General features: G+C 41.1%; 1 protein-coding gene across 2 annotated transcripts; it reads right to left on the reverse strand.

The window, feature by feature from the left end:
• Window positions 1-55240: 55240 nt before the first annotated feature.
• Window positions 55241-121370, reverse strand: PPP1R14C (protein phosphatase 1 regulatory inhibitor subunit 14C). 2 transcript variants are annotated; one of them, XM_089528446.1, is made up of 4 exons: window positions 121049-121370; window positions 63135-63218; window positions 62385-62417; window positions 55241-57118 (listed from the first exon to the last, which is right to left on the reverse strand). In XM_089528446.1, the coding sequence occupies exons 1-4, from the start codon at window positions 121349-121351 to the stop codon at window positions 57044-57046; spliced, it is 495 nt and encodes a 164-aa protein (XP_089384572.1). In that variant the 5' UTR covers window positions 121352-121370; the 3' UTR covers window positions 55241-57043. The 2 variants fall into 2 exon arrangements, with proteins under 2 accessions (XP_089384572.1, XP_089384573.1); XM_089528447.1 differs by lacking the exons at window positions 55241-57118; window positions 62385-62417 and adding an exon at window positions 120034-120124 and having other exon boundaries at window positions 63136-63218.
• Between the last annotated feature and the right edge of the window lie 3237 nt (window positions 121371-124607).

Consider the following 124607-nt stretch of genomic DNA (forward strand, 5'->3'; position numbering starts at 1 on the left):
CTAATACCCCAGAGGACAGGATCAAGATCCAAAATGACCTGAATAGACTAGAAAGCTGGTCCAAAGCTAACAAAATGAAATTCAACACGGAGAAATGTAAGGTATTGCACTTAGGGCGGAAAAATAAAATGCACAGATATAGGATGGGTGACAACTGGCTGAATGAAACTTCATGTGAAAGGGATCTAGGAGTCCAAGTAGACCACAAGTTGAACATGAGTGAACAGTGTGATGCGGAAGCTAAAAAGGCCAATGCAATTTTAGGCTGCATCAATAAAAGTATAGTGTCTAGATCAAGAGAAGTAATAGTGCCACTGTATTCTGCTTTGGTCAGGCCCCACCTAGAATATTGTGTCCAGTTCTGGACGCCACAATTCAGAAAGGACATTGAGAAACTGGAGCTTGTCCAGAGGAGGGTGACAAAAATGGTGAAGGGTCTGGAAACCATGCCCTACGAGGAACGACTTAGGGAGCTGGGGATGTTTAGCCTGGAGAAAAGAAGGTTAAGAGGTGATATGATAGCCCTGTTTAAATATTTGAAACGATGTCATGTTGAAGAGGGAGCAAGCTTGTTTTCTGCTGCTCCAGAGAACAGGACCCGGAACAATGGATGCAAGCTCCAGGAAAAGAGATTCCACCTCAACATTAGGAGGAACTTCCTGACAGTAAGGGCTGTTCAACAGTGGAATGCACTCCCTCGGAGTGTAGTGGAGTCTCCTTCCTTGGAGGTCTTTAAACAGAGGCTGGATGGCCATCTGTCAGGGATGCTTTGAATTGGATTTCCGGCATGGCAGGGGGTTGGACTGGATGGCCCTAGTGGTCTCTTCCAACTCTACGATTCTATGATTCTATGATTCTATGAAATATTAATCAAAAATTCATGTTAATGGGAAAATGCCAGCTTAAAGGTATTGCAGTAATGTTTTGCATTAAAAGGCGAGTAGACACCATATGGAATTTGACAAAGGCACTGAGTTGATTTGCCCCAGAGGGAGCATTTGGGTTAATTAAACAAATTCAAAAGCCTACAGCCAGGAGACCCAGAAATTTTGCTTTCCAGATGCTTCCTCTCTGCTGTTGTGCCTTTTAAAAGGGTGGAAAGAAAGAGAAGAGCAGTTTTGCCTCTTCTGCAGAACTTGGACAATTGCTTTGAAGTAGAAGCATATAATAACATGCTGAAATCATCCAAAACTGAGTGTTCAGAGAGTCACTCTACCACTACTCAGTTATGGATGGTTTCATCATGTTATTGTATCCATTCTTCCTCAAAGTAACTTTCCAAGAGCTGCTCATTTATTGTTCAGGCTTCTGGCTTCCTTGAATCACAGTTATTGCAATCAACTGGGCTGGTGCCATCATTAGGCCAACTAGGGCACAGACCTCAGAAGAGAACAGAACAGACCTTTGGGGGGGCACAGTTTCATACAGATTTGTGTGTGGGGGGGGTTAACCCTTGTAAAAATGCAACTGATAATTTATTTTTTAAAAATTATTAAGATAAATACCACAAAAGCACTATGGAATATAATTCATTATAGCTTTATAATAAAATTCTATATTGTGTCTTTTTATTTATCTTTTTATATGTATTTTTATCTTTACTTCTGAAATTTGGTGATATTTTTTACTAAGAAAATTCCTAGTTGTGGCAACATGCATTGTTTAGGGCAGTGGTCCTCAGACTTTTTCAGGTGGCCACCCCCTTTCCTCTTGGGCAACAACCCTAAAGCCCTCCCCCCCCCCCCCATGCCAATTGGTAGATATAAGGGCGATTATCACATGGAGCCTTACCATCCCTGAAACGTGGCTAAATTATCCATAAAGTGCATGGGTGTGATAGCCAACTGTGCTTGCCTCCTGTGATTTAATCATCATTGAGGCATCCAGCATCCTCTCCCATCATCAAAGTGTTCGCAGAGCAGCCATTTCTCCAATAATGGAAGTTCCTATTGTTGAAAAATGGCTGGTCTATGAACGCTTTGATGATGGGAGAGGAGCGGGATGCCTCAACGATGAGGTAAGTGCTGCTATTACATCTGTGCACTTTATGGATGATTTAGGGGCGTTTCAGGGACGGTAAGGCTCCATGTGATAATCGCCTAGATCTACTGTTCTACAGCAAATTTAAAACAACCTATCATGATTGCTACTCCCTTTTGCCTGGTCACCTTGAGAGCAGCTGTGCAGTGACCCAGAAGATTCTCAGTTGTGCCAATTGTGCGGTACAGGCTGTTGCAAGCAAGAGGCTTCTCAGTTGCTGTTCAACTTGCTGTTTGGTCATTGCTCCCTTTCCACCCAGTCATCCTCAGAGCAGCAACTGAGCAGCTGGCTGAGCAGTGACAGAGAAACAACTTCTTATCCATTCTGGCCTTGTAGCAAAGGACAGACGTTTCTTGACCACTGCTCAGCAAGCTACTTGGTTGCTGCTCCCAAGGTGTCCAGGTGCAAAGGGAGATGCTTGTCCCTGGTGAGGAGGGACTCTCAATTCTTCTTCGGCAGGGTGGAGAGGGGCACAGCAGGTGTGTGCATAGTCGGTTTACAGAGACCACATGCTCTGGACTGGAGACTGGTGTGGGCAGGGAAAGGGAGATATTTTAACTACAGGAGCTGCTCCAAGGCAAAGAACTCTTTTCAAGAATTGACCCCAGGTACTCCTCCTTCTCCTTCACCAGAGACATGTCTTCCCCACACATAAACATTGCTTTTTTTCCCCTTCTCTTCTCTCAGCCTGTCTGATGAAAGAAAGCAGGAACAAATCCCAACAAAGGTGGGATAGTTTAAGCAGGGTTTCAAATCTGAAAGGTCCTTTTTGCTGCCACTTCTCCCCTACTGCCACCTCCTCTAATTCCTTGCTCCAGTAAGTTAGTCTGTCCTAAAATGGTGCCATTCCAAGCTACAAAATTATGCCCTGTGTCCAAGCCTCATGAGAGTTTCCCAACTGCTAGTGCCATCACTAGTGAAAGATGTGGCTAACAGAGTGATTCGCATAGACCAGTGAAGAACAGGTCACCACAATATAAAGTGAGGCTTTGTGGTAGTTTTAAGGGATTCTGAAAGGAGATTTCATGTAACCTCATGCTTACCATGGTCCTAAAGGCTGTTGGTCCCACTTGTCTTTCTTGTGCACCAATACTTTAACTGCAGGCCCTGTGCTTCACCCCTTCCCCCCATTTTTCCACTGCCCCCTGGATTGTTCCACCACCCACGGGGGGGGGGCATACTGCCCACTTTGGGAATCACTGGTTTAGGGTATGATACTGTAATAGAGATCTTTCATGTTATTGTTGCTGTTGTGTCCCAGAAAGTAATTTCTGACTTATGTGACCCTATCATTTGATTTTCTGAAGCTGAGAGTGTGTGACTTGCTCAAGGTCACCCGGTGGGTTTCCATGGCCAAGCAGGAACATTAACCCTGGTCTCTAGAGTCTTAGCCCAGTGCTCAAACTACTATACCACACTGGCATGACACAAGCCTAAAAGATTTATCTGGAAATACATCTGAATTAAATCTGGAATTTTTCAAAATGATTGTATGCTAAAACATTTTATTTTATATCTAAGTAAGATAATGAATGATTATTATATTACTTATTCTTGCCATTTAGAGTAGATTTAGCAGTTTCATGTTTTGTGACTTTTCCCACTACAAGGCAAAACTCTCTCTCTCTCTCTCTCTCTCTGTGTGTGTGTGTGTGTGTGTGTGTGTGTATGAAAAATTAACAGTTGTTAAGGGGGATGACAAATAGTTTTTCCCAGGGTCAGGGACGTAGCCGGGGGGGTTCTTGGGGTCCACCCCCCCTTCCATTAGAAAAATGAATGGTGTGTGCTGCTGCACCACCACAACCAAGCCCCATTATAATGGTGGCACTTAGTCTGGACCCCCCTACTTCCTAAAATCCTAGCTACGTCCCTGCCAGGGTGCAAAATAATTTGGTACTGGCACATGTAACTAATTAAAGTATTTCACCTTTCTGATAGACAATAATAGGTTACTCAGGTGCTCTGAAAGCTAAGCTAGATCACATACACAATAATTGTGGTTCCAGTTTAAATCTGATTCTCTTGTTTAGTAGCAGTTCTGCTTTGTCAAGCCAGCATAATTCAGATATTAAATTGTATGTCTATATCAGCTGGTGTGAAAACTGAGAATTTCATGATTACTTTAGTACAACAGGCAAAAAGAGGGAAATAATTATTATTTTTAAAATTCTGTAATGTATTCCAGAAACTGCTCCAGAAGTTCCAGATTATGGATTTGATAGTTTATTGCATGATATTTCCTTATAAAGGAATCACAAAGCAGTAATAAGTGTGAGGAAACCGTGGAATCTGAGCACTTTAATTTTTCCTCAGTAGTAGGCAGTCTGCTTTTCTAAATGGCAATGAAACAGCACCTTTCATGTAGCCAGTGGATTTCCTCAATGTTTCTCTATCTTTGTTGCTGTTGTTAAGTAATTTTAAGTAGTTACTTAAAAAGTAGTTACTTTAAGTAACTTACGGTAACCTGAAAGCAAATCTTTCATAGGGTTTGCTTGGCAAGAACAGTATAAAAGAGGATTTGCTGGTGCCTTCCTGAGCGAGTGTGACTTGCCCAAAGTCTCCCAGTGGATTTCCATGGCTGAGCAGGAATTTGAACCCCGGTCTAAAGAGACTTAATCCAACACTCATCACTGGATCCTTTCCCTCGCTTACTTTCCTTTTTATATTTGCAGTCTCTTTCACAATTCCTAAACAGCAACCAACTTGTAGTTTCATGCAAAGCCATTAGAGGGTGTGGAAAGCATGGTAACAAAGTGCATTTTTAGCTCTGCATGTTTAAAACGTATGCACACTTTCATGCATACCGTCAGCCTCACAAGTGTGCTAATTTCTGAGGCAATAAATGCTTTGTCTCACTATAAGACTTGAGGAGATGGAGAATAGTTACTCTCAAAACCACCAAAATTATTTTCCATCCATGGGCGGGATACAGACGGGCAAAAAGGGGTGTATTCATGACGTCGTGAAGGTAGAGCCTTCAGACGGGCCTTACCTGAATGCCACCATGAACACGCCCCCCGCACGCCCCAAGCGGGAAGAAGCGGCATTAAAAAGGTGCTGCTTTTCTCCGCTTCTTTTCCGTTTGATGCGCAGCTGCGCAGCTCCGTCTGTAAGCTGCTGCACCAGTACGCCAGAATTGCTACGCCGCTAATTTAAGTTGCCCATTTAAAAGCTCCGTGTCTGCTGCGTCGCATAATGAGTCGGGGTCCTGGAACATGCGCAGTTTGCAGTCAGGCTTTAATTGCAGCATCAGCTGCCATGCAGGTGTGGAAGCTGCAGCACAGCTGCAGTGCATTTTAAGACTCGTAACCCTAACCCTAACCCTAACCCTAGAGCAACATGTACGCATGCGCTGCTTGGAAAGTTTGGACTTTAAAGTGAACCCCTACACACATTCCTGTGCCATTTTCACCTAACAATAAAAACCACTAAAACTGTAAATATTTACATATATACAAGGGAGGTGATGGGGGATGGCAGGGTGTAAGGATATCTGCTCAAATTTTGGGGAATATTAATTAGCTCAACACACCAATATGGGGCTCCTTACAAGTACCCCTCTCGGATCGAATCCCAGCCTGTTTACGAAGAGACCAGAACTTCCAGGAACTGAGGCAAAGGCAAAGTCTTTGAATTTTAATCTAGTTTATTGATGCACAGGGGGACACACTCACACACATACATTCACTCATGCAATCACTCAAGGCTAATAGAAGAAAGGGAGGAAAAATGGAAAGAGAACACAAGGCCTGCTAATGGAAATACTTGCCTGCAATGGTTTCCCTCGGAATCAAGGTAGCTGCAGCAACACTGAAGGAAAATGGGGAAAGGGGTGTGTGGAACCAGGAGAAGCAGACTGACAGAGTGCCTGCCTGCCACCAACATGGAACTTCGAACAAAGGAAAAACTGGACTTTAAATAGGTTCCTAGTCACGTAGTCAGTGGAGGCTTTTGTCCTACCTCAAAAGGGAAACCAAATTTACACATCACTTGATCCATAGGCATCCTTTGTCATGGGAAAACGATTGCTACCGGAATGGCTTGTCTCTGTAAATCTGTCTCCTAGGTGTGAAGGAAATCTTCCTATTTGCAACTCCTAACTGAGGCTGGTGCCTACGTGGTCTCTCCGCTTTTAGGTCATGGCAGCCAAGGGACAGCTCCCATAATGCCTTTCCATTAGGGTCATCAGGAGACATACTTCACCCTATAGATGCAGAACTTGCTTGGAGGCCTCTATGATCAAGTGATGCCAGGGGAAAGGGGCCACCTGATTACCTCCACAGATGCATTTTGGGATAGGGATTTTGGGGGTATTTTTATAAAATTCCAGACTTGATAACAGGGGGACAGCGGTGGCAGCGGAGACAGCTGTAGCTGTGCATTGCAGATTCAGCAGGAGCGCGGGGACCAAAGGAGAGGAGGCATCTATGATGCTGGTGACACTGGCAAAGTGCAAGCGGACAAGGATGCCAACACCAGCTGATCACCAGCTGGCAGGAGACCACCATTGTTCTTGGGCAGAGTGGGGGGAAAAGTTTTAAAGGGGCTTGGGCACTTTAAATGTGCCCATAGGCTTTCTGCCGCCGCTGCTTAGCGCTGCAGCTGCGCAGCTGCGCATCCGCCAGCCGGCAAAGGAAAAAAAAAAGCCCCGTTTTTGGCCGCCCGTGAGGAAGCTGCCTCTCTCTTTGCAGCGTCCTCCGAGGCGGCGGTTTGGAAACTCCGGGTCTGAAACGGCCCCAGGTGAGGCGTCTTCACTGCCCCCCATGTGGAAGCCCCATCTCCTGAGCCACGCCCCCGGGGCGGGCGGTCTGGAGGCTCCGTATTCAGCAGAATACACCTCCAAGACGTCTTCCCCTGCCCGTCTGTATCCCGTCTTAGTAACTCCAGATGGGTATTTTTTCCTGACTTGGTAGCATAAGCCAAAATAAAATCACACCAGCCCTATAGCCCAGAGATGTCTAGAACCCTTTTGTGTAAGAATGAAAACCACTTCTAAGAGCCCAGTTATTCAAAAAATCTCTACTTCCTGTTACAGGTTATCAACATAAATGAGCACGATGTTTTGATAATACTAGACTAAATGTCAGTAGTTGCTCTCATATCAGTAAGGATCTCATAGGGGAGAAAGGCATGATATAAATCAAATAAATAAATACAATAAATGATCTTGGGGTCTTCTGATCATTACATATTTTAAATATTTTATTATCTATTTATTTCATGTATATCCCATCTTTTCCCCAGTACCGGTGGCTTACATAACATTAACACCAATAAACCTAAAAACATATCCAAACATCAAAAAATATGTTACTATTATTTTTTTGGAAAAAAATAAACTTTACAATTAAAACATTTTTTGAAATTAATTATAACATGGCATATAAAAATCAACAAAACAGCACGTCACTATAAGCCCACTGGAGTCAATTGCTAAAAGGCTGCTGGAACAGTTAAGTTTTCACTTGCTGACAGAAATAGAGCAAGGAGAAAACCTTCCTAGCCCCTCCAGGGAAGAAGTTCCAAGACTTGGGAGCAGCCATCAAGAAGGCCCTCTCCCTTGTTCCCATCACACATGCCTGGGAACGTGGTGGGACTGAGAGTGAAGCCTCTCTTGAAGATCCTAGAGCCTGAGCAAGCTCATACAGGAAGATCGGTTCCCTGAAACAGCCTGGACCTGACCTGTATTGGTCTTTGCAGGTCATTTACAGCATTTTGAATTGTACTCAGAAATGGACTGGCAACCAGTGTAGCTATGGTCTCCCAAAATCTACTCCAGAGGTTTGTTGAAACCTCTGAAATACTGGTCTTCAGAGGGAGTGGAAATCAGCAAAATTCCTATGGGAGTGTTCTGAGTGTCATATTCAGGAAATACTCCAGTGTGTAGGAAATAAGATGGATGCAATAGTTTTATCTTAATACAAGAGGAAATCTGTGAATTTGTTTTGTTTTGTTCCATATGCCCACACTGACTGCTTTACACATTGCAGTTTTCTTTCATAAGAATAATATCTATGAATACTAGATATTGTGGCCTATATTCAGAGGAAGGCAATGGCAAGCGTCCCTATATAAATCTTGCCAAGAAAACCCCATGGTAATGTTGTCTTAAGTCAGAGATTATGTGAAGGCACATAATAATAACAACAAGGAAAATAATAGGTATATAGGATATAGGAGTTTATCACATGGGGAAAATTTTAAAGATTCAGAACCTGCAGTTATCCAGCATATTAGCCACAATTGCACAAATGGTTTTCACACAATGTTGTGCACAAACCGCTTATAATCCAACAAGAAAGTGACATGAACCAGGAAATAAGGATTTTCAGGAAATTCACTTCCATTTCATTCACAAATTGGCTTTTTTGCACAATTGCTGTAGTGTGAAAGCTACTTGCGGTTTATTCATGGGATTCTTCCTGTTTTTGTGTTTGTTACCAGATTTCCCATGGTTCTTTTGGGGTGAGTTTACTTCCAGTGTCTTGGAAAAAGGAAAATAATGCTTGTCTGAGTCTTGGCACATTCGTGTGTGCGTGTGTATGTGTGTGTGTGTCCTTCCAAAAGGAATTTGGACCTGGCTAAGCACTGTGCCCCTAGAACCTCTCACCTCCTGGGGAAAAATGGAGTGAAGGTAAAGCTGTTTTGCCATTTTGTGCTGTAATCTGTGGGAAACAGTTAAGGAAATGCTGCTCTACATGCACCAGTGAACAATAAAGCAATGCAATCTGCTATGAAGTCAAAATACACAGAGACTTCTTGCGCTACCATTGCTTTGGCATCTGCCTTTTTCTGTTCATAGCTGTCATGAGTAATTAGTGCAGCACTGTCTAAATGAATATGAATATGAAATGAAGATACTATGCTTACAAATCATGGGATTAATCCTCCTCTCACACAGCTAAACCACCAAAAATCCATAGAGAGGATAGAAGAAGACAATTAGATGCAGAAGTTCCTTTAAAACCAGAAGACACTGCTGGTGCCCATGGCAGTGGGATAGTGAATGTGCTACAAGTTTTTGTTTCCTTCAGAGGAGCTAGCCAAGGTGCTGATCCAATCCTCAAAATAAGCCGAGCAGCTCATTTGAACTTCTGAACCTGCAAAGGGAACTAAACCCTGCAGTGGATGCACTGTTTCACTGATATTATTATTTTATCATTTATTTATTTATTTATAGCCCACCTTTCTCACAATATAAGGACTCAGGCCGGCTAACAACAAATTTAAAACAATGCAAAAGTTTTTTAAAAGTATAAATATAAAGTTAAAAACAATTAAACAGTTTATAAAGTTTAAAAAATTAGACATAATTTATTACAAACTATAATATCTAAATTCCATGCACTGAAAAGCCCAACCCTCAGTCTGAAAAAGTCTGATGGCACACAAATGTTTCTTCCTACATCTTCTGGCCCAATTCCCACCTCAAGCCCATCTTAACAGCCAGTAGCTATTCAGTCAATCAAAGCACAAGGAAGATGATATTCCCAGTCCCCTCCTGCCAGTGAGTGAGGCCACAATAAGGAATTGTAACTTTGATGCTGCTTCTGATTGTCACAGCTTCCCTAGCTGGTGGCCAGAGGCTTGAAAAATCCTCATCCTTATGCAGATGAACCCTTTTGCTCAATGCAGCTGCTGGCTGTTAAGGTGGGTTACAAATGTGGCAATAGTGCTATGATCATGACTACACAGTCTTACTGACTAAGGAGTAGCATGTATCCATACATCTAAGGTAGCAAATCCATAATTACAATACAGAATGCCAGCCACCGCCAGGAATCCTGTTGGTTAGTTCCAATTAGATTAGTCCCATTCTATCATGGAATGGGGAGTCAACACATAGATCATTCCAATTGATTCAGTGGCTCTGTTTTACTTGGGACTAATAATAGGATTCAGTTCATCATCTCAGATGTAGAAAAGCTCTGAAACAACTCCCAAGGGACCCCTTTCAGACTGCAGCAATCCACTCCCCATTTTGTTTCCCATACCTAGCACCTGGCTGGTTTTTTAAAAAAGGCTTCTAATGATGCCAATGGAAGCTTTTCAAAAGCCTAACTACTACATGGGGAGAGGGGGTAGTGGTATCACAGCAGGGAGAAGAAGATTACACTTATTTAAAAAAGGTTCTGTTGCTACCAATGAAATTGCTAAAAAAGCCAAATGCTGGGGAATGGGCCCCCCTTTCCTGGAGCCTGTACACATTTAAGTTTCATGTATTAGTGATTCTTCCCCCCCCCCCCCCCCGCTGCCTTCCGGGGGGCATTGGAAAGCTTTGGCAGGGCAGTGAGGGAAAAAGGGGCAGCACGGGGATGTTGATGTAAAAGGGGGTGGCAGGGAATCCCATTGTTACTCATTCTTTGTTCATCAGCCATGACAAACTCTCCTTTGGCTAACACTTCTCTGCTAGAAGTCCCATATACCTCAAATGACTTCATGCTTTAGATATTTTGCATAGTAAATGAAATATAATTCTGTCATGCCTACTATTGCTCAAATAATTCAGAATAAATTATCCACTTTCACCAAGAATGAACGGCCCTGTAAGTATAAGGGCATCCCTTGCTTCTATTGTACTCCAGGGTCAGTATGTAACTCACAATGCCCCTAATTATAGGTTATTATGCAGATATAACTTGGGCCTGCACACTCTGGGCTGATGTTTTACAGGTAATCCCAAGCTCTGAATCCCATTTGTGTGTGTGTGTCAGTGATTTATCCAAACTTGCCTGACAACTGGAATACTGCCATCAGCAAGAGCTAATCAATGCAATATTATCTTCTTTGTCTGGAAAGATAAGCTAACTCATCTTCCTCCCATTGATAATTTGGGTTTGCTTATCACTGCATTTCAGAATCAATTTGTTTAGGTAATTAATAGATAAGAGAAATTTTCTTGCTAACAATTCAAATTTATTTTGGACCCCTAAACTGAATGTTGGATAATAGCAGGGGTAGGCAACCTTTTTGAGCCGGGGGCCAGGTTGCTGTCCCTCAGACAACTGGGGGGCCGAAGCCAAAAAAATTTAATTAAATAATTTTTTAAAAATTTAAATAAATAAATAAACCGGGACAAATGTAGGACAAAATTTTCAAATGGTGGACACTTTTTTTAAAAAAGTGAAGGACACGCAAAAAAATTTGCTGATTTTTTAAAAAATGTTAACATAAATGCATGTTTCTGAGGCTTCTATAGACAATTGCCCCTGCGCGTGAGAGGCCAAAGGCCCCGGCAGCAATCGGTGGCAGGACCGGGCTGGGGCCAGTCCCAAGGCCTCGCCGGGCCGCATCTGGCCCGCGGGCCGCAGGTTGCCTACCCCTGGATAATAGCATCAAACTTGTCAAGCATATGGCTAAAACTTTGTTCTGTGATAAGCCAGGAGAGCAGATGAAAATACTGCAATCCTATGCACAATTACATGAGAGTAAGCACTACTCTGGTGTTACCCAATGTGGTGGGCCACAGACAAGCCTCATTCTGGGAGCTATCAGCTGCTGCTCTAGCATAACTTTTCATGAAACTGTTTTGAGGGCCTAGTGTAACCCCCAGAGGATGAATGGGATAACAATATGGCCCCAGCATGTTACTGGTTCATGGTAAAGTTGGAAAATGAATTGACAGACCACCACATCAGATTGCCTATGAAGCACTGACCTGTTTCACACAGATTTCTGTGTAAACATACATATGATTGTGCTACAACTAAAGTGAAGGGTCTGACTCTGGATACCATAAGACTTGAAAACTGTAGGTGAGTCACTCACTCAGCACTTGGGGAAAAGTACAGGATGCACACAAATAAATAGCTATCAGACATATCCAGTCAGACTAATTACAATTTGTAGGTAAATATCCTTGTGTCTCATCAGGTGTTTGCCACTTTGGTCTTCCACTCAAACATGACCTCTTCCAGAATCTTATGAGCCAGATGACATGCCCTTATTCAGGATCCTAAGGGTACTGCAGCTTCTTCTACAAACTGTAAGGATTCCATAAGCCTGATGGCTGAATCCAGCCATTCTGGAGCACAAATCTGCACCTCTGGGATTCCTCAGATGGCAACACCTTCATCCCTATGATACCACTGTTTAATGGTTTTCTAATTTTTATATGCCCCATCTCCCATTCAAAATGCTTCTCCCAAGTCTTAGGCACTTTCCAGACCACCCAAAAGGGTGGTTTGCCAGCGCCCTCATTTGCTGCACAGAGCAGCCTCAGCAGCCAAACCACACGGCTGCTCCGAGCAGCAAAAAAAGCCGCAAAAAGTGGCTTCTTTTTGCGGCACCATTATGACGCCGCAAAGCACCAATGGCACACTTGTGGTGTCATAAGGGCGCTGAGACGTGCGGACACTAAGTGTCCACTACGTCAAGATGGCAGCGCCCATGTAGAATGGGCGCCGCCATTTTGTAGGTACTCAGTGCGTACTAGGGTTAGGGGCATCCTGAAAGGACGCCCCTTTCAAACCCTAGTACGTGCCGAGCACGTACTTTTTGCCCGTGCAGAACGGGCCATCGTTACCAGCAGTTAAGAGCTTTCAGCTAAAACAGTATGTTACCTCTGAAGTGGTATGAGGGTTCTTTGTTTGTGTTTGTTCTCTCAAGAGCTGCAGCCAACCCCTTGCTTTCTATTTATTAGCATTTCTTTCTCTTACACTTATTGTAGGGTTCAGGACTTACATTGCTATTTCAAACACTAATGTAATCTAAAGTAATTACATTTGGAGAAAATTATACTTCCATATTTATCTTTAGATAACTGATCAGGATTGCAAACATATAGTGCCACTTGCACTTGTTATTAACTTATTGATTTCTAGAAGAAAAGCTAATGAAATTATGAAATTTGCCAGGCTGAATATATGGAAAATCAGTTATTTAATATACAAAGAAATTGGATCAAGTCCATCTTAAAGTTTCTTGGGTGGTTATAGTGGTTGTTTCAATGATTAAAAAGAGCAGAAAGCCCAGATTTTGTTCCTTTTCTTTCCAAAAAAAAATTTTTTTTAAGTCTTACAATAGTACCTTCTGATAATTGTCTGGCTTAGCTAGTATTAATAGGTGTGGTTCTTTGTTCTACATAATCTGTTTTTCTACCACAAACTTAGCTATCCATATGTTGTTTTAGAAAAGGAATCTATCTTCCTTCCTAAAACACTGTATATACATATGTATAAGTCCAGAAATTTTAGTCAAAAAACTCACCCCAAAACTCTGGGTCAGCCTATCCATGGGTCAATGTAAGTACTGTACCTTAACTCTTATGAAAAAAAAAGGAAATATCCCATTCTTTTTGGATAATAGGTAGAGTGGAGTGGAGTAAGGCGAAAGCTTAGTCAATATTCGGAGCACCTAAAAAGAGCACTGATCCTGCTCTACTCTCTCCACCATGGTGCCATTTCTGACCTTTTTGAATGACTGAGTAGGAAAATAGCAGCAATGATGGTTTTGTGTCACTTTCTCCCAAAGAGGCATTGAGAAAGAAGAGAAGGTTGGTGCTTCTTTTAGTTTCTCCCAGGATGGACTAAGCTCTCACCTTTAGCCATTCTATTCAGAGAAGAGGAATCCAGTGATATTTCAGAGGTGAGGAATTAGATTTTGAAGGAGTTGAGTGAAACATTTGTGTATGTTTGTCAGCTTTTCTGGGTTAAATTTAGGCAAATTTATGACATTAAAGTTAAAGGCTGTAATAATGGCTAATGTAATTGTAATTTTCTTTGCTTTGCCTTTTCATTCTTTTTGACATATGTGCATTTTCTTCTCCCCACCCATGCATGGTTGCCCCACACACACACACACACATCACACAGTCATCATTTACTGTAGTTCCCTCCTCATCCATCCAGCCTTCAGGGTGAGCACAAACAGTTATGCCTACCAGAATTGTGTATGTAATTTGCCATTGTTTTCCTTTACTTTGTCCTCTACAATCCTTGTTACATGCCCCTCAGTTTTACCCTTTACTTATCCACAGGTTTTATCAAAATCTATAATTTTGGCCCCAAAACATGACCTCAGTGTATACATGAGTGTATACGATAGTGTGAAAATCCACTTTCCTACCACTTTGCCAGAGTCCAGAGTAGTTAAAATGTGTTAGTAGGTCAATAAACTTCATTCAGTGTTTGGAACATGTGTTCACCAAGACTTTTACCACTGTTCTGTTTTCTGCATTCATTATGACAGATTCCAGGATGTGGTGGCTTAGTAGTTAAGACACCAATTGTGACGATTGGAAGATTGGAAGGTCAGCGGTTCAAGGCCTGAGTACTACATGATATTGGGTACTCCTGTCACAAGCACCAGCTTCTGCCAACCTAGCAGTCCGAAAGCATGCAAATGCAAGTAGATAAATAGATACCACTTTGGTGGGAAGGTAACAGCGTTTGGTGCAGTCATGCTGGTCACATGACCACCACAGCAGTCTTCGGACAACACTGGCTCTTTGGCTTAGAAATGGAGATGAGCATCACCCCCTACAGTTGATTAGAGTCATATCATGGGACTACCTTTACCTTTTATGACAGATTCACTTATGGGCCTCCTTTGGGAGAAAGGTGAAATATAAACTAAATGAATAAATTGATTCACATATTTAACTATATTAATTTTAATTTTGATGGGGAATCTATGGCAGGGACCACACTACTAAAATTACAGCAGACTGCATTCAGTGCACACACAAATATATACGCACACCCCTGTTCAATTTCTCTTGCAATCTTATTTCCCCCCCCTAATCAAAGGTTAAAAAGTCAAGAACTTGGGTGGGCACAGTAATTTTCTCCACTCAAATGAAAAGCCATTTTTCAAAAACTATTTTAAGGCTTGGAAGGAGAGGGATAAGTCCAACCTGAAATAGTGCTTAGCTAGGACTACTTGCACTTAATCTTAATAATTTTTCATGGAACTGCCTGTCTGGGTGTTCTGGCCAATGTGCACGCTAGTCACAAAATAAATTATGGTGCAGGGTAAGAAAAGGAGAGCAAAAGGGTTTCTTTATCTGTAAAGGGAAATACAGTGATATTTGCAAAGAGAAACCACATAAAATTCCAGCTCATTTCCCCCCATAACCTTCTTTTAAAATGGTGAGTCCAGTGCCTGTAACTTGTGGCTTGGTCAGGTCACCTTCATTGTGCTGAGTGCAGCCTCTCTCTATCTCCTTTTCTTCAAAGATGCTGAGGCAAAGGTTTAAGATATGAACATCAAAGCTAGCCGTCCCTCCTGTAATCAGATCAAGATTCTGTCTGCAGCCATTACCTAGGAAGAGATATCACTGCCTGCACTGGAACATAACTGGAGTCGCTCAACAGACCCTAAATCAATGCTAGCCAAGGTGGGCTACCCAAGGGACTTGGTGATCTGCCCTTCAAAATGCCTCTCACAGTGTAATCAATCTCTGTTGTTCCTTCTTGACACAGCTTCTTTTGTTGTCCATTTCACACTTCCTTTCATAAGGTAATGCAGCACCCCTTGGGAAAAATGTAGCTTTCAGGTCATTTTAAAAGTAAAAGGACTTGAATTAACATGCACATGGTTCTAGGACAGGCCAGCATCATTTGTTACAAACAAACCCCTCAACAGTAACAAATTGCTTTTCGGACTACACCATCCAGAAACCCCTCAGATAGCAGGGCCACCAGGGCTAAAGATTGGCTTGTTCTACTTGGATCATTGCCTTTTCATATGAACATAAGGAAGGATGAGCGAGCTTAATTCTATTCCCATTCAACTTTCTCAAAAGCTGCTTTGAGTTAGTTTTTTGTGGGTTTTTTGGGCTGTGGCCATGTTCTAGAAGAGTTTATTCATGACATTTTGCCAGCATCTCTGGCTGGCATCTTCAGAGAACTCTCTAGCATCTCTGCCAAAATGTCAGGAATAAACTCTTCTAGAACATGGCCACAGAGCTCAAAAAACCCACAGAAAACTATGGATGATGGCCATGAAAGCCTTCAAATCAAATCAAATATGTTTACTGAATAGCCCGAGGGCCATTTCAAAATATTCAAAACATAGTAATACAAGCAATGACACACACCTATATATAAAATGTTAATATAGTGCACTAAGTACAATATACCACAATACAATATAGATACGTATGAATAGCCTAAACATGGACAGCTTATATACAGACTATACAAATCTAAACAAAAATGTGTACTGAAAGATATACAAATCAACAGGTAAGAATAAAAATGTTAACACTATCGAACAGTAATGTGTAAGGCAGGCCCGATTTAGACGGGTCTTTGCGGCGTCCGTATTGGCCTCACCCCTAGCACATGATGGGGGCGTCAAAATGGCGGTGCCTATTACACACGGGCAGCGCCATTTTGACATGACGGACGCCTAGCGTCCGCACATCCCAGTGCCTCTGTGATGCCGCAAGTGTGCCGTTGGCGCGTTGTGGTGTCACAAAGGCATCGTAAGAAGAACCCGCTTTTTGCAGGTTCTTTTTGTTCCACGACGGAGCCGCGCGGTTTGTCCACTGCAGCTCCCTCAAAGAGCAAACCAGGGTGGCAGGAGACCGCCCTTTTTGGGTGGTCTGTATCCCACTATAGTTACCATGGGAAGTAAAACAGAATTAAAATGGATCGTGGAGATAACATTAAACCTCTGTCAAATCTCTTCATCACCCTTACAGTTAACACCAATCATCCCCACATATCCAGATCTCGACAGTGATGCTTTATGAAGGAACCGAGCTGTGGCAATAGATATTTTTGAATCTTGTCCACTCCGAAAGTATGATATTCTGATGCGGGTATCCCAGAATATTGTTTGTTTAATATAGGGATCAAGGTATTGGTCCCTTTCCTGTTGGTACAGATTACATCTAAACAAGAGCCTCAATTTGGTGGTCACCACAAATACAAGTTTGTTCATTATAAGGGATACCCTGGAATCTCCCATGTCTTACCATGGTGTCAAGTTGGTCAAACCTAGCTCGGGTGAATGCCTCTCTGAGATGTTTTGGGATCTGTATTTTTAGATAAGTTGACATTTGAAAGGACAGTTTGTATCAGCTCAACCATTTTAAATTGCCTACCCTGCTGAGGGTGGCTATATCTCCTTGGACCGCAATGTCCAAGATTCTCTGTCTTGCACCCTTTCTTGCTTGATCTTTCGTGGTGCAGGCTACGGGGAGACCACAGCTCTTTATAAAGTTTAACAGTTGCATAGACCATGAAGACTGCAGTTGAGAGTGCAACTGTTCTAATAAGCATAATCTAGGGAGTCTGTGTGGCTCCATTTCATTAATTTTGCACCAATAATTAAACACTCTGATTTTAGCTTGCAAGTGGAAAGAGTAAATTTCTAATTTGGCTCTAACAGCAGCTGCTGAGGTCCTTTTATCTACTCCCAGAATACTTCTCAAATGTTGAGACTGGGCTAGTTCTACTACTGCAGTAGAGTTCGGACCCCATATTTGCGCTGCATATAAAAGCATAGGTATAACCTTAGCTTTGTATACATTAATTATTGGGGCTAAGGAGCCTGGGTACTTGTTGACTTTTAGTTTAAGAATGAGATTCATATGAGCCTTTGCTCTAAGTGAGCTTCTGTGGTGATGGCATGACCAGGATCCATTCTCATTGAATGTTACACCGAGGTAAGACAAGGACTTTACTTGTTCTATTAGCTCACCCTCTAGTTGCGATCTGTGTCTCTGCTGTCTTTTACCAAATACCATTATGTTTGACTTAGATTTATTAATGGTTAGAGAGTTATTCTGGCAATAACAGCTAAGGCGGGTTACAGACCGCCCATTTGGGGCGGGCTGTACCCGCCCCTTTTCCTGGTGTATCGGGGCCTCAGCTGCTAGAATGGCAGCCGCTGAGGGCCCAATCCGCTGCTTTTCAGGCTGCGGGGAAGCAGCAAAAGGCCCCTCCCCTGCAGCCTGGAAAGGGGTGTCCTTGGGGCTTCAAGCCCCAAGGACACCCCGCGGTGGCGGGAGGAGGAGAAAGGGGCCGCTTGGCCCCTTTCTCCCTTGCTTCACTGGGTGTAGCCGTCTGAAGGCTGCGCCCAGCGACGCAAAGTGGCGCCGCAAACCAGGAAGGAGCTCCGAAACGGAGCTCCTTCCTGGTCCGCGCAAAAGGCGCACTAAGCACCCTGGCGCGGACCGACAATGTCACGTCTGTGCCGCCCTGTATAGAGGCGGTGCGGTCGTGACGTCATCATGGCAGCCCCCATGTGGAAGGGGAGCCGCCATTTTGTACGGACTCAGTCCATACTAGGGTTAGGGGGGTGCGGAAGCACCGCACCTTCCTAACCCTAGTACGGACTGACTCCGTACTTTCATGGCGGTTTATAACCTGCCTCAGTCTTCTTAACAGTCTTCATATACCAACTTGCGAATATGATAACACTATCATATCATTGGCATAGAGCAAGATGTTACAGGAAGTATGTAGAACACGGGGCATATGGAGTGCTGAGTCCTTCAATTGTCCTGGTAGGTCATTCATATACAAATTAAGTAACAAGGGGACTAGTAAACACCCTTGTCTTACCCCTCTATGTGTGTCAATTTTATTTGACAAGGCTCCATTTAACCCAAATCTCACTCTCAGACAAGTACCAGTATACAGGGCTTTAATTAGTAACAGCAGTCTCAGTTCTATTTTAAGGTCAATCAGTTTCCCCAAAGAATTTCTCTATTCACTGTGTCAAAGGCTGCAGACAGATCGATAAAAACAGCATACAGATGTTTTCCTTTGCTGGTATATTTGGCAATCATGGGGTTTAATATAAAACAATTATCTATAGTAGATCGGTTTTGTCTAAAGCCTGCTTGTTCTTCGGTTAGAATACCCTTTTCATTAACCCAACTTTTGAGTTTATTCAAAAGGAGCCTAGAATAGATTTTGGCTATGATGTCTATTAGGCTGATAGGCCTATCATTACTGGGTGAAAGCCTTCAACTTCACATTGCTTTTGGGTTGCTTAGAATGCAACAGAACCACTCTTCTCAAAAGCTGGATCATATTCACATAAAGCCCTATAAATTATAATAAAATCACAGAATCATAAAGTGGCAAGGGAACATAAGGGTCATGCAGTCCAACCCCTGCCTTCCAGGAGTCCACAACTCAAGAACTCCTGAAAAATGCCCATAATAGGAAAAACAACCACATTCCAAGGAAATCTTTCTATTGTTGAACAGTTCTTTCAGTAAAGAAGTTCTTCCTAATGTTAAGGGGAAATCTCTATCCTTGTAAGCTGAACTACACCATACTTGTTTTACATTTACACCATCCTTAAGCTGAATATGAAAATAGTGGAGATGTGGGATGGACTAGCTTGGCAAGTGAAAGTGTTCCTCAAAATTTGGCCCTGAAATCCCAGGGCATGGGATAGTCTCCACCTGGCAACCCTAGACAGCAATAGCACCTAATAGTATTGCAGTTGGTATTAGAGGTGAAACTCTGGCCTGTTACAGACAGCCAAAATAAAGCTGCTTCGAGTCACAGTGGAGGTATGGTGTTTCAATGATGCATGCGTCCTAAGAGTCCAGAAGTCGCACCAAAGCCACGCTCCAGCTGTAAGGACTGGAGTGCAGCTTTGGTGTGGCTTCTGGACTCTTAGGACGCATGCATCATTCAAACACCATTCCTCCACTGTGACTCGAAGCAGCTTTATTTTGGCTGTCTGTAACAGGCCACAGTTTCTCATGGTTTAAACCACCATAGCTGCTTACTTATGAAGCCAAATGAGAGGAATGTCCAAATCCTTGTCAGCTGAAAAGGGCCATGAAAATGATTGCTTCCTATCTGTTTTAGAGCTGCTAAATATTGGCTTTGATTTATGCTTGCGTGCAAAGACCAAAGATGACATTTATATTTATATAATGGCTAGTTACAATAAAATTATGACTGACTGATTGACTATTTCAGTTAACAACCTAATTGCTGTATTTTGAATCAAGGGAGGTTTCTAGAAATATTTCCCTATCTCATGTATATCTCCACTTTCCACTGCAATATAGCATTTATAGCAGTTTATAAGCATTATTAGAACAGAATAAAAACAAAATGAACAGAAAAACAATTAAAATGACAACAGGCATAGCATTTAAAATCACCACAATAATCAGTGAAGCACTTTGAAAGGTCAACAAAGAAATATTCTCATGTTTTTCCCCAAAGCAACAAGAGTGAGAATTCACTGCAGCTGCAGGGAGCGCAATCCACAGCCGTTGAACAACACAAAAGTTTGAGTAATACTATGTTTCATGCTTGTCAAACAGATCTCTTCAGGATATTGTACCTTCAAGAGGACCTTTCCTGAAGATCCTAATGTCTGCATGGGTTCACAGAAGAAAGACAGACCCACCTAGAGAGTTTGAACATAATCCAAACTTAATGAAATTAACATATATGGTTTTACATCGCATCTGCAGTGTCTAGTGTTAGTCAAACAGCATTTTTCTGAATATTGGTGTGTGTGTGATATTCCACATGACCCGAGATGGACCCTGCCATGCAATCCACTATAATCTCCAAAGCGATGGAATATGTACACACTACACCTAGGTGAGGTCAGCCTAATGGGATCTTTTGGGAACAATACCGCTAGGACTAGCCCCGCAGGTAGTTTGGGTATTGCAAATGGGATCATCATCACCTCCATAATCAGAAGACTAGGCGATGATTGCCCAGACCTGATGAGCCAGCTAACACCTTCATTCCCTTCCCATTTACCTTCAATATTGCCAGGCCAGATTCCTTCACCCCATACAATCTAACACGTTTGCCCTGTGGCTAGTTTAAGCCCTTAAAAACCCCTGGAAATCTCCCCTCAGTGTGCTAGTTTGGAGTTCATGGGGACACTACATCACTGTGATCTCTAGTCTAGCTCCAGCACTTACGTACAACCAACGCTCTTGGAACGGCTGTGTCTCACCCTACTTCATCCAACTGGAAGCAAGCCCCATCTATAATAAGTATCGCCCATAGTTCTGCCTCAAACCTTTTCCAAGCTAACCCTTGATTTCCTGAGCCTTGAATGAAGGAGTGTGTGATAGTGAATTGCTGGGTCATTTCCCCATTTAAATAAAAATATACTGTAATTGGAGACTTCTGCCTTTGCATCATTTCTTGGATCCACCGGCCCCTCAGTATACAGGTGGGAAATGGTTTTGTAGGGTCCTTGTAGCCGACTCCCTCAGTTTGAGCTAAGTAAAATTCCCCTACATAGATTTTGTCTACACCAGCTTTGGTCTGGGATACCTGGATTGACAATCTTGGCTGGGCAAAAATCACACCTGATTCTCTTGGTTAGAAATTAAAGTTGGGTTATTCAACTTCAAGACCTGAGCTACTTGACCCCTGCCTATCCCCAACCCATATTAGATCTTGGGAAGTTATTGTTTAAAGAAGAATGAATATAATGACACCTTGAACCAATCCACTAGATCCAGTGTATTATGATTTTAAAATACCCCCCCCCTTTTTTTTTTAAAAGAACCCTAAATAGTACCACTGTCAACCTCAGGATAAAGCAGAATTTAATGTTTATTGCTTTACCTTTCTTTTTGCTACTATATTTTTCTTCTGTATTTTTCTTCTGTTGATACAAAGGCAAACTAAAATGTTTTGTAAGAGAGCAGAACGTGACGGATCTATCCTTTAAACTACAACTCACAGAGTCTCTAAAACCAGGAGATTTGTAGTTCAAAAACTAACGTTACTTGTGCTGAGTGGGGGATTCTGGGAGTTGTAATCCTTCCCCCCCCCCCCCCCAAAGCAATGTTCTCAAGCTCTACAAATAGGAAAGTAGGTCTTCAAGCTCTAGTGCAGGGGTGAGCAAAGTCTGGCCTCCAGATACCATTGGACTGAATCTCCCAGCACACATTATTATAGGCTATGCTTCCTAGGGCTGATAGATATTGCAGTTCAATGACTTCTCAAGGTCTGTACCTTGGCCACCTTTGATTGCAAAGACCATCATGTCAGACTCAGTTGCAGACGAAAAAATCCCTCCAGCTATATATGAGGCAAACTAGGACACCCCATCACAACTTTTTTTTGACAGGTGCTTTGTAATGCCATGTGAAATCTTTTTTAAAAGAATAGCATGAGCTAACAGCATTACAAAACCCATTAACAAGAGAGCAAATATCCAGGGATGCAGAGGTTTAGCACATACTGTACAAGCTGTTCCTTTGCTATAACTCCTCATTTGCTATAACTCCTCATTTATCATCTGAAGGAGGGGGGAAATTCAATTGGAATTGTTTTTTTGTATGCCTTCACAAATACCAGCAATGAACCTTTGAGGGAAGAACTGCCTTCTCTCAATGTTTCCCTCCTGTAACTCATTGAGGGAGATTTCATCAGGGCCCACTTTGAAAGCCAAACAGACAAACAACTACTTTTCTACAGCAAGCTAAGAGACAGTATAGTAGAGTGGCCAGAGGAATGGGCTGGATCCTAGAATGAACTGTAATTCAGTTAAGCACCAAAGTATTTTATAAGCAGTAATCAGATTAGTCAGAACTCTCATGAACAGATGCTAGCTTGTTAATAATGTCAGAGGATCCTTTAAATCACTGATGCAGGAGTGATTCAGTTTCTTTCCTCCCTCCCCTTCAAATTAGGGCAGTTTGGCTTAAGATGCCAAAAAGAAGCTCACCAAGAGGGTTCTTGAGTCAATTTAAATTGTATTAAATAATGGATGCTGGAAGGGAAATTTCTGGACTTCTGTCTCATGCAGTGCATTTAGAGTGCCATTAATAAGTAATGGCTGGATTCATTGAGAAATGGATCTAACAGAAAGGGATAATGCATTATGTTTGGATAATACTATTAGAGGGCAATTTTCATCATTAGGGAAATATGTTTCCACGCAAACCATTAAGCATTTGACCAGTGACCAAGATGCATTTGTCATGCCTCCAAAGACTTCTTTTTTAAAAAAATGGTGACTTGGGTTCTCAAAATGTGGAGGACCTTTGAAAGTACTTGCCCTCAATCTCCAAGCAGCAAAAGATAGCAAGGGCTACAATGGCAAACCTATGAACAAATCGTGCCAAGAAAACTACATGCTAGGTTCTCCTTGGGGGTCACCATTAGTTGGAAACAACTTGAAGGCCCACAACAACAACAAAGTAGTATTACCCTTGAGCTCATGCCAGGTGTATCATTTAATTTTCCCCACTTCCTGAAACCATGAGAATTCTCAAGCTTCCCTTGGAAGAAATAGCACTAGAAACTTAGGATCCTTTGTACTTGATTTATTTACAATAATAAGCAAGAAATCTTAATTTGTAACAAGTAGCAGACATGCTTCTATTGCTAGTTCACTACCTCCAACCAGATCTCTAAAGAGAAGGACTCTGCAACCCAAGGTGCTTTCAGCCTTCCGCTCACTGTACATGTGTTCTTACTCTCTCTTTCCCTTCCCTCCAGGTTTCTCTCCCTCCTTGTATTCTAAGAAGTCTTTTTATGTGACCAGACCATCAATTGAAACAATATGTTTCCTCTTCTGATTTTTAATACAATAACTAGAAGATCAAAACATAAAGCTAAGTTGGAAAATGTTCATGCAAAGATCTTAGCTATGGTCTGACTACTGCACTTCCATTTCAGTTCATTCATGTTAAGGGATTTTACATTCTCTAAATCTGATATAACTGTTAGTTATATCATTCTGTTAATTATGTTCTAGGTTCTTCTTCTCTTAGAATGGAATTGTTGTTCTGTGAAGACCTCAGGATCCATTCCTAACTCTGTAAATAGACTACCAGGAACCTAGGGCTGCATCTTCACTTCAGAATTAATGCAGTTTGACATTGTTTGAACTGCCATGGCTCAATGCTATGGGATCCTGGGGTTTGTAATTTTGTGAGAGATCTGACTTCTCTATCAGAGAGCTCTGGTGCCACAATAAACTACCAATCCCAAGATTCCATAGGGTAGAGCCATGTCAGTTATATTAATGCAAACTGCATTAATTCTGCAGTGTGGCAGCAGCCTGAGATACACAGGTATGTATGCCCTCTGTACCAGCTTAGCCTTATTAAAATGTCTGATAGATGAACCACAAAGTACTTCTGCATTATAAATAATACCTCTTGAGTACATATGACTAAGGGCTGCATGACTTCAGGAAGACACTGCCAGTGTTCTGGATTACAAACAAGTAAATATAGCATTGCTATTTCAATCATGCTTGACATTTGGAAGTAATTCATAATAAATAACTAGTTACTTGCACTTCATTTATTTTTAATAACTAAGGCAGAGCTAAGTTATGTTGGAATTTTAATATAATGTCCTGAATCCTAGTGATATTCCCAATTTGAATAGGCCTGTTGAACTAATGGGCTTTTCTATCTACATATTGATTCAGCTCTATTGACTCTAGTGTTGTTGAAATTAACCAATAATATTTAGGACAATGATCGAAACTTACTCCTTTTATGGTATAAGTGTAATTGATTTAGTCACATTAAGAGTTACAATATGTGGGTGGCCCCACTAAGTAGCTTTGTTTTATACTACAGGTCAGTAGTTTGTAGCTTAATATTTGTTAAGTAACTTTAAAAGAACTGTTTTAGTTAATTTTTAATAACAAAAATATGTTATTGTTCAAAAACGGCAATTATATAACAAACCTCTCTGGGGTCTTGGAACTATAAATATTTTTTGACTAATAAGATTTTACCCTTTTGTTTTTCTTTCTTTTATGTTTCTGCTCTTATCTATCTTCCAGGAAGTTTAAACTTGTGAGCTTGTCCCATTGTGGCTTTGGGGCTCTACAGATCGGCACTTTGTACTGACCTATAGGCGAGGTGAGGGCTGAGTGTCTGAACACTCTTGAGTCTTCACAGTGTGATCCAGGTGCCATCTTGACGTGTGCCTGGCTACATAGCTTGTGTCATGATGATGCACGTCATTCACAAAGCCTAAATGGTGCTGCATGGAAGGGGTGACATCATGGCATGTCAGCGCACCTATGGTGCCCCTTCCAAGAAGCTGCCTAGAGCAGCTTCTTTTTGCTCCCTACAGTGAGTGGATCGGTGCTGCTGCGTGCAGCTGCTGTGGCACTGGTCCAGGGCTAAAAGGGGCAGCTACATGTCATTGTTTTGCTGAATGCAAAACAATATTGTAGTAGTTTTGAGATTAACTGCAAGGTGTTTGTAGCATAAGCTTTCAAAGACCGAGTCTACTCGAAGTAGATTTCAGTCTGTGAAAACTTATGCTGCAAACATCTTTCAAGTAGACTACAAGGGCTTCATTAGTGTCTTCTACTCACGTGTCTTTTATCCCTTCACATTTTATATAGCTCTTCAGTTTATTGTTTTCATTATTTTTTAAAAAATTCTGATCAGGGAGCATCCCAGGCCATCTTTGAATTCCTAGATCTTGTGAATGAGAAACAAATGAAGACATTCTATCTGTGAGCTCATCCTTGTTTCTTCTCCTCTTGGAGCCCAGATCAGCTGCTTCCTCCTTGTTTGAATTGCCTCCTCCCTGCCATCCCTACTGGTAAGCAGCAGCCCTCCCCTCAAAGACCCTGTTAGGTGTCAGGGCAAGGAAAAATACAGAACTACACAGTTGATGCTCTTTATGCTCCACCTAATGTGCATCCCACCCAGAGGTATGTACCACCACAAGAGATTCCCACTTGCAAAACCCAAGCTGACTTCTATATGGGGTATTTGACATTGAAATTCCTCCCTGCATATTGTAGATAACAGCAGAAGACAGTTCCAGGTAGTTGCATCCAGCCTGTGGCAGCCTGTGGATAGAGATTCCCTAACTCTATATTGTAACCCTTGGAGGGAAAATTCTATAGATACCCTCAGCTGGTGCCCACATCATGCTAATAGCAGCATGGAGTCAGGATAACAACATGGAAAGAAGTATAACATTGTGTACTACGGTCCCTAACGTCAACTGGTGTGTGCACATAACCATAGTTTAAATAACTAATATTAGGCACAGTAAATGTTTACACATATTTCACTTTACTTCTGGTTTGACTTAGAAGACTGGAGAGGGGAACATAATTGGACTAAAATAAATCAGGGACAGTCAAGAAATACAGCCTCTGCATGTCATTAACCTCACACAAACCACCTCTCCCCTCCACCAGGACACACACATAATTCAGGCAGTGGCCCTACACTGTTCATGAGTGAGAGCAGAGTATTCTGCATTAGTTTTCACTTTTCAGTAGCAACAGCATTTTTCTAGTATTCAGTCCGTCTGCTGCCTTTGAAACTTCCATTTCACACTTGACTAGAGCTAAATAGCCCAAGTTATTGGCAGTATTAGCCTGACCTCTCTGTTCTTGCTTCTGTTCCTCCTAAATGCTTCTTAACTCTCTCCCAAAGGCAATCTGGTCACTGACAGCATCTCTAAATCCTAACACGCTGGGTTTCACTTGGTGAAATTAGTTACAGGAAACAAAAATGCTCCATTTCAGTTTCTTCAGACTTTACTCATTTGTTCTCTGGAGCTTTGAAGTTTGGGGCATTTCTGTGAATGCATTCAGTGGGAACTGTTCAATTGACACAATTTTGACACTATGGCCACAATCTTGCCTCCCCGCAACCTACTTTATGGGGCATCAGCTGCATGGGAAGAAGGAGGGCCATTCTGCCGATGATCAGAACATGGTTGCATGATGTTTCTGTCAGGCAGGGAGAGAGGTAAGTCCAGGAGAAGCTACTTAATTAAGAACTTAGTTAAATACAAGCTAATACAAAATTCTGGCCAAAGTCTGAAATGTCTGCTTTGTGGAGTACAACACCAAGGATCCCACTCTTTAGTCCAAATCAATCTCCCCAGCTGAAGCTGAAGGATCAGTTTGTCTAATAAATGTATGCTGAGGTTGTCTTAGCAGACTCCCTCTGTTTCCCATCTGAACTGAGGCAGTAGTGAGAGGGTGAAGGGCCTTCTTGTTGGTGGCATTCTACATTTGGAATTCTGTTCCTAGAGAGGCTCACCATGGCTAGTCTGAAATAAATCAACAGTAGAACATGAACTTTACATTTCCTCACACCTTTACATTTCTTCAAGCCTTTAAACTGTCAATTTTTTCTGTAATGTTTTCTGGTGATTTTAGTCAGCCATCTATATTTTTTAAATAAAAAACCTCTTCCTGAACTATTTGTATTGATGGGCAATACATGAGCCCATACATGGAACGATAAAATAGAGCTTAACACGGGACAGATTCATTTTATATATAGCATGTTCTTTTCTCCGTATTCTTTACATTTATCTCTTGAAAGTCATTTTAATTCTGGAACCACCTTAGCACCAACAGCAATACTTTTTCAGCCTCCTCACAAATTAAAGATGAGAGCAGCAATGAAAAAGGCTTTGTTGGGAAGAACCTCCTCCAATTCCTCCTCCGCCTCCTCTTCTTGTGCCATTTCCAACCTCAGCTAAGCAGAACAGAGGTTGGAGACTGAAAACAGCATGAAGAATGAAAGGAGGCAGCAGTGACAACAGCTGCTCACAACGTCTGTATCAGACCCCTCTTCTCAGTGAGAAATGAAACCCTCTGTGCTGTCTTTTGTTCTCAGTGCTGCATTGTGGCACAGTCAAGTGACCAAAGGCAGAGTCAAGCACTTATCTAGCATTCCTGAACTGAAAGAAACAGCATTATTAAGTAAAGGAGAATGTAGGAAAAGTCACAGACTCTATCCAAGTTTGGTGTACAGTACCAGGATTTTTATTTTTATTTTATTTGTATTTCAGGGTGATGCCTGTTTGAGGGGGGAAATGATAGGATCAAATCCAATCAAGATTGATCAGTCTTTTGTGAAATAAGTATTATCCATCCATGGCTTGCCAGTGACCCCCCCCCCCCAAAAGTGGAAAAGAGATGGTAAGTAAGTGTGTGTGTGTGTGTGTGTGTGTGTGTAAGCATTGACCTGAATAACAACTGGCACCATCTGTAGCAAGAACAATTCCAGCTGTCAACAATTCCAACATACAACTACAAATAGCCTCTTATTTTTAAATGTCTAAGGGCCATTCCAACTACACAACTGTAGCTCTATGATTCCAGTTTAACTGACATGGCTGCAACCTGTGAAATGCTGGGGTTTGTAATTTGGGGAAGTGCTAGAGCTCTCTGGCTGAACACGTTAAATATCCCTTCCCGAACTCCAGATCACAGAATTCCATAGGACCCAACCATGGCAGTTAAAGTGGAATCATAGTGCTATAACTGTGTAATAAGGGTGTACTCGGAGTCTGGTTTCTTCCACTGCTGCTAAAGGAGATGTGATCCCTGTTGTGATACTAAAATGCTAAATGATATGTTTCCTGGTAACATCTTAATATTTATACTTTCTCTTCCCATTCCGTTTTGGCTCAGAGGTGCAAGTATCCCAATTCACTGCCTGGCATATAATGAACCTGTAGTTCCCAAGCCCATCAGGCAGCAGCAGACACAAAACCCTGGTGGAATTTTGTATATAAGAATATCAGAATTTCCTTTAGACCAGGTAAGAATATTTCTCCACCAGCCCAGTATTGTCTCCTCTAATTTGTAGCAGCTCTTCATAACCTAGATTAGCAGCATCCAGTTACAAATCACCAGTTGATTGTAACTCATGGGTTGGAATCATGAAATCTTCCAGAGACTATTTGACTATAACTCCCAGCATTCCCCACCACTGGCCATGCCTGATTAGACCTAGCGAGACCTGCACTCAAAATCTGGAAGGAAACAGGATTGCAAATTATATACATGATTTCTTTCCTTAATGACAAGAATTGTAATTGCATTACAACTGTACCTTAACAAAGAACAAAATCCTGTAACTATGTAGTGAATTCTACAGCTACAGGGTGTGACTTCACTAAAAGGAGGAACAGCACATTGTTCAGCAGCTCTGGACCCCTCTAGGTGTGGAAGAGGTGGTGGCCACCACGGTGAGTACCATAACCAATTTGCTCCACCTGAGACAACAAAATGCCTACATAATAGTATTAACAATCAAGTTTTGCCACACTAATATTTAAAAGAAAACTCTGGGGCTTAAGCATCACAATTAAAAAAGAAGAAGAAACCAGACAGTTCATCCTCAACTATGTATTACTGGGGATTTACTAGTTACAGATTGTATGTCCTTAGAGAAATTTAGCTTACATTGAACAGCTTCAAACTGATTCAAAAGTAAATGTTATTTTAGAATATTTAGCTTAATCCTCTGTGCTTTTTCCTGTGTGCCTCTCCCCTGCAATTAAAAGATAACATACTGTGCTTTCCCCACATAAAAGTACCTTAAAGACTTTGCATATTATCAATAAGCATTTCTATGATCATTTATGGTACAATATAAACTGGCTTTCTATATAGTTCTTGAGCTTAATTTATTTTCTGAGTAGAGGCTGACCAGGACAGCAAAAAGCTTTTAGGGGAGATGCACAGGTTATCACAAGATTATCTGCAGAAGCTCAGAAGAGGACTGGAACCTCCAGTCCCTGAAACAAGATAAATCATAGGCATAGGTGTATGCTCATCACTTAGATTACCTAACCCTTGATAATTGACACTCTCTTTCAGGCCAAAGGATTGTGTCTTGTCAGAAACTCTGCTCCTCTGACAGCAAACGTAGCTTGCATGGAATTGCATGGTGTCTGGCAGCTATCTCTTTCATCAGATGAAACTGTTGACTCAGAGCTCTCTTAGATACAGCCATACTGAATGTTTCACTGGACCTTGTGGGCTTCTTTTCAAGGTGAAAACACAAAACCTAGGCTTCTACTGTCCTGGAACTGATTTCCAACAGATACCAACAGTCAGGTTGACATCCCTCCTTCCTGGACCTGAAGAGAAGTCTGCAGTGGAAGATATATGCTGGAGGATGCCCCCTGCTCCAGCCCCTTCTTTATCTGACTTTGGCCGCCGCCACCTTCATGCAGGAAGGAGAAGAAGAAAGGAGACAATGCCATGCTGGCCCCAAAGGCCTCCTCCAGTAAAGAAGGTGGCAGTGGCAGCATTGAGGCCAGAGGAAGGCCTTGGCCCGTTCCGCACGGGCATAAAGTACGCGCTCCATGCATACTAGGGTTAGAAAGGGGCGTCACTTCCTGACGCCCCTAACCCTAATATGGACCAAGTCCATACTAAATGGCGGCGCCCGTTCCACACGGGCACCGCCATCTTGACATAGCGAACGTGTTGCGTCCGCATGTTGCGCAGCACATATGACGCCGTGAGTGCACCATTGGCGCCTCGCGACATCATAAGCATGCTGCAAAGAGAAGCACCATTTTGGTGCTTCTTATTTGCAGCATGGAGGACCCGCGCGGTTTGGATGCTGGGGCTCCTCTGCGCTGCAAATGGCGGCGGCGGCAGGCCGCCCGTTTTGGGCGGTCTGTAACGCGCCCTTGTCGCCCTGGACCTGCTTGCCTCACAGCTCAGCCAGTTGGTGGAGGCTCCGCACAGCCGTGTCAGGGAGGCCTTGGCCCTGGAGCTGGCTGCAGGCCCTGAGCGCAGCAGCGCCAGGGAGACCTCGCCCCTTGGATGTGCTTGGGGTTTGGCCAGCTGGCCAGCCAAGACCCCACGCAGCTGCGCCAGGGTCAGGGAGGCCTTGCCTTTGCTGGGACATGATCCCAAAACTGAGTAGGACATCCCAAAAACCCTTAAAAACTGGGAATGTCCCGGAAAAAATTGGGATATGGTGATCCTACCAAGGGCCCACTGTATATGTGTTATAACTGTCAGGACTATCAGTATTACAGTGTTCTTTCACTGAATTTTTCAACACTGTTGCTACCTGTCTGAACCTTCTAAGAAAGTTTAACATTAAACAAATAGAATTAAACAAATAAACAAACCTATTTTCGGTGAAAGCCTTCTGCTATTTATAACATTCAGTTCCGCTCTTAGAATTGGGCAGGAAAGTATCAGAGATTAAACAATTCAAAAACTAGATGGCTAGACATTCTGGAATAAAAGAGATTCCCCTGTCAGAGGCTGTGTGTTCTCAATTATGTTTATAATCAGCAATGCTGAATCTCTTTGCCCCTCATTTTCCATGTACATAAAATGCTGTGTAGTTACTGCTGACTTACTCCTACATGAACAAAACAACAAACAAACAGCTGGGCCTTTGCATGTAATGAATGAATAAGAAACAAGACTCTGTTGAAGAGAGTCAAACAAGAGAAGTATTGTCTTGATTGGGAAATGTAATGTTCCTTAGTCAACAAGTGAGTCAATTAAATTACACATTGGCTGAAGGACCATTACAATGACAGCAGTGCTTGAAAAATCAAAACAAGGGATTGTTCATAGGATCTATACACTTTGTCCGCTCCAAAACCTCCAGATCTGAATGGAAGAGTTTCCTCATGAAGGTTTCATCCTCATTTTTGAAGGACATGTGCACAACAACAAAAGGCCCACTTGCTTAAAATACTTGTGTTATATATTCTACTCTTGTTTTTGTGGAAGAAACTATTGTGAGTGTTGTGTGCCTTCAAGTCATTTCTGAGTTGTGACAACCCTAAAGTGAACCTATCACGGGGTTTTCTTGGCAGAATATGTTCAGAGGAGGTTTGCCACTGCCTTCCCCTGAGATTGAGAGCATGTGACTTGTCCAAGGTCGCCCATTGGGTTTCATGGCCAAGTGGGAATCGAACTCTAGTTTCCAGAGTTGTAGTTCAGCACTCAAACCACTATGCCATGCTGGCTCCCAAGAGACTATTATCTCCATTCCTATCAAATGTAGGAGCAGCTTTGTTGATTAGAGTTTAAATTTTAAAAAACATATTACTACCATTATCAGGCTAGATTAATTTTGCTGTTGCTATTTCAAGATAATTCATTGTTGTTCCTTTTTTGGTTAGCCTATTAAAGTGATTGCCACAATATGGGTTTGGGAAATAACTCTTCCCCAGAGAATCAACAGACAATACTGTTTTCCACATGGGTTTCCTTTGTTCTTGTCTTAACAAACTCAGCAGAGATGATTGGTGACCCCCGTGTCAATGGAGTGGTGAATCTGCTCTGGGATATTGTCCAAAATTTAAAAGGACCTATCCAAGATGCAGAACTATTTGGGGGACAAGAGTCAGCACCTTGGACTGTTCTTATTGTAAACCTTCAAGTCATTTCCAACTCATGGTGACTTTAAGGTGAACCTATCATGGGACTTCTGGGGCTGAAAGTGTGTGACTCACCAAGGTCACCCAGTGGGTTTCCATGGCTAAGCAGGGAATAAAACTCTGGCCTCCAGAGTCATGGTCCAACATTTAAGACACTACACTCCTCCTAGTTCTCTACCTTGGATACCTTGGAGTATCCTACCTTGGATACCTCCCTTAATGTTTACTGATAGGGACGTCATCAGCCCCCACTGATACTCACCAGAAGCCAAATGAATATTCACTATCAATAGGGGAATGCAGAATTGTGGACCCCAATACAAACAAATCACACTCAACTGGAGGATAGGATCCTTTCACATTATAGAATTATAGCCTTATGATTCTATTTTAATTCCATCCTATGGAATCCAGGGATTTGCAATTTGGTGAAGTATTTAGAATTCTTTGCAACAGACCTCTAGTGACTTTGACCAAACTGCCACAGCAGTTCATGATGAATCAGGCTGGTATAACTGTGTAATGAAAGAGTCTTTACAGGGTTTTCAATGTGTCTGGATTATCAGGACAAGGAAAGTCAAATTATATTCAGTCAGGCACCTCAAAAGTATAGCAATATTTTGTTTATTAGGGCTTTCAGTGAGGACTTTTCAACACCGTCCTGTCCCTCCCCCTGTCAGAAACTATCTCTCTATCTAAGGAAGGAGGTATTGTTCCTTAGTTGAACTGTGGGGCAAGATGTACCTGATGGAAAGAAGTTATACCTCTGTGGGAAAGCATCAACAAAAACCAAACAGATAGAACATGAACCAAATAGAAGGGGAGAGATTCCACCTAAGCATTAGGAAAAAACCTTGAAATAAACTGTCTCAGAAGGTAGTGGACTCTCCTTCACTGGAGATCTTTAAACAGTGGTTGGATGGCTGTTTTTCAGGAGTGCTTTAGTTGTGTATTTCTGCATGGCAGAGGAGTTGGACCAGATGACCCTTGTGGTCCCTTTGAACTCTGGGGCTCTTTATGTTATTCTAAGAATTCTATTCTTTAAAATAATGAGGAGCTGAGCAAGCAGAAAAGGTGGACATTTAAAAATTGACGGCAGAGAATGTTTTCAACAAAGGAAAAGACAATTCAGTTATGAAAGTCATTGCCTCAGGCTGCAGAGAGGCAAGCAACTTGTCATTACACAAAGGGAAACAGGCAATTAATATGCTGAAGAATAGCTACATCTAATAATTAACTCTAATAAAGATTCACAAACAACACAAAGCATTATGCTTCAGTGCTTTTTCAAGCTGTTGAAGAAAGAATTCCAAGAGACAGTTAATGAGTGGCAGATGATAACAGGGTGGTTATTGCTCATTCCACTGCTACACCAGAAATTGCCTCGACTAGAATATTTAAGACTAACATGGCTCTGAAATCCTTAGCACTGAAGAAGAGCATCCTCTGCCCAATAAATCTTTACTAGACAATGAAAAAAATAATTCTGGCCCTGCCTTTGCCACGCTAATTGCAGAGCCTTATATCCAGACACTTCAGGGAGTATGAATTATGTCCTTAACAGATGGAAGACATAGTGATTATTTAATAGTGAAATGAAATGTATGTATATATGAGAGGCTTCAAAGATTAATGCAAAATAAAACCATCGTGCCACAGTAAAATTGAGCCCATATAAACATTTAACACAAAGTGTGAAAGACTGTCAGTCATCCCAGCATCTTTGTTAGCCACGGAAGGTGGAAACATCTGCTTCTTAAGAAATACTGGACTAAATTCAACTTTATTTCTACACAGAGTAGGCCTTTTGAAATCAATGAGACTTCGGGAAAGGCTCTTATTTATTTCTATTTGTATCTAGGTAAGACTAGTATTGTATTTAGCTCATTGCAGGCACTTTCTGTATGTGCAAATTCTATATGTGTAGAACAAGAATCCTACATCTATTTACTAAGAAGAGAGTTCAGAAAGGTACATTAAAAATAATTCATTAGATATCTTTCCACAAAATAAGATGAAAAGAGAATGGCATAATATTGATAAAATCTGCTCTAAATGACTCTAAAAATGCCCTTGAAAATAGGTCCAAGGAGGTAATATGGAAATGTTAGTTCATTTGACATACACACACCATAACATTTCAACATTTTCCCAGCAGATAATGGACCACTAATTAAGCAGACACAAATCCTCCTTGCATATCCTCCTACTCTGAGGCCTTGCCATTCAAAAACAGAACAGTACACAGATTAACATGTAAACCACTCCTCCCAACCTAGAGTCACACAGTATATATATATACCCCACTCACTTCCATGCCAGAATTCTCTGAAGATGCCAGGCACAAATGCCGGTGAAACGTCAGGAATAAACTCTTCTAGAACATGGCCACACAGCCCGAAAAACCAACAAAAAATTATACACTATACATTGTTAAACCAGCCAGAAAAAATTCTTGTTCATCACATTACTTTTGAAATGTAGCATCATTTTATAAAAATAAATAACATGTAAAGCTACAACATCACAGCACGACTCAAATAGTGTTTTCAGGAGGATTTTATGGGTGATAACAGCAGAAAATGCTAAGTTCTTTTTTTTAAAAAAAAATCAGCATGGCCATACTTCTCTCAGCCCTCTGACCCCACAGGGCTAGCAAGGCCATTTCTATTCCATTCTAATACCAGGTGTGAAATTCAGCTGAAATGGATGTAAAAAACTGGTGCCAATAGGTGACCCCCCCCCTTCCCCAAAATAGAAGGTTTAAGGACTAAAATCCCCATAAGTACCTGCTGCTGACCCAGTAATTATGAGATACATTCCCTTCCTCTCCTGATGTTATCTGCATGGGTTTTTGTTTTTTTAAAAAAAACTACCCTTCAAAAGCAAAGTTCTCTTTCTTGAGTCTTTGGATCAACTGTATTAAAATGTCAAGAAAGGAAAGGAAAGAAATGCCTCACTTTGTTTTAAAACATTCTGGATGGAATCCATTATTAAAATTTGGAAAATGCAAATACAGTGCAAGTTTAGAATGGAACTCAACTCAGGTTCAGAACGGAAAATTACTATCTAGAGAAAACTACTTTGAGATTTTATAATGATCTTGCTATAGAAATAGCTGTCATGTTACCAGAAAGATTATGGCTGGGTGGGTAGAATAAGACAAGCCGATGATGTATAGGGAGGAAGTCTTTTCAGAATTAGAAATCCATGACAAGAGCGAGGGAAATCATAAAAGGTGTATTTGGAATTCATGCAGTCACTTGGGGAAAGGGTATTAAGAAATCCTTTAAAGGGTTTCTTATCAACATTTTCTTCAGAAATTACAGTGCAGTATAATTTAGCTAGCTTTCATTTCCCAGTGTGGTATCTTATGGCAAAAATGAATGTTCTCTACCAAGCCACATAAAAAAATTGAAGGGAGGTGAAAATATGAAGTAGTGGCATGCTTCTTAGGACTCACACCACCACAGGTGGGATCACCTGCATAGCTGTATAAATTCAAATGACTTGCCTAACTGAGGCCTGCGATGCCAGATATGCCAAGATAGTTAACAACAACTCATAGGACACTGAAAGTAAACCTAGGACTGTGGAGGAATTATGAAGTATAACATTGTTGTTATGAGATGGGAACCAGAAAATTGGGTCTTACTAGGCAGGATGGACAGACTGAGGTTTGTGCTGACATCAGGTAGTAAGTGTAAGCCCAAAAGCTATGAATCCTAAAATATCACCTGAGCTTCTGCTTCAGCTTATCATAAATGCCATAGAGTCTCCTCTGTAACTCTTAATGACACAGACATAGTAAACTATTGTATTGGAAGGCTGCTACTGAGCATTATCCTTTGTCTTGATCTGCTGTGGCCTAGTGCTCCTCTTGGATACAGCATAAGTAAACCTACCTAGAGATCTAGGGAGGATAAAATGATTCTTGGATAATGCTAGAAGCAGCCTTAGTAAAAAGACTCCTGGTTGTCCATAATTAACCACTAGGGGGCACAGTAAGACATTCACTTTACTGGTCATCTAAACAAGAATTATTTGATTAGTGCAACAAAGGCTGTCTAGCAAAGGTATTTTCCTTAAAACTGTTGTCACAAAGAAACATAATGATGAACTTCTGCATTATTTGACACCACTCTTCAACTGCGAGATGACAGCATGGGGGTTAGTTTGTCTTTGAGAGAGAGCTTGCAATGACCCACCACCTGGCCAACCCACATGTTAATTTGGATTACTGCAGTGCAAGTAAATGAAACTACTGACATAACCTCTGCTTTAAGAAGGCAGCCATTAATGTTCTTCAGCTCAGAAGAGATATCATTTCAAATTGAGGTCACAGTAAACTAAAATTATTTGGAGTTGCTTATGTGGGAAAGCCAGTGTGGTGTAATGGTTTGAGCCTCGGAGATCAGGTTTCAATTCCCTGCTTAACCATGGAAACCTACTAGGTGAGCTTGGGCAAGTCACATACTCTCAGCTGCAGAAACACTATGATAGGTTCACTTTGATGTTGCCATAAATTGGAAACCACAAAGGCGCACAACAACAAAAGGCAATAAGACAAAGCATGGCCAGCAGGTGTGCATTTTTATTTATTATTTTTTGGCATCAGTATTTCTTCAGAGCAGCAGAGAGTCTGTTTCCTCAAATTAAAAGATAATGACGAAGTTCATACAGCTGTATTTTTGTTTAGCTAAAACCTTATCTCTTAGAATGGGTAATTTGGGGACAATGTGGGTAGAAGCATTCATAAACAGTTCTCTATGAGAAAGTGTAATTAAGTACTTCTCCAGAAAAGATGCAAGACACCAGTTCTCTTTGCTTATCTAAATAAAAGCTTAGTTTTAAGAGTTAGAAAAGAATCTTCATCTTCTATAATTTTAAATTTATACATGGAAGTGATATTACAAAGTATGACCTACGGCAGTGGTTCTCAAATGGTGGGGTAAGAGCCCTGGGGTAGTGCAAGAATTGTTGAAGGGGGCCATGAGACTTGGAGACCCTCATCCCTCCTTTTCCTCATCCTTGTCCTCTTTCTCCTTCCAAATCTTTTAATGTATAAAATTTACACATGCACTGAATTAAATACAGTATTGAATTTCCTTTAATAAAACTGTTCTGATTTGAATGATGTTATTTACTTATAAAATGTAAAAATAGGACTATATGTGCAAATAATAATACGCACATTAAATAGACAAAATACGTTTATTCATATATTACATTGAAGGTGGACACAACATCCATATGTAGATGTAAAGCAGGGTAGGGGTGGGGTCCCAAGGGTAAAAAGCTTGAGTATCACTGACTTAAGGCTATTTTTTTAAACCTGATTCCAGAAACCACTACATTTTTATCACCAGTACCTGTATAAATGCCTTTAGCAAAGATAAAGCCAGAAAAAGAAACAGATTACTAGAAGTTTTTTCTATGTTCTTTAAGTAGCTCTTCATATTCTTTTTATGAGTCACATTTTATTAGTATTAATAGATTTTCTCTAAAAGCACATTAAAAACATTGTTATATGAATAAATGACTAGTTAGTGGTACAGACAGAGACATCTGTAACAATAAAAATGTTGGTAGTCATTTATCATAACTACCTGTCCACTGCTAAAGTATTTGTGCCTCCCATAAACATGTGCCACTAATTTCTGTAATAACCAAAGGAGTCACTTGTAGCCCATTAAAATGCTACCAACATTAAAATGCAAAATGTGGCCGATTATATAGAACATTTATTTCTAGGACTTCCCTATTAAGACAGACTTTAATTATACCACATATTGTGGTTAACTTAGAGCTGACTAGAAATTAAGAAGACACATACCATTACATAGCCTTATTTTCAGTAATACAAGTGTATTACCATAAGCCATTAAAACAGATTTATTTAGACCAGAGATACAGAAAAGTCCCCAAGCTATATCATACATTCAAGACACATATCATACATGTCAGTGATTTTGCATATATTTCTGAACATTTTGCAGCAGCAATATTTTCTGACCATTGTTCTACAAGGCTGGTTTGGTCAACTTGTTTTCTGCTGCTCCAGAGACTAAGATACTCAGCTATGGATTGAAACTACAGGAAATGAGATCCCACCTAAATATTAGGAAGAATTTCCTGGCCATAAGAGCTATTTGACAGCAGCACACACTCCCTCAGAGTGTGGTGGAGTCTCCTCCTTTGGAGATTTTTAAACAGATGCTGGATGACCATCTGTGAGGAATACTGTGTATTCTGGTATGGCAGGTTGGACTGGATGGCCCTTGTGAGCTCTTCCAACTCCATGATTCTACGAACTTCTTCCTTGCAGATGTTCATCCACTGCAACATCCATACACTCTAATTAGCATAGCTAATGGCAAGAGATAATGGCAGTTGCAGTTCAACAACTTTTGGAAGCTCATACCCAACATTCTACCTCAACATTAGTTAGCTAGAATGAGAACTACAATCAGACCTCCACATTCATCATTCCCCTCTGCCCCTTTCCTGGTGGGGTAGCTGCTTTTGGAAGGCAGCTATCCCAACTGGGAGTGAGGAGGATCAATCCCTCTGCCCCTTTTCCAGTGGGGTAGCTGCCTAACCCCAGGCAGCTATCCCAATGGGAAAAGTAGAAGACAGCTATCCCACCAGGAAAGGGGTGGGGAACCAGTTAAAGGGCCAAGAGAGCAGGGAAAGGAGAGGAGTGTGTACACCTCCCTCTCTTCCCCCGCCCACCCGTCCCTTTAACCGGATTCCTCGTAGGGGAGATTATTCACGATTTTCCCACATTCGCGGGGGTCTTGCACCCCTACCTCCAGCGAATGTGGAGGGCCAACTGTACTTCACTATATATGCATTCTTAATTATATTTTCTCCTGCAATAAATTAAATGCCTCAAATGAGACATCTGATGTGTGACCTTGAACAAATGTAAAAAGGCCACCGTAAGCTCTCCCCAAGACCTTCTCTATTTATGAGCAACACATTAAATTTTCAAGAATCTTGTCCTGCAAAGAGGTTTGCCAGTGGACCATCTGTGTTATGCTAACAAGGCAATTTTACCCTGCTATACATAGGGTTCAGCTCAGAAACCAAAAAATGAATGGAACCTTCCCATTGTCTGGGCCAAGGAAACTGACAGCATTCTCATGGCTGAGTAATGAGGCAATCATGAGGTATTAGCACCCATTAACAAACTGCATTTAGATTGGCATAGGAGTTGAGAGAAAAGCTGCCCTTGCTTTTCCAGCTAGTATCTCTTTAGCCAAAATATGAGCCAGTGTGGTGTACTTATGGTGTAATGAGGATGGGTCTGTAAATTTGATTTTAAAAATAAGCTTTTGGAAGTCCTTCAAAGTGGCTGAATGGTTGATGGTCATCTTACAAAGGAACAGGATTCTTAGAGATGTAGCTGCTATTTTAATAGATTAGAAGATTAAAAGATATGTTGAAGTGCAAGGTTTCTGCTTCTGTCTTGAGACATCACATAAACTGCTCAACTAAACAATGAGATGGGGCTTGTTCTATGTACACAAACCAAACAAAAGAAACCATTTGCTCAAAATTTGATATTAATTGTTGTCAAACTGGCTTTCACCTATGGCAATGAGAAACTTCCAAGATCCCTGTTATTAATGCCCCTGTTAAAATCTTGCAACACAAGGCCACCGTTTCCATAATCTACCTGTCTTCCTTTTTTCCTACTGCCTTCTACTTTGTTGAGCATTATTATCTTTTGTAATGAGTTATCTCATGATAAGACATCTCATTTTCAAAGGATGCTAGCCTAATTTTAATCATTTGACTTCTAGGAAATGTGCAGGCTTTATATTGGTCATTTTGGCCATCCATGATACCTGTAGAACTTTTCTCCCCAGCATCACATTTCAACTGATCTGATTTTCTTCCTTTCAGCTTTCTTCACTGTCCAACTTTCATAATCATATACAGAACTCAGAAATACTATTGCCTGTATGATCCTGACTCCATTATTCAGCAATATATCACTTAACAAGAGGACATATGAAGTTGCAAATATCCAGAAAAGGGTTTGAATAGAATCTGGTGCTGAGTGATGTTTTTCTTTATCCTATAAGTAATGTGATTTGGTTTAAACTGCAGTAGACTCAACATATAGTTTGTGAGGGCTTTGCTAGCTGCCTTGCTAGTAAAATAATACAGCTCAGCTTGACCTCATGCTGGTTCCTTCCCAAAGCCTGTCTGATGCTTTTGACTCCAAAAAAATCAGCAAATGCCCCTATTTCCATTCTGATAACTTAAGCCTCCCTTTATGTATGTGATATTTTTAACTGATGGTAAGTGTTGCTATATATGCTTTGTACTTTGTTTTCTCTTTAACAGAACAAGGATCTGTTTACTCCATTTTAATTTCCTGTTCTGAATTTGCATGTCATGATAAGCAGGTTTTTGTAAATCTATGTGCTGAATGGGTAAAATACAAGTATCTCCCATTTGGGGAGAAAGGCAGGCTAGAAATCCAATAAACAAAGTGTAAACGATTTTCACCAGACAAACACTGATAGTGCATACATGTACCATTTTTCAAATGGAGTTTAATGACACTGTGTAATCTTTCTGAGGCTTTAGTCTGGAGTTACATTATGAGTCTCTCAGATTTCCTTTGAAACCAAAGGGATATAGATGTCTGAGAGAATTAGAGCCTCAAAATTATAAGGGAATGTACATCCAGCCTGAGAACTACTTACAGTAGGCTTTACTGAATTGATTCCTAGCATGCCCAAGATGTTTTTTTGTTCCTATTACCCATTTCTGTTTTTATTACCCCTTACTGAAACATAGCACATTGGACCAACGCTAGTCCTACTTAGATAGGGCACTTGTGAGTTACAGCTAAAGTAAACCCCATGGATTTCAACAGGGCTTGCTCTAGATAGGACTGAGGATGGATTTGGCCTAGAATTAAGTCCAGTCGTTTCTTGCTGTGCAGGTATCCCGTTTGATTCAAGCTCTGTGGCCTGACTTGCCTGAAAGTTATTTCTCCAGTGGGGTTTTAAATGTAAAGCAAAACCCAAAAAATCTATCAACCATAACATAATGGTCTGGGTTATTTTTAACTCTTGGAAGAGTGCTGCACATATAAGGCTAATGCTAAGGGCAAGAGATGCTTTACATTTCATCCACCAGCAAGAGTGCTCAGGTTACTGAGTTAAACCGGAATAACAAGCTACTGTGCTAATCCTGCTGTTGCTATTTTAAGATGCTAAATGAATCTGATGGATGTCTGTTATCCTGATCCTGCCTTACTGCCACCTACACTCAGCAGCCAACATTGGGCCCACTCAAAAGGACTTTTCCACCTTCCAATAAATTACAAGGTGGTGGCTCAACACCCACGCCTTCCCACATTCTTTACTCCTTAACTTCAGGGGCCAGCGTGGGTTGCCTTGATAAATGAACTTATTCTTTCCCCTGATCTTTTATAACTCTGAGCCTGTTCTGTCTTACATATATGTGTATGTGCCATCATTTCACTGGTCAACTTATGGTGACCCCATGAATTCCATAGGTTTTATTTAGGCAGAGGTGTTCTTACCAGTTCCTGCCTCTGAAATATAGTGCACAGCACCTAGTATTTGTTGGTGGTCTCCCATTCAAGTACTAACCACAGCTTATCCTGTCTAACTTCCATGATTAGACAGTATCTGATGCCTTTCGTGTATTTAGGTTAGTTTACATATAGCATAGCTATATGTGAATACTTGAAATAACATTTTCCAAGAGGTGTGGAATATATAACAAATACAGTATGCAGTAGTATTTCAGTTGCAGTTCCCATCAGCCTGAGTTACAGCATTCCTGGATAATTGAGGATTTAAAACCACGGTCTTAGCCCAGCACTATAGTCAACTGTCTAGCTATTCCAGCATAGCATGGTTCTTAAAAATACCACCATTGTGTAACAGTCCAGATGATGCCTACAAAATTATAATACTGTGATTTCTTTTTAATTGACAATCACAACCACATCCTATGGAATCCTTTGGTGAGGAACCAGAGAGACTCTTTTGCCAGGAATACTAAATGCCCTTCCCTGAATTGCAGATTCCAGGATTCCATAGGATGGAACCATGGAACTGAAAGTGAGATCTTAGCACTAGTATTGTGTAATTTGAAAGGGCCCAGGTATAATAATGTTCCCTGTTTGCTTCTGTATTGCTCAGCAGTTTTCCCCCAGACATATCTGCAGCTCTCCATTGATATGTGGAATCTGGAGTGCAGTTAGCACCTGACCTGCAGAGTGTCCAGCAATGACTGAAAACTGGCTGATGTTTGCAAAATAAATAATTTAAAAATGAGTTGGACATGATTATTTATATATGCTTAGTCTGATTCTGCAATGCTTGCTGTACTGTCCACATTGAGGGGAGATATTGTCCTGCTCAGTCATGACTGAACAAGATTAGAATCTCCTGTTCTACTCTGAACTTGGGACAGTTACGTTTTAGTTACCTGAAAAGTACCTTCAGTGAAGGAGCTCTGGATTGATGAGTGTTGATCCTGTGGTAGCAGTCAGTGTTTTAGGTGATGGGTGGATGCAGCAAAATGAGGGCATGGCCTTCTAAATATGAATTCTGCCCACCCTAATGAAAATGTCTTTCACATCCCAAATGTGAGATATTGAGGAATTTTTTGCACTTAGAACTTTTACATTTGTTGAGTTCAAATTCCTTTGGTAACATTGTATGTCCCCTTTCTTTGGATGCCTAAACTGCATTTCTAAATGCTCAACTGAAATTTCAACATACTGCGGTGCTAGAAACTGAAGGAAGATTTCATTGGGGTGAAGGCAGAATTTTTATTTGGTGGAGCAATGCTCTCATTTCACACACCCTCATACTGTAACTACACCCTTGGCAGCAGCCTTCACCTAGGTTCAGTCATTCGGTGAATGCATATAGATCAAGACATAGTCAGCTGCCACAATGTTTCCTTCAAACACATTTACTTAATAAATTTGAGATGGTTGAAGAAGATTAGTATCTCCTGTCCTACTCTGAGCTTGGGACAGTTACTTTTAAGTTACTGGATAAAAGGTCAAACTAGCTCAGGGAATCTGGGAATGATAGGCCACAAACAAAGAAACAATCTCTTTTCTAAATTCTGCTCTTGATATGAAATAACATTCCTCTCTTTATATGGAGAACATTTCTTGAAAAGCAGAAGCAGACTCAGAGGGAGGAGAGTTGAAAACTGGAGGAGGGAACATAAACAGTTAAGGTTATAGACAGTATATGAAATCATATTACAGTACTTGCAGAAAACAACAAACTCATGGACCAACAAGAACTCATAGTGATGAAAGTTAAGGAAGCAAGTACAAAAGCAGAGTTACAGCTGAATGTTAAGAAGACAAAAATAATAAACACAGATGATTTACATAACTTTAAAGTGGATGATAAAGACATCAAAGTAAATATTTTTTATATATTTTGTCTGAATCAAAATGGAGAGTGTAGTCAAGAAATCAGAAAAAGACTATGGTCCAAACACACTGCAGAAATAATTCAGTTTGAGACTGCTTTAACTGCCTTGTCTCAGTGCTAGAAAATCCTGGGATTTGTAGTTTATTATGGCACCAGAGCACTCTGATGGAGAAAGCTAAATGTGTCACAAAACTACAGTTCCCAGAATCCCCTTTAACTGAGCCAGAGCAGTTAAAGTGGTCTCAAACTGGATTATTTCTGCAAGCGTTTTGGACCTAAGATTTGGAAGGACAGCTATCAAGGAACTAGATAACATCCCAAGTGTGAAGACATATCATTAGATACTAGGATCATTCATACCTCAAAATTTCTGGTTTCTGTTTAAAAGCCAGACAATGAAGAAAGGTGACAGGAAGAAAATCAACTCATTTGAAATGGGTCCCAGAGCAAATAAAGATTGAACTCATCTTAGAACTCAAAATGTCTAAGCTAAGGCTGTCATGTCTTGGGCAAATTATGAAAAAACATGATTAATTGGAAACGACATTAATGCCAAATAAAGATGAAGCCAGTAGAAAAAGAAGAAGACCACATTACAGATGGATTGACTCAATCTGGGAAGCCATAGCTCATAACTTGAAGGACCTTAGCAGGGCAGCTGATGACTGGAGCTCTTCAAGATCTCTCATTCATAGGGTCACCATAAATTGAACTCAGCTTGGCTGTCCATAACGACAACAACTTCAACATTGTAAACTTCCAATGACTCTGCTTGTATAGCACAAAGGCATACCATGGGTGGGGCACCCAGTTTCCAGACAAATGTGCACACTTTCTTTCACATCAAAAGTACAGAGCTTCATATTTGTCATTTTATTTACGTACATAGAAGTTTTAGTGATTATTAAAGCTCCGGACATGAAATGTGTTGATAAACTACTCTGGTTTTAAATGGTTTTCCTTAGAAAATTTTGATTGGAAGAATTTGCCAGCAACTAGCATTTATCAATTTTGTATTTCACATATACCTGTCAGTCATAACATGTGAAACAAACAAAATATACTCTGTGTGTGCTAAAGCAAAAACTACAATTCAAATATTTTCAAAATATTTTGAATTACAATATTTTATTAGGTATTTTACTACTTCTGGAGAATGAGAAAAGATCATCTGGAGTTTGGCTTGCATTGTCACCAATATGTTGATGACACCCAACTCTACCTCTCCTTCCCATCTCATCCCAAGGAAGCTGTCCCAGTACTGAACCAATGTCTGTTGTCAGTAATGGACTGGATGAAGGCAAACAAATTGAAACTTAATCCATATAAGACAGAGCTGCTCCTGCTCAGTTGAAAGGCAGATCGGGCAATAGAAGCTTCTGTCTCTGCTGGGTGGGGTGATACACAACCTGAAATCTCAGGCTCATAGTTTGTAATGTCTCTTGGGCTTAAATCTGAGCCTGGATGCCTGGGTTTCAGCAATGGCCAGGAGTGCATTTACACAGCTAAAACTGTTGAGCCAACTGTACCTGTTCCTTGAGATGTCAGATCTGGCTATGGTGACATCCCATTTGGACTCCTGTAATGCATTTCATGTGAGTCCAGTAGTTTGGAAACTGTTCGGAAACTTCTGCAGGTCCAAAATGCTGTAGCCAGAATGCTGACTGAGGGCAGTTATAGGAAGCTTGTAGCTCCCTTCTTAAAATAGCTTCACTAACTACCAGTTCATTTCTGAGCACAATTCAAAGTGCTGGTCGTGACCGATAAAGCTCTATACAGCTTACATCTAGACCAGGGGTCGGCAACACACGGCCCACAGGCCGTATCTGGCCCGCAGAGACCGTGGGACCGGCCCCAGCCCGGCCCTGCCGCCGATTGCCGCCCGCCGGGGGCCGCCGGCGATCGCGCCAATTGACGCGATTGCCAGCGGCCTCCTCCCCGCCCTGTGCGGAGGCCTGGGCCTTCCCACGGGGTGGGGAGAGGCTCTGGGGCTGCCGGCGAACGCGCCAATTGGTGCGATTGCCGGCGGCCTCCTCCTTCTCCCCGTCCTGTGCGGAGGCCTGGGCCTTCCCACAGGGCGGGGAGATGCTCTGGGGCCGCCGGCGAACACTGCCCTCCCAGGCCTCTCCCGCCTCCTCCGCCCCACCCCCAGGCCAGCGCGGGGCATGGAGGAGGGGGGAGGAGAAGGAGGAGGGGGGAACAGAAGGAGGAGGAGGAAGAGGAGGAGGAGGTGGTGAGTGGCCAGAGGCCTCTGGCTACAAGGTTTTTTTATTTTTAATTTTGGTGCTTTTAATGCTAACAAGTCTCCCTTGTTTTGACAATGATAGTGTGGTGATGATGATGATGATGATGATGATGATGATGATGATGATGATATGAGTCAGCTTCAGAGGCATGCAGGCACTGTTTCAGAAGCCGAGAGAGTGTCACCTTCCAAAGTGTGTTTTGGGTGCTTTTAATGCTAACAAGTCTCCCTTGTTTTGACAATGATAGTGTGATGATGGTGATGATGATGATGATGATATGAGTCAGCTTCAGAGGCATGCAGGCACTGTTTCAGAAGCCGAGACAGAGTGTGACTTTCCAAAGTGCCTTTTCTGTGTGTTTTTGGTTCTGAGGCATGGCCAGTGTAAATTGCTGTGATTTTTACAAACTCATGCGCAGTGAAGAAAAACCAAAGTCCCTTGACCAAGTACACACTTCTGAGAAGTACAGTTGGTGCAAGAAACCTGAAACAGCAAATCCACTTCTTGTGAAACCACCTGGACATGTTCAATATATGCATAGCCATGTTAAACCATGTTCAGTGTGAAACCCAAAGAGTTTGGTTCTGCAATAAGCCTCTGGTTAAATATGCAAGAGATTGCCATGTTAAGTAAAGCCATGTGAAATGCCCAAATGTGCTCAGTGTGTGTTTTGGAATTGTGTGTGTGTGTATGGGGGGGGGGGGGTGTTTGGCCAGAAAGGGAAGTCCATTTCTGCTATCTGTGCCCTCATGCCTTCGAGATACAAGGGCTGGGAGGTGTGGTTGTTGTTGTGTGCCTTCAAGTCATTTTCCTGACTTATTATGAAATGATCCTTTGCAAAGTTTTTTCAGAGGTGGTGGTGGTTTGCCATTGCCTTCCCTTGAGGCTGAGAGAGTGTGACATGCCCCCCCCCCGGGCAAAGTTTGGGTTTGTTGCTGTGTGTGCCATCCAAGTTGTTATAGCTTCTGTGGGGTTTTTCTGGGCAGTTTTCTTCAGAGGGGGTGGGGATGCCATTGCCATCCTCTGAGGCTGAGAGAGTGTGACATGCCCAAGGCAAAAAAAAAAAAAAAAGAAAAAGAAAAGAAGGAAAGAAGTAGTAGTTAATTTTTCAAACCCTTTTCTTCCTAATAAAGTCTTGTGTGCAGAAGCGGTGGGAGGGGGTTTGCTTTTGCAGAACTGCAAGTCTGCAGAAAAGAGAAAAGAAAAAAAGAGAGAGGTTGCATAACGACTGGTTTGGTTTTTACTTCAAAATATGATGTGTGCAGGGTATGTAGGAATTGTTTTTTATATTTTATTTATTTAATTAATTTTTTAAAAAAATATATTTAATTATTTATTTTTTGGCTTTGGCCCCCCAGTTGTCTGAGGGACAGCAACCCGGCCCCCGGCTCAAAAAGGTTGCCTACCCCTGATCTAGACTATATGAGGGACCATATCTCCCCATATGAATCTGCAATAACCCAAAGATCTTCAGAGGAAGTTTTTCTCTTGGTCCTGCTGCCATCATGGGCTCTCTTGGCATGGACATGAGAACCTTCTCAGTGGCTGCTCCCATATTCTGGAATGTTCGTCCTGCTAGGATGCTAGGCTGGCCTTCTCCTTGCTTTCCTTTCACTTCCAGGCAAAAGCCTTTTTGTTTAAGCAGACTTTTAATGAATAAGCTTGGAAAGTTTTCATTGGGATGTTTTTATCTATATATTTTTACCTTTCTATGTCTTTTAAATAATTTTATATTGTTTTATGTGATGATTTTAATTGTTTTAGTTCAGTTTTTTTTAATTGACTCTTCCTGAAAGCTGCCTTGGTTCTCACTGTGGGAGAAAAGTGGCCTACAAAATGACTAAATGAATTAATTAATAAAAGAATGAATAAATAAATAAATAAATAAATAAATAAATAAATAAATAAGTCAATCTTCAGAGTGCTGCTGGATTTCTTTTTTTCTCCCCTGCCTTTCTTCTTTTTACCCTGTTAAAATGTAAACTGCAGGGGTAGGGGGGGTTTGCACCCTCATTCTTATGCAACTGTTGTTTGTTGTTAGTTGTCCTCGAACTGAGGTCAATGGCAACCATGTGAGTGAGACATCTGCATGCCCCTCTGTTCTCAAACTCTCTTCTCAGATCTTGCAGATTCAGGCCTGTGACCTCTCTTATTGAGTCTAGCCACCTGACATGGTTTTTATCTCTTTCTATTGCCTTCTACCTTCCCTCGCATCATTGTGTTTTCTAATGAGTCATACCTTCCCATGGCCAATGTACAACAGCCTCATTTAGTCATCTTGGCTTTCAGATGTTCTGGCCTGATTTGTTCTAAGATCCAATCATTTGTCTTTTTGGCTTTCTATGGTATCCTCATCACTCTTCTCCAGCACCACATTTCAAGTGAGTTTATTTTCTTCCTGTCTGCTTTCTTCAGTGTCCAGCTCTCACATCTGTACATGTTAATAGAGAATACACTGGCTTGGACAATTCTGACTTTAGTGTTCAGTGCTATACTCTTACACTTTAGTTTTTTGTCTAGTTCTTTCATAGCTGCCCTTCCCATTCCTAATCTTCTGATTTCTTGACTGCCATCTCTTAAGCAACAGGTTGTCCTTATTTAGTTAGTTAATTAGTTATTTAGTTATTCCAAGTATTATACATTGCCCACAGAAAAACTACAGCAAAGAAAACCATGCTAGATGCTTCTGCCTTTAATGTTATGTTAACCTTTTCTCCCTGCTCCAGCCCCAAAGAGGCACCTGAAAGTCTCCATTCAAAAACAATTTTATTGTCTAACATCCTGGTTTAAAAAATCACACAGGAGAATAATATCATTCCTTTGACTTAATCAGCTGCCAGTTGCAGCCTTGACACAAGAACAAAGAGTAGCACATTTCAAGATGAGATAAAGAAGGCATGGTTAGATGTTTTCCCAAATTTTCACGAACAACTGTGAAAAGGAAGACCAGCTTTTCCCATCATCCTACACTGTTAAAGCCAACTGATTGATCTTCTACAAAGGACAACCATTCTACAACTTAAGAGGCATATCAGCTTATTTTCTAGATCAGCTTTTTGGCATCAGTGACAGAGAAAAAGGAGCACCAGTTTCAAACTTGATGAGCAAACATGAAGGTGAAGAAGCAAGTCAATACAACTGACTGATGGAGCCAATGTCACTGCTGAGGACAAAGAGAGGACACATGATTGAAGGGAGGAAATGCCTGACATCCTGAGGGCTTTAGCATTACAAGCATTCACCAGTCCTGTCACTTGCTGAAATGGAAACCAAAAGCAAGCCCCTTATAATTTGGGCAAACTAATAGAACTTTCTGTTGTCCTTCAATCTAGTCTTTTATAGCAAAGTTATAAGGAGACCCTGAAATCTCAGCTCAGGCTGTTTTACGAATGCAAGCATTAGGAAGCCATGTTTACACAATGTCCCATGTCTAATTATCCAGGAAATCCAAGCAAGGAAAATCCCCATTGATTCTTCTGCCTTCCCTTCTGGAGAATGACATGGTTATTTACATCCCTTAACGTGACTTGACATTCATTTCCTATATGAAAGAGTAATTTATGGGTCCTTGGTGAAATTTATATTTATGACTCTGAGACTTCTCACTGCTTAATTCTTAAGAGCTGCACATATAGCAGCAAAACACAGGTATTCTTGACAAGAGTTAGGATTAAATCAGGACAAAATTTGGGTTTTTAAAGGCTGTTCACAGCCTTCATACAAAGTGAAAAAGGCCAGATGTCATTTCTTCTGTATTTGGGCTGTGTGCTTGAACTTTTCAAACAAACAGGATCCAAAGCAAACACAGCCCCAGTATTTCATTAAAGTTACGCCTCAATGCAGGGGGAAATCACATTGTTACTATAGATTATTACTCCTGACAACATTCTGTTTATTTTTGTTGATAAGCCTTTTTCCTGTCTCCAGATTCTACCTTCAAAATATTTACAATGCAGAGAGTAGCTGAAAAAATGTAAAAGTTCTGTTTATTCAAATAAATCCAAAAAATCTCAATTCTACCTCTATAAATTTAACTGATTATTTAACAGAAATAAGTCAATATGTAACACAGTTACACAGACCAAACAAAGAACAGCCCAAGACTGTTAGGGTGGCAAACTAATCTCCACAAGGACATTCTAATTTGCCAGAATAAATGTTAGCTCCTCATTTCCAGGAGGGAGATGAAATACAAAACATATTTCATACATTTGCCCTTCTAAACTAATTCTAAATGCCTTGCATTTATTTATTGCATTTATATCCAGACTTTTTTCCAATGAACCCCAGGGGCATACATGGTAATGCTTCCCACTTCATCTGCACAACAACTCTGCAAGGGAATGTCACATTAAGAGAAAGTGACTGGCCCACATCTTCCCATGTTTTTATTGTCTGGATCAATGGTGACAAGCACCTGGACCTCCCAAGTCCCAAAACACAACGCTGTTTTTAATATATATAAAAATATGCAGGTTTGCAGCTTGAGTATATTCCTAGATTCAGCCATGAGGCTGGAAACTTAGGTTTCAACAGTGGACAGGAATGTATTTGCACAGTTAAAACATGTACACCTGGTGTGCCCATTCATTGAGACTTTGGATCTGGCTACAGTGGCATATACCTTACTTCCGATTTGGATTACACTCTATATGAGGCTGCCTCTGAAGAGTGTTTGAAAACTTCAGCAGGTTCAAAAAGTTGCAGCCAGATTGTTAACCAAGGCTGGCTACAGGGAACTCATAATTCCCTGTTTCCAATAACACCACTTGCTGCCAGTCAGTGTCTGGGCATAATTCAGAATGCTAGTTATGACCTATAAAGCCCTGTAGGGCTCAAGTCCAGATTATCTCCCTTTATGAGCCTGTCAATGTCCTGGCCAGTAAAAAAAAAATCAAAAAAAATCTGGGAATAAGGATTTAGCCTGTGTTAGATGGGTTTCACTCCCCCTGAAAACACAGGTTCACACTTTGGGAGTACTCCTGGATTCAGTGCTGAGCAGTGACCAGGAGTGCTTTTGCACAGTTAAAGCTAGTGTGCCAACTGTGCCAGTTCCTGAAGATGTCGGAACTGTCCATGGTGGAACTTGCCTTGGTTATATCCCATTTGGATTACGGTAATGCACTCTATATGGGGTTGCCCTTGAAGAGTGTTTGAAAACGTCAAACAGCCCAAACATCTGCAGCCAGGTTGTTAACTGCGACTGGCTATACTTTTGCAACAGCTGCACTGGCTGATGGTCCATTACTGGGCACAATTCAAAGTGCTGGTTTTGACCTATAAAGTCCTATACAGCTGGGATTCTGGTTATTTGAAGGACTCCATCTCCCTGTATGAGCCCAATTGGTTTTAAGGTCATCTGGAGAGGCTCTCCTCTCTGTCCCACCACCTTCTCAGGTTCGTTTGAGGGGAATGAGGGAGAGGGCTTTCTCGGTGGCTGCTCCCAGACTTTGGAACTCCCTCCCCAGAAAGGTCAGGATGGCCCTGTCCTTGCTGTTTTTCCGGTGCCTCCAGGCCTTTACAAAGGCTTGAGGTTGAGTGCTTATGTGGTGCTGATTATGAAATTTTTTAAGGGTCTGTATATAGTCTTCATGGAATCGTAGAGTTGGAAGACACCTCAAGGGACATCCAGTCCAACCCCCTGCCATGCAGGAACTTACAATTGAAGCATCCCCGTCCCATCTAGCCTCTCTTTAAAAAACCTCCAAAGAAGGAGGCTCCACCTCTCTTTGATGCAGTCATAGTCAGGGCTCCATATCCTCAATTTTTTTTAGCTACAGATTCAAGCATCCATGGCTTGAAAATATTTTTAAAAATATATAAATTCCCAAAAGCAAGCCTTTATCTTGCCATTTTATATAAGGGACACCATTTTACTATGCCAGTACATTTAATAAGGTTTGAGCATCTATGGATTTTGGTATCCATGGTGGATCCTGGAACTAAGGCACAGAGGATACTGTAATTATATGGAGGAGGAGGAACAGAAACAACCACAACAACAACAACAACAGAAAAGGTAGTTGAAGAAGTTGTAACCTACTAAAAACTTTAGCCTTGCTCTGATGGCCACCCATCTGGCAACATTCCTATAGGCTGTGTATGGGGAATACAGAAAGTATTCAAAGCCCTTGTATTTGGCTCTTTTCCTTTAGGGCTATTTCAAAAGAAAAAGCCAGAAATGGGCTTCAAACTGCATTCATTACTAGCCAAGATGAGGTTTAATGGCACTCCTATTTTCAGAAGGGAAATGAAGTTACACTATGGCCAAACATGACTGTTCATGCTGGTTTTCCCTTCTAAAAAGCCTAGTCTTGAGAATTGGTTCCTAGCTGCTATAGTTAAGAACACTATGCTATTGAAATGTCACTCAACTGCTAGAGAACACCCACACAGTATAAAAGAGGTGAATCACAATGAGATCTCAGCTCAGTGGGTCTGACTCTCTTCTGTTACAATACACCAGAAGTAATTCTATGAGATCGCTGAAGTTGCGCTGCTGCTCAAGGGAAGAATCCATCCCTTCCTAATTCAAGAAGTAAAACCAGCCAAGAAATGATTTAAAATTCAGTTCTGCTTGGAGATACATTGTAGAGGGAGAAAAGAATTTTTAGCATGTGCAATGTGTAGGAGTGCAAGCCACAACACTGACTGTTTCACGCTCACAAATGAGACTGAAGGCAATGGAAACAGATATTGCTTTTTAACTGCACAGCTTCCAAGTTTGCAGGGGATGGGAATCTTTGCTATATCAGCTCCAACTCCCTTCCTTCCCCCCCCCCCCAAAGGATGCTGTTTTCTACTGCTACTTTGCTACACAATTCCGGGTGCACAATACAATACAGCTTGGTGAACCTCCAAAAGACTAGTCCAATGTTGTTTATGACTTTTCCAGTACAGTATTATGTTGTGCCACTGTCATGATTCAAACTTTAAGATCATTAAAGTGAAGTCACCAGTATAACTGACTGTGTTGTTTATTTTCCTTCGCTGCCAGTTTTTTAATAGGCAACAAGCACTTTGTAATTATTCAGCCACTTGGAAGTTTGCCCTGCTTCCATGTGATGAACTTGACTTAATGGGCTGCCTGACAGTCTGGCTTCCATTTACAAAAAAATCCAGACCTCTTAGAAGAACAGAAAAACTATCTTTAGACATGATAAGTTACTCAACCCCATGGCAACAGAAGGCTAACTACAACCTCTTTTCATGCCTTAACCACCTCTAAGAATATTTCTCAAATTCAGACTAATACATTCACTACCATGTGATAAAGCGTGGGTGGGTGGGTGGGGGGAGAGACTTCTATGCACTGAACAATGGGAATTTAAAAAAGTAATTCAGAAGGGATATTCAGACCTCCCATGCAGAAAAACATGCTTTCGGTTACCAAGGCCCATCCATGGGGAGCAAACTACATAAGTTTTGAGTGGAAAAGTCACCAGAGTGGGATGGGGGTGCCGGATCGTTTACCTGCCAGATATTTGAGTGTTTACTCCAAGGTATCCCATCATGGTTAAACAATTTCTCTAATTTTACAAGCCTGAATCTTAAATCCTCAGGGGCAGCAAAGGAAGTAGCTGGAAAAGCACTCTAGAGCAGGCAGGGATGGGCAACTGTGGGAAGTTAGGGGGCTGCAAGAGAATTTGTTGTTAGGAATGATTCCATTTAGTGGCAAGAAAGGAAACTGCATTAACAATTGTTTACAGTTTAGGAATACATAAACTGAGATGTTTATCTATAGTCATTCCATTATTACACATTATTATTCCCACATGTCTTTTTCAAACAGTTTTCTCCTGAAGCAAACATGAACAGAAGGTTCACACAAACAAAACAAAAAAATCCAAATGTGTCTCATCCTTTTAATAGCTGCATACAAGTAACTAATATTTGGGGGGGGGGGGGGGTAATCTCATATTTAAACCTTGGGAATGAGATGCCTTTCCTCCCCTATAGTCTCTTCAGTTTATTATCCAGCTCAAACATTCTTTCAGTGTAATTCTCAAATTCAAACAATTAGTAGGTTGTTGTTGTTTTTTTAAAAAAATAACAAAACCATATGCCCCTTGTACTCTAGGGGGGCATATTTATGTGTTTGTTTTATCTGGTGCAACCAGAAATATTGCACAAAGTGTAACAATAAGAGGAATGAGCCAAGGAACTGGGACATAACTCTTAACTCTTTGAGGTTTTTTAAAAATTTTAATTGGGACTGCATTTGGTGTGTTTTACCTAAACATGATCTAATGGTTTTCCAAATGCAACAGCACAGAGCCTTCTTGAGAAATGCAATGTTCTCTGTATAAGAAGGGGAATGGTAGCCTCACACAAGACAAAGGCAGCCTGGATCTCAATGGAAGTGTCTTTTTCTGTTGCTAATGGAGTTTAAATTTTATTTTCCTGAACTTTAGGACTCTGTCTCCCACAGCCCACATGGTCTCCATAACATCTTAACATTTAAAAAAAAACCTGTAAACCCCTTTGGGCCCCAATTTTGGGACAAAAATCAGATACACATTAATATCATCATCATCATCATCATCATCATCATCATCATCATCATCATCATCATCCTCATCTTTGAACCACAATAACATCTTGACAAGATGGAGCCCTATGACTCTAACATCATAATTTTTCTTTCTTTCCCTTGTATAATTTTTAACACCTTTGGCTGATGAAGATGCCAAGGGAGCTTCAAATGATTGCATCATGTATTTTGTGCATTTTGGTTGTCTCAATGAAAGCTTCACTCTTCGGTGGATTTTGGATGTTATTATAATTTGCTGTATGGACAACACAGCTACCCTGGGATAAATATATTTCTGTACATGATATGTTGAAATTCACACAGCTGTCTTTTTCTGCCTTGAAAATTAAGTCTGGAAAAAGTGCCACCATTTAAAAGCAATAAAATGTATCCCATTGAGACTTTTGTCCCAAACATGCTGTGGCATACAGTCAAAAAGTGTCAAAACAAAAGAGAAATGTTCTAAGGTTCCCCGCCCCCTCCTATAGAGGTTTTTTGGAAGTATTTATATCATGGGTGGATAATTGTGGGGCTATTTTTGTGTGCTTTCATGGGATCGGTGGGGGTGGGGGTGGGTGCAAGACTTGTGGATGGCTCCAGGGATCAAAAAAGTGAGGTATCCCAAGTCCTAATGCATCCTGTAGGCCACAATTTCCCCTGATTTACATGGCAGAATCATTCCCCTTGAAATATGTTTGCAGAATATCTTTTGTTTATATGCTTTAAAGAAGCTGCTAGAAAACAAAAACCTGTAACAGTTTGTTGGCTGCTTGTACCAAGAAAATGAATGGTCATAGATAAGTCACCTTTAGCTTCTGGCTCTCTGCTAATTGTTAACACCACATATAAAACAAAAGCCCCAATTTGTTGCATTTATTTGAGTAAATATCTGGTAAATAAAATCATTGGTAAAACATTACAAAATTAAATACATTTTAAAAAGCTTGCCAGTATACATAAAGTTCACAACCATGTATTTTTTTTTCTTTTAAAAAATAAAATTATGTTCAGAGCACCCTTGATATAAAATGCCAGACTAACATCTACCAGCAGATGGTAGCTTGTGAAACATTTTAGTGAAGAATGGCTTCCTGAAGAGACAGGGATACTGCGTTCAACAACAATAACAACAACAACAAACCTACCAAATCTCCAAGCCTGCCAGGTCTGATGCTAAAGCCAAGAACAAAATGGCCTAAAGCAGTATCACACTAGCACCCAAACAGTACTGTGACAGAACTTTTTCCCACTCTCATCCTGAAGCTGAATGCAACACCCCAAAATTGGTTTCAATGGGTTTTTAAGACCTCCAGGGCAGGTTTTGGGGTACATGAGAAGCTACAGGTGGAAGAAGGATTAATACCTAAATTCCACAATTAAAATTAGTTCGATCAGCAGAATTATCTGGCCAGAGGTTGGAAGTAATGCACTACAAGCAACATAGCTACTTGCAAGAAGTTACTTTTTGTTAATGGAAGTGCAACAGAGGACATGCACAATGAGCTTTCTTGGTAATGTTCCCTAAATGCTTTCAAAAGTAATTTTAGGGCCATTTTGACAGGAATATTTCAAGTTTTATGCAACTCCTTTATCAATCCAAAAACTTCTTTCTTTCAGTTAGTTTCAAAGGTGCTACAAGATCCCTCTGTATATTGAATTCAACCCTAACAGGGTTTTAAAAATAACAACCAGCAAAAGCAATGAAAAAGAAATGTACAAAGTAAAAATTAACTTTTTGAACACTTTAACAAGTAACAGTAATGAATTATTTTAAACACAACAACAAAAAGGACAGGAGCAAATTGCCTTTAAAAAGTAATATTCCAAGCTCTGATACAGACCATACTCTAACATCCTTGTTGTAAGAAGAGGGGAGGAAATTGCACTGGGTCAAGGCGATATTCTTCCTTTCACAGTTCTCCTAAATGGCATTAATCCTTCTCTCACTGTTGCATCAGACCCTTCAGGCAATGGGATACAATCCTAACAGAGCATGAGGTGAAGAGGAGATGACCTGGCTAAGCATGATATGAATAAAATAAGTTCAAACCCTACAAAAACAAGCCCTTAAAATCCCCCCAGCTTGTTCATACGTTGTTTTGTGAATGAATATATCCACCCCAGCACTTTAAATGCATTTATAAACAATGGTGCCATATACTTTCAACAAACTGCATCTCTCCCCACCACAACAGTGTTGCTACAGTTTCAATTAAATTGTTATCTAGACCACATTTTCCTTCCATTCACATGAATTAATAGTAACACTCACTCGATAATTTATGTACATAAGCACAATAACGTTAACATCCATGAGTCTAGTGTACAATTCAATGATGATGATCCAACTGGTTTTAAAGAAACAGCTTCCCCTAGTAGTCCCACAGAGAATTCATTGGGTAGGTTACTGCCTGGGACAGGTAAAGTCTCCCACCTAGTTTGATCATCCTCAGGTAGTAAAAGCAGCATCCACAATGTTGATATCCATGATAAAAAAAATTGACACTTAAAAAAAAGCTTTAAAAACAGAAGTGGTCAAATTCATTAAAATGTCAGAACTCAACCAAAAAGGTAAGAATAAATTGCTCATAAAGATCAAACTAGAAGTTGTTCTATTCAAAAGTCCCGAAGTCATGGCCACGTCTCTGAAGAGGGTACTATTTTCAATTATATACTCTTCTTTTGAGGAGGGCTCAGTTTTCTCATTCCTCTTATCCGAGTTAGCAGTTCTTTGATAAAATCCTACAAAATCAAAAATAGGAGAAGAGTCTTTTATTAGAAATAACACTGAGAATGCATAGTTCCAGCTTCACTTTTCATACTGTGTTATTACACTAATGTCAGTCATTTTTTCAGCAAAAAAGCAACAAGAAACATCTGGATTAATGTAGCTGTCACAACATAACTTTCACATTCCAGTGACCTTAATGAAACACACTTGCCAATAAGTCTGTGAACAACCAGGAACTCACAAAAACACTGCTAGGAAACCTCTCCCCTCCAACCTCATTGTAAGTTTCTTGGTCAAAGAGTTTGGCTATTCCCACCATATCAAAGAGTCCACGTCTTCCTTTTGCTCCTCTCCCCAGTCACTTCAGTGGCCAAAGGAAAGCAACTTCAGTTAGATCCCTGTTCTCATCTCTAAAATAACAGCAAGGATTCAGTTAATATAAATGCTGATTTTCCTTTGTAATCTCTTCCAGGGGAAAAGAGATTCCATTATCTCTGAAGGGAGAGGTCTTATCATATAGCTCACCCCTCACAAGATGGTTCCAGAGGTGCTTTTAACATATCACCATGGCTCATTGAGTGAATGTTGCACAAACTGCAAATTATATTCACCTTCCTCCATTTTGGTAGGGGTGGGAATCTCCCTCTGGTTTATTCTCCTCAGTAGTCTCCTCTATGGTATGGCAGTGGTGGGAAATATGTGGCCCTCCTGATGAGGCTGGACTGCAATTCCCACACCTAGCCAGCACAGGCAATGGTAGGGAACACTGGGGCTGTAGTTCAGCAACATCTGTAGGGCCGCATGCTTCACACTCTGCCCTATGGTATGCAGGAATTATACATGTAACACCCATATTATGGAGAGACTTATTTTTTGTAGATCTTTCTCCCTAGAGAACCATTTCCACCTCAAAACAAAAAGCATCCATGAATGCTTAAATCTGGTAGAATGCTATTTTCTCCTTGGAGCTTTCTGGATAAAATAATCTCATTTAAAAGATTCTGAAAACTGAGGAGAAATCTTGGATTGAAGAAACCATGTTTGCTCATGGATTTCAGAAAACAGAATCCTAACCATCTGTGGAAGAAATGGGAACCTCAACACTATGAGCTGAATTTCTGTCCAATTCAATATATACATGCCATGGCAATGTATTTTGAAACACGTGCATTGCCTACTACCAAAGACAGTTTATGGCCCCATTCTGGGCTTCATCAGAATAAATCAAAGACTGCTGCATACATTTCCTGTTCAAACATTAATGGCACCTTCATCATTAAACACTATCTGCTTTGCTATGAAGTTTCAGAGAGGTTCTATTTCTAGCCTAGTGACAGGAAAAAGAACAGAGTACTTATTAATAGTACAAAGGCACTCGTCATTTACAATACCCAAACAGTCCTGGAGGCATGTAAAGCCAGGACCTCTCTTTCTAGGCAATATATTCATGTGGTTTTCTAAACATCTCACAGATGTCCATAGGGAAGCTCTGACAAGGACAGACATTAGACATTCATGAAAATGGCAGCGCTCACATCTTTACAGAACAGCTGATATCCTACACTGAGCAAGCAGAGCAAACTGATCCCCATGTAGTTCCATGTCCTTCAGCAGCTAATCTGCATTGCAGAAATAAAGCAGTTTAACACTACTGTAACTGCCATGGCTCAAGGCTATGGAATGCTTGGATTTCTAGTTTTCTATATCTTTGGTCTTATCTGTCAGAGTCCTCTGGTGCCACAACAAACCAGAATTCCACAGCACTGAACCATGGCAGTTAAAGTGGTGTCAAAATGCATTATTTCTGTAGTGCAGGTTAGACTCCTGTGAGGGACTGCTGTTGCTTCTGCTTAGTGATGGGGAAAGGAGGAGATAATTAAAATATAGAAGAAGCAGTTAGTCTTGGCTCGAGGGGGAGGAATGAAGATGCAGCCACAGATGGAATGAATGCTCATTTGTCTTCCCTTCAGAGTCAATACCGGCCACATCTTTACTGACACCACCACCCACTCCTCATTGCTAAACAGAAGTCCCTCGCAGAGATTGAAAGCTCCTGGGTGGAGTTTGGACAGAGCTCAAAGCACTAGAGAATAGGTGCCAAACAGCAGCACATTCTTTAGGGCAGAGGTAGGAACCACATAGCACTCCAGATGTTGTTGGACTGCAAGCCTTAGGAGCCCTAGCAAGCATAGGCAATGGTAAAAAAAACACTGCTAGTTGCCAACCAGCAACATCTGGAGTGTCAGATGACTGTCACCCCAATTTAGAGAAAGCCTCCAATCAACAGTTTGAAATATAGGCTATTTCTTAAAATGGTTATCACACTGGTCAACTCTTGTTGAGCACAAGAGCCTAGTGCTTGAGTACTGAGCAAGGTTAGGTGGTTTACCCAGGTGGGTTTAAACCAAGTGACTTTTTAAAAATCACACTCTTGTGTTTTTTAAAAAATGATTATTCATAATCAAGCCTAGCTATTATTACTATTTTCTAGCACTATTACTGGAGCAACAACTGTTGAAATTACAGTTTATTGGCATAGCCTCCAATGTCAATTGTTTCTTTTTAATCACTTTATTTTATAGTGCAATAAATGGCATTCAGAAACAAATCCTTCAGTTAACATGAATTCAGCCAAAACAATTTGTTTTAAAATAGCAGTTTAAAAAAAAAACAATTATTATTTAAGCTACTGGCCATAACATCAGGACTGCATTTTGCTACTGAATTTTCTGATTTAGTCCTGTATTGGTGTAATCCTAGTTTAAACCTGTTTTAAACAACAACAACAAACTCAGTTTATTTGTGTGTTGTTTTTTTCCAAGTAGGGCTCACAGAGAGGTTCAAAGCTTATTTCTGCCACTCCTGGTTTTTTCAGTCTTCATTTATCACCACATTCCCTTACAGAATGTACAGGAAGTATCTTTTGCTCACAAGTGGCTTGCAAAGTATAACTTTCCCCACAATGGTGCCACTTGCCTAGAAAGTATTTTTAAATGTTGGCACCCACCAATAAAACTGAGATAAGGCAGCCCCAACATCAAAACACACTGAGCTATTCATTTCCCTCAGAGCACTATTCAGGCAGGGAGGGTCTTTCTTTCTTCTCAAATAGCTGGAAAACTTTTAATCATAAGAGCCTGATGCTATGAAAGCAGCAGACAGAAAAGCTGCAAGTTATGCACGTTTGCTTAGTGCTGTACAAAAGCCGGTGTATCAAGTGCCCATTGTTTTACAACACATGGAACATATCCAAACGTATTGCATTTAGCAGCTGTACAACCCATCTTAGTAACAAACAAGCTGCCTTATACTGAGTCAGACTCATATAATTCTCTGCTGTTTCTACTGACTGGCAGCAGCTCTCCAAGGGTCCATACAGGGAGACCTTTTTCATTCCCTACCTGAAGAGATTGGCAAATGAACCTGGGAAATTCTGCACACAACATGTGTGGTGTACCACTTTGTTGTGACTCTTTACCACGTTTTGATTCACAGCAGCATACATCTAATTGTTAAAGCCAACTAGAACAGATCCACTGGAAAATGAGAAATTGATAAACATTTATGTAGATTATAGTGATTCTATTGGTCTATGGTAGTTGGAATCATAGAATCATAGAGTTACAAGAGACCTCAAGGGTCATCCAGTCCAACCCCCTGCCATGGAGGAATACACAATTAAAGCACCCCTGACAGATAGCCATCCAGCCTCTGTTTAGAAACCTCCAAAGGAGGAGACTCTCCCACTCTCTGAGGGAGTGTATTCCACTATCGAACAGCTCTTACTGTCAGGAAGCTCTTCCTAATGTTAAGGTGGAATCTATTTTCCTGTAGTTTGAACCCACTGTTCTGAGTCCTGTTCTCTGGAACTGCAGAAAACAAATTTGCTTCATGTTCAGTATGACACATGATAGATTTCAAGATCAGAATTCCCATGCTAGTGTGATCTTAAATGAAGGCCATCATCATGATTCATCATTTAACGTCTACACTCCTTTTGTGTACAATACTATTGACTACATCTGCAGTTCTAAGAAAATGTAACTGGCAATACACAGAATGCAGAGATCAGACATGCTATCAGCAAACAACATATTAAACAAGGTTTCATACACTTTTAGAGGTAGCATTCTTTTACACAAAGGCTTAGGCTTTGTAGTTTGTAGTTTAATTATTTATGTTAATTGGGCTGTTCTTAATAAATAAGGCACCAATGTTTCCAGTAATTCAGTATGCAAACAATCTATACACCACAGGATGAATAAAACAAACATGAAGCACACACATACAAATCTATACACTTTTTTGAAGTTTGTTTGAGGAGGCATGAAAACAACATCACTTGCTACACTAAAAACATAAATGCATTTTTAAATTTTATCATGTCCAGTTTTGAAAACAATATGATGAGGCTTCTGGGTATTATTTGGTATTTTAGCATACTTTTTTTCATTCCACCAGTATCTTAAAAGGGAAGCTGCCTACATTTTTAATTCTGAAACCAAACAGCCAAGAATCCCTGTATTCAAAGTGTAACCCTACTTATAGTCAGTATAAATCACATTTAGATCTCAATATCAGTTACACAGTCAGATCAAAAAAAAAAAAAATGCCCAGGATCTCTTGCAAATGATAAGCACAGTATCAGACACCACTTAACCTGAACATCAACACTAGCAGACCACTTTTCAAGCCATTTACCCAGTAACCAAAGCTTCCTTGTGTTTTAGGGTAATTAAAAGCCATTTTAGATGTCAGATTAACAACGTCAACTGCTTTCCCCGTCTGTAATAGCAATGTACAGTTAAGTTACACCTTATCCCAAAACATTGGTATTTTCCTAGCATAAGGGGAAGCTGCTTTTCTATTAATACACAAATATTCCAACATGATGAAACTTTATTCCCCTCCCCCCATAAAAATAAAACCCTCAAAAATAGGGGAAATGTTCTCTGAATACAAGTTAGATGTAGTTTATATATGCTAGAAGAGAATAACACACACAGAAATACCTTAAAAGCACAAGATCTTGGAAGCTAAGCAGGGTCAGGAGACTGCTAACCAATATCATGTGCTCTGTGCTATATTTCAGAGGAAGGAATTGGCAAAACCACCTCTGAAGATTCCTTGCCTAAGAAAACCCTGTGAAATTAATGGGGTTGCCATAAGAGGATAGGCAACCTGAAAGCTAGCACATGCACACCCACACACCCCAAGGTTGTTGGAGAAGTACAACCAGGACATGTCAAGCTTCAAAATAATCTAAGATCTGCTTACCTCTGTGGGTTTGTAGCAGTCTACAAGTGCTTCCTAGAAGTAAAATAATAAGAGCATCAGTTGTTCATAAGAACAGGCTTCCTTCTTTTCTTCCTTTCTTTCTCATATCTAAGAACAGGTCACTCCAGGGCAGCCATGACATTTGTGAGCAAATAAAGATCATTTCTACATTAATATTTCATATCCCAGAAGAAAATGTATCAAACAGGCTTCTCTCATAAATGAAAACAACAGTAACCAGAATCACTGTATCTACATTGCAGAGATAATTTTAATTGATCAAAAGTCATACATAAGGTATGACAACAGGCAAAGGGAGTCATTCCTTCATTGAGGCTATCTGCCTCGCTGGCCAAAACAGATGAAAACTGGCTATCTGGCAGTGACATACTCTCAACAAGCCATGCAAAGAAGCCTTCAGGCAGGCCAGTTTATACCAAGAATGATAACCTTCACTTCATTAATCCAAACTAAAGTCCTTCTGTAATCTCTGCATCACTCTGTGCTGCAACAACCTGAATTTTTAATATTCTACACTGCAGAAATAATGATATATTGGCTACCTTTCCAAATATTGTTTTAGGCTTCTAAGTATACCATGTAATTCAAATAAATTTGCCACTGAACCTTTTAATGCTATCTGTAAGCTGCCCTGAGATCTCTTGATATAGGGTAGGGTATAAATATTTTAAGTAATAAATAATAGATAAAATGAATAAATTAACCAAATTTCATTAAAAGCAAACTAACTTGTAATTTGAGGGCTCTCTCCTCTTCATTAGCAGCATCAAGAAGGTCATCAATGTCAATTTCTACATCTGGCATCTCTTCTTCCTGTGAAAAGAGAAAGTTGACATGTTAGATTCAATTTTAGCCGGGTTAGAACATTTCTCCTGGTGGCTTCAGGTCCAATCCAGAGTTGCATTGTGTTGCTACACAGGCTGCATTTGTACAAACCTCCTGAAAAGACATAGGTATACAAGACATAGCATAAAAATACACTATACAAAAACACCAGGGCATCTTGTCTGAAAGAAATGAAGGGATGAAACAACATCTGGAAAAAAAATCTTCCCACAGGTCTTCAAGTCAGTCCCAAGAAAATTATAGAATTATAACTACCTAATAATAGTAAATATTGACTTCTAAATGATCTTAGGATGTTGTGCAATGAATCAGACATGAATATGCCTTCCCCAGGCCTCATTCTGTCATTTTGCAGCTGAGAAACAATGCATTATGGACAGGAACTCAAACTGATAGGAAGATCAGTTTGAGAAATACTGTATTTCTCGGATTTTTCTGCTTTTTTGGTTGAGACACTAGCACAACATGACCTTTGAATTTTGTTTTATGGTCAACCTGGCTATCCCTGCATTTGTGTATTTTTCAAGTCTGTAGCTTGTTGATGTTATTACCTTATAGTTGATATAGAGTGCTCCCATCCACCATTTTGAACAAGAGAGAGACATTAACCAAACAAATGAATTTTTGGTGCAGTTCATTAGATACTTGTAGGCTCGCTCAATGAGTTTTCATAGCCAGGGAATTGAACCCTGATCTCCAGAGTCCTATTCAGCACTGAAGTCGCTACAGCATGCTGGCTCCCAATGAGAACAGAAATGGTTTGGGATGCGGCTAAAGCTGTTATGAGAGGCTTTTTTTATTCAGAAACATAAACAAATACAAAGGGGGGAAAAAGAGAAAATAAACCGTATAACAGATGTAATAAAGCAAAAAGAAAATGAATTGATAGATTCAAAGGAAAAAGAGAAAATTATTCAGGAAATAAAAATATTACATTACATTTCTGTTCAGAACAGAGGTAAATATTTGTTGCATAAACTACAAAGGAGCAGCTAAGAAAGCCAAATAGAAACTCATGCAATAGACTAAGTTTCAATAAACTATACAACTGAGTGGCTTTTTCTAGCCTCCCTCATGCTGTTGGACAGCAACTCCCATCATCCCATGCAATAGCTATGTTGGCTTGGCTTGATGAAGCTGAGGTCCAATGACATCTGAAGGCCCAGAAATTTCACAAGTATGCAAGCTGGAAATTGAGAGATCACCACTTCTCTCTCTGTGCACATGCTTCAGCCAGCCATGCATTCCCCTTGTTCCAGCCCAGTGTGAACCAATCCCTACATTGTTGTGATCTCTTCCTACCGGCACCCAGTGCTTAAGAGGAACTACACAGAGATCATTTAACTGTCTTACGACTCTTAGGCAAATAAAGTTATTTGCCCACAACTCACTGTTGGGTGCAAACTAACTCCTGCCACAAAGCAAACACTGTTTATTTCACTCAGCCTTAGGGCCAAACATCATATAAACCACACATTCATTAATGTGCTATAAAACAAAAGGCCCCGATGTTTGCTTTTTTATATAAATAAGAAATGTGAGGTACGTTTGTGTGCTGCCTCTTCAGAGGCCATTAATAACTGCAAGTGATTCACCTACTCTTTAACACCCCTGCCCCTCCTCAATGCTTAGAAAAAGACTCTGTGCTCTTGCAACATGAAAGTGTGATGTTTGCCTGGAGGCCAGTTTAGTTTGCTTAATATTTGATGAGAAGATGCCACTAATTGTAGTTCACATTGTACCATTCTCTCAATGTCATTTTCAAAGAGGCAGCAATGCTAGACTGTTGCTGGCAGTTCAAACATATCATCAGAGAGTTGTATTAGTGAAAAATTCTTATCTCACCACCCAGTACCAAATATGTTAATCGAATTGTTATTGTGAAAAATTCATTTAAATTCACTCTCACCTCACTGCCTATATTCCACCCCAACCATACGGACACATGTGTGTGAGCTTGTGCACACACTACTGAAGACTGTACTTTAGGCACTGGAGTAAACTTCGGGGGGAGGGGGTCCCCAAAAGTTCATGCTTCAATAGATTTGTTAGTCTTAAGTGTGCCAAACTACCCTGTTAGTTCTCTCAGGTGCTGTCTATACTACAGAAATAATCCATTTTGGCATCAGTTTAACTGCCATGGCTCAATGCTATGGAATTCTGTGAATTGTAGTTTTTGTGAAATTTAGCCTTCTCTGTCAGAGAGCTCCAGTGCCACAATAATTTCTTGTATTGCTGTGTATTTTATATGTATTGTCCTATTATTTCTTATATTGTACACCATAGGCAGGTTTACTCTTATATATTTATTGCTTTATGTACAGCACCGTGCAAATCTACAGCGCTATATTAATAATAATAATAATAATAATAATAATAATAATAATCTACAGATCCCAGGATTCCACAGCATTGAGCCATGGCAGTTAAACTGGTGTGAAAATGGATTATTTCTGCATTACCATTTCCCAGAGCTGCCTTGCTCTTGTTTGTCTTTTTTGCAATCAAGTCATTGACTCCAGTTCCTTTAGTGAGGAACACTGCTCTTTTGAACTACTACTACTATTAAGTACCCTCAGTTTCCCAGATGGGGGCATTCTGAGCCCAAAGGTCTCAAAAAGAGCTTTTTAAAAATGTTTACTATTTGAGTCCTCTGGATGAAGTACCCAGTAACCCATTGTGAACATAGCCCTGTTCAATTTATAGTGCCACAAAGTTTGAGGAAAATGTTTGGGGAAGTTCATGGAAGTGCTTCAAAAATAGATTTTTGTTTTGTTTTGTTTTTTAATGGAGTGTAAAATATATCTTTGATGACTAGTTAAAGAGGATTCTTAATCCTTGGGAACTTCTGAACCATTAATTTCAATTGTGTAATTGGACAGCTATGCTGAATGAAACAGAAAGACCATCACTATCTACAGTGCCCAGCAGTGATCTTGGCTGCAGAAGGCTCCATAAATGTTTGCAAGCATCTAATCATGTCTGCTCTGCATTACAGATTTTTCCTCTGAGCAAACCTCACTTCCTCCACATGAGTACTCACAGAATGTCAAAAATTGCTACACCTAGGCCAAGACTGAGTTTATAGCAAGTGGTTTGAGTGTTGACCCTGGAGACCAGGGTTCGATTCCTAATTTTGCCATGAAATCCACTAGATGACTTTGGGCAAGTCACATGCTCTCCGCCTCAGAGAAAGGCAATGGTAAATTTCTTCTGAACAAATCTACACAAGAAAACCACATGATAGGGTCATCATAAGTCAGAACTGACCTGAAGGCACACAACAACAACACAGCATCAAAAGTAGCATGTCTCAACACCAGCTGCTGCTATTACACTCATGACCAGCCTGTGAACTGCCCAAGTGCATCTAGTTGAACACTGCAGAAATTGATAAGAAACCTCTTCTTATTTTCTTTTTCATTCTCAAGTTACTTCTTCAACTAGGGAATGGTGGCACCCATGCCAGAAGCCATCATTCCACACACAAGACCACCAATGTCAGAAACTACAGACAAGGAACATCTCTTTTGATCTTGAAAGCTCTGCTTAGAAAAGCTATTGCCAATGGAGGTTGAGAATTGGAAGTCCACTCTATAAAATGGGCACTGTGAAACCTAGGGATGGGTGGGTAAATGTTTGGGGTTAGGATCCCCCACACTCACCCTGAAAAAATGTTGAAACATCCCCCCCCCCCCCGGGAGCTGTTGGCAATTTGGCTCTCTCGGGATGGTTTTAGCCCCAAGAGAGCCCTTTTCTTCTGTTTCACTTCCCAATGGAAACAGGCATCTCCTGAGGCTAAAATGGGCATTGTGGGGAATGTTGGGGCCTAGAGGAATAAAAACAACAACTATGTGTTTCCTATGCAATTTCAGATGCAATTTGAAACTTGACAGATGAGTTATGCACCTCTGCATTACCATCTAGTCCTAACAATTCCAGGTCTATATTGTACTTTGTATATTGTACATCATCATGTCTTTGGATTACTAGCTGATCCTGGATTTGCATTTTCATAACTTGTAGACTTGATAAGCATCTTCCAATAAGCATCAGTTTAAAAATTTAGCTTCAGTTTGGAACCCTTCCAAATTGCTTTGGAACTTAATCAAACGATAGAAAAGACCTACTACTTGAGAGTTTAGTTGTTCCAGCACCACACTAAATCACAAGAAAGGTGTGTCATAAAAATTTTCCCATTGTGACAAATTTACACTTACAGTAAATCCACTGTGATCGATTTAAGAAGCATCTCCACATGTCTTCCTAGTCCTGCAGGTCTTGTATTGAGGGCACACAGGGCTTCAAATGTCTTCCACTCAGTCCTACACATAGCAGCAGTTCCACCAGTGGAATATGCCCCCCCACACACACACACACACAATGATTACCTGGTTGATAATAGATAACCATTTCTTTTTTGTCTGGATATCTGGAGACACCCCATAACCAGTGCTACAGAGCATCGGGTAATCATTATGTCACACTAATACTGCTATACACTATACTGCTATACTGGCACTATTACTTTTTCATTTATTATTTTATCAATTACTTTAATTATTTAAAATTATTAATTTTTCATTCTCCTAACCTGTGCAATGTGTCCCATTTCCTGTTTGATATAAAGAAATCAGAATCAACCTCTATTCCACAGAATGACAGCTTCTGTCTCTAGTGTTATGCTGACAAATCTTCCATAATGATATACTTCCAAAGTTACATGCATCTTTTTTTTAGAGTGTGTTGATAACCAGACACAAATATAGACATTGGTTTAGCAAGGAAAGATCTTTTCTGTTTCCCACTGTTCTTTGGTTATTCATCTGATAGAAGTAAACACCTTCTCCCTTTGTAGCCATTTAGCTATCTTCATAAAGCTTTGGGGCAAGACATCATGTTAGATTCTTTGAAGAAATTTAATGATGCTTTTCATGGTAAAATGTAACACATGGTGGTCAGTCTATGCCTGTTTTTATTTAATGAAGGAGGGGGTCATACATAGCAATGATGATCCTGATAGTGTCCGCCTATAAAACAAGACTTTTAATGTACATCTTAAAATAAGAGTTTTCATGTTAACAAAAATACAACAGTTTGAGATTCCAGTATTAATAATAATAATAATACTGTTTATTAACAAAACAGTTACCTAGTAAGTTGCTATCAACATTCTCTAGTTTGAAGGAAGTGCTTCCTTATCAATTTGCCTATGCTTATGTGACAGTACCCATATTGAATTGGATGCAAAGGATCAAAATTATTTTGAAATCTTCCCATCCAACTCCTACGGACCAGAACATGAATTTTGCACATACTTTTATTTTTTAAAAATTGCTTTTAGCACAGTTAGCCCACCCCAACAATACTGTATAAACAAAAGATGGATGACTTCCTTGGAAGTGTACAATACATACTTCACTTTAGAGAAGAGACACCATCCTTGGTCACTGCAACAGTCGGAGACATAGAGAAACAGATTTGGGTGTCATCAGTGTACTGATAACACCGTGCTCCATGTCTCCGGATGATCTCTCCCAGTGGCTTCATGTAAATATTAAACAGCATTGGAGACAGAATGGCGCCTTGAGGGATGCCAAATGTCAGCTCTCTTTTACGAGAGCAGCTGTCTCCCAGCATCACCATCTGGAGCCACTGGAGTGCAGTGCCCCTAATACCTAACTCCTTCAGGCGTCCCAGAAGGATACCGTGGTCAATGGTATCGAATGCCGCTGAGAGGTCCAAGAGCACCAACAGGTTCACACTTCCCTCATTGATGCCCAGATGGAGATCATCGACTAAGGCAACCATGGCAGTCTGAACTCCATATCTCACCCTAAAGCTGGTTTGAAATGGGTCTAGATAAACAGCTTCATCCAAGACAGCCTGGAGTTAGAATGGAACTGGTAAGAGTTAAAGTACAGTACTTACACTGACCTGTGTATTAGTCAACTTAGGTTTTTTGGGCCAAATTTTTGACTAAAATTTCTAGATATGAGTATATACATACACACCTGCTTTCTAAGAAAAGGAAATGCAGGGACAGCTACTTTTTCTGGCCCAAACATGGCTTTCCCCTGACCTCATCCAGCTACAAACTACTTTAGCTGCTTGAGCAGAGCTTTTAGCTTACCAAGCGGCTGCCTACACTTTCCCTGTTTTGACAGCCAATCTCCTAAGGGATCAGCACAGTTGAAAAACTAATTACTTCTACTCTACTGCAGCAAAATGACTGCAATTATGAATAGAGTTTTAAATTATCTGGCTATCACATGAGGTGGGCCTCCATAAAAGACTTTGTAGCAATGGCAAAAAAAAAAAAATTGGCTCCTGTAAGCAAGAATATGTTCTTATCAAACTTAATTGTCAGAGGAATGAAACAATGTCTTTAATTTATTATTATACATATATGTATAACAATAAATTAATAGATATTGTTTCATTCCTATTACAGTAAAGTTTGACAAAAAAAATATGCTCTTGCTTCCAGGAGCTAATTTTTTGCCACTGCATTTATCTAGAGAGCCAGTGTGGTGTTGTGGTTCGAGCACTGGACTACAACTCTGGAGATCCTGGTTCAAATCACTGCTTGAACATAAAACCCCGCTGGAAGACCTTGAGTAAGTCACACTTTTCAGCCTCAGAAAAGGCCAATGGTAAACCCCCTCTAAAGAAATTTGACAAGAAAACCCTATGATAGGTGCACTCTTAGTCACCGTAAGTCAGAAATGACTTGGAGGAACGCAACAACTATGATATTTATTTAGAGAGCCAGCATGGTGTAGTGTTTTGTGAAATAGACTCTGGAGATGAGCGTTTTAATTCCTGCTCAGCCATGGAAACCCACTGGATGGTCTTGGGCAAGTCACAGTCTCTCAGCCTCAGGGGAAGGCAGGGGCAAACTCCCTCTGAACAAATTCTGCCAAGAAAACCCCATGATACGGTCACCTTAGGGTCACCATATATCAGAAACAACTTGAAGGCACACAACAACTACTACATTTATTGATTTGATTTGTATCCCACTTTCTTCTCAGATATGACTGAAAGCACCTTTCAATATAAATTAAAACAAACCAGCTAAAATGGTATGGAGCACAATTATATAAAATGCATAAAATCAAAAATATAAAAAAAAATAAAAATAAAAATAGGGGAACTAGCTACTGACAAATTGAAAAAAAATTTGCATCTAATAACCAAAAGGGTGTCTCTGCAAACTAAGGAAAGAAAATAATATTTCAGACAAGGTGCACTTCTTATGTTCATTCTTCCCCTGACAAAATCTAACACTAAAATTTCAACTGAGCTAAGGTGCCTTTAAACGAATTACTGGAATAAAGCATACGCATACACTTCAACAAAATTGTGCCAAGTGGGCATCCCATCTGCCCAAACAGACCAACTGCCGACTGCCATTTTAATGACTAGTTAAAAGCTCCCCACTCCCAACCCTGGCTGGTATTGCCTGGATACAAAGGCAACTGGATGTAAAGGCAATGCTGAGCTATTGTTCATAGACCTCGAAGGAGTTATGTTTTTATCCACAGGTACAGAAAGTCCAGCCAACTTCATCAAACACAAGAAATTAAAGATCCTTAAAGGTTTATTTTTCCCCTACATAATACAATCAACTGAGTCTTGCATAAATGAAAGGCAACATAATATAACAAGGCCAGGCTTCTGCTGCAATAACTCTAACACTGAACCTCCAGAAAGCCGGAGTTCATGCCCATATATCCATGTAGATTATGGATGGGGCTCACATACATATACTCATGCTGATTAGGGATGGAGATTCTTTGAGCTTTCAGATGCCTATATTAGCCTAGAAGAGGGAAACTGAACAAACATGGGAAACTTCAAGTGTCCTTCCTATGTGATGCCTTTGAAGAAAATTGAGGAAGTTTGAGAATTCATTTTCTTTCTTCTGAGTGAACCGAACAGGAGATTTGTTTCTTTTTGATACAAAGAATATAACCCTTATAAGCAAAATAAAGCTGCCTCACTTCTAACCACACACACACAGACACAGACACAAACACATACACAGCAACTACCATCTGACACCATTACATTTTTGTCTCCTCCCCTACTATTGTACGGCAGAAAAGAAAATGCCAAGCACGACACTCCAACATTCTCTTGGTGCAGTTCTGACTATAAACCAGGAATGGACAACTGCACAGGTGGTGAGGGCCACTTCCTTCCCGGACTGCCCCACAGTCCATACCAATGCATTCAGATGTACTAGAAGTGACATGGTGTTTCTTCCAGCTGTCATTTAAAGCCAATATTAAGATGAAGAAAGAGTAGAAGGCTTTTACGGCCAACATCCATAGATTTTTTTTTTTTTTTTTGGTGAGTTTTTTTGGGTTGTATCCATGTTCTGGAAGAGTTTATTCCTCTTTCATGTTAAATCAAACCAGAACACCAGTTTTACATATACAGTGTGCCCTTGTTATCCGCTGGGGTTTAGTTCCAAAAGCCCCTGTGGATAACAAAATCCATAAATGCCCATGTCCCGTTAAATACAATGGCATAGTAAAATGGTGCCCCTTATATAAAATGGAAAATCAAAGCTTCTATTTGGAATTTATACTTTTTTGGAATATTTTCAAGCTGTGGATGCTTGAATCCATGGATAAAAAATCTGTGGATAAGGAGAGCCGACTGTATATATTTTAAAAAGCAAACAAAAAAAATACAGTGTATTTTTGCACCTCTTATTCTCAAGGTGTAACTATTAAAAGAGGCTAAGAAAAATATACTCTCTAACAGTGGTGTGGTGCATCTGCTCTGGTTTTCAGTCTGAAATTTAAAGGAATTACCCAAGGAGCTGAAATTACTGGTGGGTTCAGTACTCTGGCTAGATCCTTCCCTTCAAGATAAAACCTGAATCAGATTCACTGCCCCAGTGACATGGAAGTCTCCAGCTGCCACTTGGAGTCCCTCCCTTACAGCATCTCCAGTTTCAAAAGACATAACTATCCACTCACTTAGCACTGGAGCCACTCCCAGCTCATTACTTCTCAGACCTTTGGATGAAACATCTCAACAGTTTCTTGCACATTTATCTGTTCTCTGAAGCTCTCCTGCTGGCAGTGAAATCAGTAGTGTTTCTGACACCCAATATGTGGGATCAGAGCCAGTGCTGTTAGTACTATCTGAACAAAAGTAGAGAGATTGACTTTCACTCCATTACATTCTGCATTTCGTCTGAAATCAGTGCCAGCACTCTAGGTTTCCCAAGCACTGGGAATCTGTCTCCTCATTACATTTAACTTCCTCCCTACTAAACACACACATATACACACACACGACACCACACAAACCTACACCTATGCACATTACTCAGTGTCCTACATTACACTACAGGTATGACACCTTGTAAGCCTATATATTTCCACACAGAGATAAAGTATATGGCATTCATTGAGACTTCCTTCCAGACCTAAGCATGTGCAGGATTGCAATATAAAAGCAACAACCTTAAAAGCTTGACTAGAGGTGCATCTACACTATAGAAATAATGCAGATGAATACCACCTTAACTGCTATAACTCCATCCTACAGAATCCTGGGATTTATAGTTTTGTGAGGCACCGGCACTCTGGCAGAGAAGGCTAAAGACATTGTAAAACTATAAACTATAAATTCAACAGAAATCTGACCTACAGAACTTAAAGTGGTATCAAACAGCATTATTTTTATAATGTAGATGGAATGATGTGCCATTATTTGCCTGCCATAAGCTGAGCAATCTATGTTTGCAGCATTCCAACTTCTGCATAGCTTAACTGTCTATTGGTAAAATCCCATATTGTATACGGAGATTTCTCTTTGTACAATAAGGATTGCATTTCCTTCTTATTGCATTCACCTTCATACACCCCCATATTTTCTGTAGCAGACTGTTTTCCCATGAACCCATGGAGGGAAAGTTGGAGCACACACAAGAGTAGGTAGTTCAGTCCTGATAGTTCAGCTAAGGAAGTCAGTTTGGTGTAGTGATCTGAGTGTTGTTCTTGGTTGGAATCCCTGTTCATCCATGGAAACCTACTGGGTGGCCTTGGGCAGGTTAGACTCTCTCAGCCTTGGAGGATGGCAACGGTAAAACTCTGAAGCAGTCTTGCCAAGAAAACCCTCTAATAGTGTCATCATAAGTTGGGAGTCAACATGAAGGCACGTAACAAAATCCAACCACAACAATTCAAGCATGACATTAAAATTAGAGATACAGCTCTGTTTTTCCTATATTATCATTATACTTTAATTCTTCAGTGGAAAAGCATCTCTGGAACTTCTGGGGCAAGACCCTGTGGCTGGATGTTACAAGTTTTAACAACTCTGGATCTCTGGAAGAAAGAAGGTGTTTCTGTAGGGGTGGGGTGCATTATTTTCACACTGTTGTCACTTCCATACAGAAAATAGGCAAATTAAGAGACAGCTGGTGGTGCCATTAGTACCCTAGGAAGTCAGCAGGATACAGTAGCAGTGAGAAGACTAGTCAAAGAGGCTGTAATTGGCTCTGGTACCACCCAGTGAGAAGAGGAATGTTGCAAGAAAACAGACTAGAAGTGAGCAAAGGATGTCACTGCTGACTCCAGTAAGGTTTTTTGGTTCACCAGTATCCTGCAGTGCCCTTTCTAGCACCATCTGAGTACGTGTATTGGAAGAGATGGAGAGAGAACATTTATTTAAAAATAAATTATGAGAAATAATTTTTCTAGCCAATTAAACTAAAGCCTTTCTAGTGTACCAGAGGAGGTTGTTTTGCTACATACTGTTCTATCATGTTTTGGCTCAGTTCAACTTTACCATGTGGTGAACGAGACAGAACAGATGGCCAATAAGCTCTATTAAACTGCTAAGGCCACCTACCTTTAAAAAAAAAATCCCAATCTGAAATCAGAAATGTTCTGCCAGACACATGCTTCCATCCCATAACTACTTGTTATAGAATCAATAATATTAAAACTGCACTGGCATCTCTTTTCTAAAGATTCAAATGTTTAAATGTTCAACAAGCAACAGTGCCTTCTCTTGCAATTTTACCAAACCTTTCAGCCAAGAAATTAAAAATTCGGACAGAAAGCCAAGGAACTTTCAAATGCTCATTTTCCAGAGGACTGATCAAGAATTTGCACATTCATTTTGTAGCACAAGTTCCACTATGAGAGCAAGAAATAAAATGCAAATTTGATCAGTGTTCTGAATTTGACAGTTACAACTTGAACTAAAATATCACAATTGATTATGCTACCTGGGAAATGTCACTGAGGAGGTAATACAGGCATAACAGGATTTACTTTTTATATTAAAGAACGAATGTTAATGCTAATATGTTAATTTGGGCTGTAGCAAATTCATCACATTATAATCATCACTTCCAAAATATAAATCTTTAAGGAGACATAGTAGACATTGAGCCCATTTTCTAATATTAAGGAATTTCTTAAATAAAACGTAACAATAATCCTACAGAAATATGTTTGTTGCAACATAGTGACAAATGCCAATATATTACGGATATTTTAAAATTTTGACAATAACCTTCCAAGCTCCAAAAATAAGACATGGCTTTTATACTGTTGCTCATTCTTCACTGCCTTAAATCGGGAGGTGTTCCAAGGTCAGCACTACCAAGTTAAGACTCTCTAGATGCAAAAAAATTCTGGAGATGCACAATACATTTACCATATTTGGTTTATTTGGTACATGCATGCAGAGAGAACAGAACAAAAGACACTGCCATGTACAGACTAGTGTTCTTGCTGATCACTCTTCCAGCACCAGACTTAGTGGTCCTATGCCCTTCTGATTAACAGTAAAACAGAACACCCACAAAGTACAGTAGTGATTTTTTTGGCCTAGATATGCAGGAACATATTAATTTGTTGACTGAAAGAGAAAGAGACAACTTCTGCACACCAGCGGGAAGCCAGAAGACTACTAAATATGTTCAGTGGCCTCAAGAAGACACAAAACATTAAGAATGCCACTTTTAGGCCAGGATGAGGCTGGAAAATGAAATGAGTCTGCCAAGACCACTCTCAGGGATCTAATAGCTCAAGAGAGAGTGATGCCATGAAAAGAGCTGTTTCCAAGACCAAGTAGGAAGAAGAAAAGGCACTTTTTCTCTCTCCTCCTTCTCTGTCATAGTATGCCATCCATTCTCCCTTTTCCTTTATTGTCACCATTATGCTCTTCAGGTGTTCCAAACAATCACATCCTAACAAGATAAATCAAGACAGATTGTGCAGGTATTCCAACTTTCCTACTTGAATAATTTTTTTTTTTGGGGGGGGAGGAATGAAGCAGTAAAGGGAACATTAGAAAGAGCTACAAAGGAAAGATGGTCCTGAACCCCCTAATATTCTGTGAATAGAGTAGAATAATTGTAAAACAAAATTTTCTTCTAGAAGCACCCTTAATCTACAACAAAACTCATTCTTCTCCCTCTGCCTGACAGTCTCAAAGTGACACCAGTCTTTCATTTCTATCAGAGTCACAGCACTGAATAGCTAAAACACAGAAAAGAGTTTGCTTACTTACTGTAACAATTCAACTTCTATCAAGTTGGGACAGATCAGATTATGCAATATGACAACTACTCTGTGTAAAGGAAGGTTAAGTCTATGCGATGAACCTACAAGACCTTTGAACACACCACATCGAATTACATGAATGAATATAAAATGGGGTGAGTGGGTAAGGGACAGGGCAGGATCTAAAGTGCACAGCCATGTAGATAAGTCCACAAACTTGAGAAAAGCCAAAGTTAATCTGAATAGCAACTAGACAAACATAAGGTTTTACTTTATGTTTGTCAGTCTTTAAGAGGCTGGGTGACACTTTGGTCTTTTTCTGACATAACTAATTACTTTTAGGCAATGCCTGTATTAGTAGGCAATTGCAGGAAGGAAGATACCAACCTGGGAACAGTTAGAAATGAGATCCAGAACAGTGAGAGACCAGCAGCAGAAACCTCAGTCCAGCATCAGCTACTGGGAAGTATGGTCTGAACATAATCAAGAGCAAGGCAAAACCTGTAGACAAATGATCAATCCATAAGTGGCAGAGAAGTGGAGCAAGCTAGTGTACAACAAGTGCTGGAAGGTGAGTGAGGGCACAGTGAGTCAATTTTGTGGGGCAATTCATATGGGATGCAGACAAAACCTGGCCTGTGGATAAAAAACGAAGCTCAAAGCAAACAAGCAAAAAGACCAGCACCCAGAATCTCATACCTAACTGCAATGCTGGCTGGGCAATTCTGGTAGTTGTACTCCCCCAAAGTTACTGTTTCCAATCTTCCAAGATTTTATATGACCTGGAAGAACATAGAGTCAGGATGCTTCCAGACAAAGCTTTCACTGGGCTGCTGCATTGCCTCAAACATGGGACTCTAGGTGACACTATCTCCTGCACACAACATCACCATAAGAATGAGAGACTGAAGGAGTAGGGTTTAGAAAGTATTATATGTCATTGGGGTGTAGTCTCAATAAATTTATTTTGATGCAAGATTAAGCTTTCTTGCAGGTTTGCATATTAAGAGAATTCAAAAATGTTTGAGGTTAAAGAACTCTATAGATAGGGTTAAACAAACAGTCTTGGGATTGATGCAGCATGGAGGTGTAAGAGTTGTGTTGTCTATCTAGTAAGTTGTTCGATAGCAACAAGTTATGTGCTGCGAAGTCACAATTTCTAGTATGTTTTAACAATTGGTTTCAAATTTGCACAAGGAAACTACTTCTGAGGAAAAGCCATACATACATACATACATACATACATACATACATACATACATAGTTTCTTGTTAGGAATAAAGATTGCCCATGATTCTAATCTGACTCATTAGAATCCTGTGTTTCTATTTGAGACAAGTGTAACATTTAAGGCTTTGTAAAAAGAAATCTTTGAATGGAAACTGTAACTAATACAGTTTAATCTCTACTTTAAAATTTCCTCCTTTAACGCTTTAGTCTTCAGATAACTAGTCTGTCTTTATTTCCAATAGAAATGTAAATAATACAAAGATACGTTACATCGTAACACTTTCCACAGCAAATGTCTTCAATGCTGGGCAAAAGAACTGTACAGTAGTTATAATGCCATTATGTGGTTATTAAATATACAGCTATTCAAAGATGGTGATACTTACAGCAGAAGCCAACTGCTTTTCATCCTGCTGTCAAGACAAAAGAGCCATACGTGTTTAACATAAATTAAATCTTGTCTGCATTAAATCAGAACTCAAGGCTCATGAAATCTTAAACCAAGCATCATGAATGTCTTAAGAATAGGCCAGGCTCTGTTAATTGGCCAGAATTAAGAATCACTTCCTTTCTATTTTTACTGACAGACACAAAAAAGCTTCTGAAAATGTTTCCCTGAGAGGTAAGTAGAAATGAACACTTGGTGCTTTCTAGATGTTTTCATCTGTAATCCTATCAGTGCCAGCTAGCACAGCCAGTTGTGACAGAAGACAGGAGCCATAGCCCAACAACACTTAGAAGGCATGAGGTTGGGAAAGTGTTGTAGACTTCATTACTTTCATCATTCTCTTCAAAAATAAGATGTTGTGCACAAATTGAAAGCTAGGGTTACCATTTTCCAAATGGCAAAATCCATTTGGATTTTCCAAAATCCAGGCTGCCTAGTCTGCACATCATGTGAATTACTTGTTAAGCATGAAATCCAAGTATCAAACTCAAAAACATGAAGCTAATGATTAATGGCTTGGTGGAAATGGACACTTTCCCCTGTCTATCAATGTCCCGTGTTATCTCCATCGATATCATACATTTCACAAGCAATTACAAACAATTTTGAGGTAAACACTCTTTTAAGGGGGAGGGCAGGAATTGATCTTAATCCTTTCACAACGCCCTTTCAAATCTAGGACAAATTCTTCTTCACAGATCACAGCATACAGGTTCTGTAAATGTCAAAAAAAAAATGAAACTAATGGAAATATTTAGAAATGGTATGAAGAAGCCTTCCTACTCCATCAGTTTCCTTCAGCAAATCAGTGCCCACAAATTGCTTGGGTTCATCCAGTCAGTCTTAAATTCTGTCTCATCTCATTTCCTGGGACTTGCTCAAATCTTCTTGAGTATTGCTTTACATCAGGAAAATAGAGCCTGTCTGTGTCCATCCATTTTTTCTGATGGGGCTCCTATGTCATCAAGGGGCTTCTAGTCTAGTGAAGACTTTGGGACTACAACTGATCCTCCAAAAGTCCTGGTGTACCCCTGGTGAGCAAAGATAGCCAAAAAGTGTGGTTTTCCCCACTAAAAAAACTCTTCAAAATTTTTTTAAAAAATCATTTACAGGACTATAACTATACAGGATTATCTGAAGACGCTTTTCAGCCTGAAAACAGCCTGCAAGGGGAAAGGGTCTTGAGGGGACAAGAAGAGATGTGTTTTCACTTCCATGCACTCAAATGGTGGCTGGAATAATATTTTGTGGCCCTCCATAGTTCGAGAGAAGCTGAAATTTGTTTGGTATAACCCTTTAGCCTCCTGAGTTTGCTCAACCAAGATACAGAGAATACTAAAAGATAATGCATGATTTCCTCAGGAAAACCTGACAATTGGTTGATGGCACTGACTAGGGATTCAGGGAATTGTAATCCAGCATCTGGGAACCCAGCATTGAGAACCTCTGACCTAGAGTATTGCTCAACAAATGGCGTATTGCAGAACCATGTTAAATTCAACCCTCAGAATCAGTTAGAGTTCCTTGAGAATTACTGTAAACTACTTCTTGGTTTGGCGAGACTTCCCAAAAGCATTACAGATCAGTGTTTGTGAGATCAAACAAGTATTTGGAATTCATCAGCTTGTTAAGTTTTTTCCTGTACAGGAAACATAGGGTTGCTGGAACAGATGAAGCATGGGTTGCATGCACACCATCTGCCTTGCTTCCTCTTCCAGCAGAAGTGAGAGCATTCCCTACAGACTGCATTGGAGTAGCAGGAAATCAGCACTCTTGATACATACTGAACACTAATTTGGTACATCTTTTGCAAAGTTTGATCCCGAGGCCTGAATATTAAAGAAATAAGCATATCTGTGTACATAAAAAGGCAGATGTCTGTGCAAGAAACAGCAGCTTACAACATAAAACAAGTCCTGGGCGGGGACCTACTCAGCATAAAACAAAAAGATAAGAGGCAAAGTCTGTCAGAGAAAATAGTAAACTACCTAAGGAGATGAAAGAGGACCACACCTGTTTCAATGTACTACTAGATACTCAGTATAGATAGTGTCCAGACTCTAGGCAATACCCATATTCTCTGGAGCTAACCTCCATCCATAATGAAAGCAGGAGGCAAGTGCAGCACTTTTTTTGATCCTTCAGCACATATTCACCTTGTGAGAAAAGAGTTAGCAAAGGAACTGCAGTTGCAGCTCTGAAGTAAAGACGTGGCTCCTGGGGAGTCAATTACAGAACAGGCTAACCAGGTCTCATTAGACTCATTAGGCAATCAAAAAAAAAAAAAAACCAGACTAGGTTGCCAGAGTGAAAATGGAGAGGGATTCTTTAAAGGTTGTGTAGAAGAGGGAATTTCAACAGGTGTTGTTTGTTAGCTGGTGACATGACAAGCAACACCTGCTGAACAATATCTAATTGTTGTATGCCTTCAAGTTGGACTTGTGACATCCTAAGGCAACCCTATCATGATGTTTTCTTGGCAAAATTTGATTAGAGGGGATTTGCCTTTGCCTGCCCTTGAGGCTAAGAGAGTGTGACTTATCCAAGGTCAGCCAGTGGGTTTCCATAGCCAAGTGGGGATTCAAACCCTGATCTTCAAAGCTGTAATCCAACACTTGAACCTCACTGGCATACAACCATTGAAATACAGGAGTCCTCTCCAGTTTTTATTTTAGCAACACTAATCCAGCAGAAAAATTAAAGTCCCCTCCTTTCTCTTTCTTCCTCCCTCTCTCTGTCAAGTGGCATCTTACCATCTTCCTTCAGATCACATCAAACAGTGCACCATCTTAAAGCCACTGATGGCACAGGGTGGGAGGGAGATATAATGTGCCAGATTTCACAGCAAAGAGCCCAAGAGTGGGGGGAATCCTTTCATGCAGCAAAAGCACTTAAGGACTAAAGGGATCAAAATTTTGTAACCTGAAGGCAATAATGTATCAGCATCACCATAGCAGGTCCCCTCAAGATTCTCAGCCGGAATTAACAAAAATACCCATATTTCTGTCTGTAGACACAACATGTTCAGTCATCACCTGCTACCAGTTACAAAGTCTGAGACTGAAGAAAAATTAAATATAACTTTAGAATCAAAGGTAAATACAGGAAGCCCCTGCTTATCTGACATGTTAGGGACCAGAAGACTGTCAGAAAGTGGAATTGGTTGAAAAGTGGAATGCTTTCAAATGCATTTAGGGCACTGAAAATGTAAATAAACTATATATCACTTTTGAATTTTAGATAAAAAATCTAAATTAACACTACACACACACATACACGTGTGCATGCACTTGAAAGCCACTTGGTGTACTGGTTTGAGCATTGGACTATGACTCTGGAGACCAGGTTCAAATCCCAGCTCAGCCATAAAAACCTACTGGATGATCTTGGGCAAGTCATACTCTCTCTGCCTCAGAGGATGGTAATCCCTTTGAAGAAACTTGCCCCCAAAAACCTATGATAGGGTTGTCATAAATCAGAAACAACTTGATGGCAAACAACAAATATCTATCTATCTATCTGAGAGAATGTGCATGAGAGCAGTCCTAAGCAAGCCTCGTAGAATAACAGACAAAAGAGTTATGTTTGGAGTGGAATTCCTGCCTTATTATTATTATTACTATTATTATTATTATTATTATTATTTATAAACATTACAAGAGTGGGTTGTCAGAAAGTGAGGCATCAAAAGGCTGAGGAAATAAATATTCTAACTGCCAGGGTTAAAGAGGCCAATAGCTCTATTGCACTGGCTGCCAATATGCTTCCAGTCTGATTTTAAGGTGCTGATGATTATATTTAAACCCCTAAATTTAAGGTGCTGATGATTATATTTAAACCCCTCTGGAGAGACACTCTGCTGCATCCCACCAGTGAGAGCAAGCCACTATTATGAGGGGAGGTAAGAGAGACCCTTCTCTGCTGAAGCACCCACTTATGGGAATCCCTCCCGATAAAGGACCACCTGGCGCAACTCTGGCTCCATTCTTGTGAAATAAAATCCTGGATTTTTACTAAAACTCTTAAGGTCTAAAGAAAAGTAACCCAAATTTCTAAATATTTTAATGTAAACAAATATCCAGCTGCAAGGCAAGATTGCACCCACAATGTAGCTCCCCAAATGAGAAGTCACATCATCTAAATCCTCTGGATAGTCAGGAAATGAGCAGGGAGAGTAAACACCTTTGGACCTAGCCAATGCCTCTTCCCTTTTGGCAAGTTGATTCAACTCAAAGCTGGAGGAGAACAATGGGAGCCATAGTGCATCTGGAGAAGATACTAGGCTGGGGAAGATAATACCATAATTCAGTAATACTCCCCAAGATTCTTTTTGTTAACCTCAGCCTCCATAAACTCCCTGGGCCATCCTTTTTCTGGTCAAAAGGATAAATTGTCTTTGATGGTGGCAAGCCTAACTTGTAACATTTAAAAATAATCATTTTTTAAAATTGAAAGTAGACACATAAACACCCAATTTCTGGCAGTTGGCAATCTGAAGGTCCCCCCCCCCCCCCAGCAGCTGAAAAATGACCTCCCCAGACTTGCCACAGTTCTTCTTCCCTACCATGGGCAGAAATACTGTTGATAATATAAGTTGGCTTGGGGCAGAGTTTCGGAAGAGTAATGTCTCCTCATCTCTCACCTCACAGAGAGTTGCAGTTCTGATGTCAAGAAGACACTCCTGGGAGGTCAAAGTGGACAGTGCCCTGGGATCCCACCCCCTCATCTTCCCCTGACCACTCAACAGGCATGAGGGTATACTCCCATGCTATGTAGACTGCCTTTCTTTGGACTGGAAGACAGGGTAGTGCAACTGTGCTGGCAGGGTACTGTGCTCTGCCAGGGCCATGTACAATCTCAGCCAAAAATCAGAAAAGGAAGGGTTAAACACATTATAGTAAGGTATTTGCATACAAAATAATTTTAAGTGACTCAAGAAATTATGACATAATCAAGTTTATATCTGATGTTATGAGAAAGTATTCCCTTAAACTGGAAGTGTTATCTCATCCAGAGATCCCATTCTAGCCAATTAATAGAATCTGGTGCATCTTCACTGATGAGTAATTAGGCAGTCATAACAGCAGCTTTCATTGGCTTGTTGAAACGTTAGAACCAATTAGCAGATATGCCTCTTACTGAAGAAGTGAAGAAATGTTACCTATAAGTACAAAGGGAATGAGTCTACCCCGAAGGCAGTAGATCCCCTCTGGTTTTGAAAGCTGAGCAAGGTCAATTCTGGTTTGTACTTGGATGGGGACCACTAAGGAAACAGATGAAAGCAAAGGCAATCCTCCTTTGAGTATTCTTTGCTTATGAAATTCAGGAGGTCATAATAAACCAATAAGCAACTTGAAGGCATATGCACACACAAGTATGAAGTCAGGATCAGGTGAGCAAAGCTAAGGATTTGGGTTAGCTAATCCCTACAGCAGGGTTGTCAATTTGTGGCCCTCCGATGATGCATAATTGTAGCTTCCACCACTGGCTATTGCTTGCTGGAGCTGATGAGAACTGCAGTCTGGCAAAATGTGGAGGGCTACCAGTTGACAACTCTTACCCGTGAATGGATAGCAGATGACATGTCTAGATTCCAGGCACTGAGCATAAGTAGCCCAAATGAGACTCTTCACAACTATGATTTAACTCAACAGAATACTTCAGAGGTTATCGACTAGGACCAGGAAAGTGTGTCCCGCACATGGCCCCTGGACCCAACTTCTGTGGCCTCAAAAGCCCTGCACCAGTCATTGCAAAGACCCTTCAAAATTATCTTTGGTGCAATTTTCATACAAAAACCACCTATGCAACACCCAACAGCTAACACTATACTCATGTCCACAAAAAAAAAACTTTCTTCTCCACCTTGTAACACTCAGCAACACAGAGAAAGGGACTCCAGAGAGTTTCCTAACACTCTATAGGCAATCAATATGAATGGGTTCTGTAGCAGGAACAACAGATCACCCTACTCTGATTCTGTTGATGGAAGCAGTTTCATCAGCAGATATCATTAACTGGATTCTTTCCACTGACTGCATGTTGGTTTGGGCCCCTGTTCACATCAGTCTGTGAACTTCTTCCAAAAACTGTATGAGTGAAATTATGATTTTGTGTATTGCCTTTTTCCTAATAAATTAATTTTGTAACCACTTTTCATTCTCCTGTGCTTACGCCAGCATTTTATCTTAACAAAATGCATTTTGAAGCACACTGTTCATTAATACCCAAGATTGGAGGTGGATTTCTGAGCTGTGAACCAGATTACAAAATTATTTTTAAAAATTCATGTTTTAGCACACCAGACACATTCCAGTTCCAATTTTTAAGTCTGTGATTCTGAATTGGCTACGGTAAGTTTATACAAAGGCTTGGACGTGACAGAATTCTTTTACAAATCTCTTCCAGAAACAAAGCTTAGAAATCTAGAAATCATTTGAAGGAGTAAGCAACTGTGCTTCTCCATGTGGTTTTGAGCTGCAACACAGTTTATTATGCAGGCTAGTGCTGTGGGGAAAACCAACACATTTAGAAGGCTCACAGCTGCCCACCTACTGAAAGCTATTCTTTTAGAGAATTTACAAAATCACCTGTTTGTAAAGGAAATGGACAAGCTTCACCGATAACAGAATAAATAGAGTGACTTCTGCTTATCCACATAAGATATGCAGATGACATTATATTACTAGCAGAAAACATCACAGACTTGGAGCAATTACTTAGGAAGAAAGTGCAAAGGCAGGCTTGCTACTGAACACAAAGAAAACAAAAATAATGACCACAAAGGATCTACATAAATTCAATCCAGATAATGAGGAAATTGAAATCATCAAAGAGTTCCCATACCTTGGATCAAACACTGATCAGATTGCAATCAAGAAATAAGATGATTTGGAATGGGAAGGGCAGCCATGAAAGAACTAAATAAGATAATGAAGTGTAAAGATACACAACTGAACACTATAGAACTGTCCAAAGCAATGTATTCTCCATGACCATGTTCAGATGTGAGAGCTGGACGGTGAAAAAAGTGGAAAGGAAGACAATCAACTCATTTGAGATATGGTGCTGTAGTCTGCTAAGGCTACTGTGAACAGTCAAAAACAAAAATAAATGAGTCATAGAACAGATAAAGTCTGGACTCTCCCAGGAAGCCAAGATGAAGAAATTTAGGCTGTTGTAATTTGGCCGCATCATGAGAAGGCATGATACATTAGAAAAGCCAATAATGTTAGGGAAGGTAAAAGGCAATAGAAAGAGAAGCAGACTGCACACCAGATGGATAGACTCAAGTAGAGAGGTCACAGGCCTGAATTTATAGGACCCAAGCAGAGCAGTTGAAGACAGCAGATCTTGGGAATATCCACAGTGTTGTCATGAGTTGTGCAGGGACGTAGCCAAGGGGGGGGGGGTTCTTGGGGTCCGGACCCCCCCTTCCATTAGAAAAAGGAATGGTGTGTGCTGCTGCATTGCCACGCCCAAGCCCCATTATAATGGTGGCACTTAATCTGGACCCCCCCCCCTTCCTAAAATCCTGGCTACGTCCCTGAGTTGTGGTCAATTTGAGGACTGTTAATAATAACATATTTCTTACAGTTCTATTGAAGCCATAGAACTTTAAGAGTTGCACTTAAGACATAACTGTGCAAAAGAAAGCTTCTAGATATAATTCAGATATCTTACTTATGAAAACCCCAAGATGGCAGCTCCAGAACAAAATCAAGGTTTCAACAGCATAAGGTTCAGTTACTGCCAATTATTAAATCTTTTGCCTGGGAAGTAAACAGCAGATGCTATAGGAGATAAAAAAAATAAATGTATTTTATATATTCCTTTCACAAATTTTGGCAAGAGGATATTAAAGATACAGGGCTACTTGATGCCACTGAAGGTTTAGACAGTTTAGCATTAGTTGCTTCAGTTTCTAAAAAAAGAACAAAATATCTTTGCAGTGACCAACAAAAGCTTTCTGTTTTGATGTTTACAAATACCTCTGGCCTAATTCCAGTTACTAGTTCAAACTAAAAATAGATTCACTGAATCAAACTGAATTTGTGTAACAATTATCTTTCTATTAATCTGATGGGTCTACTAGAGTGAAATTTATAGCACTATGATTCCACTTTAACTCCAGGTTTCTACCCTACATAATCCTGAGATTTTCTGTTTAGGGAGAGGAATTCCTCTCCCTAAACAGAACTCTCAATCAGAGGGCTCCTCTAGTGCAGTCTCAGACTACAAACCCCAGGATTCAACTGGATACGGACAGTAGTGAAGGTAGAATCATGTTATAATTGTGTAGTGTGAAAGGGGACCCAGTGTGGTGTAGTGCTTTGAACACTGGAGTGCAGAGGTCAAAACCCTGCTTAGCCATGAAAACCGACTGGGTAACCTTGCACAAGTCACACTCTCTCAGCCTCAGAGAAATGCAAAGGCAACCCCCCTCTGAACAAATCTTGCCTAGGCTCTCCTGTGATAGGGTTGCCTTAAGGTCAGCATAAGTCAGAAATGGATTAAAGGCATACCAGAACAAATATCAAGGGTCTCCTGAGGAGCAAAACCTAGTTATACCTCCACTGGCCATTACCCACCTTTAAATCACCTTTAACTGTCTTTAAATCTGGCATGCAACTGAAACTCCCAACTTTCCTCACTACTGGGTCTTTGCTGGCTATAGCTCATGAGGGTGTCAGTCCAATAACATCCAGGAAGCTGCATTTTGCTCACCCCTGCACTATAGAAGAAATCAACAAGGCCAAACAGCTGATTACTAAACCTGTCATTTGAAGCACACTTAGAAACAGGTTTGAAGCACAATGAAAGGGAATCTATTTTTTTCTATTATAGAACTACAATTACCCTATTAACATCTAAATCAAAAGCAAAGCTTATAGTTACTGCATAGTAATCCTTTTGAAACAGACTGATAAGAGGATTTTCATAGGAGTGCTGATCATGCTGTCATTCTGTAAAAGTCCTGTGAAGAAAGCTAAAATTTAAAATCCTCTTATTAGCAATCTACTCAAGGCTTCAAGAGTTTGTTTGGTGTTTTGTTTTTTTAACTTGATCATGAACTGCAGTATACAAGATCAGTCATTGTATGGGAAAGGTGTTACTATAACACATATTTTGAATCTACTGAACACCTCCCCCAAGAGGTACAGTTATCACACGTTCCAAATGCAAAAATAAGGTGTTCAAGTTTGTGTTGATTATCAGCAACTCAATACTGGAACTGTGCATGGTGCATGGAATCTGCTACCAATACTCTGTCTCTAATCCTTTATTTGTTTAATTCATTTGATTCATATGTTGCCTTTCTATGAGACATCTCTCAGCGTGAAAAAAATTAGAAACAACTAAAAACAGAGTGGTATAATATTAAAATGCAATTAAGACATGATCATGTTAAAACCCCATCATTACCAGCAGCATACAAAATCACCACCTGCCAGTGTTAGCAATGGTGGCTAAATTAGTGATAACAGAAGAGTGTAAGGAGACTTTATTGTAGTTCAAGTGAATTCTAAACTTATCTGCAATGAATGGTGGTTTAATCTAGAGACACTCCCTTTGTTAATTTGAGGACTTGCCTTGAAAACCATTGGTGGGTAGTTATCAAGAGTTCTGTGCATTCTTGCAGAGTCCAGAAGACTCTTTGGAAAAATGCTAATTTTTCTTCCCCTCCCGAGCAAGGGCCATCACTTCTTTAACCAGCTTCAAAACAGAGTTGAAGACCATCCTGTTCAGAGAAGCGTTCCCAGGCATTGCATAATTGTCGCTTGCTATTTGATATTCTTTTGATGCCTGTTTTATCGAACCATTTTCTGTATTGCTATGTACTTTATATGTATTAGCCTACTACCCCCACCACCTTTCCCTTCTCCTTTTGTGTCATGTCTTTTTAGATTGTAAGCCTGAGGGCAGGGAACCATCTAATTAAAAAGATTGTGTGTACAGCGCTGTGTAAATTTACAGCGCTTTATAAATAAAGGTTAATAATAATAATAATAATAATGGGCTACTCTTCATTCCTTAGCTTGTTTGTGGACCTTACAATGCCACAACATCAGTACCTGTTTTGGCATACCTTATCCAACATTACCCTTCATAAATGATAGGCATGTAGTGAAACACAGAATGGCTATGCCTAAACGGCAAATACACACAAGGTAAAGCCAAACCTAAATGTGCTACAGCTTCCAAAGAAATGTTATCAGACATCTTGAGACTACTTTTTTAGTAAATTGTGCTGGAATCATAATTTTCTACTCATAAGTCAAATGTTCATATGTAGTGGTGCTTTATACCAGGGTGAGGGCAGGTGGACATCAGGAACAGGCCAACCAGCATAAACCATCATATATCATGATCTATATCAGGACAAATCGTGATTCCATCTAGCACTGTACTATTTACTCTAACTAATAGCACTTAATCTTCAACTAGAAGCAACACATGATTATCATTTGAGAAAGGAGGACACACAAATTACCCACCAATCCATGGGGAAAATTGGAATTAACATATTTAACTTTAGGGGAAAGCAGAATCAGTTCACAGTGGGCTGTTATTTAATTCTGAGGGTAAGAATCTTCCTAAAGATATCTTCCAGGCACTTCTTTCAAGAGACAATATTCATTTACCTTTACATAGAGTAAGTCCATTGACCCAGAGAAAAAGTCACAAAATACTGAAACCTGGAATACTGAAAACAATATATTTCTCAAATCTCCTTCTTTAGTTTCATATTGGTGCTCTCTTTTCCACTCCCAGGTTGTGTATATTTGCACATCCATTGAGACGTAATTGGTATGTGGTTGTTTGGACTTTCCCCTACCCAGAAAAACAGGTAAACTGTATTAAAATCATTTATAATAACTTGGTACAGAACTGAGAGATTAGCCTGACCTATTCAGCAACTGGCTCTATGCTGCTACAGTTAAAGAGTGCAGTTTCACCCAGATACTGTGCCTATTTCTGAAACACAGTAACACATGACATACAGCAAATGTCTGTTTTGAGGAGGTTATTTTTGTCTCAGGTAAGTGTCACTAGCAAAACAAGAGATTAAACAAACTTAAATCAGATGGTTCTGAGACCTGATCAACATGCAACAATCATAGTGCTAGAGGCAGTTTAATGGATGGAAAATAGCTGTTATTCTTATAGAGGCAGTCTGACAGAGCAGCGCCTGTTTTATTTGTCATCTTCCAGAATTTGCCCTCTCCGCCCTCAGCCACTAGGTATGAGATTTTCAGGAGTACATGCAAGTTGCACTTAGCTTTAGGAAAAGATGGGGAACTGGGACACATAAGCCTAAATTTGTACAAACAAAATCTTAAACAGTAATATAAACAGTACAAGCTTCCCACAAAAAAGGGAAAAGGGAGCGGAGAAGACTAACTGCTTTACAGTTGGCCCTCCACATTTGCGGCTTTGACACTCACGGTTTTGGTTATTCAAGAGGTTAAGGCCATGTGCATGTGCATTCCTACTCTTTCTCCCTCACAGGCTTTTCCCGTTGGGAGAAAAAGCCCAGGATGGAAAAGCCAGGAAGAATGCACATGCAAACCTGTCACCTTTCCCAGTTGGATCAGTGTCTGAGGAAGGTAGGCACCCACCCAGCCGGGAAAGAGGCTTGGAGTGAATGGACCCATCCACTGTCCTTTCCTGGGTGGATGAGGATCTGAAAAGGCAGCTACCCATAGGTCCAGGAAAGGGGCAGAGAACTAGTTAAAGGGACTGTGAGGGAGAGGAGTGTGCTCCTCTTGCCCCACTCATCCCTTTAACTGGCTTTCATGGGGTGAGTGAGTTATTCACAGGGGTCTTGAGCACCTAAGCCCCCTGAATGTGGAGAACTGACTACATTTTAGCATGAACTTTCATGGATTTCAATCCAGCTGCTCAGACATACTGATAGCATCAATACAATATTAAAGCACTAGGTTTTATAGCAGTTATGTGTAATTGCTTTGTGCCTATTGCTTTAATATTAACTCTATCAGTGCATCTGAGGGAGTGGACGGATATCTAGTGGGTTGATATCATGTTAAAATAAAGCATTTAGAATCATAGTATCATAGAGCTGGAAGAGACCACAAGGGCCATCCAGTCCAACCCCCTGCCATGCAGAAAATCTCAATCAAAGCATCCCCAACAGATGGCCATCCAGCCTCTGTTTAAAGATCTCCAGGGAAGGAGATTCCACTACACTCCGAGGAAGTGTGTTCCACTGTCGAACAGCATTTACAGTCAGGAAGTTCCTCCTAATGTTGAGCTGGAATCTCTTTTCCTGGAGCTTGCATCCATTGTTCCGGGTCCCAGTCTCTGGAGCAGCAGAAAACAAGCTTGCTCCCTCCTCAATATGACATCCCTTCAAATATTTAAACAGGGCTATCATATCACCTCTTAACCTTCTCTTCTCCAGGCTAAACATCCCCAGCTCCCTGAGTCTTTCCTCATAGGGCAAGGTTTCCAGACCTTTCACCATTTTAGTCGCCCTCCTTTGGACATGCTCCAGTTTCTCAATGTCCTTTTTGAATTGTAGTGCCCAGAACTGGACACAATATTCCAGGTGGGGCCTGACCAAAGCAGAATACAGTGACACTATTACTTACCTTGGTATTATACTTTTATTGATGCAGCCTAAAATTGTATTGGCCTTTTTAGCTGCCGCATCGCACTGTTGACTCAAGAAACCAGGATGGATGACTAAGGAACTTTCAACCGAGCTAAGTTTGAAACGGAACATGTATAAGAAATGGAAAAAGGGGGAAATCACAAAAAAGGAATTCAAAGAAATAGCAGGCATGTGCAGGGGTAAAGTCAGAAAAGCTAAAGCGCAGAATGAACTCAGGCTTGCAAGAGAGGTTAAGAAAACAAAAAGGGCTTTTCTGGATATGTCCACAGCAAAAGGAAGATGAAAGAAATGGTAGGGCCACTGCGTGGAGAAGATGGCAAAATGCTAACAGAAGACAGAGAAAAGGCAGAATTACTCAACACCTTCTTTGCCTCAGTCTTCTCAGAAAAGGCAAAGGGTGCTCAACCTGAAGATAATGGAGCAGAGGACAGAATAGGGGAATTTCAGCACAGAATAAATAAATAGTAGAGGAATACCTTGTTAATCTAAATGAATTTAAGTCTCCAGGACCAGATGAACTACATCCAAGGGTACTAAAAGAACTGGCAAATGTACTATCAGAGCCATTGGCAATCATATTTGAAAACTCCTGGAAAACAGGAGAAATCCCAGCAGACTGGAGGAGGGCAAACGTTGTCCCCATCTTCAAAAAGGGGGGAAAAGAGGATCCCAACAATTATCGTCCAGTTAGTCTGACATCAATACCAGGAAAGATTCTGAAGCAGATCATTAAACGGAGAGTCTGTGAACATCTAGAAGGCAATGCCATAATCACAAAAACTCAACATGGGTTTCAGAGAAACAAGTCATGGCAGGCAAATCTGATCTCTTTCTTTGATAAAATTACCAGCTTGGTAGATGAAGGGAATGCTGTGGATATAGTATATCTTGATTTCAGTAAGGCCTTTGACAAGGTTTCCCATAATATTCTTGCAAACAAGCTTGTAAAATGTGGGCTAGACAAAGTAACTGTTAAATGGATCTGTAATTGGTTGACCGGCCGAACCCAAAGGGTGCTCAACAATGGCTCCTTTTCATCCTGGAGAGAAGTGACCAGTGGGGTCCCACAGGGCTCTGTCCTGGGCCCAATGTTATTCAACATCTTTATCAATGACCTGGATGACAGAATTGGGAGCATACTTATCAAATTTGCAGATGACACCAAATTAGGAGGAATAGCTAATACTCTAGAGGACAGGATCAACATTCAAAATGATCTGAATAGACTTGAAAGCTGGTCCAAAGCTAACAAAATGAAATTCAACACAGAGAAATGTAAGGTACTGCACTTAGGGCAGAAAAATAAAATGCACAGATATAGGATGGGAGACACATTGCTGAATGAAACTACGTGTGAAAGGGATCTAGGAGTCCAAGTAGACCACAAGTTGAACATGAGTCAACAGTGCGATGCGGCAGCTAACAAGGCCAATGCAATTTTAGGCTGCATCAATAGAAGTATAGTGTCTAGATCAAGGGAAGTAATAGTGCCACTGTATTCTGCTCTGGTCAGGCCCCACCTGGAATACTGTGTCCAGTTCTGGGCACCACAATTCAGAAAGGACATTGAGAAACTGGAGCGTGTCCAGAGGAGGGCGACTAAAATGGTGAAAGGTCTGGAAACCTTGCCCTATGAGGAACGACTCAGGGAGCTGGGGATGTTTAGCCTGGAGAAGAGAAGGTTAAGAGGTGATATGATATCCCTGTTTAAATATTTGAAAGGATGTCATATTGAGGAGGGAGCAAGCTTGTTTTCTGCTGCTCCAGAGAACAGGACCCGGAACAATGGTTGCAAGCTACAGGAAAAGAGATTCCACCTCAACATTAGGAAGAACTTCCTGACAGTAAGGGCTGTTTGACAGTGGAACACACTCCCTCGGAGTGTAGTAGAGTCTCCTTCCTTGGAGGTCTTTAAGCAGAGGCTGGATGGCCATCTGTTGGGGATGCTTTGATTTGGATTTCCTGCATGGCAGGGGGTTGGACTGGATGGCCCGTGCGGTCTCTTCCAACTCTATGATTCTATGAGTCTATGTTCAACTTGTGGTCTACTTGGACTGCTAAATCCCTTTCACACATAGTTTCATTCAGCCAGTTGTCCCCCATCCTATATCTCTGCATTTTATTTCTCCACCCTAAGTGCAGTACCTTACATTTCTCCGTGTTGAATTTCATTTTGTTAGCTTTGGCCCAGCTTTCTAGTTTATTCAGGTCATTTTGAATTTTGATCCTGCCCTCTGGGGTATTAGCTACTCCTCCTAATTTGGTGTCATCTGCAAATTTGATAAGTATTCCCCCAATTCTGTCATTGAAGTCATTGATAAAGATGTTGAATAGCACTGGGCCCAGGACAGACCCCTGTGGGACCCCACTGGTCACTTCTCTCCAGGTTGAAAAGGAGCAATTGTTGAGCACCCTTTGGGTTCGGCCGGTCAACCAATTACAAATCCGTGTAACAGTTGTCTTGTCTAGCCCATTTTTTAAAATCAAATTTTACCAATTTTATCAAAAAAGAGATCAGATTTGTCTGGCATGACTTGTTTTGGTGAAACCCATATTGACTTTCTGTGGTTATGTAATTGCCTTCTAGATGTTCACAGACTCTCTGTGCTCAAAGGGCTCAAAGGGGCTGCTAGAGTCTTCTCAGCCATCATACACCACACAATCACTTTTTTTTTTCATTTTTATGTTGCAACAGACTGACATGGCCATCTCTTTGATGAGTGTTCGGCAAGCATCTGTGAATTAACCTTTTTTGGCAGTAATACTAGAGGCAAGTTTATCTCTAAACAAGCAACTGAGTGGAATATTGATTGGCTGCCTTTTCTTATTTCTACGCAGACAAGAGGATTAGCAATGTAGTCTAGCATACTGTTGTTTTCAATGTGGGCTTGAGCACCCCTAGAAAACTTGCTTCATTCCCATAGCTTCCTTCATCTATAATTCTGGGTACTCTGGAAATCAAAATTTATATTATAAATTGGAATCAAGATTTATATTGAGTTGATGGTGTATACTACTATGGTGGCACAAAAGCATATTCAATCATAAATGAAATTTTAAAAGATGACTCTGCACTTCACTTCCATTGTATCATATATAAATAATAATAATAAAATTTTTATTTATATACCGCCCTTCCAATAGATCAGGGCGGTTTACAGCAGGTTAAAACAGTACAATAAACAATAGACAATAAAACCGTACAGCAATTCCATAAAAACAAAAAACAAAAAGCCCCGGGTTAGCCAATCCCGTTGCCAGTGCGGAGGAGGGAGGCCTAAAGGGCTTTAATCTGGGAATGCAATCCTGAACAGGAAGGTCTTTAAATCCCGTCTAAATTGGGCCAGGGAGGTGGCCGAGTGGAGCTCTATGGGCAGCGTGTTCCAAAGGGCCGGGGCGGCGATGGAAAATGTCCTCCTAGTAGTGGAGACAAACCTCGCCCCGAGAACCCTAAGTAATTGCTGCCCAGATGTTCTGAGGGTGCGGGGCAGAATGTATGGGGAGAGGCGGTCCTTCAGGTATCCTGGGCCCAAGCTCAACAATATATGTATTTGGCTAGCAGGACAAGGTGTGCTGACAAAGGGGGCTCATTTCAAAATGCTCTGATTATACCAAGAGATCTTAAATGCAGCTAACAAGCATAGACAGAATATTTTTTACAATTATTCCTGGATATGCTAATTTAACTAGATGTAGAAAGAATATGTAGGGAGGAGCACTGAGAAATATTATCCACCACTTCAGTCACGAAATGGTAATCTACCTCAGTTTGCCACCATTTTCTCTCCAGCATGCAAATCTGTTTCACGTTACACTTTGCCTGGAACCTATAAGGTTAAATGCAACAGAATCAATTTTTTCCCCATACTGATCTCGAAGTTGGATATTTAAACCAGTTCTTCAAACACAAAGACTGAATGCAACCAACAAACCATGATTGTTTCTGAATTGTTCACAGGTACATTTATCTATTCAGTTGGCTCGGTTTCTGGAACAGTTGCCACACCCTGCTTATGCAATAATACAAAAGCAACCATATTCTTAGAAAGTATAACCACAGATTTTTAAAGCCAAAACCAACCATAATGTGTATATCTCAGTTAACAAAGTAGATAGATTCCTGGGTACTACTTCTTCAACAGAACATTCGGAACCAGGAGCATAAACAACCTGGATTTGTGGTATACCACAAAAAAGAAGAGCAGTTCAAGATATTTTAGTAAAAATTTTATCCAAAGTTAACAATATACACATGTAAGATGAAACAACCAGGTCTGGCAAACATGTTATAAATATTTTGAACATGCTAGATATCACTTAAAGATTTCTTCCAAAATGGATCCACAGACAACCTTTTCTTATAGCAGCTTGAACTTTTCTTATGATTTCCACTTTGCAGGCCAAACTTTTAGAACTGAAGGAGCCACACTTTTAAAATATCATTATTGTTGTTGTTGTTGTTATTGTTATTATTATTAATTATTATCAAAGTTCATTAATACAGTGATGTACATTTTACACAGCGCTTTACAAAGTCATACCAAAATACAAATAAAAACCTGCCTACAGCATATAATCTAAAATCAAAAATATAATCTAACAACCTACCATGAAAACAACTCTAAAAGAATAGACTATAAAACAATACACACTAATACACATCATCTAAATATCAGAAATTAGGTTGTAAGCAGGAAAGCTTCCCTAAACAAAATCGTCTTTAGCTCAGACTTAAAATTGGCTAAAGAGGTAAATGTTTGGGACAGAGATTCTAGGAGTAGGGAGCAGCAAAGGAGAAGGGGCGGATCTCAGCTGGGGAAGAGGAGACTCTTGGCTGGGTCAACAGCCCTGAATCCCTAAAACATAAAGTATGAGCAGGGTGCTAGGAGGGAACAAGAGCTGACAAATAAGGAGGAGCTAAACTATGCAGGGTTAATAGAAGGAGCTTATAACAAATTCTGAAAGGAATAGGGAGCCAATGAAGAGATGACATATTTTTGTAGACACATGGTTTACTGTAGACACATAGCTTCAACTTGATGCCCAATGTGTTTCTCAGCCTTCCTTCACCTACTCCCAATGCTAATATTGCTAAAGAAAACTTCAAGCTAAATACATGTAGGATGAGGAGAAAAGGGGGCAGAGTCTGGACTAGCATTTTAAAAAGTTAGTAAAAAGGAGCTTCACTGTCAGAAGTTTTGTCCACTGAAATATGTCTGTCCACTGAAATATGTCTAATTACTACCAGCATTAAGAGAATAGTTAATGCCTATCTTTGAAGAATTTTGCTGACACGTATCTTTGCAAAGGAGCCTGAAAATGCAGGCCACTCTTACTCCAGAATTGTTCTACAATTTCTGAGCTAACCCCTCTTAAAGAAGTATTTGAAATCTATTAGATAACCAAACAGTCTCAAATGTAGTACAGTACACAACATTTTGTTTTAAATAGTAAGTGTGCTAAAGCAGATTTAAAATGTGATGTTTCATAAACCCTGAGTTTTGGCTTAAGCAGTATTCTAGGAGAAAGGTGAGATATAAATCCAATAATTAATAAATAGAATCATAGTAAATTAAAAGTTCAATACTGAGAAAGTTTTTACCATCATTATTCAAATTTATTATAGACTGATTATTAGAAAAGGTTTGATTTATACTTCTGGCATCTTTGATGTTACTTTACCCAATACAGCCTACAATGATTAGGAAAATCCATAGATGTGTTTAAGGCATGTGTAGAAATGGCAGCCTTATACGTAACACTGGAGTGCAATTCCCAACAGCCCTAGCCTGCATAATCAATGGCAGGGGAATGTAGGCATTGTAGTCCAAAAATGCCTAAAGGGTATAGCTGCCCACCTCTGCCCTGATGGTAGTGAGGAATTTTGAGGTTCAAATCCCCAGTTGTCCTGTGCAGTTACTTAATATAGTGGCCTGATGAACATATCCAAGCATCACCGCCGTGTGCCTACAACCAACCATTGCAAAACATCAGTGCTGTGCTACAGCATGCTACCTGCCTCCAGCAGTACCTAGAAACATACTATCAGTACATATTACTGTATGAAGTAATGTACAAAGGATAAATATTTGGCATGCCAATAGTATGTGCGAGCCAACCCCAAAAGCTGCAAAAGGCCAACAATTTACTTTTCCTGCAGCCTCTGAATCAGGACTATTGGTAACTATGGCAACCAGCTCATTTCCAAAGTGCACAGCACATATTCAGGTGGGAACATTCACTAGAGCAGGTAGAGACAAACAGGAATATTTCTGTATCAGCCACTGGCTAACATGAATGAATCGGAAAGGCATCGAGAAATACTCTAGTCCAATTTAGAATCAGGGCACAGTATGACCTTACATAACCTTGAGTGCCATAAAACATACAATATAACTATATACACTACATTGGTGATTAATAATCCTGGGAACATGCATAAAAATAGAGGAAAATATGTAGGCTCATTTTACAATAATATACTAAGACTAAACTATTCGCCTGAAACCGCACTGGTTTCGATGTAACCTGCTTCCAAATAAGGTGTGCTTAGGATCAAAGGCTCTGCAAGATAAAAGAAAGCCTTTACTACACAGATTTATTATATAAGTAGCAAGCAAAACATGCAACCCAGCTCATCCTACAGCAGGGACAGGCATCCATGGTGGTCTAAGAGCCCATTTTTGGCAGTCCCAGGGGTGACACAGAGGGTCAGAAACATCCCAAACTGGAAAAACTACACTGAAGTGGCAGGAAGTTCACATCTGGTTTTGAAAACTGGTATTTTTTACACAGATTAGAAGGGTTCTGACATCTATTTAAGAAACTGTTGTAGGTTACCTAGAGAGTCACCTCAGACACACATCCACATTTTTTGGGCCAGAAAATAGTGTAGTCGCAGGCATCTGGAAGGATCAAAGGATCAAGAAACAGCTTCAGGGGCCACAAGCTGCTCCAGGGCTACAATTTGCCCACTGCTTTCTACAAAGGCCAATAGTACTGCATATCCAGTTAAACAACTACTAAAATACAGGTCTCCCCCTACAGCATAAAGCTCCCAAAGCACATTTTTATTTAGACGTCTAAATTTAGATATCAGTATTTCTTTGAGATGTCTAATATATGTCTGCATTACCACCCAGTATAAATTATTTTTCCAAGTTTCTGATCACACCAGAAGGTGCAGACACACATAAATAAAAACTCCTATAATATTGCCAACTCCTCAGAAAAGGCCAAACTACACCATGGAGTGGATTCAGGTTCAAGCTAAAGCAACTGGGCTCTTGAAAGGGGGATAACCTGCCCCCTCATCCCCACAGCAGCCCCTCCAATCATTTGAAAATATTACATGGAGCACTCTGCAGCACTGGGGTAAGATGCAGGAGGTGACTCTGTAAAAATCAAGTGGAATCACCTTCCATGAACAGAGCGCTTCTGACAATGGAATGCAGATCGTAATTTCCAATCCATGGAACGATTCTATACCTGTTAAGCTACAACATGAAAACTGAGTGTCCTGTAATAGTCCCCCAATACCTTGCTATGTATGCACTGCAAGTCTGTGTGCTCAGTGCACTGACAGACAGAATGTGCAGCAAACATGCCTTCCCTGGAGAGTCTAACAAAGGGTACTGGGCTGCAGGCCTTTCTAGTAGTATTATGGTGGACCAATGCTATTGAGAGTTATCTCACTTAATGGGGAACAGTATGCAGTTGATATCTTGACATGCCTATATGAGAAACACTGTCTACATGCACATACTAGGAGTGCCTGATCATGGTTCCCAAGGATGAGAACCATATTGTAGTTCAGCACCATCTAGAGGGACACATTATTCTCATCCCTGAACTAAACCACCAGGAAAACATTTCCAAAGTTTATCTCTTTCAAACTGCAGATGCATTTTCTTCTGGAAATAACCTGTGTCAGAAATGTGGTAATGGTTCTCCTATCTTTCTGGGCAATAGAACTCAAGATAGCCTTCAGACATGTTCTGAAGCAACACTCTTTTACTATCCTCATTCAGTGCTTACACTCCCTTACTATCTCATTCGGACCCAGTGTTGCTCAGAATAAGTCTTACACTTCACTTTTGGGCATCCAAAGTGATATTTCAACATAAAAGTCATACAACTAATTGGTGTTTCTTCTGTAGCATTCCATATAGACATAGTTAGTATTGTGAGGGATTTGAGGAATTATATAATCCAAGGTCCTTGGAAGAGCACATATTTGCCCAACCTATGAGTTGGGTTCTCCACCATGGAGATAAGTGCCTCCTGGCCAGGGTCACTAAATTCAGGGTTTCTGCAAAATCAGGAAGCTGGACTTATTGTGATATTCTCCTTTACTCAGCAAACAGGAGTAGGGGGGTGGGGGGAGGAATAACTCCTGAGGCCTTTCACTGGTTTTCTGACTGATGGCCTCTTGGTAGGATACTCCCTACATAACAGCTCAAAATACTGGATAAGTCATATGGACATGCTTGCACTGCAATAACTCCTTTCCTATCAGAAAGATTGTTCTCAAGTCTGGTGGATGTATCTTTGTTTATCCTAAATTAGTTTTCTGCAACCTGGTGTATTGTACCACTTCCCATTTGCAATTAGGGTAAGGCATGCGCAGTCATTGAAATCAATGTGACCTGCCATCTGTGGAGGCAGGCACACTGTACATAGAAACCATAGCTGGTGATGGTTTGGTATGACTTGGTTTAGATGTTTCAACTGCTTCAACATTTGGTTTAGATGTTTCAACTTCAACATTTTCTTTCACATTTTCACAAGATACATCTACCTGCCTCTGCTCCAAAAGCTGATTTTCTTGCCAGGTATATCCCCTTCACCCCATGCCCACCCACCCTCCTACTTTGGCTTGTGTGCTTGCCTTCACTGTGGGTCAGGCCCTTTCATACTACAATTATAGCACTTAAGTCTATTTGTTTGCAATATTTTGAAATTAATGGAACAATATTCCCATCTAGAGAACATTGAGCTGGGACTATTAATTCTGTCATCTAGAACAGTCTTTCAGGGTTATATCTCACTACATTTCAGTGTAACACAACTAGATTTCTCTCTGTTATGCATTACTGGGTGCATATGGATTCAGTTATGGTAGGGGAAACTTGAAGGGGTACATAGGAGAGACAGCATCAGCTCTGCCAATTTCCAGGATTTTTCTGTGGTTGCCAAGTTTCCAGGAAGATTCTGGGAAATTCAAGCTTCCCACCCAAAAAAACCAGCTAAAAATATCTTCCCGCCCCCAAAAAATCTCCCGACATACCTCCCATCCTGGAAGTCCCACCCCCTTTAGACTTCCCATAGTGCCTTGTGTGTGCCCCTGACCCAGAAGTCCCACCCCCATTCCAGGAAATTTGGGGACATTCCAGGAAGCCAGTCAGGGAATTTCCTTTGAGGGTGATTGGCAACACTGGCCAGCAAGGCGTGGAGAGCCAGCGTGGTGTAGTGTTTTAACTGTTGGTGTTTGACCCTGGAGACCAGGGTCCTAATCCCCATTCAGCTATGAAAACTGAATGGATGACCTTGGGTAAGACATACTCTCTCAGCCTCAGAGGGAGACAATGGCAAACCCACTCTGAAGAACTTGCCATGAAAACCCCATGGTAATGTCACTTTAGGGTCGCCATATGTCAGAAAGGACTTGAAGGCAAACAACAACAGCAACAAAATGGGTGATTACCTGTTTGTTGCACAGCTAATAAGGGCAACTAATAAAAAGAGAGAGAGAGAGAGGAAAAGAAGAGGACACAGTGGAAATTAAGCTGATCTAGAGACTCAGCTGGATGTTCAGAAGAAAAACTTTTCAAAAATTAGATTGTCTTTTCTGCTTTCCTCCATTCTGCAGCCAAGAAAAGCAATTAACTTAGAATGTATGGGGGAAGCAGGGAAGGCTGCTCCCAACAGCAGCAAGGGGCATTGTCTTGAATTGGCTGGGTTAGTGTAAGCTGTGAGAGACAGGGGTGTTTCTTTGCACAGCTGAGGCCAGTTCAGGCCTGCGATTTAGACAATTGTTTAGGGGAGTGGGAGACAGAGAAAGAAACGGGATTGAACAACTGCTTCTACACACCCACACAAAGCACACCTGGCAGACAATTGGTCTGCTTTGCTGTGCCTGAGTGGGTGGGCTGGGGGAGAAGTCCAGGCAGGGGCATCCATCCAGAATTAACTTTGATTAAAGATAGTGGAAGCAGAGGATTTTTTTTCTTTTTCTTTTTCTTTTCTTTTTTGTATTTTTCAGTGGCATAACTGTAACAGTCACGGTAGCATGTTAGCAATGAGTAATCTAGTGTGCTACGTTCTGTACAGTGTGATAGGTAACACAATTAGGAACATTCCAAGTTCTTCCCAGGAAGCAGCTTTATACTGAGTCAGATCTGTGGTCCATTTAGCCCAGTACTGCAAGCTCTAACTAGCAGCAACTCTCCAGGTAGATGGTTCCTAGTCCTATCTGGAGATTCTGGGTATTCCCTTATGGTCTCATAGCCAAGTACTAACCAGGCCCAATTCTGTTTAGATTATAAAATCATTTGCCTATCATAAATGTATGCACTGTTTTTCGACCCTAAGGAAGGCTCCCCAAAGAAATGACAATTCAATAATTAAGGCACAACCAATTCTAAGTCTTTTCATAAGAGAAGCACATTCGAAGACATCATATCATTTCAGTGGTCCCCAAGCAACTGTTGCAACACAGAAAAGGGCTGAAGTGGGTAAGTGAAACTGCACAGAGGAATAAGAACCAAATAAACTCAATCATTTGCCAAAGGAGTAAGAGTTGTGTAGCAAAAACATACCCATCAGTGACAGATACAATACAACACAAAGCAAGACCACTGTCCCAATCTGCTTGTGAAGGCAATTCAATGAAGTTTATCACATCAGAGCCTGAAACGTTCTCATTCTGTCCCCAAAACGTTACGAGAGGAAACGTTATGGGAACGGATATTATCACATTCAATAATGTGTAACGTGATGATAACGTTACAGGAATGCATTTTACCGCACAGTGCTTGCTATTTTTTGAGAACGTTCCCATATAGTCTCTCAGTTGCGCGTGCGTATTTCTTTTGGAGGACCGTGTAATTATTATGTAACCATAAATATAGATAGATAGAGATATAAGTAGATAGATAGATAGATAGATTCATTCAAAGAAGATATACATGGTAAACATAGAAAACACACGTGTGTGTGTGTGCGCATATATGTGTGTGTGTGTGCTGATTAAAAACACATATATATTTATGAAATATCTATAAAAAATTACATAGAAGCTTTAAAAATGTGTGTAAGTCTCTATATATCCTTAAGAAATTAAAGGGCTTCATCTGGTAACATTTGTGTTTGGGGAGGAAAACTAGCCTTTTTTTAAACTCGATGAGTCATCCGGGAGAGCAATAAACATGACACTCTAGGAGTAGGGAGGGCTGAAGAGAAGGAAGTTCGTTCAGCCCATCACGACAAGGAGGAATGAGAGAACGGAAATGGGAACTGTAAGATTACCGCTCTAACTTCTCATGGACCGTTTTGGGAACATTACAGCTCGCTGAGAACAGTTATTATCTTTTCCCTCCCTGGAACACATATAGAACACTTTGAGGTCTGTATGGAACCCGATGGGAACAGAGATGTGCAGTAAAGTACGATGCGTTCCATTCCCATCGGGTTCCCAGAACGTTCTCAGAACGCTATGCGATAAACTTCAATGTGAGGCTACAGACTGAACAGTATGGCTCTTAAAGAAGACAGTGATTTCTGTTGCAACTTTCCCCAGTAGCTGCAGTATGAACTCTTATTGTATACTAAACTCACTCCTGTACAATAACACTATGAAGTATACTAGCTATAGATTCATTTTCTCACTTTTCAAACAAATCTATTCTGAATCACTAGAACAAACTTGTTGACATATGAACTTTATTTGACCTTGTTTTGACAATATGTAAACCCTTTCACTGTGTTGTGGGGATCTACTTAAAAGTAAACCCATCCAATCTCATATGGATGGGGTTATTTTAAACATAAATGTGAATTCACTATTTTCTCTCTTCCTGTAGTAATTAAATCACATTCTTACTGTAGGAACTAGCCATCCTGAAATCACTTCCTTCTGTTTTAGCATATCCATTACTGTAATGAAAGCTAAAGGGTTCCCTGAGTAATGATTTATTTATGTTCTAAATATAGCTATCTGACTTGCCTGAGTTTTCAAGATTTTTTTTTAAGGAACACATGCTGGAAAATGCCAAAAAGGCTTTTAAAACCTTTATTCAACACTCTCCAGGTATGATTCATTCTCTGAAGAGTATGGGTGAAACCTTACAGTTTTAAGCATCACTTAGTTTGCAAACTTTATTGCAAACTACTTAAATATAAAGTCAGCCTGTTAAAAGTATTAGCCTTCAGGAGCCATGGGACTGCTTATGTTATAAATGCCCAACAGACTGCAGTTCAAGCATTTTATGGTCCAACTGCAATTTGCTAAGAGAAGTCGCATGTGCTGGGATTTGCGAAGGGCAAAGCAAATGGTCAGTACATCAGTATTTAGCCAGGCCACCCCTGCCATTTGCCAGAAGGAAATACTGTAGCTGCCTCAGACAGCAGCTCTACAGTATCATGAAAGGGTACACTGGTAGTTATTTAATTTGTTGTTACTATATCTGTACTGCCTGGAATCAGGAGAGACACTTGTGGGATTTTCTGTCTCTTCTGCCAAAATAACTTGTCTGGCTTTATGTATGTATCTCAATTCAGTGGGGATTATCATTTACTGCTCTGCTTCAGGTACTGTAAAGTCTTGGATTTGCCCTAATATTTTATCTTGGTCTGGAGTATATATTTATGTTGCATTAGCCATAGTTTCTCAAATGGGGTCACAAGGCCACTGGAAACATTTAATCTTACAAACAAAATACTGGTTTGATGAAGCCTCCATTATTGTGCTGCAGTTTTTGCCACTGAGGATATTGTTGTGCTGCGCTTACCCTTTTGGCCACAACTGTCATTGACCAAAGTTGTCCACTTTGGTGCGGCCTGGGACCAAAATTAAGGTCGGGAGAATGGAGCGACCGGATGCTCCTGAACCCTAGTATGCAGTGGCAGTACCATCATGGCTTGGCCTTGTACACATGGGGTCCAACATGATGATGCTGCTGTTGCACAGCGTTCAGATGTCACTGGCAGGAAGTGGCATCATGGCGGTGCCCTTTTCCGTTTCTGGTGCCGCAAAAAGAAGTCGCTCTAGGCAGCTTCTTTTCGGCAACACATCATTGCCGTGCCTTTTGGTGGCTGAGGCAACAATGCGGGGCAAAGACATGTGGCACAGAGTCGCCTGTCTGTTGAGCCCCATTGTTTTTTCTTTTGCCTAGTAAAAAGAGCTGCACTGCGGGGACCCAGAGAATTCTGGACAATAATGACACTCTTTCGAGGGCTCTTTCTTTACTCCCCTACAGACAGCTTCCAAACCGCAAACAGGTACTTGCCTACTAGAAGACACTTGACACAGATGGGGACACAGGCACTAAGCCTTGCCAGAAACCAAGATGCCAACTTTGCCCACACTTTTATCCAGGAAATGTCACCGCAAGACCTAATGGCATCACACACAATATTGGGGGGACCTTCACATGCTCATCCTCTAATGTGATTTATGTTATATTATGTCATCAATGTCCATCAACACTCTACATTGGGCAAATAAGCCAGTCTCTGTACCAGAGGATAGATGGACACAAATCAGACATTAAGAATGGGAATACCAGTGGCAGAACATTTCAGTCTCCCTGGGTATTCCATCTCAGATCTCAGAACAAAAGAACTACAAAGGTAGACTGGAAAGAGAAACAACAAAACTGGAGTTCATCCACAAACTACAGTCCCTCAGCAATGGATTGAACAAAGATAACGGCTTCCTGACATACTACACACATTTCAACACTATCTCACCCCAACCTCATGGGGGCATCCTACATTCATCTATTCTGTTCACCACAGGCTAGTTCCATTGCCAAAATCGATTTACCACTTTATCTCCATGCACAAAGGCTAGTTTACAATGCCTTTGTTCACAAACAACCACCATTAAAACTGGGCATGCCACTTCATTTCCATACACAAAGGGTTTTGAATTTAAATTGACATTTTCACACACGTAGGGCATATATAATTTGTCCCAGGCTTACCACTCTACCAAATACATCTGAACAAGTAGACTTAAGTCTACAAAAGCTCATAATGCCAACTTCTTTAGTTAGTCTCAAAGGTGCTACAAGATCTCTCTACCTAGTAGGCAATTGAAGCTTTGAGAGAAGTGTTACCATACATCACTACTCCAGAACTCAAGTGGTACATTACTTATTTCTTTACATACATGTGTAAATGTGTCATATACCATGATTCCAATGAGATTTGCCTTCTAAAAAAATGAAAGAAAGGTATAAAAAGGAACCATTATCTGTCCTATAACTATACCGTGACATCCTACAGACCTCTATAAAATAGTAGAGAGAAAAACTTAGGGAAGAAAGGAATCACCATATACTCAATATACTCAGCTCTTAAGCAAGAAGCTCTTGAAGCTGAAACTTAGGGCCCTAACAGACAGACCAAAATAAAGCTGCTTCAGGTCACTTTGGAGGTATGCTGTTTAAATGATACGCACATCTTAAGAGGCCAGAAGCTGCGTCAAAGCTATGCTCCAGTCCTTGGTACTAGAGCATGGCTTTGGCACTGCTTCTGGCCTCTTAGGAAGCATGCATCACTTAAACAGCATACCTTCAAAGTGACCTGAAGCAGCTTTATTTTGGCCTGTCTGTTCAGGCCCTTAGTTTTTTATTTAACTTAACTGGTGAGGACCCAAAGTGACTTAAAATGAAGAGATGTACCTATACGTACAACAAAGAACATATCCATATTTCTGTCTCTGAAAATGTCAGATATAAGTGTCACACTTTCCAAGTGGATCATTTCCTGGGATTCTCTGCAGAAAGGCATGGCTAATTTGTTTCCAAACTTGTTCAATAATTTGTAGTACAGTCTTAGGCTATTTTATGCAGCAGTGGGTAAGGAAGCAAAGACAAGGCAAACGAGTGCAAAATGAATGAAGTGTCCAGAAGTAAATTAAAATATATTCTGTAAGCATCAGTTTGGTACAGTTGACAGAGGACTGACTTATTATGAAGTCGTAAAGCTTTATGAAAAACACAGCTCTACAACTGTCCTACTACATTATATTACCACTATAATTAAAAAATTACTTCCGGTGATTAAGATGTTACAGCCACCTTTCCTCTTACATGGAAAGCACAGTGAGCTCTGTGAACATCCTACAGTTCCTCTTTCAACTAACTGCCATACAGTCAATGCATCCACAGGTCAACTTCTTGGTCAACCATCTCTTTGCCACTGTACTTGGTAAAAGAAAGTGAGAAAGTTGTTTTTACCCACACAAACAAGCCACATTTTATATGCAGAGCTGCACTGCAGGGACCCAAAGTCCTTGCCAATGGGATTGTCCATCAGATGAACCCCTGTGACTGCATGAACCAGCTACCAACAGAAAATGGCTACAATGTGTTTTGTAGGTATCTTGACTGACATAGGATAAACCATTATTTCATTTCCGTGTTCGCACAATCCAGAACTTGGAAAAGAGGCACTTAAAGATTTTGGAATAGAATATTGCCCAAGGCCATTAGTGTTATTCTGCATACTGGCATTTAATAAGGAAATGAAAGCCCTTGTATAGGGATGGGGTAGGCTGGGGCACGTTGGGCTAGCTCCAGCACTGCTTGCCCAGGGCTCATTTAATAATGAGCTCAAAAATTGCACTCTTGGATCCAAAGAAAATTCTAAGGATTCAAGATTTACTGATTTTACAAGTATCAACAAAGTCAGGTGTATTTTTGTAGACACCCTTCAGTTAGAAGGACCAAGCACACACATCTTTACAGTTCTTTAAGCAAGTTTCTTTAAGCACCAACATGTTAAAATAAACACATTTAATTCCATCCCTGGAACAGAAGATTATTTTTACAACATTTTTCCCCATGAGAATAGAACAAAGAGGAAGCAAGCACAAGCTTGTGGTTTGAGGATTTAATCTCCACAGTATGCCAGAGGATACATTGCTGGTGAAAGCAAGTGGTATATTATGTGACAATCATATGCAACACACTGTGCCCAGGTATAAATTTAAAACCTTTCCCATTTAGATAATGGACTACGGTTGTGTCCTAGTCCTCCATTTATATATTCGTGTTTTATTTTATATACAGAATGGTCAACACAATCATTTCCCTATTTCTTTCATGAACACATGAAAGTCCTTGATCTTCTACACATCGAGATAAAAACAATATTGCTACAACGTCAAGAAGAAACTCTTCTAGAACATGGCCACATAGCCCGAAAAACCCACAAAAAACTATGAAGGCCATGAAAGCCTTCAACTTCATAATATTGCTACAGTTACTTACGCTAAGTGCTTACGGCTAAAAATTATAAATAGGTCCTCTGAGGAAGAAAAAAAATACACAGACAAGGAAAAATATTTAGAGGTAGTTTCCAAAATCTTCTGTGCTTGCTACTCAGAACATTATGTTATTTTGATCCAGAAATTAAAAGTTTTAATAGTAGCCTTGTTTTCATGATTACCTACAGATAGATTCTAAATAAGACCATGCTTCCTATAGCACATTAATTCAATACAAAAACACAAATGTGAAGTAATGATTATGATTATGATTTGTATCCTGCTTCTCCAAAAAGATAGAGGGGGCTAACAATAAAACATCCATAAAATACAATAAGCATACAATAAATATCTCATTGTCCACTGTGTCCCAGACCCTCCATTGTCCATTATGTCCCAACCTTCCCACCCACAATAAAAAACAATTATTAACAATTCTTAAAACTATTAGTAAAAGCAGGGCAGGCATTTGCTAAATAATTAGTTAAATTGACAGGGGGTTGTTAGAATGTTAAACTGGGAAGGCCTGCAGGAAGAGATATGTCTTGATTGCCTTTTTAAAGCTTTCAAGACTGGTGATATATCGGATCTCCTCCAGCAGGCTATTCCATAACTTGGGAGTGGCCGAGAAAAGGTTCTCTTTTGGCTGGGTGTAACACGTTCTTATTAGAGGACCTCAATGTGCGGGGCAGATTATATAGGAGAAGGAGATCCCGTAAGTAAGCTGGACCCAGGTCATGAAGGACTTTCAAAGATTATAACTTGTACCGGGGGGGGGGGGGGGAGGCAGAAAGAAGGCTGAAAGAAAAAGTCCTCAGAAACCATGACTTACCACCAAAATTCAAAGGTTTGTAATTTGTTATGAAATTCCCTTATATGAGAACTCTACCAGCCAATCTAAAGTATATATTCTGAACGCCAGTCACACTTTCATCAAATCCATTTATTACTCAAACATAATAGAGTGACCATTATGTATTCCTGCAGTGCTCAGCTCTTTAATCCCAATTCACCCCAGTCTTGTGAGAGATATATGCATGCATAGACAGGCTTAAGACTACAAAACCTACAATATAGGTTGATCAGAAGAAAGATTTGCACACCATTCATTGAATTTAGCAAGTGAATTTTATCGGATATTTCAGCTAAGAGAATCAGACAAAATTCGATCATACAGATGGATTCTCCCTCTGAACTGCCACAAATCCCATTCCTTGGAATAAGGAACTTCGACTGGGAAGGGAGTTCCAAAGTCTGGGAGCAGCCACTGAAAAGGCCATCTCCCATGTTCCCGCCAGATGTCCTTGTGAGGGAGTTGGGACAGAGAAAAGGACCTCCCCGGCAGACCTCAGAGCACAGGCTGGTTCGTCGTCCTTCACATACCCTGGATCTGAGCACTGCAGGGCTTTAAAGGTCATAGCCAGTACTTTGAATTGTGCCCAGAAACAGACCAGGAGTCAATGGAGTTGTTGCAACAACGTAGTTGTATGCTCCTTGTAGGCAGCACCCAACAGTAATATGGCTGAAGCTCTTTGAACTAGCTGAAGTTTCTAAATACTTTTCAAGGCAGCCACACATAGCACACATAACAGTGATCCAACTAGGATGTAACTAAGGCATGTGTCACCTTGGCCGGATCTGATATCTGAAGGAATGGGCACAGCTGGCACACAAGCTTTAACTGTGGAAATGCACTCTTAGCCACCACTGAAACCTGGGCTTCCAGACTCAGAGTTGGATCCAGGAGCACACTCAAGCTGTGAACTTGCATTTTCAGGGGAGTGTAACCCCATCCAGTGCAGGCTGGATGGGGTTACACTTATTCCCTAATCTGCCTTTCAACAGACTAGGAGCACCCAGTTCTTGTCTGGACTAAATTTCAATTCGTTCACCTTCACTCAGTCCATTACTGATGACAAGCACCAGTTTAGGAGCAAAACAGCTTCCTTGGTTTGTAGTGCAAAGAACTAATAGAATTGGGTATCATCTGCATACTGATAGCACCAAATCTCTGGAAAACCTTTCCCTTCAGTATCATGTATCTATTAAATAGCATGGGGGGGGGGGCTGAATCCTAAAGGACCCCAAAGGTCAACAGCCAAAAGTCAGCAGTTCTCCAGCACCAATTTCTGGATTCATCCCACCAGGAAGGAACAGAGTCTCAGGGCCTTATCACATGTGAAACAGGAGCTCCAATTAGAAGCGAGGGGGGAACAGAGTCACTTCAGATCCAAGGCAATTCACATGATGTATTATCATACCTGAGGAACGAAATTGTGGTCTCTACTTGGGCAAAGCAGAGTGAGTGCACATTGTATTACCACGCCAGAGGGATTCAACTATTCGAATTGGCATCCTTGCACATGCTCAGTGGGGCTCTGGACACTGTCATCCTTCTCTGCCCCCGCCTTAGCTGTCATCCTTCATCAGGGTGAAGGAGGAGGCAGGGGGTGATGGGACAGGTTGCAGGGTGGCAGAGGGGATGAGATCGGGGTGAAGGAGCAGGCAGGGGATGTTGGGACAGGTTGCAGGGTGGCAGAGGGGACGAGATCGGGATGAAGGAGCAGGCAGGGGATGTTGGGACAGGTTGCAGGGTGGCAGAGGGGATGAGATCGGGGTGAAGGAGCAGGCAGGGGATGTTGGGACAGGTTGCAGGGTGGCAGAGGGGGCGATATTGGGGTGAAGGAGAAGGCAGGGGATGATGGGACAGGTCGCAGGATGTCACTGGTGACGAGATAGGAGTGATCTTCCACACTAGACCAATTTGAAGTGAAATCGAGGTGAGCTTAGAAACAATTTTTGTGAATTCGCTTGTTACCAAATTCACAAAAATGAGGAGTCACTCCGAATTGACTGTGGATTCACCTCGGAATGACCCCCCCATAGAAAGCAATCATGTCTGATAATGCATCATGTTATAACATGAATACGCATGGCTGGACCCGGTGACTCCAGATCTGAGCTGCAAAACCCCTCGTGTGATAAGGCCCACAGTGAAACAGTGCCCCCAAGTCCCATCTCAGCATGGTTGATGGTATCAAAAGCGACCAAGAGGTCTAACAGAACCAATAGAGACACACTTCCCCGGTTTAATTCCTGGTTTAGTTTCATCCACCAAGGTGACCAAAGCCATCTCTGTCTCATAACCAGGCCTGAAACCAGATTGAAATGGATCAAGAGAATCCATTTCATCCAGAAACCCCTGGAGCTGAAAGGCTATAATGGTGGAAACCAGGAATGTTTTTTTAAGTGATGGTTTTATGAGAGCCTCCTTCAGGCAAGCTAGAATTCTGCCTGGCTTTATTGAGGCATTTATCACTTCCTCTACCCACTCAGCCAGTCCCTCTCTAGTTTTTTTAATAAGCCAGGAAGGGCAAGGATCTGGCACACATGTGATGGCTTTCACTTTATCTTCTGTTGAAAAGGCATCTTCCATCTCCCATGTATGCTTGATTGGAGTGTGGACAAGATCCTTGTGCCAGACTCCCTTCTGAAGGAGGCCCACCATACCTTCCAAAGGCTCACAAAGACATTTGGCCTGAAAAACCCTTTACCTTTTAAACTCTCTTCAGTGAGCTTTAATCAGCTTCCTGCCAAACGCTTTCCATCCTGTGGTTTAACAATGAAGATTTCTCATTTTAATTGTTGTAGGAGCATATTAAATGAAAAAGTAGGGTGATGTCCCAGGTATAATAAATTAGTTCAGTATTCAATTGCTTCAGTACCACCTTCCCTTCCACATTTTTCCATATGAACTATAGACCAATGACTTGTCTACAACACTGCCTCTTTACTCTCCCTCCTACATAAAAGAGAAAAAGTAAAATCCCAGTTCTATTCTGTGCAGGTTGCAAATTCTGTTCTAATGTGGTTTAGAATGCAAATTCATGACTAAATGAACCCTTTCAGAAAAGAAGTAAACATGGCTAAAGCAACAATATTTAAGCACTGAAGCTTTCTGAGAGGCAAGGCACTTTCTCTACATTACATACTGACCAGGTCCCTCAAGTTTATTTGCATCAAGTTGAAAGTGACCATGAAAAAAGACATTAAAATCTGGGATAGGTAGGGTGGAAAGAGGAAGCAATATATCAAACATGTAATTCCTTTTTTCCACACAGGAGCCAATAGCCAGGTACTTGGTAGGGGGTAGAGTCTTCACAAACTTCCTCTTAACAAATCCTGTCAAGAAAACCCCATGAAAGGTTTGCCTTAGAGTCACCATAAGTCGGAAACAATTTGAAGCCACACAACAACAGCAAGATAGACAGAGAGAACCAGTGTGGTGTAGTGATTTGAGTGTTGGACTACTACTCTGAAGACCTGGATTTGAATCCCCACTCAGCTATGAAACCCATTGGGTGACCTTGGACAAATCACACTCTCTCAGCCTCACAAGTAGGCAAAGGCAAACACCCTCTAAACAAATCTGGCCAAGAAAACTCTGTGACAGAGTCACCTTAGGGTTGCCATAAGCCAGAAATGACTTGAAGGCACACAGTAAGTAAAATAAATACTTTTAATACCTATTTAAGAGCCAGTGTGGCATATTGGTTGAGTGCTAGACTAGCACCAGTTTTTTATTCCCAGCTCAGCCATGAAATCCACTCAGTAACCTTGGGCAAGTCACAAGCTCTCAGCCTCATGGGAAGGCAATGGTAAACTTCCTCTGAACAAATCTTGCAAAGAAAGCCCTGTGATAGGGTCACCTTAGGATTGCCATAAGTCAGAAACTACTTCAAGACACACAACAACAACAACACCTATTTAATTCAAAGTTATAGCCATGTTAGTCTGTAGAATCAGTATGTAGAGAGATCTTGTAGCACCTTTGAGACTAACTGAAAGAAGTTGGCAGCATGAGTTTTCACATCTGAGGAAGTAGACTTAAGTCTACGAAAGTTCATGCTACCAACTTCTTTCTGTCAGTTAGCCTGAAAGGTACTACAAGATCTCTCTACGCCTACTTAATTGTTATGGCTGCATCCTAAGGATTTGTAATTTGGTGAGGTGCTTAACACTCTTTGATAGCAACCTCTACTTTGTTCTCATACTCTATCCCAAATTGTGATTCAGGTTCCTTGAGTGCTTGTCTGCACTATAAAATTAAACTGATTTATTGCTCAGTCCCTCCCTTCTCAGAGTACTTTAGGAACTGCAGTAAAATGGAGTGACTTATAGAGCTCTCCAATGAAGCGCTCTTCCACTCCCCCTTAAAGGTCTCTGTTTCACCAAATACAACTATAAGTATTCCTTAGGACTGAACCATGTTAACTAAAGTGGTATGAAACTAATATAATTGTGTAAAGATTTATCCATACAGAAAGTAGTAAGAACAGCCCATAGATATGCATTGAGAAATTAAAATTTTTGACTATTAATCTTAATGCTTTTGACTATTAATCTTAAAGCCTGCTGACACACCTATTTTTTTACAATTTTTCTTTAACATTTCTATACCATCCAAAGGATTTTCCAAAACATTATGTCCACCTTACTCCCAATGACAGGAAAAAAAACCTCTAACTGCAACAAAAAGAGTTCCTGCTCTCAGTTCGTATTAGTGAAAAACTTTTTTAAACATACATCTGGGCTCAGAGATATGTGAGAACTACCATTCTAGCTAACATTCTTGCAGGAAACATTATCTAGCCCATTTCAGTCTAGTTTCCAGCTAGAGTGCTATACCAAAAACAACCTGTTTTGACTAGCAACCTACTCAGACGTGGAGTACTATCCTGTTGATCTTTCTGCTTCTTTCAGTGGCTTTCAATACCACTGACCATACTACTTCAATACTACTGGACTGGCTCTGTGGGACAGCAGTAGGAACCACTGTTGTGGTGGCTCTGCTTTTATCTATAGGGCCAGTTCCAAAGAGTGGTAATGGGGGATTGCTGTTCCATTCTGTCGCCCATGCTGCTTAATATTTATGAAGCCACTGGGTGAGAACTTTGTGAGTTGGGTGCCATCAGTATACAGACACTCATTATTACTTCTCCTTGTTACTGAAGTCAGCTGGAGCTGTGCAAGAGCTGGGCGAGTGCCTGGATGCTGTAATAGCTGGATAAGGGCCAATAAACTAAAGCTGAATCCTTATAAGACAGAGACTCTGTGGATTGGTGATTCTCAGGGTAAATGATCTGCCCAAAGGATTATGTGGGTAGCCTGGAAACAATCCATTTCTATCACTCGAGTTCCAGGTGATTTCTGCAGCTTAAAGTGCCTGAAGCCACTAGGAATACATCAACCACAGTACCTCCTGAATAGGGGTAACTGTCACTGTAATGCATATAAACTAGTAACTTCCTGATTAGGCTATTGGAATGCACTCTACACTGAGCTACCTTAGAAGGTGACTTAGATGCCATGGTGCGTGAAAAATGCAGCAACTAACTTGCTAACCAGAACACTGAATGGAAATGATATGACACTTGTTTTAAAGCAATTGCACTGGTTGCCAATACACTCCTGATCTGATGTTAACTGATGACACTTACAGCCATAAAGAGTTGGGACCTCAGCCTAACAGTTCTTCACTACTATCCATTGCTTTTATCAACACCTTGTAGGCTGGGCAAAGACAGTTGTATACAACATTTCTTCCATGTGGTTGCATTGTTCACTGCAGGCTAAATGGCTGTGTTGAAACAGTAGAATACAGCTCCTCAATAATTTAGTTTACTGTTAATATTGCAAGTCAGAGGAATGGCTGAGGCAAGTTTGGATTCCCAGCCCTCTCCCACCAACATGGTCATCTTTCGGGGATGCTTTGATTGAGATTTCCTGCATGGCAGGGGGTTGGACTGGATGGCCCTTGTGGTCTCTTCCAACTCTACGATTCTATGATTCTAACATAAATCCCAGAGTTTTCCAGCAAAGAGCAATCTACTTGAATTATCCCCTCAGGTCCAGTCTCAGACCAAATCAAGCACTCAACTGCATTCAAAAGCCTCAAGTTAAATTGACTTGCATGCAGAGAGGCTGTCCTCCTAACATTCAAGAGGTATTTAAAAAGTTGTAATTAAGTTTTGCACATAAAGATAGACCCAGATTAGAGAAAGAATGCCTATCTCTGATGCCAGCATTTGTTTTTGTGTGTTTCCCCCCAGTTCCCCAGTCACAGGATACAAAAATACCTAGAGTAGACACATTTTGTTACAGGAGCTCACGTTCACTGTGCTACATCTGATTCAACCCAATGTTGTAGGAGGGAAGGGGGAAAGAAATTTTCCTCCTCCTATCAACTACAAGGCAGGAACTTTCTTGAGAACAGAAGAAAGAGATACAACTGGTTCCCAAACCCAAACTGTGCTTTCCCCAGCATAGTTCCAGGAGCACAGAAACACAAAGATATGTTTCAGCAATTTGGCTGGCCTCCTTCCCGTGCTATTTCTCCCATGCTTCATCACCGTGCCATACTGTCTTTTCCATATTTACTTGTTGACTGTTTGTCCAAGGAAAAGAATGGAAGTATAGAAAAAGGAAAAGCTAGCAAAAAGAATATCATGGGATGAGACCAAGGAGTTACAATGAACGGTGAGGTCAAAAGGAGAACAAATAGTAACTAACAAAAGATTAAGAGTCTCCTGCAAGATTCCACACTATTATTTTTTCAGTTAAGGGCTGTCCCTAAGTCTAAGGTGGGCAATACTTGGTTATTCTAAACTCCAATAACCCAATGATACTCCACCTCTGGTCCTCCTGGAATTTTGAATTTCAACTTCCCAAATCCCAACCCCACACAGCCAAAAGTCAGGGATGCTGGGAACTAACATCTAAAATCCAGACAGTTAAATGTTAGTGACAGCTGCTCTAGCCAGCATGGCCAAGGAAAGAAAAGAAGGGTTATGGGAAATGTAGACCAATAAAATCTGGAGAATTAAAAGATTCCCCCAGGTCTTTTTTTAAAGTATGAATTGTGAGTAAGGCATTTATCACTTCTTAGTAATTAACAGAATGCTATATACCACTGGGCCAACAGAAATAGAGCCATGATGGCCCTGAGAAAGAGGTTTCAGTGTGCTGAAGAAAACCCCAAGGTTTGATAAGTGTAAGAAGATGTCCAGACACACATCCCCCACTAAAGCAGCCCAGTAAGGATTGATCATGTTCATAAATATTTTGACCATGCCAAACCACCACAGAACATTAAGTATGTGTTGGATAAGAAAAATGGAAAATTCAAAGAGAGATTAAGTGACTGGACTCCAGAATCCTGAATATAGGCATGGATGGAAACTTAACCAGAATTGCCATCCAAGAGGAGAGTACACATTACAACATTTTCATACTGGAAAATCAAACTACTTCAAGTACTTTCAGTAAAGAAAACAGTGCAAGCTCTAGATGGACTCAATGTAATTTCTTTCCAAAGTCTTATAAAACAAATGTCCATCAGTGCAACAGTAGACACCTCTCAAGTGTTCAGCAATATGTTGGACTGCACAGCTCCACAAAGCAAGAATCCAGTTTCTCACTCTCTCACAATATTTGAACCCAGCACTAGTCCATATAGCTAAGTGGTGAAATATAAAAGTGTTGAGTTATGAAATATACAACACAATATGCAGTTGTATAGCAGTCACCTGGGGGATCTAAAGACCACCATTGTCTCCCACTCATGACAGCTACATCTTTCCTCTGGTAGTTAAGATGTCATACGTCTCAGTATCAGCTGCTAGGGAAAACAATCTGGAAGGAGTTAGTTTTCCCATGTCCTGATTTTTGGACTTCTGGTGAGTCACAGTGAAGAAAAAAGCTGGGCTATGTAGCCCAGGTTGAATCCAACAGAGCTATTTTTATGTTCTAACTCGTGAGTGGCTTAGGTATAAAGCCCTTCTATGGTATTGCTGTTCTGTGCCTTCAAGTTGTTTCCAACTTATGGCAACCATAAGGAGAACCTACCATTGGGGGGGGGGGGGGGCTTGGGGGGGAGGATTTGTTCAGAGAGGGTTTGACATTGCCTTCCTCTAAGGCTGAGTGTGGTTTGCCCAGAGTTTCCATGGCCAAGTGGGGATACAAACTCTGGTCCCCAGAGTCATAGTCCAACACTCAAACCACTGCACCATACTGACTCTCTGTGATATAATTCTTTTAAAACTACGTATTAGCAGTTTATTCTTCAAATGTTAGTAACAAATTTCTTCCATATTGGTAATATCCACTATAAGAAATTCTAACAGAGGCAACCATCAGGTTCTTAGTTCTTTACTAGATGTAAGGCACCTATTTGTCCAACTAATAAAAAACAGTAATTCTCAACTTTTGATCCTCCAGATATTTTGGACAGTTATTTTAAAAATAACTAAGTGTGCCTTGCCCACTATCTTCATTCATTCCACCAGTGGGCCTGGAGTGGAGTAGAAAACAAACATGCACTTTTCCCTTTCATTTGTCTTGCCAGAAACTTTACAGAATTTGCTGGGTATTCTGTAGCTATCCTGAGCACCTCTGAAAAACCTGAAAAAAGGAAGGAAAGAGAGCAAGTTTGTTACCTTTCAGATGAAAGTGCTGAGGAAACGAATGAGTGACCAGAAAGGGCGGGGGATCAAGGTAGCAGACAAGATGAAGAGGGAAAGACCCCCAAGACTGATATCATCATAACAACCATTCTCCCTAACATAGGTCTTCTTGATGCATGAGATTTTGGACAGAGTTCCAATAAATGAGCCCTCTCTGTTATGTTTCAACCCAGGCAGACATTAAATGCTTTAGTGAAAACTGGCACTGTCCTTTATGAACTTCATAGTAGCCACAGGTTTGGAGAGGAAGGAAAGATTTGGGTCACAATGGCTTAGCCTGGAGAAGAGACTGTTAAGGGGTCATATGATAGCCCTCTTTAAGGGGTGTCACATTGAGGATGGAGCAAGCTTGTTTTCTGCTGCTCCAGAGACTAGGACCCGGAACAATGGATGCAAGCTCCAGGAACAGAGATTTCACCTCAACATCAGGAAGAACTTTCTGACAACAAGAGCTGTTCGACAGTGGAACACACTCCCTCAATGGAGAGTGGTGGAGTCTCCTTCCTTGGAGGTCTTTAAACAGAGGCTGGATGGCCATCTGTCAGGTATGCTTTGGCGGGATACATACCGCCATATAGTACGTATTGTATACGTACTAGGGTTAGGAAGGGGCGGTGCTTCCGCACCCCCCTAACCCTAGTACGTATACAATACGTACAAGATGGCGGCGCCCCTTCCACATGGGCGCCGCCATCTTTACGTACTGGATGCATAGCATCCAGACGTGTCGCGGCGCCTATGACGTTGCGAGTCCGCGCCAGGCGCCTCGCGATGTCATAGAGGCGCTGCAAGAAGAAGCTCCGAAATGGAGCTTCTTTTTTGCTCCGCGCGGGAGCCGCGCGGTTTGACTGCTGCAGCTCCCGCGCGGAGCAAACAGCGGCGGCGGGGAAGCACCGCAAAGCGGCAGTTTGTATCCCGCCTTTGATTGGGATTTCCTGCATGACAGGGAGTTGGACTAGATGGCCCTTGTGGCCTCTTCCAACTCTACAGTTCTATGATTCTATGATTCATGGTGTGTGGGGAAAGAAAGATTTACTTGTTTTCATCTCTCTACCCTTTTCTGAATTAAGATCAGTCCCTACTCTCAAGCTGCTATTTGCTCCACGTGCCTCTATATCCCTCTCTTCTTAAGGAAAATAGCTGCTTTATAGTCAGGTTTTAACTTTTTTGCAGGGGTGGGGGTGGAGAGGGATGGTGCAGAGGTGGGGAAAAGTTATTTTAAAAAAAACCTTTCCCACAAATACTGTGGTCTTGTTCTAGGTCAGCCACTGCCACTTCATTGTTTAAGAAGAAAATTGTTGCAACTTGATTTTGGCTAAGATCCAGTACTGTTTCAGGACCTTTCCAGAATTTGTGATTTCATCCCCTCCCTTTCTCCATGTATCCTTAAAAAACCTTCTCCAAAGGAGTAGCAAAACATCCAAATAAGCAATTGCACCAGAAAGCGAAACAAAATAAAATCTTGCTTCCCCTGACAAATCCTGAAGTTAGCCTTGGCCATGAACTGTTTAGCTCAGAGGTGAACCACTCATACTATAAAGGTATTTTTGATCTACAATTCCCACCAGCCCTAGCTTGCCCAGAAACAGTGAAAGGCCAGGGGAGTGGTAGTCCAAAATACATCTAGAGGACTACAGTCAGCTAATCCTGATTTAGCAGCTGCCAGGACAGGTATAAGAGCCACCCTGTGTCATTGAAGCAATACCTTCCACATCGTATCAATTTCAAGGATCAGCTGTGTCTGTGAATTGATATTTTTGTTCACAAGAACAGACTTAACAGTCTTGGGTCGCTTTTAAGAGTTTTAAAAATGTACCTAATCCTTCCTAGCAAAGTCTTCTTTCTCTTTGTAGACTAGAGACCACTTCGTACAAAAGTACAAAAAAAGTATGCCGTAATAAAACATGTTTGCTTCTGCGACTCAAGAAGGCTGATTTGTTGTAACAAAATCAAAAGAACAAGGTCAAAGACCACAAGGGTGCATTTGAAACCTGCAGAAGTCAGCTGCTCTTATTTAAAACTGTCACTAACCTGATGAATGTTTGCCTTGTATTGTCTCCACCGACAGCTCATCACCTTCTACTTCAGAATTGTTTTAATCCTTTTTTAAAAAAATAATGTGTTCATGTATATTTATTGTAGGCTGCTTTGGAGGCACAGGATGGCAGAAAAGCTATTGATCAAAACTTTTAATAAATAAAGAGTAAGTTATGGGGACAGTGTCGTGTAGTGGCTTGAGTGCTGGACTACGACTCTGGAGACTGTGGCCATGAAACACACTGGGTGACTTTGAGCAAGTCACACTCTCTCAACCTGAAGGGAAGGCAATGGCAAACCTCCTCTACACAAAACTTCATGACAGAGTTGCCTTAGGGTCACCATAAGTTGGAAATGACCTGAAGGCACACAACAACAACAAGAACAACAACAATAAGTTACTCTGGCGTTAGGATTTCATCAGCTAACCCATTCACAAATAACAACTTGGCCTTAAACTCAGCAGTCAGCACAAAGCCAAACTGCCACAATGGAAATTCAATAGTTCAGCTACCTGAATAAGTAGCTGCAGAATCTGTCCAAAGGTCATTTTCTCATTTGTTGTCATAAACACTGAGCCTTCAAGCACTGCTTTCTAAACAGGAAGATTCTCAGCATGTACAAAATAACCTAGACACACACAACATGCCCATGCACAAGCCTCAATCTACCTTGCTCCCCACAGATAAAACAGCAGCCTCTTTAGAAAGAGACTGCCAACTACGCTGAACAGACACACACACCCGCCTCCTCCCTGGGCTTTGATCTCTTCTTTCTAGGCACTAAGTTGGCTCAAGACAAGATTAAGATAGGCAACAGTCAAGATTTAAAAATATAGCTAATCATCCTTAGCCAAGCCTCTCTCTTTATAGAAACATCTTGCAATGCAGGATCGGGGTAGCATGCAAACATAACAAATGACATTCACAGGCTGTGTTCTTCCCCATTTACACAGCAGTAAGAGAGAGAGAAAGTGAGAGAATCCACTTCATAAACCCAAATTTTAAAATTCTGCAAAACCTAAATCTCCAATCTGAGAAAAGCTGGTTCTATCAACACCTATGATGGATCCACAATGAGGTATTCTGCGATGCTGGTGGATTTTGAACCCTGAGGAAACCAGAGGCTGGAGTGTCTCGGTATGCAGGGTTCAGCACTTTGGTTAGGCTGGCATGGAGGCAGAACCAGACCGGGTGGCAATCATCGCAGGATACCTAAGAGAGACCCTTACAGGCAGCAGCAGGGGAAAGCCATTCCTTGTCACCCAAAGAGCGGAAGAGAAGGCAGGGCTGGGAAGGGGCCCTGCTTCCCTTGGAAAAAAAGGCCTCTACAAAGTGGGAACCCATCATAAATATGGAGGAGAAACCCTATAAATGCCAGAGGGAGGGCAAAGAAAGGGAGCACAGAGAATGTCATTGAGACCCCAGCAAAGGAGGTCTCCATACTCCAAAGAGCATTGAAGACTCATCTCTTCTGGCAGCAGGCCTCTCCAGAGGATTTTTAAAATTGTACATTTTAAAGAATGGAATTTTAAAGGTAGATGCTTTTCATACCAATGTGTCCCGTTTGTTCGTTTAAAAGGACGGGTGATTTAACTGACCCTGTGTTCTCAACCGATGCCCAGTTACTGGTCTGCTGCTGTCCCCCTCCATCCACGGAGAGAGGTGGATAAGAAACAAATATTATTATTTCATACCTATGGGTCTTGCTTGTGGTTTTTTTAAACAGGTGGATGTTTTAACTGATGCTGCTTTCTCAACTGATGCCTAGTTGCTGATCTGTTGTTGTTTCCCGCCTCAATCCATGGAGAGAGGTGCATAAGAAATACATATTGTTATCATTATTTCGTACCTATATGTCTTATTTGTTCTTTTAAACGGATGGAGGCTTTAACTTGTGTTCTCAGTTGATGCCTAGTTCCAGGTCTGTTGTGGTTCCCTTCCTTGATCCACGGTTAGAGGCGGGTGAGAAATAAATATCATTATTATTGCTGCTATTAATTGTCATTTCATCAAAGGGTGTTTTCATTCAAAGGCAGTCCTTGCAGGCAAGAGGGGGGGCTTTGCTATGCTATGGGCTTCTCTTTCCCTCTCTCTTTCCATCAGACCAAGGGAAAGAACCGGGTTTGAAAGTGGAAAAGATGGAAAGAGAAGGGGAAAGAGCAAAGCCCCTCCAGATGCTGAAGGGACAGTCTGGAAAAGGAGCCTGGAAGTGCCTTGGAGAGGATCCGCAAGGAAGAAGCCGGGGAGACGCAGCTTTCCTAGGCCTGAGCTGACTTCCTTGGAGGCATCTTCCTGGACAGGAGGTTGAAATGTAGGACATGTCCTGGAAAAGGAGGGCCTGTGGTGCCTCTGAGGACGTCACCTCAGGTCTAGCAAAGCTCAGGCTCCCCTGCTTCTTTCTTTCTTGCAGATCGTCGCCCAGATGCCCCAAGCTCCCTTGGCACCCCAAATCCCCAATGGCCCAAAGTGGGGTCACCAGATGTCCTCACCCCGCAAAGGAGGACCAGGCACCGCCAAATGGAGGACCTCCAAGAAAAATGCAGTGGCATGACTAAAGAACAGCTAAAACCCCCTGCTATCAATAGGAGTCCCTGCTTCCTGAGCCCTGTCCCAAAAGGAGGACCTTGTGGGCAGAAAGAGGCTGGAATGGAGGGCAGGTCCTGGAAACGGAGGACAAGGCATTGCCAAATGGAGGACCCTGGAGATAAATGCAGGGACAGGACCCGACAATAAGCTTTCTTTTTAAAAAACAAACCCACCCCACTTCTATCGATCGCAGCTTCCCGAGCGAGCCCTGCTCCGAATGGAGGACCCTGTGGCCGAGAAGGAGGCTGGGATGGAGGGGGGGCCCGGGCCCTGCCTACCTGGCACCCGTAGAGGCTGCCCAGCTGCTCCACGATCCACTCCTCCAGCACCAGCCTCTTCCGCAGCTCCTTGCGGTCGTATTTCACCGTCACTTTGCCCTGCTGGTGCCGCCGGGGCTGGGGCTGCTGGAGGGGCTGCATGGCCATGGCCGCCGCCGCCGTCGGGGCCCCGGAGGAGTCCTCCTCCCTGGACGCCTGGAAGAAGACCCGGGCCCCGCTCCCTCCGGCCCCAGCAGGGCTAGTGGCAGCCCCTCCGGCACCGCTCCCGATGCCGACGCCGCCGCCCCCGGCCACCAGAGACATGATGATGATGATGATGATGATGATGGTCCCCCGACGAAGGAGAGCAGCAGCAGCAGCAGCAGCAGCAGCAGGAGGCAAGCAGACAGGCAGCAGGCGCTCCGGCTCGCCACCTGCCCTCCGGCAAAGGGGAGGGGCCACGCCTGGGCCACGCCCATCGCCACGCCCCCTCCCCCTCTTCTTCTTAGAATCACAAGCGCCACCCGGTCCAGCCCCATGCTGCCATGCAGGAACTCCCCATCATGGCATCCCCGACAGAAGACCGCCTTCTTCCCCCTCCTCCTCCCCTTCTTCTTCTTCCTCTCTTTCTTCCTTCTCCTCCTCCTCTTCTTCCTCCTCTTTCTTTTTTCTTCCTCCTCCTCTTCTTCTTCTTCCGCCTTCTTTCTCCTCTTCTCCTTTTTCTTCTTCTTCTTCGTCCTCCTCCTCCTCTTATTTTTCTTCTTCTTCCTCCTCTTCCTTTTCTTCTTCTTCTTTTTCCTCCTCTTCTTCCTATTTTGCTTCTTTCTCCTCTTCTTCTTCTTCCTGTTCTTCATCATCATCATCTTCCTCTTTTCCTTCGTCCTTCTCTTTCTATGAGTGTTTTAAGCTATTATTGAGGCATATCCCTACATTTTTTCTCTTGAAGGTCCTCCATTTTACAGTGCTTTGTCCTCCTTTGCGGTGAGGACCAGGATGACCAGAGGTCCTCCTTTCTCTAAGGCCTATCCTACGTTTGAATTTCCAAAATGTCCTTCATTTGGAGCGTAACCGAGAAGCATGGACTAGGGCAGATGGGAGACTTTGGCTTTGATAGGGCCAAGTTGCCCCATTTTTCGTGAAAGGTCCTCCATGAGGAGGAGGTGCCTGGTCTCCAACTGCATTATTTCTAGATGCACCCTGAGCCTCTTTTGGAACTCCTCTAAAATCTGAGGTAGCTTTCACAGGATAGGGGTTTATGGAATGAGTTTTTAAGGCTGTAGTTTGGGGCTCTTCCAGACTGGCTAAATATGCTGTGATCTGGAGGATTTCACTGATCCACTTCTCTTGTCCTGGTGTATTCTCCAGTAATTTCCTGCCGGCGAGGCACTGTCAGTGTCAAACCAACTGACTGGAAGCAGCTCTGGGAACCTTTGCAGTTGAAAAGAATACGAATATCCTAAACAAATAAATAAATATTTCAAAGGGGAAAACAGGGCATGTGTGGCCAAGCAACACCAGTGTGGTCAAGATGGCAAATGAAGACACACGCTAGCAGAGGCTGCAGCGGTTTGTTTTTGTCTGAGCCTACTGGGAAGGGCAAGATTTGGACCCCCCTCTCTCTGCCCCTGCTGAGCTGAGCGCAAACTTCTTTTTCAGTTTAAAATCATTCTACAGCAATGGAAGTAAGCTGAGGATGAAAGAGGGATGTTGGCGAAGGAGAATGAAACTGGGACATTCTAAAAGCAGATGAGAGAGTATGAATCAGGACTATCCCTACCAAATCAGGGCAGTTGGAGGAGATGTTCCTATGGTTCCATATCTGAGACAACTCATTCTCTTAAGAGAGAACCCTTCTGCATACGTTGTTATATAACTGGACCAGAACACACTGCAGAAATAATCCAGTTTGAGGCCGCTTTAACTGCCCTGGCTCAGTGCTAAGGAATTATGGGAACTTTGTGAGACATTTAGCCTTCCCTCTGTCAGAGACAGCTGTGGTGCCATAATAAACTACAGTTCCCAGAATTTCCTAGCACTGAGCCAGGCCAGCTACAGCAGTCTCAAACCGGATTATTTCTGCAGTGTGTTTTGGATCCCAGCTACATTACATTCCACTTTTTTCCCAGTCCAGGACTCAAGTTGGAATGAGGTAATTAGATTAAAGGTGAATTAGATGCAGCTACATAAAATTTCACATACACAAGTTTAATATCTAATTAAGCTTTCAGCAGAATTAAAAGCGTGGCCATTAAAAATTAAAGCAGAAAATACAGACAGTCCAACACATTCTGAGAAAGCCCTTCTCTCCAAGTGATCATCTCTCAAAGAATTGCTGAAGCAAACCAGTCTTTACCTGCCCATGGAAAGACAGCAAGAAGGGGACTTATGTTCAAAGGTGGTCTTCCTACTTCACATATTCTAGTGGCATGTTTTGAGAATAAATATTGTGAGAGTGGGAGAGACTAAAACTAAACCCTTCAGCTTCTTTTAATTTCTGCTTCATTTTCTCCCTCCTCCTTATATAACAGATAAGTATGCTACTGAAAAGTCTCATGGCTTGGTAGATCTTCCCCAAATATACATGATAGATTAACACTGGCACAGCCCTGAAACATGAGTGGATAATTACAATTTCCTCTTCCGGCCTTTGGTCCGAGTTTGGCACCCAGTGGCAGTAAACAAAGATGCTACACCTGTGAATAATGTATTATTAAGCAAGTGAGAAAAAGCAATGGAAGGAGACACCACCAACTCTGTCGGAAAAGCTAATGGCGCACAGGGCTCGGTTTTTAAACAGAGTCAGACCTTTTGGCTACTCTAACTGATTACGGTTTTCTGTAAGGTCTCAGACAGAGGTACTTTTCAAACTGACTGCTTTAAGCTGGAGAAGGAACTGGGATCGTGCATCTCCAAAGTATATGCTCTGTGCAGATTGTCACACTGGGGCTGACTTCAGGATTAAGGTGAGATTAAAGTGCATTTAAAGCATCCAGCAAATGAAGTGGAAATGTTAAGTAATTGTGTGAATGATCATCACACACAATTGTGCAAATAAAGTGATATTGGAAATGCATTGTCTCTGAAATCCCGAAAATAAAAAGATGTGCATTAATGCTTCTTTGTGACCACTTTAATGGTGGGTTTTGTATGCCATTGTGTGAAATCGTTATGCGTAATTACACAATTTTTCCAGGATATTCACGGGATAAACTACCAATCTCCTTTGTATGATAAATGCAGGGGATCCGTTTTGGACCCCCCCCCATGTAAAAAAAAAATGTGTATGCTCAAGCCCCATTGAAAATAATGGGGCCCGTGCATGGCACGGTGCGCAGCGGTGCAGCGATGCAGTGGTGCACACACGCCATGGGCACACGTCCCATTACTCTTGCACCCCGCACAGTCCCTGGCAGCTTTCATCATATGCTGAAAGCCACATATACGCGGGCGCACTGTATATACTCCCATCTCAACTGATTTCTAGCTATAACCATAATAATAATAATAATAATAATAATAATAATAATAGACTGCTTCCACCGATACAGGGGTAGACATTGCTTGGACAGGAATGCTTAGT

Source organism: Sceloporus occidentalis, unplaced genomic scaffold (assembly GCF_023333645.1).
Source record: "Sceloporus occidentalis isolate IW3139 unplaced genomic scaffold, rSceOcc1.0.p SCAF_6, whole genome shotgun sequence".
NCBI classification, from domain to species: domain Eukaryota; kingdom Metazoa; phylum Chordata; class Lepidosauria; order Squamata; family Phrynosomatidae; genus Sceloporus; species Sceloporus occidentalis.

Bases quoted from the DNA above. Each gene is read 5' to 3' on its own strand.
- PPP1R14C (XM_089528446.1), bottom strand. From the start codon at position 121,351: ATGTCTCTGGTGGCCGGGGGCGGCGGCGTCGGCATCGGGAGCGGTGCC. The intron at 62,418-63,134 runs GTTAGTTTGCTT...TTTTACTTCTAG, and splicing joins AGAGAGCCCTCAAATTACAA to GAAGCACTTGTAGACTGCTA. The intron at 57,119-62,384 runs GTAAGCAGATCT...TTGATTTTGTAG, and splicing joins ACTGCTACAAACCCACAGAG to GATTTTATCAAAGAACTGCT.